This window comes from Oryzias latipes, chromosome 20, assembly GCF_002234675.1.
Source record: "Oryzias latipes chromosome 20, ASM223467v1".
Classification (NCBI taxonomy): Eukaryota; Metazoa; Chordata; class Actinopteri; order Beloniformes; family Adrianichthyidae; genus Oryzias; species Oryzias latipes.
Window position 1 is genome coordinate 22,379,040 of NC_019878.2, and position 140,731 is coordinate 22,519,770.

At 41.0% G+C, this 140,731-nt stretch overlaps 9 protein-coding genes across 18 annotated transcripts in view; 5 read left to right on the forward strand and 4 right to left on the reverse strand.

The window, feature by feature from the left end:
- Positions 1–11,055: 11,055 nt before the first annotated feature.
- On the reverse strand, positions 11,056–18,138 carry LOC101166093 (inositol monophosphatase 1). Its single transcript, XM_004081161.4, has 9 exons — positions 17,809–18,138; positions 16,606–16,718; positions 16,318–16,457; positions 16,137–16,241; positions 14,746–14,791; positions 14,558–14,666; positions 14,354–14,462; positions 11,601–11,752; positions 11,056–11,504 (listed from the first exon to the last, which is right to left on the reverse strand). The coding sequence occupies exons 2-9, from the start codon at positions 16,666–16,668 to the stop codon at positions 11,377–11,379; spliced, it is 852 nt and encodes a 283-aa protein (XP_004081209.1). The 5' UTR covers positions 16,669–16,718; positions 17,809–18,138; the 3' UTR covers positions 11,056–11,376.
- A 9,327-nt stretch (positions 18,139–27,465) lies between these two features.
- Positions 27,466–34,595, reverse strand: LOC101166344 (inositol monophosphatase 1). 2 transcript variants are annotated; one of them, XM_004081162.4, is made up of 9 exons: positions 34,390–34,595; positions 34,203–34,292; positions 33,123–33,256; positions 31,968–32,072; positions 31,710–31,755; positions 31,527–31,635; positions 31,298–31,406; positions 29,130–29,281; positions 27,466–27,991 (listed from the first exon to the last, which is right to left on the reverse strand). In XM_004081162.4, the coding sequence occupies exons 2-9, from the start codon at positions 34,263–34,265 to the stop codon at positions 27,870–27,872; spliced, it is 840 nt and encodes a 279-aa protein (XP_004081210.1). In that variant the 5' UTR covers positions 34,266–34,292; positions 34,390–34,595; the 3' UTR covers positions 27,466–27,869. The 2 variants fall into 2 exon arrangements, with proteins under 2 accessions (XP_004081210.1, XP_020568209.1); XM_020712550.2 differs by having other exon boundaries at positions 27,466–28,162.
- A 1,423-nt stretch (positions 34,596–36,018) lies between these two features.
- LOC101168159 (ADP-ribosyl cyclase/cyclic ADP-ribose hydrolase 1-like) lies at positions 36,019–44,452 on the forward strand. Of its 2 annotated transcripts, XM_004081330.4 has the most exons (10): positions 36,022–36,392; positions 37,415–37,513; positions 37,630–37,753; positions 38,620–38,746; positions 38,816–38,951; positions 41,490–41,572; positions 41,637–41,710; positions 41,784–41,876; positions 42,282–42,368; positions 43,374–44,452. In XM_004081330.4, exons 2-10 carry the CDS (start codon positions 37,465–37,467, stop codon positions 43,498–43,500), a joined length of 900 nt encoding a protein of 299 aa, XP_004081378.2. In that variant the 5' UTR covers positions 36,022–36,392; positions 37,415–37,464; the 3' UTR covers positions 43,501–44,452. The 2 variants fall into 2 exon arrangements, with proteins under 2 accessions (XP_020568360.1, XP_004081378.2); XM_020712701.2 differs by lacking the exon at positions 41,784–41,876 and having other exon boundaries at positions 36,019–36,392.
- A 3,837-nt stretch (positions 44,453–48,289) lies between these two features.
- Positions 48,290–74,198, forward strand: LOC101168658 (ADP-ribosyl cyclase/cyclic ADP-ribose hydrolase 1). Of its 4 annotated transcripts, none has more exons than XM_023950227.1 (8): positions 48,290–48,545; positions 51,519–51,645; positions 65,407–65,542; positions 70,139–70,209; positions 73,252–73,325; positions 73,704–73,790; positions 73,870–73,953; positions 74,027–74,198. In XM_023950227.1, the coding sequence occupies exons 1-8, from the start codon at positions 48,367–48,369 to the stop codon at positions 74,082–74,084; spliced, it is 816 nt and encodes a 271-aa protein (XP_023805995.1). In that variant the 5' UTR covers positions 48,290–48,366; the 3' UTR covers positions 74,085–74,198. The 4 variants fall into 4 exon arrangements, with proteins under 4 accessions (XP_023805995.1, XP_023805996.1, XP_023805994.1 ...); XM_023950226.1 differs by lacking the exons at positions 65,407–65,542; positions 70,139–70,209; positions 73,252–73,325; ... (1 more) ...; positions 73,870–73,953; positions 74,027–74,198 and adding exons at positions 51,718–51,853; positions 53,881–53,963; positions 55,698–55,771; ... (1 more) ...; positions 56,719–56,802; positions 56,876–57,174 and having other exon boundaries at positions 48,303–48,545; XM_004081332.4 differs by lacking the exons at positions 48,290–48,545; positions 51,519–51,645 and adding exons at positions 61,208–61,414; positions 65,209–65,335.
- A 9,344-nt stretch (positions 74,199–83,542) lies between these two features.
- Positions 83,543–95,212, forward strand: LOC101168676 (ADP-ribosyl cyclase/cyclic ADP-ribose hydrolase 1). The gene is made up of 8 exons (XM_004085330.4): positions 83,543–83,720; positions 86,101–86,227; positions 86,300–86,435; positions 87,288–87,370; positions 93,858–93,931; positions 94,593–94,679; positions 94,759–94,842; positions 94,916–95,212. Exons 1-8 carry the CDS (start codon positions 83,575–83,577, stop codon positions 94,971–94,973), a joined length of 795 nt encoding a protein of 264 aa, XP_004085378.1. The 5' UTR covers positions 83,543–83,574; the 3' UTR covers positions 94,974–95,212.
- Positions 95,213–101,604: 6,392 nt separating this feature from the next.
- Positions 101,605–105,642, forward strand: LOC101166590 (TNFAIP3-interacting protein 1). Its single transcript, XM_004081163.4, has 10 exons — positions 101,605–101,802; positions 102,850–102,929; positions 103,010–103,070; positions 103,274–103,348; positions 103,425–103,490; positions 103,567–103,671; positions 103,754–103,882; positions 103,969–104,046; positions 105,133–105,258; positions 105,350–105,642. Exons 1-10 carry the CDS (start codon positions 101,800–101,802, stop codon positions 105,467–105,469), a joined length of 843 nt encoding a protein of 280 aa, XP_004081211.1. The 5' UTR covers positions 101,605–101,799; the 3' UTR covers positions 105,470–105,642.
- Positions 105,643–106,056: 414 nt separating this feature from the next.
- Positions 106,057–132,370, reverse strand: fbxl7 (F-box and leucine rich repeat protein 7). Its single transcript, XM_004081165.4, has 4 exons — positions 131,756–132,370; positions 126,839–126,928; positions 108,177–108,788; positions 106,057–107,715 (listed from the first exon to the last, which is right to left on the reverse strand). The coding sequence occupies exons 1-4, from the start codon at positions 131,790–131,792 to the stop codon at positions 106,979–106,981; spliced, it is 1,476 nt and encodes a 491-aa protein (XP_004081213.1). The 5' UTR covers positions 131,793–132,370; the 3' UTR covers positions 106,057–106,978.
- Positions 132,371–133,984: 1,614 nt separating this feature from the next.
- LOC101168902 (mediator of RNA polymerase II transcription subunit 1) lies at positions 133,985–139,637 on the reverse strand. 3 transcript variants are annotated; one of them, XM_020712620.2, is made up of 17 exons: positions 139,531–139,637; positions 139,001–139,092; positions 137,596–137,671; positions 137,471–137,525; positions 137,261–137,387; positions 137,153–137,181; positions 136,549–136,620; positions 136,402–136,467; positions 135,866–135,942; positions 135,756–135,797; positions 135,575–135,674; positions 135,350–135,474; positions 135,159–135,268; positions 134,880–135,081; positions 134,688–134,798; positions 134,426–134,516; positions 133,985–134,355 (listed from the first exon to the last, which is right to left on the reverse strand). In XM_020712620.2, exons 1-17 carry the CDS (start codon positions 139,619–139,621, stop codon positions 134,115–134,117), a joined length of 1,707 nt encoding a protein of 568 aa, XP_020568279.2. In that variant the 5' UTR covers positions 139,622–139,637; the 3' UTR covers positions 133,985–134,114. The 3 variants fall into 3 exon arrangements, with proteins under 3 accessions (XP_020568279.2, XP_011487373.2, XP_020568280.2); XM_011489071.3 differs by having other exon boundaries at positions 135,741–135,797; XM_020712621.2 differs by lacking the exon at positions 135,756–135,797.
- LOC101167252 (ras-related protein Ral-A) overlaps positions 139,239–140,731 on the forward strand; it is a 6,285-nt gene continuing 4,792 nt past the window's right edge. The window contains exon 1 of one of the 3 annotated variants that reach the window (XM_004081168.4): positions 139,239–139,587. The gene's annotated coding sequence lies outside the window, so the exon portion shown is untranslated. Of the gene's footprint in view, positions 139,588–139,680; positions 139,851–140,731 lie in introns of those variants that run through there. The other 2 variants (XM_004081166.4, XM_004081167.4) reach the window with 2 other exon arrangements.

The following is a 140,731-nucleotide window of genomic DNA, read 5'->3' on the forward strand; positions in this document are numbered from 1 at the left end:
GAGCGTGCAATGCACATTTGCCTTGAAGATGCACTTGCTACATCCAGGACAAGGGTCGAAAAAGTGTACACACCGAGCATGTGAAGCATGTTCAAAAACAGGTTACAGTTGGCCCATGGTGTTCACGCTTGATGAGCAGGGAGGGGCTTCTTCTTCTTCTTTTTCTACTGTCGCTGGTTTTAGGCCGTTCCAAAGTCTGTGAAATAATACATAATAGAAAATCGATAGTGGCGCAATTTCTCTTTTCTTCGAAGTACCATCCCCCAACTGAAATTTGCGCCCTGGGCAATTGCCCGTATTGCCCGTGCCTGAAACCGCTACTGAACCTAACTTTAGAGGTTTTACTTTGTCTAGCGTTTCCCTTCACACCATGTTGGTAAAAATTAGGGATCGTTTTTGGGGTAGAGCCCAGCTCTTGTTCTCACCGCCCCGATTTCTGCTCCAAAACTATTATGGAGAAGTTTTAGAGCAGCACAAAAGCTGCAGAGAGAATGCATTCACTGTAACATTCCTCCATGTCATAATGCGGATTGTGGCCTTTCAGCCAGATTCAAACTATAAACCAAGGACACGGACAGCCTAACAAGACACAAGCATGTCCGCTCCAAGACATCGAACCAGTGGCTTCCTTCTGCCTTCAGAAAATGAGAGGAGCTTCTTAAAAATGTGAGTGTACCACAGAAGCCTGTGTGTCCCCAAGGACACTGAGCTGGTACGGTCTGCCAGTCTATCACACAGAAGCACACTGCTTTTGTGACAAACTGGCAGACTAACATCTTTCAATTCTGTCTCTCCTCTGCACTCTTCTTCCCAGACAATCCTCACAATAACCTCAGTGGTGTGTGGAAGAAAACACAGCATTCCCTGTTGCTTTTCTACTGATTTGCTGCAGCGCACTGGTGGATATCAGAGCCTCAGCACAACATTGGTGTGTAAAGCATTTTAAATATATAACACCAGGCTGTCAAGACATTGCGTAAGGTCAGAATACAGATTTAATGACTTTTTATGTTATGTGACTGGTGAATGACAGCAAATTTCCACACCAAGCCCAGAATCATTTGCTTGCAACAGAGGAGACTGGCTTTGTCAAAGTTTGCTGGAGGATAGACTTAGGTACTGACTTTTTTTTTTTTTTTTTTTTTAACAGGTGAGCTGCCTGACCATCCTGAAATCCTTCAGAGGCTGTATCCATTACAGGATCCATGAAAGGTGGACGAGAGGCTGAGAGCATTAGGGACTGCTTCACTGCACACCACACAAACCCTCTTTACGCTCAAACTGGCAATTGTTAAATCTACACCCTTGTCAGGCTCCTTCACCATTTAGAGAGCTCTCAGGTATACGCCAAACGTTTTTGAAGCCACAGAGGAGTAAACAAGGCAAAACAATTCTGTAGTTATTAATCTATATTTTTTTCTCTGATTCAAAAACCTTGAGGACACATGAGGGAAGCTCGGATTCAAACAAGATTAATATCCATCCTCTTTGGTACTGCAAACAGCACAGTCTGGTGGTGGGAAGTGAACCATGGTGCCCCTGTGGGGTGGAAGCGCCCAGATATGCAAATGTGTGAATTGGTGCAATAGATTATTCAAATACTTGAACTCTCCGCCTTCGGGGTCGCCCCGCTGCCGAGCCGTGGTCACTCTCCGTCCGTAATCGACCCCTCTTGCTGTGTTTCCCTTTCAGAGTCAGAGAGAGCCAGCACTCTGTCAGCCTTTCGGGTGGCACATGCTTGCTCTCGCTGGTGTGTATTTACAAAAAAAATAAAAAAATAAATAAATAGCTGAAATATAATAATATACACAAGCAAGGTAAAGAAGCAACTGAGCACTGTAGTAGCAAAGGATTAATAGGTGAGCAAAAAGGTGAATACTCAAGTGGAGGATAAACTAATCTCTAAGGATGTTTTCATTTCCTTCTGTGCATGTTGCTTTCTGAGTTTGTAAAAGGTTAACAAGGCAACAAAACCCAAAGAACACATCAAAGGGAGTTATTTCTTACCTCTGCTCCTGAACTGCTTTAAATAGCTCATTTGTTGTCTGGGCTTTTCTGCTGGTACTTAGTTACATAAAGCACATTTACATAATGCCTGATAGGTAGGGCGTCCTTTGGCAGGCCTTACATAGCATTAGGCCGTGGAAGCCATTGTCCATCACAGACGTCTGACAGGCATTAAAATGCTGAGCTACAGAACCATTGTGGTGCCACCGCCCACTTTGTTTACACCGCCCGTGCGTTTTGCCTGAAAAGTGCAGATGGTGAGGCAACAGGACAAGGAGACGTGTACTGATGGCAGAGCTGCATGTCAGTAGCATGTAAAAAAATATACATGACATCATGCCCAGCTGGAAGATGTTTGTAAATCGTTCTGAGAGAGTAAAATGACTAAATCTCAAGCAGTGCTTAGCCTTTAGCTTCAGCTCCAGTGCTGATGTCCTTTGGACATAAGTCTTTAACTGTTTACACAATTAATGCAATTCTAGTTGATTCTGAAGTTGCTTATTGCCCTTATGCAGTACTTTACTAATGTAATGGGATTACGGTTCTAATATAAAGTGTTGCCACTTCTTTCTGCGTCAAAATCGGGTTAATAATGTTGATCACGTGTTCTTTAGGTGTCGCCGGTGAAGTCTACGGTGTTAAAGAGTTAATGCCGGAGTTGTTGCTGGTGACAGGAAATAACACGCCTTTCAAACGACAAATGCCAGAGATTTAGCTTCAGTGTTGATGTTCTTTGAATCACCGTAAATTTTTACCTTTACACCGATACTGAAATTCTGCTTTTCTGACAATCAGCCGGTTTACGTTCTTTGCGTAAACACTCTACTGTGAAGTGGTGCACATGACCTCCACTGCTGCCTTTCTCTACTTCAGAATGGTTGTAGAGTTATGGCAATTCCAAGAGTGTCCACGCTTAAGCCAAAGCAACTGTGTTAAAGGGTTAAAAGCCAATGAGAAAATGTGAGTTTTAGGACTATGAAGTATGCTAGCTGTGCTACACCAACACCAACAGCAGCCTCCATTGATAGATAGATGACTTTATTAATCACACAATGGGGAAATTTTCATTTATCTGTGGCAGTAAACACGACATTCAGAGATAATTTATATAATATAACATCAAAAAAGGACATCATAAATGACATTCATATTAAATTATTAAAAATTATTATTAGAATTATTAATACAATTATTATGAAAACTATTATCAAAAATGAGATTCGTATTAAATGAATAAATGAATATTAGATAATAAATAAATAAATACAGCTGCAAAAGTGTAAAAAAACATGTGGTCAACTGTAAAAAAACATGTAAAAACTTTTTCTTTTCTTTTTTTTTTCAAATACAGAAATAAGTAATAAAGTTCACACCTTTGTTCTCACCTTTTTTTCCACACACAGTGTCATACACGTATATACATCATGAATAGAACGTGCAAAGAATCTGATGATTATATTTTGTTGTTAAGGTCAAAGTGCCATTTTTCACCCCATGGCATGTTCAATGGTTGTTTAGGCCAGTTGTCATGACAACATTTTCAGAATGGACTGGAGTCTAAGAAGACAAGGCTATTATGTAGCCTTGCTATACTGTATTCTCTGATAAGACAAGGTTAAACCTTATCTGTTTCCTAAAGCAGATGTTCCTTAGAAAAGACAGTTTGTTGATTGTTCTGAGTCTCTAAGCATCTGATGAGGAGCTGTGGTGAATTCACTATCTCAGAAAAGTATCGGGTTATTTTAACTAGTCCATAAAAGCTGTTAAAGGTGGGATCAACAGAAATATCTACTGAAATATATGTCAACAGTGGAGGATGCTTCATAGGACAGATCGAAATAGTGTGATAGTGTAACCCACGACTGGTGAAATTTGCAAAGTAAGAATATAAATGTTTTAGCACTGCCAAACCCTTAACTACACTCTTTATACAGTTTTTTCAAACATACATCAATATTTTCAAACTTTTCTCTCTTGTTTAAACTCTCAAAGTTCAAACCTTAAGTCCATCTCTATAGAATGTAAAGAAAGACCTGATTGCGACCAAATATTTATGTACATGTTGCAAACGGAATGTTATATATCTGTACAACAGACATGGCACGGAAGACATTGATTGACAATGGTCTAAAGCCAATCAGGATGGAGAACACAATGCATCGTAAAAAAAAAAAAAAAAAAAACTATCCATGAAACAGCCAGACCACAAAAGGTGAACGGCGATATACCAAGGTAACATTGTGAAAAGTATTGCACCAAGTAAAGGCTTGTGATGTTGGGTTGGGAAACAGGGAGTCATGGTAACAGATTGGAAAGAGAACTTTTGAACCTGGTTAGTGTGTTTTTTGGTGTTTTTAACATCATCTTGTAGCATTTTTCTGATGATGGAGGACATGCATACAGACAATTAATCTTAAAATTGCATTTCCGAGTATTACTTGGTTCAAATCAAATTGTGAAAATGTTGTAACCCTTGTGCTATCCTAGGCAGTTTAAACATTGGGAGTTGGGTCATCTAGACCCACTAGACAGTGCTCTGAACCTTTTTTCTTCAATGATTTGTGATCTTCACTGGTGTCCATGGATTACATGAAATCTTTCCACCTTTATCCACCTTTGTCATGGTAGGGAGAACACGTCAATGTAAGGGTGGGGTCATCTAAGATAGCACAAGGGTTAAAAGGCTTTTAGATGTGAAGTAGAACCTCCTGCAGCAAGCCACAAGCGCTATGCCCCGCTCCATTCTGATGCATCCACTTGTATACAAATAGATCCATGTACGTCTTTGTTTTCCTAGTCTGAGCTGGAATGTGGCTCAGAACTTTACGGCCGGATAATTCCAATATTGCTCGCCGTTTTTGTTGCACCGCTAATGTAGCTTGGGGATGTGAGGGGCTGTAAGCCAGCAAGAGAGAGTGTAAACAGGGCTTACAGCTGGACTTACAATTCAGTGTTGGATTTCTAATGAACTAATGGCACTCTACATAAAGTAAGTCCTAGAAAGTGACCGTTTTTTTCTTCATTTGGCTAGAATCGGGTTGACTTAGTCATCTGAGTCAGTATTGCCTTGGAGTTTTTTGGAAATCACGTAACGTGGTCATAAGCAAATCACTAATTGCCATTTTTGTATACCTAACCCTTGTGCTATCTTAGGCACTTTAACATTGGGAGTTGGGTCATCTAGACCCACTAGACAGTGCTCTGAACCTTTTTTCTTCAATGATTTGTGATCTTCACTGGTGTCCGTGGATTACATGAAATCTTTCCACTTTTATCCACCTTTTTTATGGTAGGGAGAACACGTCAATGTAAGGGGGGGTCATCTAAGATAGCACAAGGGTTAAAAATAATAATAATAATAATAATAAACTTTATTTGTATGGCACCTTTCAAGACAAAAATCACAAAGTGCTTCACTGTAAAACACGGTTAATCACAGTAAAACAAAGAAAATAACAAAGCAATTTAAAAAATAACAGTAATAATCCACACAGCACCCAATCTATCGCAGTAGTAGGTTTAAAAGTTGTCATCTGAATTAGTTTCACTTCTTATCCGATTGACGAAGTCTTTTGGATAACACTACTGCGATGGAATCAACCTGGATGAATGAGAATCTTCACAGACAAACACGCAATCTACATTATATTTCTTTTTCTTCTTTTACGTGTCTGAAATAACTTAAAGTTTTACTAACAGTAAAGAAAAACAACCGAGCGGATACTTTTCCTGACCAGTAATTAAGATTTGACCGTTGATCTTGAAGAAATTTGCTGTTTAGCTTTTGAAAACGCTTCACTTTATTAAGGTTGTGAACACGCGTACCTACATTCTACAGTGCAATACCACAACCACCCCCTTCTTTCTAAATTTGAAGAGAAAAGGGTTTGTTGAAGAAAAGGAAGGTCAAAGAAACTCTTGACTGACTTCCTCAGTCTGCCTCTGGCTCTCAGTGCCAAGCCAATTAGTTCATTTGGAGGATATCTGCTTTCCTAACAAGACGGGGGGAAAAAATCAAAAAAATAATTTCCTGAAGCAGCCTCACAGATTTTTCTCCCATTTGGTGGGTATTGCAATTGCTAAGAAATATTACTCAAGCGTAAGGGAAAGTGCATTTGTTTTCAGTGTTGTAAAAAATATGGTCAGGTCGGATAAATCTATTTTAATGTTGCAGACAGAGCTTCTCTGAGCCCATAAAGTTTTTGTTGTTTTTTTTTGCTGGAAACCTTTGAAATGAAGTTTATTAACATTTCTCCTGCAATTGACAATCGGAGCTTTTAGGGAGCAAAACAACAAAAAGAAACTTTAAAACTTCACGACTTCGACATGATTAAAAGTGCAAGCGAGGCTCCGATAAAACGCTTGTTTTTCAAGTTAGCAGCTCATAAAAAACCTGCCCCTCTGCCGTCTGATCCATCTGCCACCCATGGCGGGGTGGTAGCTGTTAATTGCGAACACCCACACAAGCACCAGGCAGTAACATTGATTCCTCGTTCCTACGTCTCAAACATCCTAAGTGACAGTGAAGTTAGCGACGAAAGACCAGCAAATTACGAGGCATCGTGTCTCTGTGGGGAGGGCAATTTGCCGGGACTGTGTACATACTGTAGAGGCACTTAACTGCTCCACTTGAGAGAAGGACAAAAAGCTGGTTCGTAAGAGGCAGAGACTGATGACAAGTGTTTGGTGAGCGCATCGATGAGAGAGCGAAGCATCGGCAGACGTAATTAAATATCTGGTTTTAAGAAGAAAAGATTAGTTGTGTGTTTAATGGATCGATAATGATGGACGGATAAGACAAAGACGATTAATCCGAGTGATCAGAAAGAGGAGCACTTGGGCAAACAATTAATATGTCGAAGAATCCTCACAAGGACACAAAAAAAATCTGTTAAATAAGTGTAAGAACAGCTTTGGAGCTATTATATAGAGTCGTTAAAGTGGATTTTGTCCACATCTTTGAGGAAGTGGAGCCGATATTTATTTAGGGGTCTTGTAGAGGCACCACTTGTTGAATGCACGCAGTATATATCTGGATTGTTCCACAGGGACGGCCGTGCACGTGGATCCCTATCACACAGGTTCAGGTACGGCTTTGATATTAATATCTGAGATGTTTAGTGGAGTAATATTGCATCAATAACAACCGGCAAAAAGAGCCCCGAAGTCAGCATGGCTGCTGGCCAGGGCCAGCTAATTTCTTTGGCTTCGTTTCAAACATTTAGCAGAAAACCAATTGAACCGCCTCTCACTGTATTTCCATACAGTGAGTAATGATCTTACTGTATGGAATAATCCCTGTAATTGTCAGAGAAAAGGACGGAAATTATTGTTTAGAAAGGACGGTCTCCTTTTTGCATTTAAAGACCCACTCTTAAAATGTTTTAGGTGTTTCTTACGTGTTCTTGTGGCATTTTTTCTGATGATGGAGGATATATATCAAGAAAATTAGGATTGGAATTATTTTCTTCAAATGGTTGTGAATCAGGAGCAGAAAAAAAAATCATGCTTTATTTATTAAAAAAAAAAAAAAAAAAAAATCTGATTTGTGACGTAGAGCTGGGTGGGCTACAAGCTCCCTGCTCCGCTCCATTCTGTGATGGCCTCGCCTTCCCTGTGTTCAGTTTCACCGCACTTAACTGACACACTTTTAGGTGTCAACTGGAAAATAATTAGAAAATCAAGCTGCGACCGTACTTCGGGTGTTATAGATCTCTCAAACTTTAAAAAGAACTGATTGCAGTAGAGCACTTCTTTTATAAATAATTCTTAATAAAAGAATGATTCCATCATGATTTGGAACTTCAGAACATTTCATAAGGAGAGCAATGCTTTTATCTCTTCAATTGGCTGCAAAGTGATCACTGATTTCATTTTATTTAGTCGTTTCCCTCTCTTTGGGTTTAGGAGGGCAGAAACCAGAATCGAAAAAACTGGAGGAATTATTAAAAATATCTGTTCTGTTTTTAATCATAAAACGTTTTCAATATCTCAAAAAATGTTCCAGCCCCACGAAAAATATCAGCAAGAGGGAACAAAACAACCAAATTCATGTCAGAACAACAAATACAGGATGTTTCCAGCATCTTTTGAGGGTCAATGCCGTGATGCATTGTTGCAAGGCTTGTTGCACAACAGCCCGACATTACAACAGACTCATCAGCTCATTCCATCACCTTGTGTTTATGAACCTGTACATGGGTTTTCAAATGGACCTAATCCAAACTTCAGGAAACACGGGTGTCCAAAATAGCAGAAACTCAGAACATGACATCAGTTGGCTTCATGTTTGAAATTCTTCCTCATTTCATGTGTGTGCGTGACTCCTGCTGACCTTTGTCTGGCAGAGAAAGGTTCCTCTAATCATGAACGGGAGTTCTGAATGTGACATCTTGAAAAGGTAATGACCGCAGGCTCTGCCCAGATGGCGACAGCCGTGAACCACATTCTCTGAGAGACGGAGGCTTCTGGTCCCATTTACTTCAAGTCTGGTTCTGTCTGCCAATGAAAGCTCTCATTGTTCCTGTTTCTATCATTTCAGGTATTTATTACTATTTTATAAGGACTCCGATTGGATTGACAGCTTTTATTTAGTTGCTGATACAACTTTTTTTAGCTGACCATAATAAGATATTTTTCTTTTTCTATACAGTTTCTCTGAAGCGGTTACTAAGAGATCAGTAGAGTGTACTGCTACAGACAGACCTGCAGAACAAGAGGAATGGCTGCAAAAAATGTTGTAAAACAAAATTAGCTATGACCAAAAGTCCTGTCTAAACAGAACCATCTTTTTTTTTCAATAAATGTGCTTTAAAATGATCCCAATTTAAAGTTCTACATCTAAATATTTACAGGTTGAACATTTTTTTCACTGCGATGGCATCATTGTAGTGAAAGTTATATATATTTATGCTAAATGTCATAACCTTGTTTTCTTTGTACCTGCAATGACTTATATTATAGACATTTTTTAAGAATACGTCTGTCTGACTTAAAAGTACATTTTTATTCCCACTATAGGACAATGTTACTCTCTCACATTTTTTTAAGTCAAGTAATGTCAACTAAAATATTTTTACAGTGTATTTTCTTTGGGAACACTTGTGTCAAGTTACAAAATTGTTTTTTAGGGATGTATATCTAATTTTATTGAATTTTTTTCTTGCAGGATTAATAAAGCAAAACTGATCTGACAAGTTTGTGATCAAAATGATTTCTACATAACATCTAAGACTAAAAGTAAAGATGAGTTTGGCTGTAGATTTATGATAAAAGAACGGTAGAAAAAAACTGCAAAAACTTATATGTAAAAAAAGAAAAAAAAATGTTCTATGTCTTGCAAGAAAAGTAATACTAAAAGTATTTAAGAAAGTTTATTAATAAAGAAAATAGCCTTAGCTTGATAAAAACATGTCTTAGCGACTTCAGTTTTGTTCTTAAAATGGGAATTTCTTTTAATTTCTTACTCCGTTGGGTAGATTATTTGTCTCAATTTTTTTTTTTATTATTTTAAGACTTTTTTACTTGTTTCTAGGGGGGCGGTTTCTCTAAGTGCTCTGGAGGATGTTTCACCACAGAATGGTCCTCCTCTCACTGGGAAGTATTTATCTTTTAGCAGATACCAACCTTTAGTAGACTATTGTTGGGGATGTTTCAATTGTTTTGCTTTCTCGTGGAAAGTCCTGTCATTTGTGTTGCTTTCATTTTTTTCTCTCATCTTAAGCCATGGTGTCGCACATCTCATTAGACCTTAACGGTTCCTGGAAGCGTTGGACCCTCGTTCCGTCTCTGGATTTCTCCCAGAGCGTCCATCTCCTGGCACTCATCATCTGATGCTCAGGGTGAGACTGCGCATCACGCTGTTAATCACATTCTTGGAGCAAACTCTGATTATTGACAAATGCAGTGGATGTCAATGTTAATAACTCATTACATCTTCCATAAGCCTTTTATGATCAGACGGTTATGGACACTGATAAATTAGGAGGCTTTAAGTGCTTCTTCTGTTTATTATGTATTTGTTTGCTTTAAAAACTCAAATATATCTATATATTTCTATATAGATATATATAGATATAGATAGATATCTATATCTATATATATATAGTCTTATTCGGACTTTATTGCAGACTCTTAAAACGATTGTAAAATGTCAATTATGTTGTTAAATCTATGGTGAAGTCTTGCTGTAATACTTACTGCAGTTATGGCCCTGGATTATGAAACTACATAGCAGTGGAAAAACCCTAACATTTTTGAAAATAAATATGCTAAATTGACTTTTGCGATCTTGCGTGCAGCTCCCTGACCTCTCTGGCATTTACTGTACCGTCCTACGAGGCAAATTCCATCCATCTGCTTCTTCAGGCAAGTTCAAGCAAATGTTAAGTCCCACTCTATTTGCAACTACAATTTGCTCAGCTATAGAGGAAAGTGGAATGTTTTTTAAGCTTTTAAAGCCTCAACGTGTAAGGGGCGTCAAACTGCAGTTGCTAATGGAGCGGTGTGAGCATGCCCCCCCCTCCTCCTTGAGCCTCCTGCTGCTGTTGTTGTTGTACTTTGTCATGTTCCTCAGCTGCTTTTCGCTCCCATCTCTCACCTCCACCTCAGCTCCACTGCGGTCAGAGGCTTTTCTACGATCCCTGATGAAAAGCCGAAACATAGATGAGTTTATTCAACTCCTTCTGATTGAGCATTGTTCTCATTCAAAGCCTAGAAATTATGTTTCAAAGAAATTAAGAAGAAAATAGAACCCCTAAGGATCTTTAGAACAGTAAAGTCTGCCAAAATGGAGCTTCTTACTAGCAGAAGGGGCACACCATTGAATTTCTGGGGCATTATTGACCTCTAGTGGTGAGAGCGGATTGAAAATAAGGGCAATCTGTCTTTCAAATTCATGAGTTTTAGGATTTCTGAAGTCCTGCTTTTGTAATCTGAATTAATTTTTAATGAACACTTAAGGAGAAATAATGTCCTGACAGGAAATCAAAATTTCAGACGGTTTGCCATCGGTTTTGGGGTTAAACGGGAGCAAGAAGAAGAGTTGGATTTGGAAAAAAAACACATTTATTGTTACAGCAGATGGCAAAATGCAGAAGAGAGGGGAAAATTGTGCAGGAAATAGCTAAGTGTTAAATTATAGCCGTTTCCCTCTTCAATCAAAATGTTTCGCAGACAATCGCAGAGAGGCAATCAAAGTGAGCTGATATTAATAGACGAAATGAGCCTCCAGGGGAACACGAGGGTTCAGCTTTAGACAATGACAGCTGATTGCAGCTCAGTAACTTTATTCGGGAAAAACATACATTAAAAAAATACTGTTATCATTTTCTAGTCCATTTTGACATTCAGTGTGGACAGCTTTTCTTCTCATTGCTTCTCTGCAGGAGCGTCGTCCCTCACCACTGGGAAGATTTCGATTTCCTTGATGATCCGTTTAGCGATGGTCTCGTTGTTTGCTGAAACCATCCGTCGGGACATTAAATCTAACGGTCCCCCTGTTTTATCGGAAGCAAATCTTTGTTGAGTGGAGTTGTTGAAATACGAAACTCTGCAGAGTTTACAAAGCCTCTCATTAAGAGACAAATACACACCGTCAACATCTAGAAGTATTCCTCCGGCCTCTTGGACAATCACGGCTCCGGCTGCAATGTCCCAGCAGTGGATGCCAATCTCAAAGAAAGCTTCCACTGCCCCGGTCGCCACCAGACACATGTTGGTGGCCGCTGTTCCTGACCCCCGGAGCCTGTTTAGGAATGAAAAAGCACAAATGAAAAACTGCAGCTTTGAAAATGTAGAAAAAACATTACGAGGGAATCCAGATCAGAAATAATCTCAAGCAAACAAGCAGCAATTTCGGCATGGATGTAGTTTAGGATCCCCTCTTTTAGAAAAGCATGAGAAAATCAAAGATTTTAAACATTTAATATACATGTAATAGTATTTTGTCTGTACTCCTCAAGTTTAAAGACTAGTTTTGGTGCCTGAACAGACTGTATTGTTGATACTACGGCAAACAGACATTGAATTTTCTTGTACTGTTGAGTGGATCGTTACAAATGGCCGCCATTTTAGACTTTTCTCGTTGAATCTAAAATACATCCATGCCAAATTTGGTGCTTGTACCACAAATTGCACAATGTGTCTGAAATATCAACCTAACCGGCTCCGCTAAAAGGCTTCCCACTACGTACGTTTTTCAGACCGTTTTGGGGCTCTACATCCAAATCAAATGTTGATTTGGATGTAGACCCCCTTGGGGTCGAAGTTCAACCCCAAGTTAAACCAGGTCGAACTTCGACCGATAAAGGTCTCGGATTTGGTAGTGACGGTGTCCTTTTTAATTCAATGAAGTCTCAAACGTTTGAAAATTGATCATGGAGGAGAAATGATTCATTGCGAATTTGTCTCAGTTGGAATTATACGACACCAAGTCTAAGTAGAGCTGGGAAAGAAAAAGTCTGGAGCAAGATTGTCCAGATAAGCACCACTTTGACCTGTGCATGAACATTTGAGCACTACAGGCTCACCAAGCGGTCTACGACCTTGATGTTTGTGCCTGCGTCCACCCGTAAAGCCCACTGTGACTAAAGCTTAACATATATATGCAAAACAGGGAGACAGAAGGATCACTTCTGGTTGGGTGTGGTGGACAAGCTTGGAGGAGGAAACACCACTAGTTCAAATTTTCTTTTTATTAAAATTTTTAAATTAAATACGGTAATCAAATTTGCAATAATAGGGGAAAAAATACTGCATATCATACAGGAGGAAATGTTGCAAATTAATGTAGATTTGCAACGTTTTCTCCTGTCTTTAAAACCATGAAACCCAGTTTTTTCAACCCTTTTTGTAAATTTGATTATTATTTTCCTGGAGCTACATTATAGAAAGTCTGAATCCAAAAAAAAAAGTTAAATTCCCAGAACTTATTGATTTTTAAAATCCTTTTTATAAAGGTGTAGCTGACAATTATCTGTAGTTTTACCAGGATTACTATTACAGATGGGTTCAATGTTTGGAATACAGCTCATCCCCTCCACATATACCTGTTCCTTCTTTACTTCACCTCTTGCTGTGTGGTTCAACAATCAAAGGACGGTGATCTTCAGGAAAGCTGGACTTTAAAGATGTTTGGCGGCTCATCAGACGGGATGAGGGGAATTCAGGTTTTAATGGCTGTTTCAGGGGTGTGGCTGAGACCTAATAACTGGTCTGGTGAGCAGATGCAAATGTCAACAATCTATGAGAATGTCCCGTTCCATGGCGGGGCTCAAAGGTGGGGGCTCTCGGTATTGGTTTATTGTTCACGAGAGGCCGAGATGGCAAAGATGTCAAAATAGGACCATCCTTGGTGGACAGGAAATGTCTCAGACCTTCATCTCGGTTGAGAACAGGTTCTCCCTTTTGACAAAAGTGACCTCCTCCACTCCTTCATCCAGGATGTGGCTCAAAGGATTTAGGTCTGGTTTCTGCCCGCCCCTGTACTAATTCACTAACGGGTGATGCGAGTCCAACATGTCTGGTCACTGTGAGCGAGTTTCCCGGACATCTCAACGTATGGAGCGGTCCATGGCGGTAGACAATAGTATTTTCCAGAGCGATGCATTAATGTGGAGCGTGGACTATTCTGTGTTCAGGGATTTGAATTTAACCCACGTTTGAACCATCGTGTGCTCCAGGAAAGGACGCTCTGTTTTCTCCTTCTTCCATTGACAGATCATGGCACAGACATATTTTGCCACTAAAGCCGCCAGGGAAACTAAATAGATGGTGTTCTGGCAGATGTTCTGGTGTCAGTGTGGTTCTTTTAGGAAGGGTTGGGTCTTGTTAGGGTTCTCACTATTTCTGTGGATTCCAAGGAGCAAATATAAGTGAAAATGGATCAAAAGAGATCAATGAATCACCGAGGTCCATCTACAGTCGGAGGATTTGAAGGTGTTTGGCCACACTGACCATCTAAGGATGGAATCTCTTGTTGATAATGCTGTTCACCACCATCGTTGAGGTTTTCTCACATTCTTGCAACCCTTTTAGCCACACCCCTAAAGCCGTCAGCACAAACACAACCTACATTTTTCCAACCAATGAGCAGCCGAACGTCCTTCAGATGATCCTTTAAAGTCCAGCTGGCCTGAAGATCAGAATCCTGTCACACCACCAACCCGGTGTGGTTCTTTTGTTTTTTGTTTGGTCCGTACTTTGGACGGCGGCTAAAACACTTGCATGTCTGTGGCTTCACAACAACAACACTCCTGTCTGGACGTGTTTAAAGTTAAAAAGAGCCGTTTGCTCCTGTTAAAGAGTTGATTTATGTGACATGGGTAAGAAGTTCAGTCCAACTTACCCATGAACTGGGATACAGAGGATCTTCTGCATAGTTGAAAAGGTCTTGGTCACTTTTTCAGGGCTTCTGTCAGTTCCATGCTCAGAAATAATGATAGACTTGTGGATATCTACAAAGAAAACATGGGGTTATGTTTACTGAGAGTCATTTAAGCTGCAGAATAACCCGTTTGTCCACATATTTGTGCTGCATGAATGTTTGTACCTTTCACATCGGACACCTGGATCTGTTGGTCGTTGCAGAAAGCTCCCTTCCCCTTCCTTGCTTTGTACATCTTGTCTTCCAAGCAGCTGTAAACAACGCCAAACTCCAACTGCAAACAGTTATGGAGACGTTTCATGAAGCTCTGCAGCTCAATAGGATTTTTTTGGGTTGTTTTTGAGGTAAATTACCTGTTTATTCACTGCAAAGGCGATGGACACAGCCACAAATGGAAACCTGGAGAAATAAATACTCGTTAGGTAAACATGCTCTACTAGGATTAAAAGATACCGCTTTTTTAGATTTTTATTTCACTCTTTTCAAAATAAAAGGTTTACCTACAAAGTAATTTGTAAAAAAAAAAAAAAAAAAGGATAACTAAAAATAAGAGGTGACAAAAATTTGTTTATTTTCCAACCTTGCACTTTTATTTAGAATCAGCTCTCCCTAGTTACACGGTGAGTGAATTATCCATAGGTCACAAGGTGGCTGTCAATAATTTTTGGCTGTAATCACAGGAAGTTCTGTCTTTCATGATCAAATCAACTCACATTCCATCCAGACACTTCTTTCCTTTCTGCTGAAGTGACCAGTTCTTTGAATTGGCACACAGAAAGATCCCAACACAAACAACTTTATTGTGTCCAAAAAAAAAAACAGAACATAAAAACTGTCTTAAAAACAGCAGTTTGAATGATAAAGAAAATATATACATTCAACGCATGGTATTTTAGAAAGGCTCCACACGCTCCTGATATTTGGGCCAAAGTTTATCTTGGTTTACTTTCAGATCAAAATGAAGACCAGAACTGATAAACAAATGACAGCTTGAACACAGCTTTACACTCAAAAGCAGTGAAAATAATAAAAACATAAAAAATTTAAGGTTATTAAGCTGTAATTCCATTAAATATTTGGTGGCGCGATAATTATTTATCTTAAAAGTTAGCCAAAAAGCCTCATTGGCAGATTAGTTTTTAAAAAAGCAAATCAAAAAATCTGCCACCAGGGTAAGAAAAATGGTCTTATTCATTCATTCATTCATTCATTCATTCAAAAGTCACAAATTCCTTCGCAAAATAAAAAAAAGTAAATGTTCAAAACTATTGGCATAAACTGAATCAGAAATGTTACAGGTGTCTATTTAGTTTCCACATGTCAGAAAAGGGATTATTTAGCAAACTAATCCAGCAAAACAAGATTGAGCTGTTTTTCTACAGTATATTTTAGAAAAGCTCCACAAACTCCTGGTATTTGGAATAAAGTTTATCTTGGGTTTGCATTCTTGTGAGAACATGATAACTCTCCCTCTACAACAAATATCAGAACTGATAAACGAAACAGAAAAACGTCAACTAAAAAAGTGAAAACTTAAAGGTTCTTTATGAGATAATTCTAGTCAATATTTGGGGTTATGATCGTCATTCGCAGATATTATTTAAATTAGATTACGATTATTTCACCACTGAAAAATGTTCATGATAAGATTATTTTCTTGCAAGACAGAACACATTTTCTTTTCTTGAACCAAGGTTCTTTGTCCTTCTTTAAGCTTGAGCTTTTGCAGTGAACGAGGACCTACCCGTGTACAAAGTTTGTGGTGCCGTCCACCGGGTCGATGATCCACGTGGGTTTGTCAGTCAGGATGCACGGCTCCCCCTTCGCCACGGACTCTTCCCCGATAAAACTGCCAGCAGCAAATCCAGCCATGTTAGCACGTTTGCAACACACGCGTGCATGTGTGCGTCTTTGCGCATGCTCACCAGTGTGTGCCCTCTCCAAACTCGTCTGTGAGAGACCCAATGATGATTTTCTCCACCCTCTCGTCAGTCTTGGTGACGAGATCCACAGTGGAGCTCTTCGTCATGACTCGGATCTCACGCTCGCCAGCTTTCCGAATTTCCTGATCAAATCCACAAATTTGGTCAAATTGTTATTCCTTTGGACTCCCATGCGGAGGTTAATTACACATGTACATTGATTTTATTTAATGTTCTGACTCTCTTTTTACTTAAAACTTCATTGCAGGAAACAGATAAAGGAGTAAATACCTCTCCGGCTTTCCTTGCCACTTCAACAGCAAAGTCGTATGCCCTCTGCCATTGGTCCTCCATTGTGTCTCTGAGAGGCGCTTGCTCAGGAGTGTGCGGGCAATAAATCAAACCTGTAAAATGATTACAATGAATGATTCATAGGCCCTTAGCAGGACATGCAATGCAGTGTGCATAATTTTGATGTATTGAAAGTAAATACGCCTGCAAACGGTGTGTAACAGTGACAAACGGTTTATTAGGCCAGCAAAATATTACAGCATCATTACTTCCATCCTGCATGGTTAGCACACTCCTACTACCTTTCTGTAAATCACCTCTGCAAATGTGTCATTGCTTCTGCATTAAAGACATTTTCTCAGAGACTGGAAAGGGCAAAAACCAAAAGGAAAAACAAAAGTTGAGGGGAAGAATGTCCCGACACTGGCTGCAACAAAAGTTTTTACATATCTTCATACTTTTAGGCAACTACACTGCCAACCATTTGATGGATTGCAAAGATTTAAAAGATATTTCAGCAGATTTGAAGCCGTTTCCTTCATGGCCTATTTTATCTACACCTTTCCAAGCCTTTTCTCCAAATCAGCACAGTCAAAAATGTCAAATTTCACTGAAATTTTTGGTTAAATTTGAAGGATTTCATTTGATAGTTCAATGAAAGTTAAACTAGCATTTTATGCCAAGAGCAAATATTTAGTTTTACGTTCTAAGATTATGTGCTAGTTTTAGATTTTATAAATATGTATTAAGATAGGCCAACTACTACTAAGATACTTTCAATTTGTTATTTGTCACTGTATTCAACAGAAACTAAATTTACGTACATAAAAACTCCAAAAATACAAACCATTTGCTTAGAAGTAGCAAACAAATTCTTAGTTTTTGGCTGTATAACATTCAAGTTAAAGTAATTCTTTCAAACAGCATTTTTACTCTTTTTGAACTCCTATTTTATAATTAGGTAAAAATATCTTGGTGCATAGACTGATAATTTTACTACTTTTTTTTAGTGATTTTCTTCTTAAGATTAGCAATCTTTTCCTGTGTTTAGGCTCCATCTTTATGCAGTGAACAGGAACTCTTAAAAACATTTACTACTACCTCTGCTTCTTGTTAAAATGGTTTCAGTGTTTGGAAATACTCAGACTTTAGAATAAAACAGCTGCAATGTGTGACAGCACAAGCATGTAGAGTGAAACTCACCGCGTCAGGTGGCCTGCAGATCCCGGCGCTCCTTTTCTTTAAAGGCTCAACCTTCAAGTGCTCCACTGGAGAGATGAGGCACCTTAAAAAGCTCCCATGACAAGGTGGGAAAAGTACTAGAACCGCCCCCCCCCCATGGGCGTCTTCACTGCAATCAGCGGGGGAAAAAACAAGATGCCATATTTTGTCTATAGTAGTCATACATGTGATTAGGCAAGTGGAAAAATTGGAGTCTAATTCACAAAGGTGTTGCAGGAGGGCACGCCCCGCTCTGCTCAGCAACAGCTGGTGAACATGTCAGGGATGATGAACACATTCTCTGGTGGTGACGTCACAGCAGATTCAGGGGAAAGATTCAAGAGAAAACCTCTGTCAGGTTTAGATTCCCTGTCTGTTTCAGTTCAGCTCCATGTTCTTCCGTCGTTTTCAACCAAAATGAAATAGTTTACCGGTTTTTCTGGTAAAGGATAAAATCTTGACAAATCTGCCATCCCAAATTAGTCAGAGATCCACTCATAAAAAAAGCAATACATTGCTGCTTTTATTTAATCAACTTTAAACTATTTATTGCTAACAACCTTTCATATTTTTGCCATTTTGGATGCAGCGGAGAAATAAGGAGAAGGTTTTAGACCGCGGAGCAGCAAAAGTGTTCCTCTTTTATTCAAATGCGTGCAGTTTTAAGTCCTCGGGAAAAGAAAACAAACTATTTTCTGAATCATCGAGCATCTTCTGATGAAAATCTGACACTTGCAGGAAGTCGAACTGCGCTGCAAGACATTTCCAATTACCCGGCAAACGCTGTAAGTCTGCTGAAAAAGATGTTCCTCATGTGACCTCAGACATGGGTGCACGCCGACATGCGAGCTTCTTCTGTTCGGCCTGGCGTGGATATTGCGAAATGCGCTCCCACAGTCCATGACTCGTTCAGACATGATGTCTACCGTGGGCACGCCTTGTACATCTCTAGTGCACGCGTGTTGCAATGTGTTAAACCTGCTTCCGCAGCTTTCCATTAGCGTCGTCGGAGCAGACGGAAAGCAGCAAAGCAATCGTGTAGAAACAAGATCCGAGCCTCTAGAAACTCTTGGGTAATTTGATGTCTCTTTTGTTTCTGCAACAGATTTGCCAAACACGGGCAAAGCTGGCGGAAAGCACCACCAGGAGAAAAATCCCACTTCACAAGCTGCTGCTGAAACAAATAAAAACTTGTGTTGAATTTAGACGATCAGCGTGGGCTATAATGTTGGAAGTTGTGTTTGTCTGGAAGCAGCGGGAGAGCATTTATCTTTCTGTTGTCTCTGTTGTGCGCCAAATATGAAGCTCACAGAGAGGTTGGGAGACATGTGGAGTGAAGTGATGGGACAAGCAAAACAAATGCATCCGTCCTGCTGTCTTCCCTTGCAGCTCCATTATGAATAATTTATCCAGGATGACGGATGTTTGGGAGGTTTGGTTCCCCGGGATCACAACTGTAATTGAGTATGCTGAAGGTCAAAGACTCACTTTGAGAAGATCAGGCTTTTTCTCACCATCCGCATCCTGTTGAGTTATTTCTCAATTCGATCAAGTTTCGACGCAATTCTTTACATAAATGCGTAAAAAATTATGTCATGTAAGACGGTTAAGTTGGGCTAAAGAACTGTGGCCTAAAACTACGATAAGAGTTTGCGATGATACTGATTCCTCATATCGACCATGACGTTTGCACAAGAATCTACTGGTATCTGCCAGCTACATGCTTTCTTCTCACTTGTTGATATACATATCAGTGTATCAGCTAGTTTAACAATAAATATTTTAATACCATAAACAGAAAAAAATAGACTGCGACTAACATGAGATATTCAAACTATGCAATAAAAACAGTAATTTCTAGTAAAAATATTGACCATTACACTGGTTTTGTATTGCAAGAGGGCTTTTAGTGAAATTTGTGTCATAATTCTCGTTACATAACGGCTCTATTGCATCATGGCCTCAAAGCCTTAGAAAGGATGGACCTCAGCAGGCTGTGACGGTTGGTGAGACATTGCTTAAAGTACTTTAGGGGCTTCCAAATGTCTCAAAACTTTTCCTCTTTTGAGTAACAGGGCTTGAACTCTCATACTGCATTATGCTCCTTAAACCCGAAACAAATCTTTTATTTAAAAATTCACAGTTTTTACCTGATGACACTGTGTTTTTATGCTCTTCGGAAAAACGCTCGTTGCCAACTCAGATGTGACTTTCTGTAGAGCTCCTGCCGCTCTGCAGGAACTATGTCCAAGAAAACGACAAAGTTTTTTATGATTTAGGCTGAATAATCATAATAAAAGACCAATGGGAACGCTTTGAAAATAAATCCAAAAATCTAGTTTTATAGTTGCAGAAAAGGAACTTTTTGATCAAACATTTTTCTGCCCATAAAATGGCGTTTATCTGTGGATCATTTTGCCATAGATTTTTTTTCCAATACACAAGATCGACCCCCACCACCCATAATGAATAACCCCCCTCACCCAACTCCCTTTCTGCATCAAATCCTATTTTTAATCATTTTTATTAAACGCTAAATTGCTAGATGTGAAAAACTGCATATATTTTTCTCAGTTGAGACTACAGCCGCACAGCGATGGATGTGTGATTTATTTCCAGCAAATGACGATTTATCGTATTTCGGGCAGATACTCGAAGCAGTGTTTTCAGGTAAATACCCCAGGGCGGTTCAGTTAATTAACTCACCTGCTCAGCGTCCTATTTAAGCCAGGTGGGCAGTTGTTCATTCTTTCTTACCTTCAGCGCTCATTCTTCGCCCCACCCTCCTCCCCGGCTTCCACCTGTGGGCTCCGTAAAGGGGGGTTTTGTTACCCGAAAGTTTTATGGAAATTTTATGGAATTTTATGGAAGTTTTATGGAATTGAACGGAGCCTTATGCCAAACGAAAATATGTGAATGCCAACTTAAAGAATGTGGAAAAATGTCAAATAAATATTTCTTACTGCAAGAGTTGTCTGACTGAAAAATGACTTTCATTTGTTCATTTGCCAAAAGGAGCACTACTGCCTGCACAACCATTATGTCATTATGCTGCATATTAGCTCCTTGATGAGACAAACTTAAAGGTATATTTTCAGCTCAGACCTTTACCCTTTCTTTTAAAATGTTAATAACATCTTGTATTGAAATACAAGAAACTAGTAATTACATTCTTGGAAACCTGCAGCCTCTGTCGACAAAGATGGTTCAAAACGACTTGATTAGAGCGTGCTGGTCAGCAGGGAGGCCGCCCTCAACGCCGCAGAGCTAAGGGAAGATTCAGGGCCATAGAACTGGTGGATATTTTCCCCTGATGGAAAAGCTGCTGGGCATCTGTTAACAACCTGCTATTACTCCTATAGGAACCTGCAAAGTGGAGTTGGGCTGCATGTTCCATCACCCAAACAAATGCAGGAGAGAGTGATGGATGAAGGGCTGAAGCCCAAGAAATCAGGCCCATCAGGTGAGATGGTTCTCAAAGTTCTGCTCACAAAATATACATCTGTTTATTTAGTGTGTGAACACGCATCTGCCTTGAGTTTTCAAGACATATTTAGTTAAACAGGTAACTGATTTTAAATAGGCCATCTAAATCAAACTTTATTTATAAGCACGTTTTGTACAGCAGTAATGAAAACAGACTTGAAGGAATTTAAAATGACATCATAACTCTCACAGAAGGCCCTCAGCCCCAACAAAATGACACATGAAATGACACGTGAATAAAACTCAAAAGAATTGAAATAAAAAACAGAAGTGGAAAGCTGGCTTGATGCTGATGTAAGGATATGATATCTGGGGATCTGTTCACACTAGCGCCCGATCACGTCACCGTGGGACGACTCCTGCTCAAAGCAACAGTCCTCCTATTTCAACTACCCCTTTCCCATGAAAAGGGTTGGTCACTGTGAGGGGGATCCCCCTGAGGAAAGCACTGGAGGTAAAATAAAATGTAAACAGACTAAAATATGTTAATAAAAGTAGAAACAGAGGTTAAATACAAAATGGTCCTTGCAGTCTGTGACTGCTGTGGGCCACAATTATTAAATAAATACATACATAAGCCTAAAGTAACAGGTACAAATCAAAGATAGATTTAATCACAAAGAACAACTGACTACAAAAAGTCAAAATAGATTAAATTGGTTACATATCACATAAATATATTTCTGAATTTCAGCTAAAAGCCAGATTAAGCCCTAACCCAACCACGACAAAAAAAGAAAATCAATAAAAACATGTTTTCTGTCTACTTTTTATTGTGCTAATGCAATGTTTTTAAAGAATTGCGCTTTCAAAATGCACCCAACCATTTAGTCAAGCAGACGAATAAAGGGTTTAAAAAAGGTTCGTCCTGAGCCTTCCTTTAAATACAGTCTCTGATCAGGCTCTCTGGAAAGTGTGAATACATTCATCTGTCATCAACAAACAAGCATAAACTTCATATACAAGGGAGCAAAAAAAGCAGTCTGCAAGACGTCCCACTTAAAAAGACAAGTTTGGTCTGTCATGTCATCATAGAAACACCTCCTTTGTTGGGGACCAAAATGAAAATAAATAAAACAAAATCCAGAAAATCACGTTGTTTGATTTTTAAAAAATGTATTTGTATAATTGAGCAGAAAATAGAACACAAGTTCTCCTCAATACTTTCTTGGGTTTTCTGCAGGTCTTCACCAGGTTTAAAAACACTGTAGCTGCTATTTTGGTCCCTTCTTCCATGCAGATCTTCTCAAGAGCTGGGATGTTTTGGGGCTGTTGCTGGACAACAATCACTTTCACCACCCTCCACAGATTCTCCATTGGCCAGAAACGGGCTAGAATGCTCTTTTAAATGTTTTTACATAGCCACCCCTTGGTTGCCATGGGGATGTGTTTGGGATCCTTGGGTTAGGGTTAGGGTTAGGGTTACACTGTACCCACTGTACCCATGGTTCACAGTGGGTACAGTGTTCTCAACATTCTTACTTCTCCAAACACGTGGAGTGACATTTATACCAAATAATTCTATTTGGTCTCGTCTGACCCTTACCTATTCTCTATCACAGTTGAAGAGTACCAATGATAAACATTACCGGTCTCTCATATTCTTAAGTGGGACAGCTTGCAGAATGGGTGACTGACTTTGGACGGAGACTGTTTTCCTGAGACCAAGTAGAAAAAAATCAGTCTCCACAGGTCAGAAGTAAACCAGTATCTAATGTGCCCCTCAGTCAAGGACCAAGAGACAAGAGGAATCAGAAGTCAGATACCAGAAAACATATCAAAAACCTTGGGAGAGCCCAACTTCAGGCGCCATTCCACAGGACTTTCATCCTTGAGAGAAATCTGGGTCAACACTGAGACTGTTCATCCCTTTAATGAAGATCACTGCAAAGTGTTCTCTAAACTAATTAATCGACAGTCTATTTGTTTGGAGATCTGTGGATGACCAGGTCTGATAATCACCTTGTTGCACCTTAGTTTTAGGTTCACTGGCCGTTTATTTTTTGTGCAATGTGGAAAAAGGAAGCTGTTGTTTTTGTTGGTGTAGTAAATTTTGATTTAAATTTTGCATAAAAAACACTATATTGAAAATAAGGTGCGGAAAAATAATGTATTTAACAGTTAACAGTAGGCAGACAGTGGTCCTCCAGCTGTAAGTTTCTTATTTGCTTTACGTTCCTGGGTTGGTCTGCTAGACTCTTGGGCTCCTTTAGCCCATCGCGTTGACAGCTTCACTGCAGCTGCTTTGTGTTACGACGAGTGATTTCCTTCACAATGTCACCACACATATTGATAATCCCAGAGACAAAACTGTGTAATCTGTGCTGTTTGACATGTGTGATGTCAACATGCATGTGTTGGATCTGATTATGAACAAGGCTGTAAGCGCCTGTAATGTTTTTATCACTGTCAGAAGCATGGCATGATCTCCAGTTACAAAGGCGGATAAAAACTCTCATGCACTGAAAACAAATGCAAAAATATATGTAATACATGAAACTCAACATAGAATATTATTATGTCCTGCAGCAGTCCTGCACTGTAAGGGCCGTATATATTGGCAATCCTTCTTTCTTATGGCACCCTTTGAGGGAAAATTTCACATCCAAAATGTGCACGCAAGTAGCAAATGAGGTTTAGGCGTCGGGGACGACCCCCCGAAAACTGATGACATCACAGCAGGAGAAACTGTCGAAAAGAAGGAATGGGGGCAAAATCTCGTGAAGCACAAAAAATACATTCTAAAACACACGCAAGTTTTAAAATGATTATGGGATGGCCTCTGGACCTACTGCTTGTTGGCCATTTTGTGACTGGTTAACAATTCAAATGGTCAGAACCAAAAGCAGATGAACAGGTATAAACCTGACAAACCCGCTGAAGGTGGAACAACTGAAACTTCTCTCAGTAAGCACACAGACATGGAGGGGGGACTGTGAGTGCAAGACTTTCTAACTTCAAGTTGAAGGTGAAACTCCAAAATCTCCTCAGGCTAATATTTGGTATCAAACGGGGAGTTCTGTGGAAAACAATGGGACAAAAAAAAAAGGACACAAAAAAATATTAAAGCGACTTAGAACTACATTGGCCATTTTCATTGACTCTTCCAACGATGTAAGAGACGGTGTGGTACTAAAATGCAAAACAGATCAAGTTTTGTGGATCTATGATTGCATTGCTTGATTTTGAAGGCAAACACTTTCAAGGACAAAAAAAAACAGCTGAGAACTTTATTGTCCATTTTCATCGTCTCTTCCGACGTCAAACTGCGTTATTTCTCTGGCGATATGCTCAGCGATGGCTCTGCTGCTGGCCACGATCAGCCTGCGAGACATCAGGTCAAATGGTCCTCCTGGTTACAGAGATAAGTTAGGTTCCACACCTTCTCCCTTCTCATGCGGTCAGATAAGTAACTGGTGGCGTCCAGCTCCAGGCCTCCAGGGCCACCGTTTTCCAGGTATCTCTGACCCCGCAGCTTCTTCTTAGAACAACACACCTGCTTCAGCAGGTACAGCAGGGATAACTGGAAAACAGGTAGAAGAATGGCCCCTGAGGCCTGGGGTTGGACTGTAAAAAGTGTAAAAAGTAGAAAGTGACCCTTTGGAAGCAGGTTGGACCAGAACTTTTCTAGCAATTTGCTGCAGGAAAAGAAAAGATATTTAATCTGAAACATGAATCTTTTGAAATGCAAGAGATGTTGTACCAATTGAGGGAATGATAGAAACTAAAAACAAAGAAAAGCTTGATTTAAAAACTAGATAGAATACGTTCCTCGCTTTATCTCAACAATCTGGAATGACTTTTCATGTAAACTCACATAGAATGACTCATCACTTCCTGTCTGCCATAAGTTATAGGAAAAACCCAAAGCTAGTGTTGCTACACAATGCATGTCTACTGCATGAAGCTCTGAGTCAGCACGTCCCAAGCCTGGGGCATTTCCATGGTTTATCACGGTGGGAGGCGGTTTCATCCCCGAGCGTCATCTGGACAATCTGGAGTCCTGAGAAACCAACCCTTTCAGGTGGAAATTCTTAAAGGAACCTGAGGGAGTCTCAGTTTTAACAAATCATTTCTGCATGGTGAGACTGAACTGGACGCAGACGAAGAAGAAGGTTGTAGAGTGATGTCCAGATATTTAGAAAAGTTATTTTTTTTAAATAAATGTGTTACATGCAGCCAGAAGGGAAGCGTGAGTGGCGTGTAGAAGCCGCTAAGCTGGTGAGGGCGGGTCTAAAGGAGGTGATGAAGGCGAGGGAGGGTGGCGCCTACGGGCCATACAATGCCGCTTGTAGCTTTTAATTGTTATTTTTGTTCAACAAAGCAAAACTTTTATTAAAAGCTCCAGTATTTATCTATTAAGTGTTTTCAGATCATAAAAGCTGTCATTTTATTCAATAAAATAACTGCATCTAAGTTACCCTAAATGAAACCACAGTCTATTTCACTTGTAAAATCCGATCAAATTGAATAAATTTCTATGATAACCAGTTCTATTTAAGTAAAAGACATTTTGATTTATGTTTTAAAAAGATTATTTAAGTCAGTTACTTTTATCGTCCAGAGATCATGAATGCTAATTTAATGGTTCACAATTCAAATGTTCTGGATTTGTTACGGTCAGAACCAAAAGTGGCGGAACAGGTATAAACCTGACAAACCCGCTGAAGGAAGAACAACAGAAACTTCTCTCAGTAAGCACACAGACATGGAGGGGGGACTGTGAATGTAAGACTTTCTAACTTCAAGTTGAATGTGAAACTCCAAAATCTCCTCAGGCTAATGTGTGGTGTCAAACAGGGAGTTCTATGGAGAACAGTGGCTGGCACCTTTTACTGGTTAGCAGGTGATAAAACTGAAGTACAACAACACATTTGAATTCACTTGGAAAGGTACATTTTCAATCGGAAACAGCCAAACGAGAAGCAAAACTGAGAATCTCATCTGTCTTCTGCAGCTTAGAAGATCAGAGTTCGCACAAATGCTTCCAACTCCGATCGTCCTTTGGTCGGCTTTCAAACTGTTCCCAGTGGTCTTTTAATCGTGATAATGCCATTTTTCGGCAAAATCAAAAAATCTGTAAAAGACACAGTTTCTGCAGAGCAGATCGTAAGAAACTTTTCACGGAGTTGTGGGCGGGACTGTTGGCGTGGAGTAAGCCTGCCCCCCACACATTCCCGTTACCCATCTGTTTACACAATAACACTAGCTTACAGTCCTTCACACCCCCAACCAAAAATGACTAGTGCAACAGAAATGGCGAGCAATATTGAAGCCATCCAGCCTGGCGCCAGATTCTGGCTCAGAAGAGTAACACAAAGACGGCCGCGGAATTACTTGCCTACAAGGGGACGCATCAGAATGGAGCGGAGCAGGAAGCCTTTGGCCCGCCCCGTGTATCTTCTACAACATTGAGAAGCTTCTCTTAACTGCATTTTTTTGGGTCTGCTCCTGATTCACAGTGATTTGTATATCAGAAAACACAAAGCTGGTGAAAGCAGTCTGTAAAAAAAACAGGTTGGGGTAGTTCAGTCCACCACTGTGCATGTGTGCTGCCTGCACAGTTAGAGGGGCAGGGGAATTGCAATGGAGAAATTTACATGGTGTAATGGCTTTTATCTCTGCAGTAAATCACAACAGTAGCAGCAGCTTTTACCATCAGAGAAAAGCCCATTTTCTGTTTATTTGCCTTTTTTATTTGCTGCAAGAGAGATTCTTCTTGTTCAGGCTCTTTCTTTATAGATTCATCATTTTTCTGGGTCAGAGCTCCACACCGTGGAGCCAGGCTTCTATGAAGATGAGGTGAGGGGGTTTAGGAGCTGAGATGAAGAGTGGTGACTAAATAGCTGAAGGCCTACAGGTGAAAAAACACATAAGGGTTTGTTTTTATTTTGTTTTCTTTCCACAAGAGAAGCTCAATCCTGCAGGAATGTTAAAGGAGGCTGAGAGATTTTATTATCTGGTTCATGTTCATAAGGCTGCATGCGTGTTTCTTCTATGAGTCATGACAAAGAACTCGCATGTTAAATGTTCTGTCAGCATTTCCTCCAGAAAAAGAAGAGGAATAATCCCATTCAGTCTGCAAAGATCCTGTGTGCAGGCTGGGACAGGTTTCTGCAGGTACACGCTATAACAAACACACGGAGGCAGAAGCAAAATGCACAGATACGCTTTTTATTAGTATTGCTCCTTAAATACATTCATACAAACAAGCACACTTTCAACTTTTCTGCGTATTAAGTTTTGGTCTCGATAAAAGACATAAGTTGTTTCTATCCACCGCTGCATTTATAAAAACAAAAATGAAAACCAAATAGCTTTAAATAATTTAAATAATTTGCCAATTGTTTAGTTTCTGGCTGAAGCAATCTTAAAATAAGTACTAACAAATAAATGCATTTAGGTCCTGAAACAGAAGGGATTTATCGTAAATGCCTGCTAAAATTAGACGGTGTCGTGCTAAAATGCAAAACAGATCAAGTTTTGTGGATCTATGATTGCATTGCTTGATTTTGAAGGCAAACACTTTCAAGGACAAAAAAAAAAGTCTGAGAACTTTATTGTCCATTTTCATCGTCTCTTCCGACGTCAAACTGCGTTATTTCTTTGGCGATGCGCTCAGCGATGGCTCTGCTGCTGGCCACGATCAGCCTGCGAGACATCAGGTCAAATGGTCCTCCTGGTTACAGAGATATGTTAGGTTCCACACCTTCTCCCTCTGTCATGCGGTCAGATAAGTAACCGGTGGCGTCCAGCTCCAGGCCTCCAGGGCCACCGTTTCCAGGTATCTCTGACCCCGCAGCTTCTTCTTAGTACAACACACCTGCTTCAGCAGGTACAGCAGGGATAACTGGAAAACAGGTAGAAGAATGGCCCCTGAGGCCTGGGGTTGGACTGTAAAAACAGTAGAAAGTGACCCTTTGGAAGCAGGTTGGACCAGAACTTTTCTAGCAATTTGCTGCAGAGCAATCAGGCAATTTTAGATATTCAAACTCTGTAAACATTGAGTCGTGGATGCGGTGTGAGTTACGATTGGTGTGAAAGTACTTAACAGGATCCAACAAATGTCCAAGAAGTGTGTCTTCAGTTTGGAAAGATGCAAGATCTTTTTCCTGACACTCCAGTAATATTTACAGCAGTGGATGCAGTTTATTTTGCACAAACATGGACGTATTACTGGAGGTAATGATGCGAAAATTTAACGTCTGTTGCTAAACATGAGATGACATCACAAAAAATAATTGAAATATCTGTGTTTGCACTTAAAGCAACGTGTTTCTAATAAAAAGCATAAACATTTTATGCTGAAAAGCGATAATCCATTAGGCGGACATCATTACACATCTTTCACCCCTCATTGAAAACAGCTGCCGTTCCTCCATCAGGACCACACGTTTGTACGAAGCGGGTGGACAAAAGCCGCGTGCGAATCTCACACTTCATTAGAAGCAACATCTTCCGTAATCATCCAAACAAAAAAGGACCCGTGAGCTCATCCAGTTACCGTGCAGGGTTTAGTCTTTTAATAGCTCTGCAAATGACCTGCACACGCCTGACAAGACAAATTTCAGCTTTGTTAGCACTCTGAATGTCAGGACAGAAGCTTCTTCTGCAGCTCAACTTTTCTGTTCTCAGCCCTAAAGCAGCATCTGCCGGTTCAACTGGAATTTAGGGGCGAAGAGATAAGAAACAGTATCAAGAGTGTTTCAGAAAATAAGCAGGAAGGGGCAGACTCTCTTTGCCGCTTTGTCCTCCACCAACCTTCATATTTGGGACGGTTTTTGAAAAAGTTGACCTTTAGTTCCACAGCGACTCACCTGAAATGTCCACGATCACGCCGCCAGCTTCGCTGACCACCGCCGCCCCTCCTGCCATGTCCCAGCAATGGATGCCCATGTGATAGTAGGCGTCCGCCGAGCCGCACGCCACCAGGCACATGTTTACCGCCGCGCTGCCCGGAGAGCGAATTCTGGAGGCGGAAACGTGACGTTTGCGTCCAAATACCAGCAAAAGTGTTTCTATGACGCACCAAATAAAGTCCGGGAGAATTTGGTTGGGGCAACTTTTTTTTTGCACTTTAGAAGTTATGAAGTTATGACAAAGTTTTACCTTTAAAAAAAGAATCCAACCTCTTTATTCTCAAATATTTTATTTTTGAATACATTTGTTTTTACAAAAAATTAAAAATCTACCTTTTTTTTCTGTTCTTTAGTGGACGTTCTGGTTTCTGATTGTCATTGAATGGTTCAGATCAGACTGAGACCACCACCAGAGATGGGAGGAACCATTGCTGGGTTCCTGGTCCCGGTCCGCTTGGCTGTATTCAGAATTATGGGGGGAAACAAACTCTGGTTCACCTAAAGCGAACCAACTGTGTCCAGTCTGAATAGACCCTAAAATCTACATTTATTTAAATGTACCTGTCCTTTTTTTTAAATGTAGATTTTCATACAACTCAAAGCTGATTTGCTTCTGCGGCGGCATCTCATTTTTTTTTTTGTTTTTTTTATCCTCTGTAAATCCTGTGTCAAACAAAAACTAAATTCTTCACAGAAAAAGTGTCAATTAGAACTGGATACAAATATATCTTCACTGCAAGTTTCAGACTCGATCTGAATCGTGCGTTTACATCACGATCAGGGATCATCATTTTAATCAGGGCTGTATATTTCAAGCTTATTATTTCAAATAAATGGTCGAGTAAAAGTCTGCACATCATGAATGGATCAGAACTTTTTATTCTAGAGAAGCTAGTTTGAGCAGGAGCACAAAAACGGGTTTAGCGCGACGTTCACAGCTTTGCCCTTGTGGGTTCAATAACTGTCATTTCAAACTGACAGCAAGTGTCTCTATTGGTTTGTTTTGATGCAAACAAAGGCCTACAAAAGAGAAAAAGACTGTTTTTTTTTTATTTTTGTTAATAATGGGACCTGAACAGAGAGATGGCAGTGAGAAGTCCGCCAAGGGACCGTCTACAAAGTGCAAGCTGAGAGGAAAAAGTGATGCAAAGAAGAAGAAATATCAAAAGTGTATCAAAAAAAAATAAACAGTTTCATTGATACTCATCATCATATTCAGGCTCCAACAATTATTTGGAGGAAATTCATGTTTAGATTTTAAGAATTTGTTATGGATATGACTCACATGTGATCACAAATGTTCAATAGTTCTGCAGTCACTAAACTTTCTCTCATCACCATTTTTCATCTAGTTTTACCAGATAAAAGTAAAAAATAACTAGTTTTTCTAGTTAATAGCTGCACTATTTTTACTTCAAGCTACTTCACAGAAGTTTAAGTGTTGAATGAAAAAAGATAGAAAATAAAAGCAAAAATAGGAGAAAACCTGAATCTGTTCTTTAAATGTGTTTATTTTCTTTATGTTTCAAAAAAGTATCGGATCAGGATTTCGATCTGATCCTTTCACCCCTCCCCTAAAGAAACACTTCTCTCTTTTTCTTTCCGTCATTTATTAAGTGAGATCTACTTTTGATGAGTTTAAAACACGAGTTGTGCAAAAGGTCACTATTGTAACAAATCAATCGATTTAAAAAATAAAAATAAAACTGGTTTTCCGGCTTGTGTCCGGCTCTCTTTAAAGGTTACGGTGTGAAGTTTAACGCACATTTTTCTGCAGGAAAGATCCAAAGTGAGACACGCCCGTTTGAGACGGGCCGGCGGCGTGGAGCGACTCCCTCCGATCCCGACCACCAACTGGACAGAGCCGAGCCGAGTGGCAATGTGGGTTTTTTCTTGGCAAAAGCGAGTCGCAGACGTTTAATTAAGACCTAAGCAGAGGTGCAAAATGCATCTCTTTTCACAGGTAAAGATCAAGTCCTTCAGTCTGGATTTAAATGAGATTTGCTGCTATTTTTATCTGCGCTCTGCTTGTATTTTTAGAGGAAAGTTGCTGTGATTTTTAACCGTTTCCATCACTCAGATGAGGATTTTTATTTCCACCTTTAGAGAAGCAGACGTGTATTTACCCGTGAACGGGAATGGTGAGGATGGTCCTGATGTTGGCCAACATCCGTTTGAAGTGTTCTGGATCTTCCTTGAAGCCCATTTCTGTCAGGACCAGAGATTTGCTGATATCTTCACAAGAAAAGAAAAAACAACAATTTCTTTATTTCCTCAAGAACAAATCCAGTTCAGAGATTGGACAGAATCCTGTCTCCCCCTGGTGGATGGACCCAGAACTACATCACCACCCACCTTCTTGTCCAGACACTTTGATGGGGTCTCCGTTGCAGAACGCCCCCTTCCCTTTGCGCGCTGTGTACATTTTGTCCTCCACGCAGCTGTACACAATCCCAAACTCTATCTGAGATCAGGGAAACCACAGTGACTGATGCAGAAATCCACAACAAAAAGTCCGTCTGCTCTCGTTCGGCCTACCTCCTTCTTCACCGTGAAGCCGATCGACACGGACACAAACGGGAACCTGCCCAACACAAAACTCGTCTTTAATGAGCCGCGTTCAGAAAAAAGCTCCTATTAGAGCTCGGCTTTCATCTGGGTCGTCTCATTATCCCTGACAGCGAGGACATCCAAGAGGGGAAGCTAATTAAAAGATAAAAATAGTGAAGAGAGTCCCACGCAGGATCGCGTTCCTAACGGGTGCTGGCGGTCTCTAATCTCGGGCGGCGGTCGTACCTGTGGACGAAGTTGGTAGTCCCGTCGATGGGGTCGATGATCCAAGTGGGATTATCAGTCAGAACGCTGGGGGCGCCCGCCGCTACAGACTCTTCGCCTATAAAGCTGAGAAGGGAGAAAAAGAAAAATGCCCTTCTTCAAAACATGCAGACGATGCCAAACGCTGATCCCTGCTCTTCTGGATCAGCTGATTGCAGGTTCCTACTGAGCCCAATCAGAACCAGAGTCCTGGTCCACACAGTACCTAAAGCAGGTTAGCTCGTGCAGGAATCCTCACTCTGGTCCAGTTCTTACCAACCAAAACCCAGCGAGAGACGCCAAGTCCCACTTTATGTAAATGTAGCCGTTAGTCCATTTATTTACAATATTTACAGTAATTGAATCATAAAGGTGTTATATTTTTCTATAATAACAACTTTAACTTCTTTGACTTTTTAACATCAGCACAAAAGAAAAGATACTTTTAAAATAAAATGCTGGCTGTATGGAATAAGATCCTCCCGCTGTAAACATGACATCTTCTGTTATCGTGACTTTGATGATCCTTCATCCTTTTTCTCACAAAATCTCCACAAAATACAAAAAAAAAAAAAAACACTTTCAGTTACACTTTTTGTGTCGTTTTAGTTGGATTTTATTTTCTTAATTCACCTGTTAGGAATCCTTTTTGTTTCTGGTTGAGTGTGAATAAATGTGGGTAAGAAAACAAAAAAGGAAGGAAGGGTCTTCTAAAATAAAAAATAAAAAGCTGATTGATGTCGTTCCTGGACTTCCTGCTCTCTAAATCCCTGGAGAACACAAGGCGTCAAAAAAAAAAAAAAAGAAAAGTTCAATTAACTTTAAAATCCTCCGGGGTTAAAATGGTTTAATTCCATTTGTTTTTGAGCCTGAAATAACATTAGACGCAGCAAACAGGAAATGACACTTTCCTCTTCTTCTAACATTCATAACGTTCATTACAGAAAAACGTGTTACTCCAGACATAATAATACTTTCACAAGTGTTATTTGACATCAGACAAACCTATTCATTTGGCCAACTAAAACACATTAATCCAAAAATATGAGTCAAAAATGTTTCCTGAGCTTTCAGCGTCCAGACCTCCACATTTATCTGCATTTTTCCGTTCAGCGGTCCTCTCCAGGAAAGCGGTACCTGTGCGTCGGGTACTTCTCCTTGATGGAGGAAATAATGAGGCCTTCCACCTTCTGGTCCGTCTCGGTCACCAGGTCAACCGGGGAGCTCTTCTGCATGACGGTTATGTCCTTTTGGAGCGCCTCGCAGATCACCTGACAGAAGCAAACGGGACAGTGGGGGGATTTTCCCCGGATGACTGACCACATCTGCTGCTTTAGCTGCTGGAAATGACCACAGACGACCAGACTCTGAGCCTTAAGGAGTTGTGTAGGTGAGACACGACCAGCAGATGGACGCATCCTCGCATGTACAGTTCAGCATCAATAAAAGGTTCATTAAGGCCAGAAGAGGAAACTGCTTTGGAGCCAACATGCTCACGTTTGAGAAAACGTCTCAGAAACAGAAAAACTATTCAGTCACATATTTTGATTTATTCAGGAATTTGATTTTTAGTTTTTTTTTCTATAGGAAACATTCAAACTTGAATACGAAAACTATAAAATGTAATTTTGTAATTTTTTGTTTTACTGTCACTGTCCACATGCACATAAGGAAATTCAAATAATTCACCAAATCAGTGCATAAAACAGCAAACATGTAAGTTATGTGCAAACCCTATGCTGTAAAAAAAAAAAAGGAATATTGCAGATAAAAACTCAAAATTTGGGGAAAAAAATTATATCAGGATGAAACAGAAAGATATTCAATAAAATAAAAAAAGATTATCATGTAATGTTTGTGATTAACGTATTTAAATTTCTCTTAAATAGTTTATTAGGTACGACAGAAGCTGACAAGTATTTAGAAGTTGCTTTACAAACAGGAGGAAAATGATAGAAGGAAACTTGTTTATCTGCCCATTTTGCATTTTTTTTTGTAAAGTGTAAGAAAGGAATTTTTTTTTAAATGCTTGTTTTTATTAACTTCTTTTTTTATTAGCAGAATTTGGCAGAATTTTAAATTTGAGGTTAAAAAGAACAACTTCAATCATTACAAACAGACACGACCCAGGAAGGTTTCCCTACTTCACCTAAGGGAGCGGACTGTACCAAATGAGGGGAGGGGGGGGAGTTCAATGAAAATGTTTGGTTTCTTCACCTTTCCAGCCCGTTTGGTGACCTCCACACAGAAGTCCATGCACTCCTGCCAACGATCACTCATGTTCACACAGATGGAGAGGAGCTAAAACTGCAGAAGAAAAATAGGGACAAAAGCAGAATTTGTCTAATAAGCGCATCACGCTGCAAAAGCATCCGTTACTTTAGACTGGCATAAATTAGCTTACCCTGTTAGCTTGTTGCCAAAACAGAACGAAATAGTTGAGGGGAAAATAATAACTATGCCCAAAAGTGTAAAAAAAATCCAAAAGGGATTATTTAACCCACGTGATTTATAAAATAAAAACTAGGAAATTATATTCAATCATTTCTTTGGGCTAGTGCTAATCCCACCCACCTCTGTTCTGAATGGTTCTGACTGTGAAGCGCACAGAGAAGAGCAGTGGGTGGGGCTTGTTTTAAAGCGTACTGCTATTGGTCAGTCAGAAAAAGCGGAAAATAAAATCTTTGCCGCTATTGGTTCGTCGTCCCCCCTCGATCTTTAAGAGACTAAACCAAGCGAAACAGTCTGCTTGTTTTTTAAGACAAGAAGGCAGATTATTTGTATTTTCTTTATGAACAAAAAATAAATTAAAAACACAAGAACTGTAAATAAAGACAGAAAATCTTGTTTGGTTGCGGAAGGGCTACACGCAACTCCTATTTTCTGCCAGTAGGTGGCAGCATACACACTATAATCAATGGAGACCGCCTCTTCTGGGCGAAAATAATCCTAAATCAACATTTATGACTTACATTCTTCTGCCGTTTTATACTCTCGCACATTGCATGCAATTGTAACAGCAGCCAGTTACATTTTTTATGTTATCTTGGGGTTTTATTTTTCTTCAAAGAAGCAAAAAACAATGAGGTGCAGGGATGTCTAGGACTGCAGACGCAAATGTAATTTTAGAAGTTCCTTTTTTTCCTTCTCTATTAACAAACAAATGAACACCATCAGATGCAGGGGTCTGCAACACTAAACGAGCCACTGGGGTCTGTTTATGACTGTCCCAAAACCCAGCGAGAGCCGAAAAGTCTGACTTCAACATTTTATGTTTTTCTTTTTGTTTTGTTTTTTGCGATTAAGCCATTTTATGAATAAATTGTAGCTTTTAAATATTTTGAAATACATTCAATTATCACAGTGTTATATTTCTGTCTCTATATAAAAAGTTTAATGAACTGTACTTTTCATACACAGGTTCATTTCAAAATGATATTCACCCCATGTCAAATAAGATCCTCCCGCTGCAGCAGATTTACCTAATTGAAGATGCAAGAAAGTCAAGCATGACATTTTTTTATCATCACAAATTCTCCTTTTTTATTAAACACAAGCATCACAAAATTAGTGTAGAATCACATTTTTTAATGTATTCATGTAAAAGTAATTATCCCCTTAAGGAAGTGTACCTCTGAACAACAACCAGAGCAGAAGGAATGTGTGTTTTAAGATCATCTAGTAATTAAATCACTCTGACAGTAAAGTAAACCCTTTAGCATTATTTTTCAGTTATCTGACATGATAAAAAAACAATAATAGATGATAGAATGTAATTAAGAGAACTTAATTGACCAAACCCGATATTTATTGATATCGTTAGCATTTCTCAATAAAGCCAAAGAGCCAGACAGACGTAAAAGCAACATGTTTATCTAAATGCAGTGAGTTTGTGAATGAATGACGGGATAAAAATTTGTCTAAGGCATATTTTACCAGGTTTTGTATCAGTGAACCAAAACAAACTGTATTGACCAATGCTGTTTACTGTAATGCGGAAGACTTGTGAAATCAGGGTTTCATCATTGCTAAGAGGTCACAGGTCATGCCTCTAAAAAAGGGAAACACATTTTAAGGGAGATACATTTTTATTTGGTTTGCCTGTCCATTCCTTGGAGAACAAGTCTCACGTTGACTTTCTGGCAGACTAACTGGTGTCCAAATTGGAGTCATGTGGATCTTCTCTCACAACATGAGACCAGAAGAAAACCCTCCAGTGTCTGTTTAGCCTGATTCCTGCTCAGTAAAGAGACGTGCTTGTGTCCAGTATGTCAGCAGTCGGACAAAAATGTTCTGCACATTTCGTCAAAACGCAACTACGTTAAAGGAGGAAGTCTGATTGAAGCCAGACTTTACCATCAAACCCATGAAGGGATTTGCTGCACCCTGACTTATACGTGACAATAGGTGAGTGTGCATGTTTTCCTTTAGCACATGCACTTACATGTTCTCTCACAATGCTTCATGAGTTGTTGTTGCTTTCCAAAACATTCAAATGGAGGTGAATCTGAGTCTGCAAAGTTTGATGGTTTTGCCCAAATCCACATGGGACTAGTTCATGCCTTTGTGCATCCTAACCCAAACCCCCCGGAAAATACGCCATCCCTTCTTTCGCCCAACATTTTTCCAGCCTTTAATCTAGACGCCAAGCTGGAATTTCCATCCCTTTTTCCCACGACGGTAGGATGCACCATATACATGATCACACAGAATTGTTACAAGATAATACGGCTACACAGATACACACAAATGAGACTTTAGAAATTTATGGATGTGACACGATTTTGATCTAAACCCTTATTATTATTTGAAGACTATTTGAATCTGTTTCAGACAAAATGCAATTATAAAACAAGAGATGCTCTCCTTTGAACATTTCTTAAAGAGAATATCAAAGAGCTGAGAGCCGACTTGTGGCCTCCAGAAAATATCTTTATTAAAAATATTTTGGCATGTCTGCGTCAACATTTGTGCAGAATGTGTTTACAATGATGTCAAGTCTGGTGGTGGTAGTGTGATGGTCTGGGGTTCCATGCTTTGTAACTCCATCTCTTAAAAGAGAAGCTAGAGGTAAAATGCTGGAGGAGTCACGAGGAGAGCTTCTTTCTGTCATAAAATAGGAGTTTTTGTTTTGTTATAACAACATTTTTTCGCTGATGTGACAAGTTATATGAAAAAAAATGCACCAAAATGACAAATAACAAGGATTGATGCAATGTTTTACTGTTTCTGAGCTCTCGTCATGATTTATTTAACTGAAATGTTTTGTGTTTTCTGGAAGGAACTTGATTGTTTAGAAGTTGTTGAACCAACAGCAAACGCAGATAAATATTTTTCCTAAATGTTGTTGTGAAAAGCTTTTCAAAATTTACCTGCATAAAGTTGTTTTAAAAAAAATAGTATTCACTATGATTATGTTGTTCATTCAGGTTCCTTCTTTGTCCAAACCGTCCCAGTGAAGAAGCAAAATCCCAGAATCATGTCTCCTAAAACATCTGCTCACTTTGCAACGATTCACTTTACCGCATGTAAATATTGCCTTCTGGTTTCTTTATTCTTATACAAACTGTTCTTTGCTTATGTTTCGACAAGCTCCTCTAAAATGTCAAGTCTGTTCTGTTCGCTCTTTGTGCCCATTTGAAAGGGTGTTTCATGCTTCAGCTCAGCCGTGGTCCGGTTCAAACGCAACCCGGGACAACCCCCAACATCAGACACATCGTGGTGGGAAGATGTTTCACCTACACCACACTCATCAACTCCAGCTTAAGGTAACGGGCGGGTTTTCACCGTCACGGTTTGCACTTTTGAGGAGTAAATTACCATGAAAGAATTCAAAAACCAAAGAGTTTTTGAAAAAGCAACAACAAAAAGTTCAAAGTTACGCATTGTGAGGCCACACCTGGAGAACAGGATCTGATCTATGCCGAATTCCAGGCAGAGTTGGACATGTCCAACAAACCACAGAGTTCTTTGTGTGGAACAAGCCCCTGTCTAAAGAGAGAATGAAAGACGGAAAACACAGTGTTTCTGAATAGTCTAACTTATCTAACTTTACAAACAGTCTGTGGAAGCATTAGGACATAAAGAAGAAAAAAGGTTTTATTCAAATCAGTGATTCTTTTCCTTCCTATAAAAAGCTCAAAATTAAAACAGAACTACATTCATAAACCATTGTCCTCCAATTGTTTTGATATCAAATAAAAAAAACAGAATGATTGGAATTTTTGTTAAAATTTCTCTTCCCAGAATGAATTTGTAAAAGAACACACAATTCAGGCAAACTGTTTAAAGATGATTGATCAAAAAAATGTGTTTTATTGGTTTCATTCAAACTTACGTCTCTGCTGAATCACTCGGGCCAAAGTATATGTTCTGTCACATGAATGGGCATGAAATGCAGTGGTTCAAACATAAAGCCCTGTGGCACGCCGTAAGTAAACTGATGGAGGGATACATACATGAACAGGTGTGTATGAAATTAAAAGACTCAAACTGTTTCTTTATTCAAATTATTTTAAATCATGGGAAAAATACGAATCAAGAAGCAAAGTAACACAAAATAATATTATTTTCTGAATTTTGATTAAAAATTTGTATTTTTAGACTGACACATTTTGGTGTTTGATCTCTATAGTCATGACTGCGAGGAGATCTGGAGACACTTTGAGGAGGCGGTTCTCCATCAACCCACCTGCAGCGTGAAAGTCCAACACTACGACAAAATGTTTGACACGATGCAGGAGTTCTGGCCCTGTGACAGGGTGAGCGAATGTAACCGTACTTTTCAAAATCAGGTTCATCATTTCTGAACTGGTCTCCCTTCTGGACAGTTTCTTTTCTGGAGCAAAACCAGGACCCTGATGCACAGTTATGCCGCCGTTTTCCGTCACTTCTGGACACTGGAGAACACGCTGGTCGGCTTCATGTTCAATGAACTCGTCTGGTGTGGTCAAGAGGAAGAATCTGGTGGGGGGGTTTTCTAGAATATCAACAAAAAAGGTCACAAGATGCAAATAAGGCTGATTTGAATCCTTCTGTGGAGAAGATATCTTGGTGGATTCATTTTTTTCTCTTCATTTTAGCTTACAACAGTGCTGCACAAATATTAGAAACATTTTGGGAGATATTTTTGTTAAAGTTTGCCTCATCTGTTACAGTTTAAGCCTAAGTCAGAGCTGTCCTTACGGGTGGATACAGGTTGCCTGCAGGTGAAAAATGGGGAAGCCTGTACGGGGCGCCCCGGTGACCCGCAAAAAATATTAAGGTCGTAGATTGCTTAGTGAACCCATAGAGCCAAGATGTTCATGCACATCTTTTCTACGTATACATGCAAGAAGAGACTGTCTGAAAAGTCCTCCTTTTTCTATGCATTCACACTAAAACCACAAAATAGTCTCGAGTTCAATTCAGAAAAACGCTTACATCCATACCATAGAATTCAGAGCAAATCCAGATTCTATTGTTCAGGAATAAACTATTTCATAGAGAAAACAAACTGAATTTTTTTGCAAAAAGATTTTTAGTAAACTTTGGTATCTTTTTCTCTAGTTTCCCTAAACTAAGGATTTTAAAGTTGATGATCAGTGAATTCTGATCAAAAACCAGTTATGTCCTCTCCATAACTGGTTTGTCTCAAGCCAAACATGTCACAAGAACAGCCAGACGGCTGGATCCAAATGCAGCCGGTTTATTAGCTCAGCTAAAAGTCCACAAATAAATCAGCGTCAGGCAGGAGCCAATGACGAGCATGGGAGCATCAGAGAAGACACAGGAGAAGTCAGGGTCCAGGCGAGAGTCGGGGCAAGCGGCAGGCAAACGGGGTCAAATGCAGAGTTGGGTCAGAACACAGAAGGTCAGATCCAGAGATGAAGCTCGGTAAGGGAGGCAGAAAATACTTCACACTAAGTGAGGCTCGGTGTAGTGTTTAAGTATGCTGTGATTGTTTGGGTGAATGGGAGTCAGGTGTGTGGCATCCAGGAAGTGTGCGCTGGGGTTGCTGGGAGATGTAGTGTGATTAGAACTCTGGAGATGGATCTGGGTGATCAGAGGGGGGAGACAGTGTTGGGACTGAGGCTTGTCGTAGTAAACACTTGATCAACGTGTAAGTAAGGGTGAAGCAGGAAAGATGTGGACTGTCGGTTCCTGATACAAACCCATGTACCCACAGTAGGAAGAGGGTTGGTGTGAAAAGTCGTAGCGGTGCAAATCTAGTGGATGTGGCTCTAGGTGTCATGAAATGCCTGATTGTTGTTTTGATTATTATCCGAATTCCCACCCTAACCCCTAAAAAACACTATAGTGCGGCACTATGTCATGCCCTGAATTTTAAAAGCAACTCAGACACCACGCTCACTATCTTTATTTTATTTTTTATTAAACGCCGGATGTGACGTCATCGATTTCACAAAGTTAAAATCTGATTGATATGAGCGATTTTCATTTATAAATCCACTGTCTTTTGAAGATAAAAACATTGATGGTTTTTAAAAAAAAATACATGTAAACACTTGGCAAAAATTGTTCAGACTATCAGAGACTTATAGTGAGTGGTAAATTCCTTTACCACTCATTATATAGTGCCCTACAGTGAGTGGTAAAGGAATTTGGACACAAAGTACAACTTCTCCTGGATGCCGTCCCCTCCTCTGAGGTTTCCTGTGAGAGTCACAGCTGTGATTGATCTCATCAAGCTCCTGTATAAGGTGTGGTTTTTTTTGGGTTTTGTGTCTGAGCGTCTTTGAACCTATCCTGATTTTTGGTCTCGTTCACTCTGGTTATAAACCTTTGCTAATTTGAGGAACTGTGTCAAGTCCTTCCTGCTGATGGGTTTCATCGTTGGTCAATCCGTAATACCAGCCTTTTTTATTTCACAGCTCTACTTCAATATATGAAAGACACAAGCCACAGTTGTTTATTTCTCGTCCATAGTCAATTTTTAATTGGCTGTCACTTCCGAGAATTAAAAGGGACGCCGTCCATACGTCACTACCAAATCTGAGTCTCTGATTGGTCAAAGTTCGACTTGGTTTGACGTTTATATTTTGTACTTAGACCCCGAAAAAAGTCATAGAAACGTGTGTAGCTACCCGTCAATGTGAGAGTTTTGAATGCAGAAGCCCGACACCCCAATTTACATGGACTTTTCATTGGAAGTGGTCACATGGATTACATGAAATATTTCCATCTTTATCCACCTTTGTCATGGTAGGAATAACACGTCAATGCAAGGGTGGGGTCATCTAAAATAGCACAAGGGTTACTAAAAACAGAAAAAAAATGTAAAAAACCGATTAAGACTTTTAAAATTATTGGGTCACGTCACCGTCCCTTTGTGTCAGGCGACAGAGAAAAACGTCCTCATTATTAATGTAGTTTGTCACCAACAGAAGTGAAAACATGTCAAGAGTTTGTTGACTTTAAGAGTCAAAGAATGAATCTTAAGAGTGTTTTCCTCTTCAGTTGTGATTCATGTAACAGCACATAATCAGAGTTTATCCGCCGCAGGTTTTAATTTTAACTCCTGTCCAGAGTGGTCCGCGTGTGGAGATCATCCAGTCTTCTCCCTCTGGAGACACGCCTCCCAAAAGGTGAGTCTTAGAATCCCGACCCTCATAATACCGGTCTGTGAGCCACTTTGACTTCAGCTCTCAGTTCGCAGAGATGGCATGTGGCAACATCACTGTTCTGCTCAATGGGTCTATTGCTGACGCCTTCAACAGGAAGAGGTGAGGAGGGATGAACGATGCAGGAGATTGGGTTCAGATTTTCATTTATCATCCTTCTTTGTTTCTTTCCCAGCATGTTTGGAAGTGTTGAACTCGACAGTTTAAATCCTCAAAGAGTGGACCACGTGAACATTAAAGTGGTGACCAACCTGGAAGGACCTTACATGTAATTTTATTACCGTTTATTCTTTAGGCCGTGACTCCCAGATTACCAAAAATAAATCCAGAGAGCAACACGTTTGTCAGCATTTTCCTTGCTCTAAGGTGAAGGGAGCTGGTTAGGGACATTTGTATAACTGGGTGTTGCAGGTTTTATGTGGATCAAGTCAAACCTTTTCAAACACTTAGTCAGAGTTTCAGTCCTGTCTGTAATGACTAAGCCGTCTCCACCACTTTCAGGCAGCAGGAGACATTTTTATTTTTAAAGAAAGGCCCAAAAGTTGATCAGCACATTTTATTTGATCGTTTGTAGCCTTTGCTGGATTCACAGGATTTTTCTATTCTTTTTTACTTTCCAACCTGTGAAGGTGCAAAACTTTTAACATGTTGTCCTTACCTTTCTTAATTGCAGAGAATCCTGTAGCCGGGGGTCTATTACTGATTTGATCCAAATTCTTCAATCGAGGGGTTTTCGTTGGACCTGCACCGACAGCGACCAGTAAGTGAAACCCTGTGGCCTCATGAAAGAACTATAATTAATTATCTCAGGTTATCAGTTTAGATTTCTTGAACACGTCAGTGTTTTAGATTTTCTAATCCATGAACCCCATCACCTAGCCTGGTGCGTGCTGAACTAACTGCAGAATTTTATTTTAAATAAAATCATAAATCTACACACGACCAAGAGTTTTAAGTAACTTTTCTTTGACTGCAACGGTCACCAGCACTTCAAAACATGCTCTCACTGGGATCGGAAAATAAACTTGTTTGTAACATTTGACCCACTAAAATGAGCCAAAGTTTAAAACTCATGTTGATGTAAAAGCCTCCATGTTTATTAGTTGATTAAATCTGTGACGGTATGTCCAAGGGAGAGAACCCAGGAGCAGGAAGAACGACGCAAATCCAATAGTTCACTCGAAGGGGCTTTAATGCCAGAGAACCATAACACCAGAGCATAGAACGAAGACGCTCTGACACAGAAACAAGAACAGACACTGCATAAATAGACAAACCAATCAACATAATACAGAACACTTGAGACCAGCGGGAGAGCTCAGGAAGGGAAGGGCCTCCAGGAGATCACAGCAGGAGCAAAGTCACGGACTCCATGACATAAATCTATACAATTTAGAAAATTCCACCTATGGTGGAAGTGGTGTTGTGATAACATGTACTTTACAGCTAAAAAAAACACAGTTCAGACAAAGCTGATTTGTGTTGAAGTCCACAGAGAAACGATTAATCCACTTTAAAAAGAAGAAAAAATGTTAGGCAATCTAAAGGAGTAGACACAAATGTAAAAAAAAAGTTGAAGGTAATGTTGGTGTTTTAATTACTAAGCATACAACAATTCCTCCTGTAGAGACAACTAACTTTGGAGAAAAGTTCTCAGTTCTGAATAATTCAATTGTGATGTGATCTCCAATACAAGATAGTGTACACACCAAATGAAGGAAGTACCTCAACGCGGCTGACTTTAAACAAAGCGATGTGTCCACAGAACCCTGATGGCCCTTCTGTGCCTCCAGAACCAGCAGTTCTCCTACCAGGCGTGCACAAACCCCCTCCAGCCAACGACCAGCCTTCAAACCCCTGACATGGGTCAGTGCGGCTTCAATGGACGTTAATGACTTCGTTCTGAGCACACAATGTGTTCCAAGTCTTTGTCAAATGAAACTCCAAAGTTTGTTTTTCTGTTTCATTAACGTAAAGGTCTGTAGGTGGAGAACAAAGAACACACATCACCAATCAAGTGCTTTATAGGGCGTTTTGTTGAGGTGTCTGAATCTACATTTCTATTTACATAGAACTTTTTGTATAAAAAACACCTTTTTGGCACCTGTGACTTAAACTCCAGCGGGATTTATACTCCGGAAAATACGGAACTTGAAACAGACTGAAGTGATCAAAAAAACATGAATAAAATCAGAAACTGAGTTTGAATTGTGTTCAACAGAACAATTTCAAAAATAAACCACAAAGATTAACTGTTGTTGCACATTATATTAAAGGATTTCTGTTACTGTGACACTTCTGCACCTGTCAGCAGGTGTTCTGGTCCACTCCGGAACAAACTCCAACCGTTTTTGATTTGAACATTTCTTCTCTAGGCAGCTTCAATTCAACCATCTCAACAGGATTCATCAGAAGGACACTTTAGACTCGTCTGATGTTCTGCTTCTTTGTTTTTTTTTCCATGGTTTGGTGTCATTCAGTGAATGCTGTCTTGCAGTGGAATGCACTAAATAAGTAGATGCTGTCTACCACCTCACCTGGACTTGTCCACCACAACTTCCATCTTTACAGCACCTCCTCCCAGCTGTGGGACCCTCCACAGACCGGGAGGTGACCACAGGTTCTCTGCATTTGTTCAAAATCAAATCAGATCAGACAGGGAAGCCTCAAAACTCGTCTAAAAACTCTGATTTTGTGTCATTTCCTTTCATTTTCTGTTTCATTTTGTGTTTTGTGAACCCGTATCAATGCAGTGCAATGACAGTTGTGCTCTCACATCCTCTTCTCTGCAGGATCAAGCCCAGTCTCTGTATTTCCCATAAATGCAAAAGACTTTTAAACTTTTTTTCATTTCCTTCTTCTTTTTTCTGTTAAAGACAGAAGGAAATGATCCACTGAAGGTCATAAAATGTTCAAACATGCTGGATGATGGATCTCCTGTAGTAAGTGAAGAAGTTGGAGTTTGTGTTTTTGGTATACAGAGTGTTGTGGTGAGGTGTTTAGATAAGAAATTCAGGGAGTGTTGCACTGGTGAAAGTCATTGATGCTCGTGGATCCTCCAGGAAGATTATAATATAAATCTTGTTGAAAAAAAATGACAAAACTTTTCTTCCCTTAAGGTGTTTGATGCTTTTGAAAAAAGAAGTGCAACAAACTAGTGTTAAAAAAAATGTTGACAATAAGTAGGAACAGTCAACTGAAGGTCAACTATTTTGCGTCCTGCATCACAGCGGTGATGACATCACAGCGATGATGACATCACAGCGGTACAAACCGTTCAAAAAATAAAAAGTAGCAAAATCTCTTAAGGGGGCCAAAAAAATGTGAAAGTCCAATAACAAAACCAAAACACGCTTGTCGAAGATATCCAAAGGAAGTTTTGAAATCATTATGGGATGTCAACAGAACCTACTGGTTATTTTGTGGAAATGTGGAAATTTTCCATTTTTTCACAATAAAGGCAAAACAAAGTTTTGTTCGAGTGATCTCCATAAAATTTCACGCGCATACCACAAGGTCTACAACCACAACCACAATTTTGTAACCTTTGACCTCGAGAATAAGCCACCATCTTCAATTTTCCAAAACATTACCTTTTGGTTCCTATTAAAAAATTTAGACTCCACCCTGAGATTTCAAAGTACCACCTCCTCGAGCACCAATGGGAAGCTACTTTGGGGAAAAAAGTTGGAATCAGCAGTTGTCGATTTTGAACACCGCTAGCGTGGCGAGCTCACAATAGGTGCGTTTTCCTGCTGCTCACGCACTTTTTACGGAATTATTGTGAACATTTTTTTTGTGAACTGTTGCCTCAAACTGAACGAAGCAATTTGACCGATGAGTCAACAAAAAACCTCATGTTGCTAAGGAAATCCAAAAGTTTACTTTTGTGAATTGTTCTAAAAATTACTTATTCATCACACCCAGGCGACCAAAAAAGAAAATGGTTGCTATGGAGATAAAACCAACATGCAAAAAGCCATTTTAAAAAAAAAATGTGTTCTTATTTGAATTTGTGGCGTGCAGCTCTGACCAGGGTGGCAGGGGCATGTGCCAACCACCCACCCAGCAAGGGTAGATAAAATAATGAGGGGCGAAAAAGGCGAGTAACACTAATATCTGAACACATCTTTATTGAAGTCTGTCATGATTTCCACATTCCAATATTTTTGTCATTTTCTGTGTTTGATCCATCATTTTCACCACAAACTGGGAGGATTCCACCTTAATCTTTCATTCAAATCAGCTTTTTTTTTTTCCACACGTTCTGCTGCATCTCAAAGAGCTGCTTCAAGCAAACGCCTTCAGTCACGCCAAACTTAAATAATTTGACAAAATTCCACAAGACTGCAGGAGAAATCAAGTCAGAAATGTGCTCCAGGAATGCACAAAGTCTGCAGGAACACCATGTATTTACCAGAGAAAGCAGAATCCCACCTAATCCCATGCCAAAAAAAAATCTGGTGTAAAGAAATAATTCGGTTATTCATCCATTTATGAACAAACGTGAGAAAAAAGGCTTTAAAAAAAAGAACTTTTGTTTTAATTGCTTTGTATAGATGACAAATTATAGATATTTTTGTTTTATATGGAAATGTTCTGAAATTACATACAGTAGATAATCCAGTGTTGTGAGAACTATCTGCTGGGATGAGACAATAATAAACTGCAGAAAGGGTCTGTTGTATACGACTGGTTGCTATTATCTCTAAATTAATACTAAGGCACCAATGAGACACTGTGGCAGGCAAATGAATGCTGATATCTTTTGGGTTTTCAAGTGGGCGCCCTCCTTCTTCAGTGTTTCGCTGATAGGCCCACGACTCCTCCAGAGGGTTCAGCAGTGAATCCCAGCGTCCCAGCTTCCTCTCCCATCAGCCACCGGACATTCGGAGGTCCAGGTCAGGTCCTTCCTCTTGATCCACAGCCACGGATTCCCCTTCTCAGCTGCCCAGGAGAGGTCTTTAATTGTGTGTAATTGTATAAATTTGTTCTCGACAGCATGCAGACTGACATGTCTGCATGGGAAAAGCCAGATTGCGCCACTTCAACTGAAGTTGGGCCGTCAGCAAGCCATGGTTTCACTTCTTGAACCTGATGCCTCAAGCAACAAGCGTTTGAATGTTTGTGAGCATCCTCTGTCGTCGTGCAAAGGCAACGGATGTTGGATGACCAATAGGTTTGAATGAGACGTTTGGAATTCTCTCAAATTTCAATCAGTGCTTGTTGCCAACACTGATGGATTGATCCCTCTGGTGAGCTGATGCTGCAATGTTTTGGTGTCATTTTAATAAATGTTTTGTTTAAAAAAAAAACTTTCTAAAATGAACAATGCAGCAGTTTAAAAATTAAATACGACACTCCTGCTGCTCTGCAGAAACTATGTCCTAGAAAATGACAGTTTTTTTTTATTTTGGATTAAAAAAACAGCATGATCACAACTTAAAAGACCACTGAGAATGATTTGAAAATAGATCAAAGGATGATTGAAGTGGATTTTGAGACTAAGTTTAACTGGCCTTCAAAAAAATCTAGAAACTGTTCATTAAGTTGATTATTACAGTTATTCTGCAAACGTTATAACAGAAAATAGAGATAACACACCTCAAAACTGATCTATTCTCACCTTTTGTCAGAAAATAAAGCCTCTTTGAAAACAAACACATCTGTTAAAACAGGAGCTTTAATGTGGCCAACAGAATGACATGAAAATAAACACATTTTACCATGAAGCATTTTTCCAAACCCGCTGTTTTCCTTTGGGGCTCACAGGGTTGCTGGAGCCTATCCCAGCTACTGATGGTGCAAAACTTATCATGAAATCGTTTCATTGTCAACCTGAACATACATGTCAGATATACTATCATAAATCTTAACATTAATAAAGAAAATAAATTTTAAAATCAGATCAAATAAAACTTAGCTAGAAAAAATAACCAATCTGACCTACATTTCAGCTTTATTGCAAATATCAAAGATAAAACTTTTTCTCTGGGATTATAAACTTTGAGCTTTAAAACAGAACAATATAAGGGAGTGATAATAACTCCAAAGGTTAAAAAAACTGCTACTATAAACCTATTTTGGTTTTTCCTTTCCATGTCAACATTATAAAACTGAGCCTACAGGGGAGATAAAACCTAAAACGATGTGCCTTCAACTGGCTCTACACTGACCCATAATGCTAATAATAATCATTATTTAGTTAGAGAAGCTGTTTTTAGTCCAATATTAGACAAAATAGAACCACCTGCTAAAATCTCTATTTGAATTTCTGTTTGTCTCTTACAGCAGTTTTAGTATAAATGACTAAAGAAAATATTATTTTAATTTTAATATAGATGGAAAATTCAAATTCTATATTTTTAAAACAGGTTGATTTTATCAGATGTCTCTGTTTATTAAAATTGTGTTGTTTATTCATGTTTGGTTCGATATCTGCGAGTAAAAATGTGCATAAATAGATGAAAATTGTATTTGTACAAATGTACATTTTGTTCGTTTTTTACTTTCAGTGTCGCAAGGGGTTTTTAAAGATTTCTAACGTCGACTGATGTAATTACTTTCTTTGATAAAATAAATATCTTAGTTAATCTAAAAAAAAAAAAAAAAAAAAAAAAGGGGTTTAAGTTGATCCGTGACGTGTCCACGCTACCTGATCACGCGGCTCCGGGCGCGCGCACTGCCCTTCATATACAGCGCGAGCGTCTGCTCTCGTGAAGGAAGGCGACAGCTGGCTGCGCGCGCGCTGCGTTTTGATGGAACAACCGACGCAGAAGAGGCGGCGCAGGAGGCGCCTGGTCGTGGTTGTGGTTGTGGTGGTGCTAATGGTCGTTGTTCTGGCTCTGGGATTGGGACTGGGTCTGGGACTGACCCACGGCAGAACTTCTGGAGGAATAAAAGACACTTTCCTGAAAAGATGCCAAAAGTTCAACGAGTAAGTGTTGCAAGCTTCTGTGCAGTCAGTTTGGGTTTGAATCCATTTAAATAAATCTGTTCAATCATTGACAGTGTAGTCTGTGAGATCTAGTTTATAATCCACACATATTGATTAGTTAAGACTTTATTGATTCCCACGATGGGGAAATCCGTTTGTCTGCAGCAGTAAAGTGTCATTCAAACAGTGCAACAATATAAAAGAACAGACGAACAGCTTTAAATTACATGACAATCAAGTTAAATAAAAATAAAAACACACCAAAACAGCAACAAATGAACAACACTGTGGAGGTCCATAGTGTGTCACTGTAGTACAGCTTTTTACAAACTGAATGACCTGCTGTAGCTTCTTCTTGCACTGTGGGTGTAACAGGCTTCTGCTAAAGGAGCTGGTCAGAGCCTCTACAGTTTGGTGCAGGAGGTGGGAGGGGTTATCCATGATGGATGTAAGCCTTAGCCAACATCCTCCTGGCCGCCACCTCCTGGATGTTCTGCAGTGTGCAGCCCAGGACAGAGCTGGCCTTCTTAGCTCGTTTGTTAAGGCAGAGTCTCAGATGTCCGTCTAAAGCGCAGAGAGCATCATGAAGCTGGATTTGGATACAAAAAAATGTACTGAGCTTTAAACATCCCAAGGAGCACTGTGCAAGCGGTAATATTGAAATGGAAGGAGTGTCAGACCACTGTAGATCTACAAAGACCCGGCCATCCATCTAAACTTTCAGCTCAAACAAGGAAAATACTGATCAGAGATGTGGCCAAGAGGCCCGTTATCACTGCGGATGAACTGAAGAGATCTACAGATTAGGTGGGAGAGTCTGTCCATAGGACAAGAATCAGTTGTATACTGCACAAATCTGGCCTTTTTGGAAGAGTGGCAAGAAGAGAGCCATTTCTTTAAGATATCCATAAAAAGTGTTGTTTAAAGTTACCCACAAGCCACCTGAGACACACCAAACATGTGGAAGAAGGTGCTCTGGTCACATGAAACCTAAATCCAACTTTTTGGCAACGATGCAAAACGCATTACTGCACTGTACTGTACTGTACTGTACTGTATTGTACTGTACTGTACTGTACTGTATTGTACTGTACTGTACTGTACTGCACTGGTGTGATGTGGTGGGATAAGGGGGTCCTGGTGATGATGCGGGCTGCAGAATTTTGGGGGGAGCTGCAGTTTCTTGAGAGATTTATTGGGCAAACCAAACAGGAGGGAATTACAGTAATCGATTCGAAAAAGTAACAAGACTATGAACCAGTAATACACAGTTGTGTGAGGAGTGAGAGAAGGGCGGAGCAGAACGGGTGATGTTATTAATATGGGATTGGAAAGAAAGTGAGCTGTCGAGGATGACACCCAGACTCTTGACCTGAGGGGAGAGAAGGACAGAGAAGTTGTTGATAGAGATGGAGAAGCTATTGGATTTGGAAATAGTAGATGAAGTTCCTACAAGGAGGACTTCAGTTTTGGAACTGTTGAGTTGGAGAAAATAGGAAGAGAACCATGAATGGATTTCTTGCAGACAGAGGGTAAGGGACGAAGGAGGAAGTGATGAGGAGGGTTAAGTAGAAATGAAGAGCTGGGTGTCATCTGGTAATGGATGGTGTGTTTGTGGAAGAGAGAACCAAAAGGGAGGATGTAAATGATGAAGAGAAGGGGACCTAGGAAAGAACCCTGGAGAATACCAGCAAAGAGTGGGAAGGTGTTTGACCTGTGAGATGTGATCTAGAAAAATTGACTATGATCTGATAGATATGAGGAAAACCAGGACAGAGGGGGTGTGACAAATGGCAGTAGTTTGAAGTCTGTGAACAAGAATATTGTGGGAAATGGTGTCAAAAGCAGCACTTACATCAAGAAGAATGAGAATGGACAGTGAACCGAAGTCAGAAGCTAAGAGGAGGTCGTTTGTAATTTTTAAAAGAGCTGTTTCTATACTAGGAGGAGTGGGCGGAAACCAGATTGAAACTGTTCGTAGATATTGTTAGTGGAAAGATGCTGAAGAGCGACTATAAATAAAAGCATATTTATTTGAATTGAAAAGGACATAGGTTTTTTTGGCTAAAAACAGCATAATGACAAGATCACTGGGAACGCTTTGGCGATAGATCAAAAGATGATGGGAGTGGGTGTTTCTGTGTAGGTTTGAATTCGCTTTAGAGCCGAAAATGTCTGCTCGACAGACGCAGTGGACGCGGGGACGGTCGGCGGCAAACACACAAATCTGTACGTCTGCTTCATGATTCACTCAAGTTTTTCTGATGAAGGAAGTCAAGGAGACCAGTGGGAGATTTTCCTTCTGAATCCTCCATGAAGTACATTACAGTCAGCTTTGTTTTTAACCGAGATGGATCAAAAGTGCTCTACAGCTCTGTGTCAAACTGGACAAGGCTGCATGAGACTTCCTGAAACTTCTGTCCAATCAGAAGGTCTGAATATGGTGACATTGCATAAGCCTGCTAGAAGGCCCTGCACCAACTCAAAATCTGATTGGTTGAAAGAAATGAATGACTAAGATTGATTTTGCATAAGAGGAACCTGCTGAACGGATAGTGAAGGCCTCTATAGCTCTGACCCTGACAGGATAGCTGAATTGCGATTGGTTAAATGCTCCAATGTGAAAACACGTCTGTCTGGAAGCAGCATAACCATCATAAACACAACAAAAGGGAATGGACAGACCGGTTGGAATAATTTAATGAGTGTGCATGGACAAAATATAATTAACAAGCGATTCAGATATTTTTTAGGCCTTCAGAGAAGGCCTTGAAGGCCCTGACGACAAACAGCAGCAAAAGAAGAAGATTCTCTCCCTGCTAGTCCAGTGTGAACATCATATCCTAAATGTACACTCAGGAATCCGTGGTTAATGCACACGTGCTCAGTGTGAACCTAACTTTAGAAATAACATCCACAAAAGTGACAACTGACTGACCTTAAAGGCTGTTTTTTTTTTTTTTTTTTTTGCAGTTTAAACTGCCAGAATGTGTGGGATGCATTTCAGCGAGCCTATATCAACCGAGACCCCTGCACCGTTACCACGGACGCCTATGACCCTTTCATCGAGGCCGTGTCCTTCAAATCTCAATGCAACAGAGTAAGCAGCCACACTGCGTTTGTCTGAATATGTTTCACAGCGAGGCGTCAAATCTCTCTGTTTGGGGATTAGGGGCTGCTCTGGAGCAAAACGAAGGAGGTGGCCCACTCCTTTTCCCAGAAACGAGACTGCCTTGTGACCTTGGAGGACACGCCGTTGGGGGCCATCCTGAACGACCTGACCTGGTGCGGGAAGCAGGGCAGCGACGGTGAGAACTGAACTGTTCCAGTCTCTTTTATTAAATGTTATAAATGGTCTTTTCAATGGAAACGTGTTTCACAAAAAACCAGATGAACCAGTTTGTAAAAGTCACATTTGACGACTAGTTCAGCCAAACTTTCGGGAAATTTATCAAATCAACTGCAGAACAAAGAGTAAAACGCAGAAAAAATCCCTCCTGAGAGCAGATTATCTTTTACCAAAGCATAAAAATACTTTATAATAAACAACAGGAGCATCTTTCACACAGTTATGGGTGTAAAGCTCTGCAAACAGTCATCCCAATCTGACTCAGACTTTTTTTGTCCTTTTTAATCCAATAATTTTTCAAAGCTCTCGTGCAGAAATGTCCCATATTCCTTGGACTTGTTTCACTTTTAAAGATTCACATGATTGTCTGCACGGTTTCACAGGAATGCTCCAAGCGGCATTTCTGCTTTCAAAAACCGCTCTTGGAGCTCACACGCCATCCTGAAGCTGCTCTTCTGCTCGGAGACCCGGTTGACAAAGCTGATCTAAATAACGAGATTAAAACGCAAATCTGATCACTGATTGGGATCCAACTTCCATAAAGCCTGAAACTACTGATTTATGATCCGGATGAAGACATTCCTACTTTTTAACGTCTGTTTAGCGTTTGTTCAATTTAGTTTAAGGTTCAAATGTCTAAGGCTACGTTCACACTGCAGGCTGAAACAACCCAATTCCGATTTTTTTGCCCGGCATACCCAGGCCACTTGGGTATGCCGTCCTGATTCCGAAACGTATCCAGGAGGAGGAGGGTCCCCCTTTGGTCCCCATCGCTTCTGATCACGGTCGGAAAGGGGAGAAAGAAAACAAAGTCATCGCGGGAAATGTTCAACACCACGCTCGGCCATTTAGCTGGAAATTTTTTCAAAAACCGCCCAGTTGCAATAAGAGCCCTGGAGTTTGGCCTGAACAGAGCTGTCACCCCAAATATTAATCCAATCAGTGACCTCCCTTCCCTTCCACTGACTGGTCTCAGCAGCATCGTCCGCCATGGTTGTTGTTTATGTTCTCGTTCCCGCCTACTTCAATGCAAAATGATGACGTTTGTTGCGTGTCGATGACGTATGGTTCGGAATCAAGCCGCCTGGCCGGTCAGACGGCGCAATTGAAAAGATCGGATACGTTTCGGAAATCAGGACTGCATACCCAAGTGGCCTGGGTCGCAATTGAAAAGATCGGATCTGTGTCGTTTAGACTGTCATGAAAAGATCGGAATTGGGTCGCATAGGGGCAAAAAAATCGGAATTGGGTCGTTTCAGCCTGCAGTGTGAACGTAGCCTTAGATTCTCCAGGATTCTCCAGAGCGGGTTAATAAAGAATCAATAGCATTTATTCTGGGGGAAACCCTTCTTCTATTACCGTTCTCCTTCCTCCGTAACACACAACAGGAATGCGCGCACACTGCCCCCCCCCCCCCCCTCATTCTCCACCGCTGCACGCGCTCGTCTCCTGTCTGTACGGCGCGCGCGGCCCAAACACATACACATCCTCATTCTACTACAGTGGGTACAGACGATCCCGACTCCATTCTCTTCTTAAAATGAGAAGTTTGTAATTGTGCTGCTCCTTCGTGAAAATAAATTTAATATTACAAAAAGAGCTCCACTGTTGACAACACTGTTGTTGACATCCATTGTTCACGTTGGCTCCGCAAACAACGAGTGACGTCGTTCACCGTTGAGTACTCTTCTGCGCATGCGGGTCAGTTTTGGGTCGTCTCACGGTCACACTGGAGACCACAAAAGTTCGGATTTACTTGGAAATGTGAACGGTCTTGCAAAAAATTCGGATTTTTTCAAAAAATCCGAATTGAGCATTAAGCCCTGCAGTGTGAACGTAGCCTTAAAGTAGCTCCATAACTTGTGGGTTACCTCTGGATTGTGTTCTTTCATGCAGTGTGATCACAGGAGGCTGTTTCTCCTTATGCGCAGAAGCTCGGCCTGAATCCTAATGGCGGTTTTTTTTTGTGTTTTTTTACTGCAACAGAAACTTTTACCTCCGGCTGCCCGGGATACTCGGCCTGCGACAACAACACCGTGCGCTCTTATTGGAAACGTGCTTCAGCTGCTGTGAGTAAAAAATGGACTTTTCTTCCCAGTTGCGATGAAGAGGAGAAAACAAAATAAGGATGCACTGCCTGGTTCTTCATCAATGAGGCTTTGTTCCGTGTCCTTGGAGCCACGTTGCTCTGCATTCTCCTGAGCTGCAGCCCACACTGTCCAAGAGGCCCCATCTCTGGTTTAGAGGGAAACTACATCTCAACACATTCTCCTAAACCTTAAGAAAAAATCCTCCTAAAATAAAGAATAAACCACCTAGATTTAAAAATACATGCTAAAGGTAATTAATGAATCAGAAAAATAAATAAGATAAATCAGTTTTTATCATTATTTAGTGGCTTCTTCAGGAACCTTCTGCTTCAGCCATAAAGCAGAACTTTGTAACTTTTTGGAAATTTCTTTCATCCACAGAAACAATTTATCGAAACAAAATAAATACAAATATCCAAATCCAAATATATTTTGAAAAATAGTTTTTTTTAATTATCACAAATTACCACTAGATGGCAGCACAAGCTTTTCTCACAAGCATATTTTAACTGAATCTGATATTTTTGTTAAATTACTATTTTGAATTTATTTTTTTTGTGGCCATTTTACCAGCCATTTAATTTTGCTTTCTGCCCCTCCCACACAAATTAAGATCAAACAGCTGCAAAATAATTAACAATATATGTAAAATTCTAATAAAATAATGAACCAGCTTTTTTTTTCTTTTAAATTAAAGTATTAGCATGAATCATAAATGACTTGTTGTCGTCCACATAGATCCAGAACCAAAAGAACACATTTATGATGAAACATTTATGGGTCAATGCAGATTCTGTTCCAAACCCCCCAGAATCCTTTCTCCTGACTTATAAAAAAACAAACATTTTAAACCTTTTCTGGCTCCTAAAGTTCCTCACTTTCTTCCTACATGCTGATTTTCCTATTAAAAGATGCAAACTTTGAAAATAAAGTGTCACGAATACTGAAAAACTACTAAAGTGATTTATTTAAGTTTGTCAATATCTTATGATTTTTTTAATGTTTTCTATTGGTATTTAAACATTCATTAATAGCTTGTCTTTTTAACTTAGCTTATCACAAATCATTGAGGTAACTTTTTACTTTTTTTTTTACTTTTTTTGTGTGACTTTTATTATTTATCATTTGCACATTTTTATCCTTTCTGTCTGTAAATGTTTACAGTTTCTTCTTAAACTATTGTGTCCAGTTATTCCTACCAACTTCTGTTCCTTTTGATTAATGTTGCTTTTAGTCCGTTGTGTTTTATGAATTCTTTAAATTTAAGCTATGTTTTAATGTCATGTTGATTGATTGATTGATTGATTGATTGATTGAATGGTTGCTTTATGTATTGGTTTGTTGGTTGATTGATTTATTGATTGATTCATGATGGGTTAGTTGATTGATTGCTTGATGAACGGATTGATTGATTGATTGATTGATTGATTGATTGATTGATTGATTGATTGATTGATTGATTGATTGATTGATTGATTGAATATTTGTTGGTTTGTTGATTCGTTGGTTGGTTGGTTGATTGATTGAATGGTTGCTTTATGTATTGGTTTGTTGGTTGATTGATTTATTGATTGATTCATGATGGGTTGATTGATTGATTGATTGCTTGATAAACGGATTGATTGATTGATTGATTGAATATTGGTTGGTTGGTTGGTTGATTCGTTGGTTGGTTGGTTGATTGATTAATTGACTGATTGATTGTGCTTGCAGTTTGCAGATACTGCCTGTGGCGACGTCTCGGTGATGCTGAGCGGATCTATCCAGACGCCGTTCGATCCTAACAGGTTCACTCCGTTTCCTTTTGGATCTCTTTTTTTTCTTTCTTTTCTTTTTTTAACTTGTCCTGTCCAACAGCTGAGCAGACAGATGAGAGCTGAGGGCCTCTTGTGTTGGACATATTTTACTTTTACAACAGGGGTTATTAATCTTCTGACAAACCAGAGGTATGTCTGAATAAACCCCTTTTGTAATTGAGGCCAAATTTTATTCATTTTAATCAGATTTGAAATTCTTTTGTGTTGGACCGGACGGAAAAGGAAAGGAGGGAAGAAGAGAGAGGGACGTTAGAGAGGATGGGGGGGGGGGATAGGAGGGTGATTATAGAAAGGGGGGGGGGGGATAGGAGGGTTATTATAGAAAGGGGGGGGGGGGGAAAAACAATGAAGCAGCAGAAAGCAAATAGTTTCTGGATGGTTGTACTCAATACTTTTTTATCTCTGATGAATACTTGCTTTAAAGAAAAAGACTCAAGTAGCCTTTTTATTACGTTTGAGCTTTTTATGTTTCAGTATTTAAAGAACTATTGACTGAAAAATAGCACAGAAAACCACAGAATATCTTGAAATAAACCAAGAACATCATCTGTTCCTCTTTTACTTCTTAGTTTCTATGCAGCACACAACCAACTGAAGATTAAAAACATGTTTGTTTAATAAAGCAAATTTATTACCAAGGTAATCCCTTTCAAATTTAAAGAACTGTTTGAGGTTATTTTTTGCATTTTCTTTTAAGGATTAAAGGGTTTGTTTAGAAATAAGGTTGAAGTTAATCATTTTTGTTTTGCAGTATTTTTGCGAGCATCGAGGTGAAAAGGTTGCGTTCCCCCAAAGTGAGACGCTTGAACGTTGTTTTGGTCGTGGAGAAAAACGCCGTGTAAGGCTTGACAGGAACACGCGTGTGTTTTAGATTCACTGAAGACTTCATGTGAGGTTCTCTGTCGCTCGTGTTTCAGGACAAACTGCACCAACGGATCTTTGAAGAACCTGCAGAACGTTCTGGATGCTGGAATCGGTTACGGCTGCAAAGAAGTGACCCGGTGAGGTCCCTGAGTGTTGAAGGAGGTCGTCTCCGGTGCGGTTCTGTCCTCTCATCCTCTGTTTCTCATGCAGAGACCAGATCGACAAGTGCAGCTCAGACCCAGAGATCGCCTGTGGAGCATGCTGGTGAGGATTTTGGACCAGAAGATAGAAACAGACTCCTCCTCCTTTTTCTAAAGCACAATTTTTAACCTCAATGTTTTTACTTGTGGGCATTTGATTTTAAACTTTCTGTCTTGTAAAAGAAAAAAAATGAAAGGGAACCTTAAAATGTTCATTTTATATTCATGGTTTTTTTATGTTTCACTATTGTTGTTCATTATCTGGCTCCTGACAGATTAAAATGATATTAATAAAAGTTTTTCTTTGAATTTCTGCTTTTTTGCGTCATGTCTGTGGTTCCTTAAAGAACCATGAGTTGTTCCTTTATTTGGTTAAATAAAATTATTTTGCATTTCTTACTGACAGTTTCAAAAGTGTCAATTTGAGAGGTTCAAAGACTGACATGGTCATCATATTGATTATTTATAATATTGTGTCAATACTTATTAGTCTTTTCTTTCATTATTGCCTGTTGCAGTTTCAGTTTAAGGTTTCATCCACTGCAGGATCATTTCCTAAACAGATTGGTTTGCTGGTTTTAGGTAAACTTATATACCTAAATCTCACAGAAAACTTATCATCAAATCAGTCAAACAATAAGGATGGTATCTCAATTTTAGTTGTTCCTCATCAAAAATCTATTTAAAAAATATTATTTTTTTAGACTTTTTAAGATGTTTCCTTAAATTCACTTTTTTAAACTTTTTCAAATTTATTTTAATAAATATAATGTAAAAAGAAATGCATTTAGATGTCTTATCAAGCAGTTCAAGTTTTGTTTTTTCTATTTTTAAGTATGAAGCAAAAAGATTTGTGCTCATTTTGGTAATAATTTCCTTTCTTTTTTTTTAAGATTCTAGCTCTTAAAGAAACGAAAACAATTCTCAACTGCAGATTTTGAGAAAACTTGGTGCAAAGAGAAGTTCAAACAGATTCAACCTGCTCAAATGTCTGCAATGTATGAAATAATAAGATTTTACGTGTTAGGAAGGATCAAAACATTTGAAGCGCAGAAGCAAAAACATGGAAAAACATTCTATGGTTCCTCTGTCACATTTACTGATAATTCCAAAATTCTAGAGTATTTTAATTGTGTGCTGATAAATGACTGTCAGGTTATTTTCACATTCTTTTCGTTTGACATAAGGCTCCGTACAATTCCATGAGACAAGATTTTCATAAAACGTTTGGGTAATAACTACCCCTAACAGAGCTCACAGGTGGAAGCCGGGCAGGGTGGGGAGACGAACGCAGCGCTTGCAGTAAAGGAAGAGAAGGAACAACAGCACACCTGGACTTAAATAGGACGCTGAACCGCCCTAGGGGAGGAACCGCATAACACTGCTAGAGTAGTCTCCCTGAAAGGTGACCAAGGTCGCTCATTTAAGACAAATTTATAGTGAAAAAAATATGTAAATGTATGTCAACTTTTTAAACTGTCTGTAATGACTAAGCTGTCACAACAGCTTTCAGGCAGCAGAAGGCTTTTTTTTTAAGAAAGTTGATCAGCACATTTTATTTTATCATTTGCAGCCTTTGTTGGATTCACAGGATTTTTTGTTTTTTGTTATCTTCCAACTTGTGAAGGAGCAAAACTTTTAACATGTTGTCCTTACCTTTATTAATTGCAGAGAATCCTGTAGCCGGGGGTCTATTTTTGATTTGATCCAAATTCTTCAATCGAGGGGTTTTTTTGTCTGAAGAATTTTATAAAAAAATTTTTTTAAATAAATCTACACATGAGCCAGCAAGAGTTTAAAGTAACTTTTTATGACTGCAACGGTCACCAGCACTTCAAAACACGCTCTCACTGGGATTGGAAAATAAACTTTTGTTTGTAACATTTGACCCATTAAAATGAACCAGAGTTAAAGCTCATGTTGATGTAAAATCATCCATGTTAATTAGTTTACTAAATATAAACATTTCAAAAAAGTGTTGCGATAACTTACATGCTTTACGGCTTAAAACACAGTTTAGGCAAAGTTGATATTGTGTCGTGAGGAAGTACTGAGGAACGTTCAATCCACTTAAAAAGAAAAAGCCAAACAAAAGGACTAGACACGAATGTAAAAAAAAAAAAAGTTAAAGGTTAGGTTGGTGTTTTAAATTACTAAGCATACAACAAGTCTTCCTGTAGAGACAACTAACTTTGGAGAAAAGTTAGTAGCAGGATCAAGCCCAGTCAAGTATTTCCCATAAATACGAAACACTTTTCATTTCCTTCTTCTTTCTTCTTTTAAAGACAGAAGGAAATGATCCACTGAAGGTCATAAAATGTTCAAATCTGCAGGATGATGGATCTCCTGTAATAAGTGAAGAAGTTGGAGTTTGTGTTTCTGGTATTCAGAGTGTTGTGTTGACTAGCTTCAATGTGGATCTTCCAGGAACATTATAATATAATTATATTATAGGATAAGTCTTGTTAAAAAATGACAAAACTGGATTCCTTAAAGGCGTTTGATACTTTTGAAAAAAGAGGTGCAACAAATAAGTGGAAAAAAAATGTCAACGTCAGAAACAGTCAATTCTGTAAAATGAAGGGGAACTTTTTTGCGTCCTGCATCAGGTTTGGACTGCAGGGCCGTATTGTTTTCCAAATTCTTCTTTCTGAATGAACCTGTGGGAGAAAATGTCGCCCCTGACTGCCACAAACTCAAAAATTACCAAAATTTCTGTGCACTTAGTGCCCGGTGAAAATGACTTTTGGGCATCAGTGCAGTCACCACTATAAACTAATTTGAGGAAAATGACTTAAAAAAAAGAACTTTTGTTTTAATTGCTCTCTAAAGTTCATTTTTTGTTTAATAGGGAAAAGTTCTGAAATGACATAGATAATCAAGTGTTGGAGTGAGTATGATATGCTGAGAACAGATGAGCAGCCAAGACAAGAATAAACTGCAGAAATGGGTTGTTGACAGCGTACAAACTCATGTGTCTGCATGGGAAAAAACCAGATTGCACCACTTCAACTGAAGTTGGGCCGTCAGCAAGTCATGGTTTCACTTCTTGAACCTGCTGCCTGAAGCAATAAGCATTGGAATGTGCAAATGTAAAAAAAATGCTTTAAAAACTGCTTTAAAATGAACACCATCACAGTTTAAAAATTCCACAGGATACAGATTACTTTTTGGATAAAATAATAGTAATAACAAATATTTCTTATTGGTGAATTTTTATTCTCAAATATGTCATCCTACAAAAAATATCATCAAATTGGCCAGAGAACATCTTTAATGTGCAAGGTTAAAAATACAAAAGTGTTCTTTCTAAAATCATCTTTCTCATGCCGCACCTCGTTGTTGCTATGGGTAACAAGCACAACTCCCATCTCCTCTGGTCACGTGACTAATGGGAGCCCATTCATCTGTTGTGGGCTGGGAGGAGTTTGGACACAAAAGACTGGAGTAACTCACCTGATAACCAAAAATATCTAAAAAAGGCTTTTATTTTTCATTTATTAATTAGTATTCAGTGCTTCAATAGAGTAGTTGGTACCAAAGTTGGTGATGGTGGTATGGAACCATCACTAGATTGTAGAGGTGAAGATTCTCTCAGATGAGGACAAACTAGAAAAGGGAGAAGTTGACCCGCACCATGACACTAACTCCTTCCAAACCTGACAGCTCCTTTTACACGTTTTCCCATATTTATTTTGAATTTACAAACCAATAATTTCTGAGTTTTTGCATTTCATAAACTGATTTGTTCGTTCATGACTCACTCCGATAAAAAAAATTGTGTTTTAGATTACTTCATGTGGCCTTATTTTTTTATGTAGGAGGGCATATATTAAGAAAATTAAGCTAAAATTGTCCTGAAAAAGACCGTTCTCACAGTCCTGTCCACAATTTAGAGGTGCGTTTCCAATGAACTCCTGCCGCTCTGCAGAAACTACGTCAGTTTTTACAAACAACAACTAGCAGTTCAAATCTTGACATCAATAAAGAGAACAAATTATAAAATCAGATCAAATAACATTTAGCAAGAAATTAAATCTGACCTACATCATCTTTATTGCAAATATCCAAAAGTGAAACTTTTTATCCAGGATAATGAACCTTGACCTTTAAAAACAGAACAATACTTTAAGGGGGTGATGATAACTCAAAAGTTGAAAGAAAAGAAAAAAACTGCGGGGAATACTATGAACTTTTGCTCAGTTACTCAGTTTGCCTACCATGTCCACATAATGAAACTATAAAATTGCGCCTTTTGCTCTTTTTAATTAATCTCCATTTCCACACCACCTGATCACGGGGCTCTGCGAGCGCGCACCGCCCCTCATGAGCAGCGCGAGCATCTGGTTTCGTAAAGGAAGGCGACAGCTTCCCGTTAAACTGAGCGCGTTCTGGAACAGCAGGAGTTTGGCATGAGGCGCATGGTGGTTTTTGTGGTTGTGGTGGTGGTGGTGGTCGTTGGTTTGGCTCTGGGACTGGGACTGGGACTGACCCTCTGCAGACGTTCAATAAAAGACACTTTCCTGAAAAGATGCCAAAAGTTCAAGGAGTAAGTGTTGAAAGCTTCTGTGCAGTAAGTTTGGGTTTGAATCCGTTTGTTCAATCGTTGACAATCTGTCTGTGAGTTTATACTTATTTACACATATAAAACAGAAACATGTAATAGAAAGAGATAAATACAAATATAAGGAAAGTTAAATGAATTCAAATTAAACTAACAGTTTGGATGTGAACTTTTGAATAAAAATGGATCAAATGCAGAAGAGAACAGGTGGGTCTTTGACCTGGATAGAAATAAACTGTTTCAGGCTTTCTCGAAGTCTGTTCCAGATCTGTGGAGTATAGAAGCTAAATGCATCTTGTATATGGTTTGGACTCTAGAAACCGGCACCAGAACTTAAAAGTCTGTCCTCTGGCAGCCAGTGGAAATACCCCAGAACTGGACCGATTTGGTCTTTGTTAGAACCCGAGCAGCAGACCTCTGAATAAACTGCAGTTTCCTGATTGCTTATTTTGGAAGTCGACTAAAGATGAATGTGTGAATGAATTTTTCCAGGTCCTGTTTAGATCTTTAACTCAATTTTAATAAGATGATCACTCCAATGAAAATGTTGTTTTTAACTTGTTCTTGTGGCATTTTTCTGATGATGGAGGACATTTTATATTAGCTGCCTTTGCAGTTAATGTCAGGTAGGGAGGGCTGATGACCATGAAGGACCCAAAATGCAGAGACAGGAGGCACACGGTTCCAGGGGAAGGGATTTATTTGCTAAACAAAAGCGCTGCCGAGCAAAGATATAAAACTAAACTAACTTTGGGCAAAACATGAAAACATGGCAGAAGACAGCAGGAAAAAGACAGTATGAACCAGCACAAGAGGAAAGCAGAGACAAGACCTATATACAGACAGGGCTGACAAGACACAGGTGACAACGATCAGGACAGATTGGAACCAGGAAAGTAAAACTCAAAAATATGACATGCAGGAAACCTTCAAAATAAAACAGGAAACATAACTCAAACATGACAGAAACAAAATGGAAAGCAAAAGCCAATATGTAGAAACCCAAACCATGACAGTTACGTTCTTTTAATGATATTTCTTATCATTTTTATGCTGATGATATTCAGCTTTATGTGTCTTTTATATTATGAGGTTCCGTTTGAGCTAAAAATAGGTTTTTGTGTCCACTGTCTATGTCTTTGGTCCATTGTCTATGAAACTTTGTGTAAGAGCCATTTTAAACATTCTAAGGTGTTGGTACTGAGATGTAGGTCAACTTTAGAGCCCAGCTGTGTTATTGGCTGAAGAGGTATGACGTAGGTGAGTAGGTTCGTTTTGGGCATTAGCGAAGCTGGAGAGCTAGAGAGCGCACTAGTTTTTGACCGTACTTAAAGTTCCTTTGTTTATATGTTTTTTGTATTTACATTTTTGTAACAGCCTTTTTTGGGAATTAAACATTCAAAACGAAGAACTTGGACTGTGTAAGTTCATTAACGAAAGACGCGTCAACTATAAGTTCCGACTCTACAGCTTAAGTGTGTATTTCAGAAATTAGACGGATCCACACTTACACTTTGCATTTGTTTTTGTTATTGTCGTTGCCCCCTGTCATCTCACTTTGTCGTCAGGAAAGTCCTTGGCAACCGTTGCTAGTGTCGTTAGCTACGACTTTTCCCCATGTTGTCTCATAAGATCTTGTGGTTTTTTAAATGTTGCCAAAGTCGTCAGATAAGTCCTTTGTATGGCCGATAAATTGTTTCCTGTACTACCACGGATCGGAAAAAAAAGTTTGTTAAAGCCGGCGCTAGCGTTAACCATGACAAACACCTTTTTTTAAATGAACTTTATTGAGATTACCGCAAACGCGCATTGCCAGAAAGAGGGGAGGGGCGCATGCGTATAATGCGTTCACATTCCCGAAGCGCCTCTTGCCAATTGTTTCAAGTTATTTAGAGTATGGCTTCAATGAAAGCAGACGGGCCAAAATCTTTGACTGGATTTTGATCTTTTCTTTTTAATCTGTTATGTATTTATTTGACCGTGAGGTGGCGCTTTCGGGACCAGTATATTGCTCTTTTGGGCACCTCTGCTCCTCGTTTATCCATCAGATTTGTAACAACATGTTGGATAAAGATTGTTTATTTTTCAAAAGAATTTTAAATTATTTTAAAGGTGTTTCGTTCCGTGGTAGTACAGGGAAAAAATTACCGGCTGTACAAAGGACTTTTCTGACATCTTTGGTAAAAATTTGAAATACGACAAGATCTAAGGTCAGACACAACATGCGGAAACGATGTAGCTAACGACACTAGCAACCGTTGCTAAGGATTTTCCTGACAACACGGGGAAACAACGTAGCAAACGACACTAGCAACCGTTGCTAAGGACTTTTCTGACGCCGTAATGAGACGACGTGGGGAAACGACAACAACAAAGACAAATGCAAAGTTTGAAGCAGCAAGCATATAAATCACAAAGCAAATATAAAGTAATAATCAAAGAAGCATGGGCATGAAGAAGATATTGCTTAGTAGTACTTAGACATGAACCAATGTTCAATGAATTCAGTTAATAGACATAGACAATGGACCAAAGACATAGACAGTGGACGCAAAATCATATTTTCATATTTTTGGCACAAATGGAACCCCATATTTTAAACCCCAGGATGCTTATAAAATACAGATTTTATGCAGGTGTCTGTATCCAGCCAAGAGTTGGATGAATAACAACTTTCTCCAACTAAATGAAGCCAAAACTGAGGTCCTAGTCTGTACTCCTGACAGTTGCCTCCCCCAGATAGTTCAGTGGTGTGGTCCACTTGCTTCCTCTTCCTATTGGCGTGACTCTAGACCCGGTTTTATCCCTAGACTTTCATGTTGGGTCACTTGTTCAATCTTGTTTTTATCATCCTAAAGACATTGCAAAATGAAGTCCAATTGTGTCGCGTTCCGAGATGGAGATGCTCATCCACGCTTTTATATCTTCTCGTCTTGATTACTGCAACTCCATCTTCACGTGTTTAAGCAAAAAATCTATAAAACCGCTCCAGGTTGTCCAAAACGATTAACCAATACATCCAAGTTTTCTCACATCACCCCTTTATTAATCCAGCTGCACTGGCTAGCTACCGAGTGCATTTTAAAATTCTGGTTTTAACACACACAGCTCTAAATAGCGAAGCACCAGTCTACATAAAAGACCTTTTGCAGCCGTACACTCCCAGCAAACCCTGGTCACATGACCTCAGGGACATGCTGGTTGTTAAAAGAACCCAGTTAAAGACTAAAGGTGACAGAGCCTTTGCAGCAGTGGCTCCGGCTGGCCGGCAAGAGAGCTTTAGCAGCAGGACGGAGAGCGCATTGGGATGTGAATAAACCCAGACATGGAGACCTGATTACCGATGCTTTTGCAGAGCTTTTTAAAATGAATAAATCCAATCTCTAAACATCCTCTGTGTCTTCCATGCATTGTAAGGAGATATACAGACAGAAATGTGAAGGCATCTGCTGTTAATCCAAGTGTTGCTAACATTCGTGTTTTTGAATGACTTATCACATGAATTATAATTTTGTTCCCACAAATTAGTTATAGCTAATTCACCAGATTTATTTCAACATCTCACACTAAGCCTCTTCCAACTGTAGATTCATTTGCTACAAACAGCAACAAAAGAAAAAGAAGAAGTCCCTCCCTGCTAGTCCAGTGTCCACACCATAAGCTAACCGCGTGTTAAAGAACTCGCGTTTTACGTTCACGCGCTCAGTGTGAACCAAACTGTAGGATTAAAAGTCACAACTGACTGACCTTAAAGGCTGTTTTTTTGTTTTGTTTTGCAGTTTAAACTGCCAGCATGTGTGGGATGCATTTCAGCGAGGCTATATCAACCGAGACCCCTGCACCGTTACCACGGATGCCTATGACCCTTTCATCAAGGCCGTGTCCTTCAAACCTCAATGCAACAGAGTAAACAGCCACACTGCGTTTGCCTGAATCTGTGTCACAGCGAGGCATCAAATCTCTCTTTTTGGGATTAGGTGCTGTTTTGGAGCAAAACGGGTGAAGTGGCACACTCCTTTACCCAGAAACGAGACTGCCTTGTAACCTTGGAGGACACGCCGTTGGGGGCCATGGTGGACGGCCTGACCTGGTGCGGGAAGAAGGGCAGCAACGGTGAGACCTGAACTGTTCCGGTTTCTTCTTTACATTTTTTTTAATTATCTTTTGACTGGATAAGTGTTTCAAAATAAACTAGACAAACCAGTACCAGTCACATTCAATGAGCAGTTGAGCCAAACATTAGGGAAATTTATCAAATCAACTGCAGAACAAAGAGCAAGACGCAGAAAAATCCCTCCTGAGAGATTTTTGTCTTGTTCCAGCCTGATGCCTGTCAGTTCATTTAACCCTTGTGCTATCCTAGGCACTTGGGAGTTGGGTAATCTAGACCCACTAGACAGTGCTCTGAACCTTTTTTCTTCAATGATTTGTGATCTTCACTGGTGTCCATGGATTACCATAAATTCCGGACTACAAAGCGCACCCGATAATAAGACGCACCCACTCCTTTTCACGTGTTTAGCTGCTTTTATACATACATAAGCCGCGTCGGAAGTACAAACCGCATGTACTAGGTAGCATTGTCATCCTGACAGATCACATCCTGATTCCAAGAGTAAGTGTGATTCATTTTCACACCGTGGGTGGAGTCAGCATTGCCACAGGCTCATATATTTGAGTACAACCACATCTGCCAAATAGCATGGACCTCTATTCTGTTCACAAGTTCCTCAGTTATGTTTTTTTTATTTTATTTTTTTTTTTTTTGTTTTTTTTTACTTATTGACAATCTAGGTATCATACATAAAATTACAAACAGTAACCATATAATCAACATTACATCCCTCAGTTATGATGACGAAATTTACATCTGCGATTCCCCATTTCCCATGAGTCTTAGGGGCTAAAGGCGGGGCCAACGCCGGGCTCGCCATACTGTTGTACGTGTTTAATAATGAGCAAGTATCAGCAGTGCATGGAGGGGTGAACGGGTAAAGCTCTCCTTCCGCTTGTGTCGCGGCAGCGTTATGGGAGTAACAGGGCTCGTTAAAAAACACACCAGTAAAATAAAGCAGCGGCGACTGAAAAGCACGCCTCAGCGCGATATGCGCGCCTCAGCGCGGCGCGTGCGTCAGAAGTTTCCTTTCACAACAAACACTGTTGCTCTGCTGACGCCTCTGCGCTCCGCGCTCGCCCCGCGCCCTCCCCTTCCTATCTACTCCGACACTTCTGGCCAGGGCGGCTCCAGGGAGGAGCAAATCGTGTCTGTGCAGAGCAATCGGACTTAATGCTGTACGTTTTGTGTATGAGGGGCGGATGCGTTGTTACGTGTGGGAGCCATCAGACTGCCATCGGCCCCACAGCTCTATAAGAGCAGCAGAAGATGTCTCCAGCTCAAACGGAGGCTGTGAGCTTTTCAAAGCAAAATTCCGCTCAGTCCTTTGAAACCGTAAAAACGATCACGTCGATTTGTGTTTCCAGTCGTGTCCCGACAAAATAAAGGCTGATGTTATTCCCACATATTTACGTGCAGCCAGCCGAGTCACTATGACTCAGAGGTAAATTCACTCCATGCGCTGTTCTCTCCGTCACGCAGCTGACCGGCTTTTCCAAACCCGTTGGTGATGGTGGATTTTTTCACGCTGCTTTTAACGATTGCTTTTAACTTGAAAGCTTCATCATATTGTAGCGGCGATCACGTGCACGTTGGGTCTGATGGCACCAAAGGATTCTGGGATGCGGCTGGGCATGCGTGTTTCGTTTTGTTGAACCATGACTGAAGTGTCTAAGACCTGAAGTGAGCTCCATGCTGTTTGGCTGCTTAGTGTGTTGAAAAATAAATGACTTGTGCTTGGTGTTAGATAGAGAATTCAAACCATTCACTGAGTCCGAAAGTATGTACATGGCGGCCGCCAATTAAATCCATAAATTAGCCGCGTCACTGAATAAGCCGCACGGCTGTAAGTGCAGGAAAAAAGTAGCGGCTTATAGTCCGGAAATTACGGTACATGAAATCTTTCCACCTTTATCCACCTTTGTCATGGTAGGGAGAACACGTCAATCAAAGGGTGGGCTCATAGGATAGCACAAGGGTTAAACATCCGTTCTCAGGAAGTCTTTGTACTGTCTCTTGTTTTTAGAGCAGGTTACCTTTTACCAAAGCATAAAAATCGTTTAAAATAAACAACAGGAGCATCTTTTACACATATATGGGTGTAACGTTCTGCAAACAGTCATCCCAATCTGACTAAGACCTTTTTGATCAAACCAATTTTCCAAAGCTCTTGTACAGAAATGTGCCAAAGTCCTTGGCCTTATTTTGGCCTTATTTCGCTTTTAAAGAGCCTGTTTATCTCCTAAATATTTCACGAGATTCTTTCAGTTTTACAAACTCTTTTTTCAGATTAACGTCCAAAAATCCTCCTGTTATGATGGCATAAATGCCGTTTCTCCACCTTAAAAATATAAACTGTTTTTTAACTGCACCAATGGGTTAAGTAAGGCTTAATGGCCGACGAAGTATGCGTTATTACTTTTTAACGCACGCCGTTAAAGCCTGAACCCTTAAAGCCTGAATAAAGCATCAGTTCAGAGAGAAAGTTCACCTTTTACCGCTTGTTTTTGTCGAGATGATGAAGCAAAAGGTTGTTTTAAAGAAGCCGGCGCAGTGATACAAAACATTTAAGCTAGGTGACCGGAACTTCTATTTTCACCGTGCGGTTATCAGGTTTTAATCCACACCCTGCAGCCAATCAGAATCGAGTATTCAACCGGACCATGGTATAAGTAAGGGTTAATGGCAGACGAAGTGTGTATTATTACTTCTTAACGCACGCCGTGGAAGCCTGGTTGCTTCCGCGAAATGCGTTAAAAAGTAATAATGCACACTTCAAAGGCCATTAACCCGCTTATACCATGATCACTTACAAAAGCAATACATATTAACCAGTTTTTAGTCTTCAATTCTTGTTTTTTTTCCCATTTGGATTTTTTTCCCATTTGGATTCCCACTTTTCTCACAAAAAGCGGACTATTTTTTACATCGCGCTGCACCACGTAACAAATAGTCCACGTCGCGCTGCACCACCGCTGCAGTCAAGATTGGGCGATATATATATGCTGATCGTCCCGATGGGTTGAATAAAGCATCAGTGCAGAGAGAAAGTTCACCTCTTACCGCATGTTTTTGTCCAAATGATGAAGCGAAAGGTTGTTTTAAAGAAGTCGGCGCAGTGATACAAAACATTTAAGCTAGGTGACCAGAACTTCTTTTTGCACCGTGCGGTTATCACTTTTTAATGTACGGCCAGTAGGCAATCAGAATCGAGTATTCACCCGAACCATGGTATAAAAGATGTTGACGTTTGAGGATAAAGAGTTTCTCCTACAGAAGGAGGAATAGAAGTTCTTGATCAGCAAAGCAGAACCAAAAACTATTTAAAAAAAACACTAACTTACTCTTAAAAAATAGGTGGAAAAAACCAAATGAGCACCCTAGGGACGCGAAAACTCTCACAAACAAACCCAGGTTGAAGAAATAAGCTGGGATTTATTACAGAAAAATGATGTTTTTACACATAACTGACCAAAATACAAGGACCGAAGCAGCAAAAGCTCTGATGATGATGATGATGCCATATTTAAACTGAGCTGGAGGTCCTCATCCAATCAGGTGTTCAAGAAACTTTGGGCAAGAATCTGCAAACAAAAATAGCAGGGTAAAAAAGAAAGACAGGACAACCTCACACTCTAGCGGAAATCACTCCAAAAGTACAAAAAAGAACAAAATGACAGCTTTTGCCATAACAGAGTGGAGGTGTTGTTGTTTTTTTCCTCTTGAACAGGCTGAGACTTTTGGTCATTTCTCTGCCTGGAAGATCCTGTCATCATCACAGCCACCTAATTCATCAAACCCCAGTTAACCCCAAGGAAAAGCAAAAAAGATGAAAGAAAGGTTTGAAAAAATTGCCCCAGAAAGAAGTTCATGAAGAATTCTAGAGCTTCTGTATAAGCTAGATAAAAAAGAAGATGACATTGCATACATTCTAAAGTATATTTGTTACTTTTCCACACACATGAACTTGAATATAGGTAGAATATAGAAAGCATGACAGGTTTTTGCAAAAATAAAATCCAAAATGTTGCAAATTTGGACTTGTATTCAGTAATAAAATGTTCAGTTGAAAAATAGCTATCCTAAGTTATTAAAACAAAAAGTTTTTAAATCAACAATTTTAGACGTTTGCTATGCGGGTCTATATTCTGTTTTTTTGTAAAAATATTTTTTTATGTCATTATTTAAGCATAGATATAATATAATTGTTTATGTTTTCAGTAGGGTTAATGATACGGCAAAATAGATCCAGGTTGTCCCTTATTTTTATTTTATTCACCACAATCAGAATGAACTCTTTACATGCACCACGATCGGATCAACAATCCGCATCACCCACCTGATCTTAAAATTTACAGCGCTGATCTAAATAACGAGAATAAAATGCAAATCTGATCACTGATTGGGATGCGACTACCATAAAGTTTATAGTACTGATTTATGATCCGGATGAAGACATTCCTAGTTTTTAGCGTCTGTTCAATATAGTTTAAGGTTATGCAGTGTGATCACAGGAGGCCGTTTCTCTTTACGCTCAGAAGCTCGGCCTGAATCCTAACGGCTGTTTTTTTTTTTTTTTTTTTTTGCTGCAACAGAAACTCTCTCTTCCGGCTGCCCGGACTGCAGCAACGCCAAGAACGCGTTTTGGATTCGAGCTTCAGCTGCTGTGAGTCAAAAATAGACTTTTACTTAAAAATCATCAAAGGAGGCGTTGAAATGAATTATTGCTTGAACAATCGGGTGCAGAAAAAGCCTTACCAGCTGCGATGAAGAGGAGAAAACAGAATAAGGATGCACTGGCTGGTTCTTCATCAATAAAGCTTTGGGTCCTTGGAGCTTCGTTGCTCTGCATTCTCCTGAGCTGCAGCCCACACTGTCCAAGAGGCCTCGCTCTGGTTTAGATGGACGGGGCTGCAAGGTTTTGCTTGTATTTCAAAGAGTTTTATTAAAGTTCTAAAGATAATTTTCCTCAAACCTCCATTAAAATGCATTTTTTGGTTTGGTTTTAGTCACATCCTAAATTACATCTCAACACATTCTCCTAGACCTTAAGAAAAAAATCGTCATATAATAAAAAATAAACTATCTACAATACTAAAACATGCAAAATGTCACTAATGAATCAGAAAAATAAATAATAAAAAATTAGTTTTTTATCATTATTTTCTGGCTTCTTAAAGAACACATAAAACAGGCTTGAAATTGGAAGTTAACCTGATAAAGTATTAGCATGAATCATAAATGACTTGTTGTCGTCTACATAGATCCATAACCAAAAGAATACATTTATGAAGAAACATTTATGGGCCAATGCAGATTCTGTGCCAAATTCCTCCAGAATCCTTTCTTCTCATTAAAAAAAAAAACATTTTAAATCTTTTCTGGCTCCTAAAGTTTCTTACTTTCTTCCCACACGCTGATTTTCTTATGAAATATGCAAACTTTGCAAATAAAGTGTGAGAAAGACTAAAAAAACTACAAGTGATTTATTTTTAGGGATAGTCTGTTTGAATATTTTATGATTATTTAATGATTTTTTGTCTTTAACGTACATTAAATACACTAAAGACTAACGTGTCCTGTCCAACCATGAAGCAGCATAAAGCAACAGGTTTCTGGATGGTTATACTCATTACAGTGAGATTCAGATGTAATACAAATCTATAAGGGCAGGGGCAGTCCACACAAATTCAAATTAATTTTATTCATAAAGCACCTTTCTGTCATGGTGGCCTGTCAGACTCCTCCCCCTCCAGCTCTGCTGCTCATTCATCTCAGCTGTGACCACTCCTCTCATCAAGCCACCTGCTACAAAAGGAGGCCCAGCTTCATCCGTCTTCGCCAGTCCGTTAACCCTGATGGTTTCTTTTCATGCCACGAGAGTCACCTGAGCTAACCACCTCGAGCAGCAGCAGATGGCAGCAGCCACAGCACCCCACCGCTGACGCGTCCGGCCACTCTGAGTCACAGTGCTGTGCTCCTCAAGACCACACGCCACGCATCAAGAACATAAGCCACGAACTTTGTCTCGCTCCACGTTCGGGGAGTCCTCCACTTGCGGTACCAGAATCTCCAATCAAGAGCCGCAGCCTCGATTACCCACGATGTCGCTTTGGAACTTTCAAGAAATCAAAATGAACAACTCATCCCCAGCACCTCCCACCCCAGGTCCAGTGCATCCAGCATGGGAACACCAGGCCAGGCAGCCCGGAGGACTCGGAACAAGAGTTGCCAGGGGACAAGCATGGCCAAAATTTCTGGGAGCCCGAACACTAACACCCCAGCCAAGGGTGAGAAAACACTTGTAAACAGACTAAGATGTAGAAGTAATAAAATAAGAAAGAAAATATGAAAACAGGTAAAATGTGAAAATATTAATTAAAATAAGATATGTTATAAATATACCTGCCAAAAATGTCCACATGTCAACGTGTACACAACACAGATAATGTTCACACACGCATACTTATGCCTATAAATAATCTAGTGTGAAATACAGTAGTTCATGCAGTCATGCAAAGTATTTGTGCAAAGGTGAGCTAACACCTGTGCTCAGGTGAGTGTTTATGTTCCTCTAAAATGTTTGATGGAATGTAAAAAGAGATAGGATCTCTTTTTACATTCGAGGAAGTATAGTGCCCAGCCATCCCCACACCAAGACCCCCGCCGCAGCAGCTGCGGCAGGCAGCCAGAACCCCCCAACACCTGCACAGTGGCAGATAGAGAACAACCGCCACCCAGGCCAGGCCCAGCAGGACCGCCACGGGGGCCCCCAAAGCCAAAGAGGAAGGAGGCATGGGGGAGACAGAGAGTACACGGTCCAACCCAACCAGGAGAGCAGCAGCCCTGCCACGCCGGGAGGGCCCAACGCGGGACACCGCCCCAGAAGAGTGCCCACAGCCCCAGACGAGCACCTCATCACCACCCAGGAGTTCTGGGCATCCCCCCGCCCCAACCCCAGGTACGAGCCAGGACCCCCCAAGGGAGACCCGCCCCACACTCCAGGCAGCCACCCACCCGGCCCACGGTTGGTCCAGGAGAGAGCAAGGCAGGGGCCAGCTGTCCCCGCATAGGAGGAGGACACCTAGGAGAAGAGGGGGTCCACAAGAAGTGTTGTAGACATGGACCGACCAGGCTCACCCACAGTTGGAAATTTGGCGATGCCCAGCGCTCAGGGCCAAGGACCATAACCCACGTCACAGGGAAGCGGACACCCCCCAGGCTCTGGTGGGATGTGATCCCCGGCTCTTGGTCTTGCCAGAAAGCTCAGGGATCCCCCTCCCTGCGTGGAGAGAGGGCTGCCAGGACCAGGAGGCCAGCACCCAGGGAACATAACCGCCGTTGCCAAGGGCCAAGTACCCCTTACCAGGGATGGGGTAGGGGACAGATGGTCCAAGGTCCCACCTTCCTTGTGAAATGTGTGAGTGTGTGTGTTTGTGAGGGCGTGTGTCTGCATGTATGTGTGTTTGTGTTGAAGTGTATATTTTGAGGGGTAAAGGGTGTGTGTACTAAGGGGTGCAGTAACTTCAAATTTTAAAAATCATTTAATTACGATTTTTATTTTACTTTATGGCTTTTATTGTTTATCATTTGTACACATTTATCCTTTCATTGTTTTCACCTATGTTTTTAATGTAATGTCGATTAATTGGTTGGTTGGTTGATTGATGTATTGATTGATTGATTGATTGATTGATTGTGCTTGCAGTTTGCAGATACTGCATGTGGCAATGCCTCGGTGATGCTGAGCGGATCTATTCAGACGCCGTTCAATCCTAACAGGTCCGCTCCGTTTCCTTTCTTTTCTCTAATTTATACCTGCTTTACAGAAAAACCTTAAGTAGCCTTTTTATGACTTTTTGTTTAAATATTTAAAGAATTTTTGACTGTAAAATAGCACAGAAAACCAGAGAATATCTGAAAATAAACCAAAAACGTCATCCGTTCCTCTTTTACTTCTTAGTTTCTATGCAGCACACAAGAAACTGAAGATTGAAAACATGTTTGTTTAATGAAGCAAACTTATAACTATATAACTAACTTATACCTTTCAAATTTAAAGAACTCCTTAAATTCACTGAGAGTATCAGACTCCTTTAGGTTACTTTTTACATTCTTGAAAGGATTAAAAAGTTTAATTTGATCATTTTTGTTTTGCAGTACTTTTGCGACCGTCGAAGTAAAAGGGTTGCGTTCCCCCAGAGTGAGACGCTTTAACGTTGTTCTGGTCATGGAGAAGAAGGCCGTGTAAGGCTTGACAGGAACACGCGTGTGTTTAAGATTCACTGAAGACTTCATGTGAGGTTCTCTGTCGCTCGTGTTTCAGGACAAACTGCACCAACAGATCTTTGAAGAACCTGCAGAACGTTCTGGATGCTGGAATCGGTTACGGCTGCAAAGAAGTGACCCGGTGAGGTCCCTGAGTGTTGAAGGAGGTCGTCTCCGGTGCGGTTCTGTCCTCTCATCCTCTGTTTCTCATGCAGAGACCAGATCGACAAGTGCAGCTCACACCCAGAGATCCCCTGTGGAGCATGCTGGTGAGGATTTTGGACCAGAAGATATAAACAGACTCCTCCTCCTTTTTCTAAAGCACAATTTTTAACCTCAATGTTTTTGCTTGTGGGCATTTGATTTTAAACTTTCTGTCTTGTAAAAGAAAAAAGTAAAAAAATGAAAGGAAATCTTAAAACATTCATTTTTTATTCATGTGTTTTTAATGTTTCAATAGTGTTGTTCATTATCTGGCTGCTGACAGATTAAAATGATTTTAATAAAAGTTTGTTTTTGAATTTCTGCTTTTTTGCGTCATGTCTGTGTTTCCTTAAAGAACCATGAGTTGTTTCTTTATTTGGTTAAATAAAATTATTTTCTATTTCTTACTGACGGTTTCAAAAGTGTCAATTTGAGAGGTTCAAACACTGACATGGTCATCATATCTATTAATTATGATATTGTGTCAATACTTATTAGTCTTCTCTTTCATTATTGCCCGTTGCAGTTTCAGTTTAAGGTTTCATCCGCTGCAGGATCATTTCCAGATTGGTTTACTGATTTTAGGTAAACTTATATACCTAAATCTCACAGAAAACTTATCATTAAATCAGTGAAACAATAAGGATGGTATCTCAATTTTAGTTCCTTCTCATCAAAAATCTATTTAAAAAATATTATTTTTTGGACTTTTTAACATGTTTCCTTAAATTCACTTTTTAAAACTTTTTTAAATTTATTTTATTTTAAAAAATTATTAATTAATTAATCAATAAATTATTGTGGGATGTCATCAGAACCTAGAGATGGTTATTTTATGGAAATTTGGCGATTTTCACATTGTTACGGTTTACATTTCTTTGCTTTTATGTTTTTTTTCTCTTTTTGTTCTGAGTTTCAGTTTCCTGTTTTATTTTGAAAGGTTTCCTGTTTTGTCGTCGTACCGAGTTTTACTTTTGGTCCCCATCTGCCCTTATTGTTGTCACCCGTGTCTCGGTTGTTGGTCTGTATGCATTTAAGTCCTGTCTTTCCCTTCCTACTGTGCTGCTCCATAGTTCTGATGTTCCCAAATACTAGTGTCTTTCAAGTTTTCAACTTGTGACGCCTGCTCAGCAGTAGCAGTTATGTATTGTGGCGGCTGCTCTCTCATGTAGGTCAGGATGGAGCAGAACTCAGCCATACTAACTAGCAAGGTGCTAGTGCGTGTCGCCTAAACTGTTTTAGCAGGCTAAAAAGTGAGCTGACCCATACCCCTTACACCGCACGACCCCAGGCAGTTGTTGTTTCAGGAGGCACAAATAAAATGGCAGAGTCCAATGTCCTCAGATTAACCATTTATTAGGCCTTTTCAGAACTAAACAGAACAGACCAACATTGTAAATATCTTTACTGGAGATACCCAACTCACTCATGGTTTCAACAAAGCAAACAGAAAACTCCCATAATGCACTCCTGCCATGGGCAGGATAACCACATTGACAGGATCACTACACAGCCCCCCTCTCAGAGGGTTAAGTGTCCTCACAACCCTTAAATGTCATCAAGTTCAAAATCTTGTAAGTATACAGACTGGCGGCGAACACGCACTGGTCTTCCCTGTGGTGTGTCACCAGGACCAGGCCCAGCCCTGAGTTTGCTTCCACCGTTTTCTGCATCAATGCTGAGGGGCATGGGGCTTTCAACAACCCCGTCAGTCCGCTGCAGAGGGGCCATGGGTCTGTATGGTGCTAACCGGTCTTTATGGAGAACCACCTGCCGTCCACGACCTGGCAGGCGGACCCGGAACACCACATCAGAGATCTGGCCCATGATCTCCCCAGGTCCCTACCAGTGATGTGTCAATTTGGGGGAAAGCCCTCGTTTCCTCACTGGGCAGTATACCCAGACTTGGTCCCCAGGTGCAAGAGATGGTCCATGTGCCCTGGAATCATACGCACGCTTCTGACGAGCTCCAGCGTTCTGTAGAGTCTCTCACGCCATTCGATGCACCTCATCAAGCCGCCCTCTCAACCGCCGCAAACAATCCAGTTCAGGGCCACCCGCAATCTCAGGCTCGGGTGGAGGCCCAAACACCAACTCCACCGGTGTTCGTAGTTCCCTTCCAAACATTAGGGCCGCTGGAGTGCACCGAGTGGACTCCTGAAAATCAGTGCGGTAAGCCCACAACACAAGGGGCAAGTGCTGGTCCCAGTCTCTTTGGTGATGGCTGGTAAGAATCGCAAGTTGTGTGGCCAAAGTGCGGTTAAACCGCTCCACCAACCCATCGCTTTGGAAATGAAGAGGTGTGGTCCTAGTCATTTTAATCCCCAAGCGCTGGCACACTTCAGCAAACAGCCGACTCTCAAAGTTCCGTCCCTGATGACTGTGTATCTCTTCAGGAACTCCAAACCGGGAGAACATCTCATCCACCAACCTTTGTGCAGACGAGGTGGCACTCTGATCTGGGACCGCATACGCCTTTGGCCATTTAGTGAAGTAGTCCATGGTAAACCAGGAGATATCGGTTGCCAGTCTCAGTGGTAGGAAAAGGGCCTAAAATGTCTACACCAACCCTCTCCATTGGTGCTCCCACCAAGTACTGCTGTAGGGGCCCTCGGGAACGCTGGTTAGGTCCTTTCTGCGCAGTGCAGGTGTCGCAGCAGTGGACGAACAGTTCAGCATCTTGTCGACAACCTGGCCAGTAGAACCTTTGTCTGAGCCGTCGCACTGTTTTGTTGTTTCCAAAATGCCCTGCCCCAGCTGCACCATGAATCCAATGGAGGACCTCTTGGCGAAGGTTGCCGGGCACTAGGAGTTGAACACGGTCAACACCTGCACCTGGTGCCCGCCACCGCCTGTAGAGATTGTCTTTGTGAAGCTCCAGACTGCCCCACTGGGAGTGCAATACTTTCAGCTCTGGTCCTTGGAAAGACACAGCTTGCCAGTCTGGTCGCCTCAGGGCCTCTAGCCAACCCCTCACCTCGGCCAGCACCTGATCAGCCTTTTGTTCTATAGAAAATGGTTCCCTTTCAGGGATGGTGATAGCTGGATAGGCTGCGGCTGCCAAGGGTCCCAGTTCTCGTTCCTCTTTGCGAAGGCAATGGTGACACTCATCAGTGAAGCAGGGGCGCCTGGAGAGAGCATCAGCATTGCTGTGTTGATGTCTGGCCCTCGGGCTGTTTAAGCCATGCCAGCTTAAGCTGGCATGGTCAGTTCGAAGCCTGAACTTTGTGCCAAGGAGGTAAGGCCAAAAGTGCCTCACTGCCAAAATTATAGCCAGCAACTCCCGTCTGGTGACGCAGTAGTTTCTCTCAGGCCGACTTAAGCTGCAGCTGTAGTAGGCCACAACCCATTCACCAGGTTTCGTCCTGCTGGGAGAGTACGGCTCCTACCCCCACGTTGCTTGCATCAGTGTCCAAAGTGAACGGTTGACCAGGGTCAGGATAAGCCAGTACAGGAGCATCAGCAAGGGCAAACTGCGCACCCCTCAGACCATTCAAAACGCTTTCCTTTGTCTGTTAACCGGTGCAAGGGATTGGCAATGGTGACAAAATCCTTTACGAAGTGTCGGTAGTACGACGCCAAGCCAAGAAAGCTTCGTAACTCTGAGGTGTTTGATGGTGTGGGCCAATCCCTCACTGCGGCGACCTTAGCAGGGTCAGTTGCCACTCCACTCTCGCTGATGACATGCCCTAGGAACTGTGTTTGGCGGGCCAAAAGGGTGCACTTGGCTGGGTTTAATCGTAACCCTGCCTGGCGAATGGCTAGAAATACTTCACGCAGATTGTGGACCGCTTCTGTGAAGTTCTGGGCATGGACCAGCAAGTCATCCAGGTATACTAAGCAGCGTGTGCGGGGGATGTCTTTAAGAACCCGTTCCATGAGCCTCTCAAAAGTAGCCAGGGCGTTACACAGCCCAAATGGCATTACTTTAAACTGCCATAGTCCTTGGCCAATGGTAAATGCTGTTTTAGGCCGGGCCTCTGGCGCCAACTCCACCTGCCAGTACCCGCTGCGTAAATCCAATGAGCTGAACCAACATGAGGCAGTCACATAGTCCAGTGCGTCATTAATGTGGGGCAAGGGATATGAGTCTTTACGAGTCACTGCATTGAGGCGCTTGTAGTCCACACATGGACGCCATCCTCCGCCTTTCTTGGGCACCATGACCACTGGTGCAGCCCAGGGGCTGTCAGAAGGCTCGATAATGCCGTTAGCTGCCATGTCTTTGATCAGTTCTTCAGCCCCTTGGCGCTTTGCTAGCGGCAGACGGTGAGGGCTAAGGCGGATTGGATTAGCCTCACCAGTGTCAATGTGGTGCCGGACTAGACCTGTTCTAGTGCAGTCCTCTTCACAAGCAGCAAAGATGTCCCAAAACTCTTGGAGTAAGCACCCAAGCTGCTCCTTCTGTGTCCCACTAAGGTGAGTGTTGCTGCGATCCTCCATATCTTTAATCGCTGCAACTGTTTCAGGGGATGGAGCAGTAATTAGAGAAGGGTCAGGTGCAACAATTTGAACCCCATGGCTTCTTTGGTGTTTCTGTGGGCGCTGATGGTGACGCAGTTTTTGTGCAGGTTTGCTGTGTTGGGCTGCAGTGCTCTGTTGCTCTTCCTTGTGGTCTCTTCCGGATCGCAGTTGAATGACCTCAGTGTCTATGCAGAGTGAGGATTGTGGGACATCAACGCATGCCCCCCAGCGACCAAGGAGGTCAAGCCCTATAATGCAGTCATCTTGGATGTCAGCCAGCCAAAACTCATGTTATACGCTGGAGTGGTGCCTGCGGCTTAATTTCACTCAACACGGGAAACCTCACCCGGCCCGGACACGGAAAGGATTGACAGATTGATAGCTCGTTCTACACGCTGCATATTAGAAACTGTGAAAACTACCCTACCTTCCAAACAGCTCTTAAACAATGGCTGAAAACAAACCAGTCCTGCAGACATTAGTTATTGGTGTTTTTCTGTGACTTTCTTGGACTTTTTAGACTTGCTTTTTATTGTAATAACCTTTGTAAATATTTACCTCTAATATTGTGCTATTTTATTGTGTTGTAAATGTAATTGTTGAACTTTTTATCCTGCCCTAGGACAACGGATGAAATTTAGCTCCTGTGCTAACTCTGGCATATTTATGGTAAAGCAGCTGCTGAAACATTGTTTAATATGCATTGTCCTAATTCAAATAAATACATAAATAAAAAAATTAAATAAATGTTTAGACTTAATAGCCCCAACTGCCACCGACAACAATTTCTTCCCTGGCATGATGGTTCGCTCACCTGTCACTGTGAGCAGTGCAGTCTCAGTATGAACCCAACCCTCTGGGAGAGAGCCTGATGTCTCTGGCAACAGTCCCTTCTTCACAAGACAGATGGTGGACCCTGTGTCCACCAACGCACTGCACGGCTGGCCACCAATGGAACAGTCCAAATTTAATCCACGTGTTGGGCCACAGCGACCTACCATTGGAGTGATGGTTCCAAGGGGGGTTGTGGTTTGGGGTGAGGATCCCCTTACTGCCTCACCCCGTTGGTGTTTCCCTGAAGGGCCTGGGGTCTGGCTCTGGGACTGGGTGCTGGACAGTCTCTGGCTAAATGTCCTGGTTCTCCACAGCGGTGGCAGCAATTGGGCGGCATCCGGCGCCGTTGGGTTTGAACAGCTTGAGCTTGACTGAGCTCGTCCTGCGCAAAGTCCTCCAACTCATGGTCAGCAGCCCTCACCAGTGGGGATCGTCAGCTGACCCAGCACACAAAACGTCCTCCGCCTATTCAGCTCCTCTTAGCACCTCCCTCAGGCTGGTGGGAAAGGAGAGACGCACATGTTGGCGCAGATGGCCAAACTTTCTGTTTAGGGCCCCAGTAATGGCTTGTAGGTCACAACGTTCTTCTGCAGACAAGTCTACTAAGACCTGAAGTGCTGGACCCTCCAGAGCAAGGGCCAGGTGGATAGCCGTCTCCCTGCTGCTCCATCCATCATGCAAGGCAGCTAAATCCACTTGGGCAAGGAAAGGCTCAAGAGGAGTCAATTTCGCTAAATCTCAGTAGCTTTGCCGGGGTTTGAATAATGCTGCTCCTCAGCTCTGCAACCGGAGGGGTTGGAACAGTCATTGAGGTTTCTTGAGGTCCTGCTTGAGTCACCGGGTGTGTTAAGCGGGGAGCACTGGTACCATCCGGTTGACTGTGTACCGAGGCCTTTTGTCTTGTGCCTTGTCACAGGCATTCCCGAAGCAAGCTGTTCTCCAGGGTAAGTCACTCTATATCACTAGCTATCTGCTCCATCATTGCGTCTTTCTGACAGCAGTAGGATTCCACTTCTGACACCAATGTGGCGGCTGCTCTCTCATGTAGGTCAGGATGGAGCAGAACTCAGCTATGCTAACTAGCAAGGTGCTAGTACCTGTCGCCTAAACTGTTTTAGCAGGCTAAAAAGTGAGCTGACCCGTGCCCCTTACACCGCACGACCCCAGGCAGTTGTTGTTTCAGGAGGCACAAATAAAATGTCACGGTGAGGAGGCTCGAAAGCCGGTAGGACCCAGAATGCAGAGGCAGGAGGCACAAAGTTCCGGAGCAAGGGGGTTTAATGGCCAACAAACAAAAAGCGCTGCAGAGCAGGATGACAAAGGAAACAAAAACTTACTTGGCGTGGCATGAAACATGGACGAGGAACATGGCATGAACACCATAACAGGGGTAACTAATGGACCAACACAGGAGGAAGGCAGAGACAAGACTTATATAAAGACAGGGCAGACAAGACACAGGTGGACACGATCAGGGCTGATGGGGACCAAAGGAAGTAAAACTCAAGAAAACAGACAAGACAGGAGACTTTCAAAATAAAACAGGAAACAGAAACAAGACAGAACAAGGACCAAAAACAAGACAACAAGTTCAAATCATGACATAAAATGGCAGAGTCCAATGTCCTCAGATTAACCATTTATTAGGCCTTTTCAGAACTTAACAGAACAGACCAACATTGTAAATGTCTTTACTGGAGATACCCAACTCACTCATGGTTTCAACAAAGCAAACAGAAAACTCCCATAATGCACTCCTGCCATGGGCAGGATAGCCACATTGACAGGATCACTGCAGTATTTTAGTTTTAGTATTAAAGACTTTGTTCTCCTGGAACCTCCTGCCTCCTCCTCTCTGCACCTGGGTACTCCCTCAATCCCTACCATCGTGACACACTTTTCCTCACAATAACGGAAAAAGATACTTTTGTTCGAGTAATTTTTATAAAATTTAACACACATCCACATTACAATATTTTTGTCATTTTCTGTGTTTGATCCATCATTTTCACCACAAACTGGGAGGATTCCACCTTAATCTTTCATTCAAATCGGCTTTTATTTAAACTTTTCACACGTTCTGCTGCATCTCAAAGAGCTGCTTGAATTAGACACCTTCAGTCACGCCAAACCTGAACACTCGAACCAAATTCCAGAAGACTGCAGGAGAAATCAAGTCAGATGTGCTCCAGGAATGTGCAAAGTCTGCAGGAACACCATGTATTTACCAGAGAATCTAAATGTTTGTCAGGCTGAGCTTGACGACTAGGAAGAAGCTCTGAGTATTCCCACCTAATCCCATGAAAAAGAAATCTGGTTTAACCCTTGTGCTATCTTAGATGACCCTTCCCTTACATTGACGTGTTCTCCCTACCATGACAAAGGTGGATAAAGGTGGAAAGATTTCATGTAATCCATGGACACCAGTGAAGATCACAAATCATTGAAGAACAAAGGTTCAGAGCACTGTCTAGTGGGTCTAGATGACCCAACTCCCAATGTTAAAGTGACTAGGATAGCACAAGGGTTACAGTTAAAAAATGACTTAAAAAAATAACTTTTGTTTTAATTGCTCTCTAAATTTCCCTTTTTGTTTAATAGGGAAAAGTTCTGAAATGACATAGATAATCAAGTGTTGGAGTGAGTATGATCTGCTGAGAACAGATTAGCAGCCAAGACAAGAATAAGCTGCAGAAATGTGTTGTTGACAGCATACAAACTCATGTGTCTGCATGGGAAAAAACCAGATTGCACCACTTCAACTGAAGTTGGGCCGTCAGCAAGTCATGGTTTCACATATTGAACCTGATGCCTGAAGCAATAAGCATTGGAATGTGCAAATTTAAAAAGAAAATGCTTTAAAAAATGTTTTAAAACAAACAACACCACAGTTTAAAAATTCCACACGATACAGATTACTTTTTGGATAAAATAATAGTAATAACAAATATTTCTTATTGGTGAATTTTTATTCTCAAATATACTGTTTGTCATCCTACAAAAAATATCATCAAATTGGCCAGAGAACAAATTTAATGTGCAAGGTTAAAAATACAAAAGTGTTCTTTCTAAAATCATCTTTCCGCACCTCGTTGTTGCTATGGGTAACAAGAACATCCCATCTCCTCTGGTCACGTGACTAATGGGAGCCCATTCATGTGTTGTGGGCTGGAAGGAGTTTGGACACAAAAGACTGGAGTAACTCACCTGATAACCAAAAATATCTAAAAATGACTTTTATTTTTTCATTTATTAATTAGTATTCAGTGCTTCAACAGAGTAGTTGGTAACAAAATTGGTGATGGTGGTATGGAACCATCACTAGATTGTAGAGGTGAAGATTCTCTCAGATGAGGACAAACTAGAAAAGGGAGAAGTTGACCCGCACCATTACACTAACTCCTTCCAAACCTGACAGCTACTTTTACACGTTTTCCCATATTTATTTTGAATTTACAAACCAATAATTTCTGAGTTTTTGCATTTCATAAACTAATTTGTTCGTTAATGACTCACTCCGATAAAAATTTTTTGTTTTTGGTGGTTTAAATTTCTTCATGTGGCCTTATTTTTTATGTAGGAGGGCATATATTAAGAAAATTAAGCTAAAACTGTCCTGAAAAAGATGGTATTCGTGATGTAGTACCTGTGCTGGGTGGGCCACAAGCTCCCTGCTCAGCGATGGGGAGGGGAAGGAGGGCAGGGCGGCTCCGTTCTCACAGTCCCGTCAATTCAGAGGTGCGTTTCTAATGAACTCCTGCCACTCTGCAGAAACTATGTCAGATTTTTTTTTTAAATTTTGGATGAAAACTGCATAATCATAATAAAAGACCACTGAGAACGATTTGGAAATGGATCAAAGTGGATCTGTAAGACGTGGAAGTTTAACTAGCCTTCAGACAATCTAGAAACTGTTAATAAAGTTCATTATTTCAGTTATTCTGCAAATGTTATAACAGAAAGTAGAAAAAGCAAACGTGCAGTTCAAATCTTGACATCAATAAAGATAACACATTATAACCTACATTTCATCTTTATTGCAAATATCCAAATGTGAAACTTTTTATCTGGGATAATAAACCTTGAGCTTTAAAATCAGAACAATACTTTAGGGGAGTGATAATAATTCCAAAGGTTAAAAGAAAAAAAAAACTGGAAGGAATACTGTGAACTTGTTTCAGTTTGCCTCCCATGTCCACATAATCAAACTATAAAACTGCACCTTCAGCGCCGCCCTTCATTAACAGTGCGAGCATCTGGCATGAGGCGCATGGTCGTTTTTGTGGTGGTGGGGGTGGTGGTGGTGTCTGTTGCTCTGGGACTGGGTCTGGGTCTGGGACTGACCATCGGCAGACGTTCTGGAGGAATAAAAGACACTTTCCTGAAAAGATGCCAAAAGTTCAAGGAGTAAGTGTTGAAAGCTTCTGTGCAGTCAGTTTGGGTTTGAATCCATTTGTTCAATCATTAACAGTCTGTCTCTGAGTTAATACTTATTTACACAAAAACCATGCGATGTAAACAGATACAGACAAATATAAGAAAGGTTTAATGAATTCAAATTAAACTAACAGTGTAGATGTGAACTTTTGGATAAAAATGGATCTTTGACCTGGATAGAAATAAACAGTTTCAGGCTTTCTGGAAGTCTGTTCCAGATCTGTGGAGTATAGAAGCTAAATGCATCTTCTATATGGTTTGGACTCTAGGAACCGGCACCAGAACTTGAAAGTCTGGCAGCCAGTGGAAATACCCCAGAACTGGACCGATTTGGTCTTTGTTAGAACCCGAGCAGAAAGACCTCTGAATAAACTGCAGGTTCCTGATTGCTTATTTTGGAAGTTGACTAAAGATGAACGTGTGAATGAATTTTTCCAGGTCCTGTTTAGACAATAGATCCTTAACTCTATTGTAATAAGATGATCACTCCAATGAAAGTGTTGTTTTTAACTTGTTCTTGTGGCATTTTTCTTATGATGGAGGACATTTTATATTAGCTGCCTTTGCAGTTAACTTCTTTTAATGATATTTCTTATCATTTTTATGCTGATGATATTCAGCTTTATGTGTCTTTTAAACCCCAGGATGTTTATAAAATACAGATTTTATGCAGGTGTCTGGATCCAGCCAAGAGTTGGATGAATAACAGCCAAAACTGAGGTCCTAGTCTGTGCTCCTGACAGTTCCCTCCCCCAGATAGTTCAGTGGTTTGGTTCACTTGCTTCCTTTATCTGTCAGGAACCTTGGCAAGGCAAGGCAAGGCAAGTTTATTTGTATAGCACAATTCGTACACAAAGTAATTCAAGGTGCTTCACAAAACAGAAAAATGCATTAAAATCACAATAAATCATAGAAATAATCAACATAAAATTTACTTTAAAAGAAAAGGAAAAAAAAAAAAAAGATTTAAAAAGAAAGGAAGGAAAGAAAGGTGCAGATAGGACCTTTCAGTCATATACACGGCTAAACAGAAATGTTTTAAGTCTAGATTTGAACATGAACACAGAAGAGGCCTGTCTTACGCCTTCAGGGAGGCTGTTCCAGATTTTAGCTGCAGAATATTGGCGTGACTCTAGACCCGGTTTATCCCTTGATTCTCATGTTGGGTCACTTTGTTTGCTCTTTTTTTTATCATCCAAAAAACATTGCAAAACTGAGTCCAATTGTGTCACGTTCTGAGATGGAGATGCTCATCCACGCTTTTATATCTTCTCGTCTTGATTACTGCAACTCCATGTTCACGTGTTTGAGCAAAAATTCTCTGGAATGGCTTCCAGGTTGTCCAGTTGCTGCAAGGCTTTTAACCAATTCATTCAAGTTTTCACACATCACCCCTTCATTAATCCAGCTGCACTGGCTCCCTATCAGCTACCGAGTGCATTTTAAAATCTAGTTTTAACATACACAGCTCTTAGCCAAGCACCGGTCTACAGAAAAGACCTTTTGCAGCCGTACACTCCCAGCAGTTCCCTGAGGTCATGTGACCAGGGTCTGCTGGTTAGTAAGAGAACCCGGTTAAAGACTAAATGTGACAGAGTCTTAGCAGCAATGGTTACATGATCCTCTGATCTGCAAACTCAGTGTTTTCTTTTAAAAAGCATCTAAAAACCTATTTTTTTAAAATTGGTTTTTTAATTTTTTTTTTATATTCTGTGTTTTACCGTGTTTTATCGTGTTTTACTGTGAAGCACTTTGTGATTTTTATTTTGAAAAGCACTATACAAATAAGGTTTATTATTATTATTATTACAACATCCCATACTGCAGCAGCCAGAGAGCTTTAGCAGCAGGACGGAGAGCGCATTGGGATGTGAATGAACCCAGACATGGAGACCTGATTACCGATGCTTTTGCAGAGCTTTTTAAAAGAAATAAATCCAATCTCTAAACATCCTCTGTGTCTTCCATGCATTGTTTAGAGATATGCACAGACAGAAATGTGAAGGCATCTGCTGTTAATCCAAGTGTTGCTAACATCGGTGTTTTTGAATGACTTATCACATGAATTATAATTTCGTTCCCGAAGTTAGTTATAGCTAATTCCACAGATTTGCAACGCTTCGACATGTCACACTAAGTCTCTTCCAACTGTAGGTTCATGTGCTACAAAGAGCAACAAAAGAAAAAGAGGAAGTCCCTCCCTGCTAGTCCAGTGTGAACATATTATGCCAAACGCTTGTTCAAGAACTCGCATTTTACGCTCACGCACTCAGTGTGAACCTAACTTTAGAAATAAAAGTCACAACGGACTGACCTTAAATACTGTTTTTTTGTTTTTTTTGTTTTGCAGTTTAAACTGCCAGAATGTGTGGGATGCATTTCAGCGAGCCTATATCAACCGAGACCCCTGCACCGTTACCACGGACGCCTATGACCCTTTCATCGAGGCCGTGTCCTTCAAACCTCAATGCAACAGAGTAAACAGCCACACTGCGTTTGTCTGAACCGGTGTCACAGCGAGGCGTCAAATCTCTCTGTTTGGGGATTAGGTGCTGTTCTGGAGCAAAACAAAGGAGGTGGCCCACTCCTTTACCCAGAAACGAGACTGCCTTGTGACCTTGGAGGACACGCCGTTGGGGGCCATGGTGGACGGCCTGACCTGGTGCGGGAAGAAGGGCAGCAACGGTGAGACCTGAACTGTTCCAGGTTTTTTTAAACATTTTTTTAATTATCTTTTCACTGGAAACGTGTTTCACAATAAACCAGATGAATCAGTAACAGTCACATTTAATATCAGTTTAGCCAAACTATAGGGAAATTTATCAAATTTATCAAACTGCAGAACAAAGAGCAAGACGCAGAAAAATCCCTCATGAGAGATTTTGTCTGGTTCCAGCCTGATACCTGTCAGTTTATGTAACCCTTGTGCTATCCTAGGCACTTTAACATTGGGAGTTGGGTCATCTAGACCCACTAGACAGTACTCTGAACCTTTTTTCTTCAATGATTTGTGATCTTCACTGGTTAGTTGGAGGTACATGTGCAAAATGTTTTTAACCCGATCAAAGATGGGATCAGGCTTGAACTGAGTACATGGGATCTGAAAAACGTTTATAACAAACCTTCACATCCGCCACACATTCAATCCAAATAAATTTCAATTTATTTGTTTGAAGGATAAGCCCCTTGAGATGTGTCATCTCGTTTTCAAAGGGGTCCTCAAATCATTCGTTCTGTTGTAAACAAACCTGGCTGCTGCTAGCATGTTGCTAGATCAAATTCAGAGGGGCTCCGACTTCCATAAAGTCTGAAACTACTGATTTATGATCCGGATAGAGTTTTTAGCGTCTCTGCAGTTCTGTTCAATGTAGTTTAAGGTTCAAATGTCTCTAATAGGATGTAAAGTAGCTCCATAACTTGTGGGTTACCTCTGGATTGTGTTCTTTCATGCAGTGTGATCATGGGAGGCCGTTTCCCTTTACGCTAAGAAGCTCGGCCTGAATCCTGACAACTGTTTCTTTTTTTTTCCTGCGACAGAAACTTTCTCCTCCGGCTGCCCGGAATACTCAGCCTGCGAGAACAACCCCATGCGCTCTTATTGGAATCGAGCTTCAGCTGCTGTGAGTCAAAAATTGACTTTTGCTTTTAAAAAATTCAACAAAGGAGGCGTTAAAAGGAATTGCTGCTTGAACCATCGGGTGCAGAAAAAGCCTTACCAGCTGGGATGAAGAGGAGAAAACAAAATAAGGATGCACTGCCTGTTTTCTTCATCAATGAGGCTTTGTGTCCTTGGAGCCACGTTGCTCTGCATTCTCCTGAGCTGCAGCCCACACTGTCCAAGAGGCTTCGCTCTGGTTTAGATGGACGGGGCTTCAAGGTTTTATTTGTACTTCATGCAGTTTTATTAAAGTTCTAAAGATAATTTCCCTCAAACCTGCATTAAAATTCCTTTTATGGTTTGTTTTTAGTCACATCCTAAATTACATCTCAACACATTCTCCTAAACTTTAAGAAAAAATCACAATAAATGAAGAACCAGAAGTTCTGGGGCCTCATTTATAAACGTTGCGTACGCACAAAAGAAGGCGTACGCCACTCTCTACGCAATAGTTGAGATTTATAAAAAGCAAACTTGACGGGAAAATGTGCGGTCCTCCACGCAAGCTCTGACCCAGGCGTACGCACAAAAACGGATGAAATGAGAAACGGCGACACCGTCGGCAGATGGTAGAAACACGTGAAAGTGAAAGTGACAATCCTGCCTCTCATAAATAACATGAAGACTTCACAAAGCAAGTCTCAAAATTGACAGCCTACACGAACACCCATTTGATCGATCAGCAGTGAAACAAACAAAAAAGATCAAACGAAAATTACAAAAGAAATTCAAATGAACACATATTTGCAGAAAGAAAAGTGAAATATGTTCTGCAATATTGGCACGTTGTGCAATTCATCCTCATAAATAATATAGTTAACAGAACGAAATAATGTACAAAACTGATATTCTCGTCAATGTGTCCATCTGGCGGAGCAGATATAGGTGCGGGCGTGCGGAGGGACAGATGTACTAATTGTCCACTGGGGAAATTTGTCTTCATATTAAAACATTTCTTCATAAGCTATGGAATTATGGTATTCATGCATATGCCTTTAGTTAGTTTTATTTTTGAAAAAAACATTGTATGGCGTATGTCTCGACCATTCAGAAAGCAACAAGAAATTACATTTGCGCTGAACAATTTCCCATTTCCACGTCGATTATTACCGATATCTGTAGCTTGTCAGATGTAATTAAATGGATGGAAATAGAATGCCCCATCACAATGCGTAATGACGCACAATGGCTGATCTTGCGCTCTTAATAGAAGATGTGGCAAATGGAAGAATTCGGAGTGAACGCATCTTTAGACAGCAACAAGACTTGCTGGCAAACGAGGACGAGTGGCTTATGAGCCGATCCGACTTCCTCCAGCCGTCCTGTTGGACCTCTGCGGGCTTTTGGGCCCGGCGTTACAGTGGAGCACTCGGAGGAACCACGCGTGTCACCCGGTGCATCTGGCGCTCCGGTCCCCCCGGCGCATGCATCTAGCGCTCCGGGCGTGTCACGAAGCCGCAAAAAGCTGCGCTGCATTTAGAATCGGTTGTGATTTATTAAGGGAAAGATGCGTAGGATGTGCGTGCGCACGGTTTTATAAATCCGAATATTTCTTTGCGTACGCACGTCCTATGTTTCATCCGTACGCCACTTCTGACGCAAATCCTACGCAAAGTTTTATAAATGAGGCCCCTGGTTTTGTGAGATTTCCTATCGATTTGGGCCTAAAAAATACACCTTAAAATTTTAATTTTGGAAAAAAAAAGGTATTTTAATTTCACAACATGTCCATTGTAGAGGACAACAGGATATTTCTGTGAAAATAGAACTCAATTTGGAAAATCAGAAAAAAGGAGCAGATTAAATCTATAGAATGATATTTACCCGAAAAACATTAAATTTTATTCTAAAAAACTAAAATTCTATATCACTTTTTTGTTAGTTGTTGGACCATCTGCTACAGAGGAAGATCGACCGGTAAATTGAGAGCTTTGCTTTTTGGCTCAGCTCTTTCTTCACCACAACGGACCGGTACAGCAACCGCATAACTACGGACGTCGCTCCGATCTGCCTGTCAATCTCACGCTCCGGTCATCCCTCACTCATGAACAAGATATTTAAACTCTTCCACCTGGGGCAAGGACACTCCACCCACCTAGAGATGGCAAACTACCTTTCTCCGGTCGAGAACCATGGCCTCAGATTTAGCGGTGCTGACCCTCATCCCAGCCGCTTCACGCTCGGCTGCAAACTGCCCCAATGCACGCTGGAGGTCCCGGCTCGATGAAGCCAACAGGACAACATCATCTGCAAAGAGCAGAGATGAAATCCTGTGGTCCCCAAACCAGACCCCCTCCAGCCCCTGGCTGCGCCTAGATATTCTCTCCATAAAAACTATGAACTGGTACTAAAGGGCAGCCCTGCCGGAGCCCTACATGCAGCAGGAACAGGTCTGACTCACAGCCAGCTATGCGAACCAAGCTTTTGCTCTGGTCATGCAGAGACCGGACAGCCCTAAGTAAGGCTCCCCGGACCCCATACTCCTAGAGCACCCTCCACAGGAAACCAAGTGGGACGCGGTTGAACGCCTTCTCCAAATCCACAAAACACATCTGGACTGGATGAGCAAACTCCCACAAACCCTCCAGCACCCCAAAGAGGGTGTAAAGGTGGTCCGCTTTTCCACGACCAGAATGGAAACCGAATTGTTGTTCCTGAATCTGAGGTTCGACTATCGGACGGACTCTCTTCTCCAGTACCCTGGCATAGACTTTCCCGGGGAGGGTGAGGAGTGTGATTCCCTGGTAGTTGGAACACAACTAGAACAAAAACAGATCTTCGTAAATGTTGTTATTAATGTACTGTGAAAAGTACGGGATTGGACTCCAGTATTCACAAACTTTTGGGGTCATCTCAATAGGCAGGCCGCCCTGGTAGCACAGTTGAAAACACGTGATGATGGTTGTTTAAAAAGCACAAAAAATCAAGTTAATAAAAAAGCAACAGTTTTTTTTTTTTCATTTAAACATAGTACAAATACTATAGTGTTCTAACATGGTCATAAAATGTAAGACATTAGCCTGAAACGAAATAAAACATAGAGCACGACGACTTTACTGCTCTTTCTTTGACTCATCATCTTCTTCATCTTCCTCATCACCTATCACAGACTAAATCTCATCCTCCTCATCCTTTTCATCATCCGAAAGCTCCAAATCTGAATCTCCCTCAATGATCTGGTATAGAATCCTCCATGCTTCACTTTTTTCTCCAAAAATAATGTGCAGCCATTAAATACATTAAAATGGTCCTGGTGTCCTCTACAGTTGACATTCATTAAATGCCTGCAATTTTAAAACAGAAAAAAGGAAACTGTTTTCAGATCTAAAAATAATGTTCCTAACATGTTTATGACTAAGAATATATAAAATAATCAAGGTAAAAAAAGCAATAGATACAGAATATTTGAGTTACCTGTCACCTTTCCATAAATTGAGGTTGCTGGTATAGCAACCATCTTGGTAGGGGAAAAAGGTATCTCTTAATTCCTTAGGAAAATAAAGGTAAATAAAATGTCCATTATAATGGACATAGATGAGTGGGCCATGTCTCAGGAACATACTAAATGAATTAATGAAATGAATGAAATTAATGAATCAGGAAAATAAATAATAACAATTTTTTTTATCATTATTTTGTGGCTTCTTCATGAACATTTTGTTTCAGCCATGAAGAGGAATTTTTGTAATTTCTTTGGAATAAAAAATGTCATCCACACAAACAACTTATAATTTATTGAAACAAAATAAATACAAATATCCAAATCCAAATATACATTATATATATATATATATTAAAAAAAACGCCCCTCTCACCCTCTGCGGGTGGTTTCTCCTCCAAGCTCGGGTCCTCTACCAGAGGCTTGGGAGCTTGAGGGTCCTGCAGTATCTTAGCTGTTCCTAGCACTTCGCTTTTCTGGACTGAGAGGTCTGAGGTCTTTCCAGGTATCTGTTGTAGCCACTCCTCCAGCTTGGGGGTTACTGCCCCGAGTGCTCCAATTACCACAGGCACCACTGTCACCTTCACTTTCCAGGCTTTCTCCAGTTCTTCTCTGAGTCCCTGGTATTTCTCCAGTTTCTCATGTTCCTTCTTCCTGATGTTCCCATCGCTTGGCACTGCCACATCCACCACAACGGCTTTCCTCTGTTCTTTGTCCACCGCTACAATGTCTGGTTGGTTCTCCATCACCATCCTATCAGTCTGGATCTGGAAGTCCCACCGGATCTTTGCCCTCTCATTCTCTACCACCTTCGGAGGTGTTTCCCATTTTGACCTTGGGGTTTCCAGTTCATATTCTGCACACATGTTCCTGTATATTATTCCAGCCACTTGATTGTGGCGCCCCATGTATGCTTTCCCTGCCAGCATCTTACACCCTGCAGTTATGTGCTGGATTGTTTCAGGTGCCTCTTTGCACAGCCTACACCTTGGGTCTTGTCTGGTGTGGTAGATCTACACCATGGGTCTTGTCTGGTGTGGTAGATCTGAGCCTCTATTGCTCTGGTGCTCAGGGCTTCTTCCTGAGCTGCCAGGATGAGCGCTTCAGTGCTGTCCTGTAGGCCAGCCCTTTCTAGCCATTGGTAGGACTTGTTGATATCAGCCACTTCAGTTATGGTCCAGTGATGCATCCCATGCAGGGGTTTGTCCTCCCATGAGGATCTGTCCTCCAGCACTGCATCCTCTGCTCTCCATTGCCTGAGACATTCACTGAGCACATTGTCAATTGGGGCCTTGAGCTTGATGTACTCATGTATCTTGGATGGTTCATCCTGGATAGTGGCTTTGAGTCATAGGCTTTATTGTAATCAATCCAGACTTTGCACAGGTTGAGCGACTGTTTTGTCAACCAGGAGTTGGTGTTTGGCTCCTCTGGAATCTCTACCAAAGCCCTTCTGTGTGTTACTCATGTATTGATCCATGCGCCTATTTATCTTGGTTGCAATGATGCCAGACAAGAGCTTCCATGTTGTGGAGAGACAGGTTATTGGCCGATAGTTGGATGGGACTGCACCCTTTGAGGGATCCTTCTGGATCAGGATCGTTCGCCCTTCCGTTAGCCATTCGGGGTGAGTCCCATGTCTTAGCAGCTGGTTCATTTGTGCTGCCAGGTGCTCGTGGAGTGCGGTGAGTTTCTTTAGCCAGTAAGCATGTATCATGTCAGGGCCCGGTGCTGTCCAGTTCTTCATACCCGAGACTCTTTTTTGGATGTCTGCCACTGTGCTATGTTCATTTCTCAGAGAGATTAGCCACTGGGCATTGCTGTTATGTGCTGTCTCTTTCTCCCATATACTTTTCCAGTACTGTTCAGTTTCTAGCCTTGGTGGGTCTGATCGGCTGTTTTGACCCTGCCACTGACCTTACACTTTCACAGGTTGAGTTGCGAACAGCCTGTTTATCCGTCTGGCTTCATTGTCTCTTGTGTACCTCTTTAGGCGGCTGCTCAAGGCTAAGGGCCTTTGTTTGGCAGTTTCCAGTGCTTCAGGTATGGGCATCTGGCTGTATCTCTTAGGTACTTGCTTTCTCATTGTACCTCTATAACCCTCTGTAGGCTTACTCACATCCTTCCGAGTTGCCTTGATTTTGGCCTCTTACCGTTGCTTCCATGGTGGGTATTGTTTTCTCCCATTGTTGCTCTTATATCCAAGCATCTCAAGGATCACTGATAATATTTATATATAATTTTTTAAATGATCACAAAATACCACTAGATGGCAGCACAAGTATTTTTTCAAACATTGTTAAATAGATAATTTTGTTAAATTAGTATTCTGTATTTATCTGAACATCTTTTTAGGTCCCTTTAGCCCCTCCCACACACATTAAGATCAAATAGCTGTTAAATAATTAAAACAATATATATGTAAAGTTCTAATAAGATGATAAAATAGCCCTGTTTTTAATTTAAAAAAAAATAATCGGGTGACCAAAATCAAACACAAGAACCTTTTTTATTTGTATGGAGTAATAAAAGATCCTTTTAAAATTCACACATGCTTGAAATTGGAAGGTAACCTGATTATTAGCATGAAGCAAAAGGATTACACTAATGAATGAAAAATAACACATTTATGATGAAACATTTATGTGCCAATGCAGATTGTTTCTGTGCCAAATCCCCCCAGAATCCTTTCTCCTGACTTACAAAAAAAAAAGTGTCAGAAAGACTGAAAAACTACAAGTGAAATATTTATTTTTACTTGAGTATTTTATGGCTTTTATTGTTTATCATTTGTACATTTTTATATTTAAATTTGTACAGTTTCTTCTTAAACTGTTGTGTCCACAAACTTCTGTTCCTCTTTTGGTTGTCGTTTTTAGTCTGTTGTATTTCATGAATTCTTTTTGTTTTATATCATGTCGATTGATTGATTGATTGATTGATTGATTGATTGATTGATTGATTGATTGATTGATTGATTGATTGATTGATTGATTGATTGTGCTTGCAGCTTGCAGATGCTGCCTGTGGCGACGTCTCGGTGATGCTGAGTGGATCTATTCAGACGCCATTCGATCCTGAAAGGTTCACTCCGTTTTCTCTTTTTGTCTCTAATACCTGCTTAAAGGACAATAAGTCAAGGAGCCCCGCCCCCCTACAGTGGATGTGAAAACGCAAAGGCAATCCCTGTTTGCATTTTCGCTTCAATTAAGTGACAGAATAAGTAGTGTGGAAGAATAAAATGAAAATGGATTGCTTTTTCATTTTTTAAGTTTGAGTCAATAAATGCAGCTTCATTTTGAAAATGAAAAAGCATTTCTGGTTTTGACTTTCATTTTTAATTATGCTACACAAATGCTTCCATATTTTTATTTTTATGTTTTTGCATATTTTTTAAAAACAATTGACAGAAAAATAGCACAGAAAACCACTGAATATCTCAAAATAAACCAAAAATGTCATCTGTTCCTCTTTTACTTCTAAGTTTCTATGCAGCACACAACCAACTGAAAATTAAAAGCCTGTTTGTGTAATGAAGCAAATTTATTACCAAGGTAATCCCTTTCAAATTTAAAAAACTCCTTAACCACACTGAGAGTATTAAACTCCTGTAGGTCACTTGTTGTATTCTTGAAAGGATTAAAAGCTTTATTTAGAAATTATGTTTATTTTCTTCTTCAGTGACAATTCTGTTTGAAAAGTGTTGAAAGCCCTTTTCATTTCTAAAGTCATTTTTGTTTTGCAGTATTTTTGCGACCATCGAGGTGACAAGGTTGCATTCTCCCAGAGTGAGACGCTTGAACGTTGTTCTGGTCATGGAGAAGAACGCAGTGTAAGGCTTGACAGGAACACGCGTGTGTTTTAGATTCACTGAAAACTTCATGTGAGGTTCTCTGTCGCTCGTGTTTCAGGACAAACTGCGAAAACAAATCTTTGAAGAACCTGCAGAACGTTCTGGATGCTGGAATCGGTTACGGCTGCAAAGAAGTGACCCGGTGAGGTCCCTGAGTGTTGAAGGAGGTCGTCTCCGGTGCGGTTCTGTCCTCTCATCCTCTGTTTCTCATGCAGAGACCAGATCGACAAGTGCAGCTCAGACCCAGAGATCGCCTGTGGAGCATGCTGGTGAGGATTTTGGACCAGAAGATAGAAACAGACTCCTCCTCCTTTTTCCAGAGCACAATTTTTAACCTCAATGTTTTTACTTGTGGGCATTTGATTTTAAACTTTCTGTCTTGTAAAAATGAAAAAAAATGAAAGGGAACCTTAAAATGTTCATTTTATATTCATGTTTTTTTAATGTTTCACAGTTGATGTTCATTATCGGGCTGCTGACAGATTAAAATGTTTTTTAATAAATAATTGTCTTTGAATTTCTGCTTTTTTGCATCATGTCTGTGTTTCCTTAAAGAACCATGAGTTGTTCCTTTATTTGGTTAAATAAAATTATTTTCTATTTCTTACTGACGGATTCAAAAGTGTCAATTTGAGAGGTTCAAAGACTGACACGGTCATCATATTTATTATTAGTTATAATATTGTGTCAATACTTATTAGTCTTGTCTTTCATTATTGCATGTTGCAGTTTCAGTTTAAGGTTTCATCACAGCAGGATCTGACTTTAGTGAAACACACTATGGGGAATAAAAGGACATAAATCTTTTAGCTAAAGCCACCCGCAGGAGAAAGAGGAACTCTGTGGCCTCCCAGTGGGGCTGCAGAGGCAGGAAGGAAGCAAACATGGACCTCCTCTTTCCTTTTCGCCTCTGTGGCGTTCGTACCGTAAACAGGCCGACTCGCTGCTGGGAAGAGCAGCTCGGACTTGCACCGGGCCTTCGTGAAGAAGCCTCTCGGGGCAAAAAAACGTGACATGAGGTGCTGCCACAGCAACAGGGGAGATGCTCACGCTTTGAGTCACAGCGGTGCCAAGAAGTGGCTTTTCAGACTACAAATGAGCGCTGAGGTGACCAAAGTGAAACCAGTGAGGTCATCGGTGTGCTTTTCTTGCTGTTTGATCTCACACATCAGCCTCACTTCCCATCATTGTTGCCCTTTTAGACGTTCTTCTCTAAAAATACAAAGAATAAAATGTACTCACCAAATGAAATCTGGTTTAACGCTGAGGTGAGTTTCCTCATATTTGACGAATGTACATGTTTACACTAAAGTGTCGGATCGCTCATGTTTGGGTCTCCTTTGATTCCCGCAAAATATAGGAACAAAATTTCATACAAACACCACCAGGTTAAGTCAACAACAAAAGTTCTGTTGACCTTTGACCTCAGGAAGTGGTTGCCACCTTGAATTTTCCTAAAGAAAATATACATTTGGTTCCAGCCAAAGTTGAAACTCCTCTTAGAGATTTTAATCTATCACCTCCTAACTCCTCGAGCATCGTTAGGAAGCTACTTAGGAAAGAAATGTTGGTTTTAAAATGTGTACGTTCTGAACAGCTAGCACATTTTTACCCTGATATTGTGATATTAAATATCAGGGATCGTTGGCTTAAACTGAAGGAAATGATATGATCTGCAATTATATTAGGATTTGCCAAGGAAATCTAAAAATTTTACTTTAGCAGATTCTTGTAAAAGTGAAAAAAAATGACCTGTTCCTCCCCTCCAGGTGATCCAAACATGCAATGGTGGAGATAGAAAATATTTTTTAGGTTTTTTTAGAGTGATGGGCTTGTAATTTATACAGTGAAGTCGTTAGGGGTAGCGATTTGATTGATTTGATTTGATTGATTATTTTATTCCATTTCATTTCATTTCATTTCATTGATTGGTTGATTGGTTTGAATTGATTGGTTGGTTGGTTGGTTGGTTGGTTGGTTGGTTGGTTGGTTGGTTGGTTGGTTGGTTGGTTGATTGATTGATTGATTGATTGATTGATTGATTGATTGATTGATTGATTGATTGATTGATTGATTGATTGATTGATTGATTGATTGAATTCGATTCTGGTATGAAGCCAATTGAGAGGACTATTGTTGGGCCATATAAAGAAAATTGAATTGAATTGAATTTTATTGAGTAAACATTTTACCTCACCTATTCAGACCAGGTTTATCTATTCCCTGTCCCTTTGTTAATATTTCCAGGTTGTGGAACTTTTTCATTCCACTTTTAATTTTTTCATTCTGGATGCATTAAAGTAGGAGAATGCCTCCTGCTCGCTCCACAACTGGAGGTTGTAAACACCAATACGTCTCATCACTCACCTGATTGAGAGCTCTGTTTTAATTATTTATTTTATAGAATTCAACACAGACCTTCTGTAAACACGATGAGCTTTGTATTCTCTGACTAAAAACATGCTAGAGCAGTAAATTGGAGAGTTTGAGGTGGAAAAGTCAGTTCCATTTGTGCTGAAATTCCCATGGGACAAAGATCTTAATCATTTACAGAAACTAACAGTACTATAACCCTGACTGGTCTGACAGCAAAGCAAAGCTTCAGGTGTTGTCCCTCCTGCCTTACGACACTTTTGGGTTCTGAATTAATCAGGTCACAGCTCTCCTGCAGGGCAGGATGTAAAGCTTCGCCCCCGTGGTCCTTCCTGCCACAGGTTCATCGATCTAACCTAGCAGAGACCTGCATGGGGGCATTTCATCACGCATCCTTCATGCTTTGACTGAACCTCTCCGGCTGTCAGACAGATCAAACACAGTTTTCAATTTTAGACTCCATCTGACTCAGGTTGTGATTTTTTTTTTTACACTGTTTGAGGAAGCCCCGTGTGGGAAGCACAAGGGTAACCATCCAAAAAATTCTCACAGTGACTTCATACGACTGACAGCCAGAGACTGAGAGTATTACTGATGGTGTTCTGAGGCAACACAGAAGTATACAGACATGATGGATGGACCTGGAGGACACACACACATAGATGGAGGATGAAAGAAAAGCTTCAGAAACCCTCTGCACCTGCTGGTGGAGGCGGGTTGGTCACGTGTTCGTCTGTGCGAGCGATGCCGCCCACAGGAGGAAACCCCACCTCACAGCGGGGCTGCAGGGGCAGGAAGGAAGCAAAAGGTGAACCTCCTCTTTCCTTCTCGCTCGTACCGTAAACAGGCCGACTCGCTGCTGGGAAGAGCAGCTCGGACTTATTCACGAAGAAGCCCATGTGTGAGCGAAAAACCGTGACACGAGGTGCTGCCACGCCAACTGGAACGTCAGCGGAGATGCTCACGCTTTGAGTCACAGCGGCTCTCCTCCACACACACACACACACAAAAACCTTCATAAAGTGACTTCTCAGATTCTTCAGAAGTTCTGAGGTGACAAAACTGAAACGAGTGATGCCATTTCTCTCTGATTTTACCGGTGACACACATCTCTGCCTCACATGCGGCTGTAAATGTTTGACTCAAGAAAGCAAAAGGACTTTAAACTCTTCACCCGACTTTACAACCAAACGGGTCTTTCCGTTTGGAGCTTCTGAAGCTTCAAGAAATGACCGACGTCTTGTGAGGCACAGAGAGACTGAGGAAAATCTAAGATTGACCAAGTCTCAATAAATGTTCTAGGACAAAACGATCAAATAACCAGAATGAGGAAATGTTCCATCATTACTGGACTCATCAGTTCAAGGCCTAAATAAACAGCGCACAACCTCAAACTGAAACTGCCTTTTTTTTTTCTTTACATTTGAACGACTGTTTTATGTCATCCTACAGCAGTTTTCTTCAGTTTTATCTCAGTTTTGTCATCAGTCTAAGCGGTATCTTAACAAATAATCAAGCTTTGCAGATGTGTTTTCATCCAGGAAGGGAATGGTGATTTATGCTAAGCAGGGGGTTATTTTTGATGAGCCATCATTACCGCATGTCAGTATGATGCAGTGTGAATTCTAAGCCCAAAGAAACATTGAGATTTAAAAAAATAAAAAAAATCAGTCATTGCATGTTTTTTTTTTTTTTACGAATCTCCACTAACCTACGATTTGAAAATTGATTTGTGCCAAGTCAAAAGTTTTATTTTATTTGCATAAATCCTACAAATCATGAACATCTGTTGTCAACTTTAAAAGAAGGTGTTTGCCGTTTAAGTCCCACTCCGATCCTCTTTTGATCTATTTCCAAAGTGATCTTTTAATGATAATTCTGCCATTTATAGCCAAAGCCAGAAAACCTGTGTCGCTCTCTGGGACGTAGTTTCTGCAGAGCAGCAGGAGTTCATTAGAACTTCACCTCTGTGTTGTAGACGGGCCCATCGGTTCAGAGCAACTCCACCCCCACTTCCTGTCACCCATAACTGAGAGCTCTCTGTTTACACGCACTCCCACTAGCTTGCAGCCCCTCACATCCCTAAAAACAAAGATGTTCGTGGATCTATTTGTCTGCAGGTGGGGGAATCAGAATGGAGCGGAGCAGGGAGCTTGTAGCCCCGCCCAGAATATTCTCTATATAACAAATACGTTCTTTTTCAAACGGCATTTTTGTCTGTTCCCGATTCACTACGATTATTTGAATAAAGAATGACTTAGAAATGCTATTTCTTTACACTCCATTATCAGAAAAATGCCAGGAGAACATGTTAAAACGCCTGAAAAAGGCCGTCCCAACGTGTAAGCAGGTGGAATCTGAAACAACTTGATATAAAAAACATGAAAATTATGTTAAGCGTTGTTATAGTGGGGTCAAAGCGGCCAAACTGCTGTGCAGTGTTTTTAGAAGTCATCTCGAGTGGACAGTCGCCAAAAAAAACACAGCAGGTGGAACTTGACGACACAGAGATCCGGCTCTGTGGGGTGTTTGTAGCCTGTGGGGGTAAAGAGTGCAGGGTGTGAGGGCAAAAGCAGGGCTGCCCAACCCTCCTGTTTCTCCCTGCACCTTTTGCTGCCGATCACCTGGATCAGGCGTGTTCAGTCAGTCCGACTAAGGAGACACCTGAGTCAGTTCAAATGTGTTTTTTGTCTGAAAACGATGAAGTGTAGGGAATTTATTTAACTTGAATTAATAATAATAATAATACACTTTATTTGTGTAGCACCTTTCAAGATAAAAATCACAAAGTGTTTCACAGTAAAACACAGAATATAAAAAAGAATTTAATCTTTTTTTTAAAAAGATAGCTGCTAGATTAGCTGTTTTTTGAATAAAAACACTGAGGCTGAGAGGAAGGGAGCTCCAGAGGGATGGAGCCATCGCTGCACAGACTCTGTCACCTTTAGACTTTAACCAGGTTCTCTTAACAACCAGCAGACCCTGGTCACATGACCTCAGGGACCTGCTGGGAGGAATTGAATAACCAATGGTTTCAGTTTATTGCTGTACTTCTTGAAGGGCAAACATTTGGGCTCTGAGGTTATTTACTGCTTTTGCAGCCGCCAACAGTGTGCAGTTCTCACAAAGTGCAAGAGAGACACAATCTCCACAAAACGGACCTTTTTGCAATGTTTCGTTTGGAATGTTTAGGTTTCTTCTGTCTGTATTTACTGGCTGCCAACACCTCCAGTTCTGATTACAGTAAAGTGTCTCATCATGTGGGAGTTTTTGTTCCAATCTCCCAAACGTGTCCAGCTGTCATGCAGGAAGTTTCTGGTTTTGGCGTCTCACGGGTCTGAGTCCCGATCACATCACCAGAAGTGGAAGCTCCAACTTCAGCCAAACATTTCCTTGACTGTGAGTTTTGGCTGTCCTCTCTCTTGGGGAATCACGTCTCTATTTGGCCAGCCTGTTTCAGGAAGTGCGTTGCAGACAAACCCAACAAAAACCAGCTAAGTGGTTCAAGCAAAGAGCTTTGACAAATGAGAACAGCTGAGTCCTCTGCGTGCAGCGGATTGCCGGTTACTGCAGCGTATTTCCCGTGTCTTCTTTCCCTGAAACGAGTGTCCTCTGACTCAACACCTTTAAGAACACAGCCAGTCTGGAGATTGCGTAACAAGAGCGGCCTGTGTAAAGTGTGAGTTTCCCATAAGCCCATTGGTTTAACACGACGTTCGGACACATTTATCTCGATTTGGAGCTGCAATCTAACCACCCAGGAAGTGAGTAGGGCACTCTGTGTTCTGACGAGCTGACAGAGCGTAACTGCAAACAGCCCTCTGAAAAAAAAGGAAGGACTCTGCAAGTTTGAAAACACGCCTATTTAAATGGTTATAGAGGCGCCTCGTTGGATCTGTTAATTCAAATGATATGTCTTCCTTAAACTGTATTATGACATAAATAGTAGGTTTGGACTTCAAATGTTGACAGCATTCCTTCTTGAACTCCACATCATCTCTGTGAATCTTCCTCCTCCTTCCATCTTTGAGTTTCCTGGTTCTTCTTGGAAGTTCTCCTTTCCAACATGGAAAACTTTTCTTTTTGTTTTCTTTTTACAGAGTTCCAAATTCTCATATTGGGAACTCAAATGGACACGTTGTTGTTATCATTAATCAAAAATGTGTCGTTGAGTAATAATTGAGTTGAGTAATCATTTTTAAATAGTTACTTTTCACTTTTAGTTACTCCTTCTAAGGCTTTGTCATTTAAATAGCTCTTTGAAAACTTTTATTTTGAAATTACATTCTCAGAAATTCTCAAAAATATTGCAATAAATAAATACAATAGAGACTCGAACCACAATTCAAAAAATAGTAAATTACCTCTACATACTTTTTTGTTTACTTTTCACGTGATGTGACTTGCAATGCGCAAAAATCCAGCACGGATGTGTCAGGCGTTGCTAGGTAACCAAGTAAAGTCTGACTTTTCTTTCAGCGTGCTGACTCATCAGTACGTGCCGTAAATGCGTCTTTTTGATTACCGCACGCGCTCCTAATGAACTGCGTGGACTTTCCTTGTGAGCAGCGCGCGCGGGCGACCGCACGAGCGTGAAAAGGGAATCCCTGCGGCTGATTGGACAAGCCACGTGACGTCACAGCTTCCGAGTATAAAACCGTCTTGGTTGCTGCAGGAGCCGCAGATTTGAGAGCTCGCGAGGAGGAAACCAGAGAGGAGAACCGTGATGGTGAGTCCACGTCCGTCTCTGCGCGTGAACGAGTCAGTCTGATGTTGTTATTACGTCAAAATGGAAATAGAAATACGTTTAAAAGCTGCGCTTTTTTATTTATTTGCATCGTCCATTTCCATTATTTTATTAATTTACTATTTAAAGTATTTTTTCTGTAATAAGGTCAATATTTTTGTTTTGACTGCTATTTTTTTTTAAATGGACTAAAATCTTCAGAGCTCAAATTAATAGTCTAGATTTGTATGTATTTTACTTACAATAATATTTGTTTACAATCAGAGTAAATAAGTTAAATGTCTTCAAAAACTATTATCTATACATTTGAAACAATAAACATTTAGTTCTCTTGCATTTTACACTATTTATTACAATGTATTAAACTGTTTTATTATTTTTATTTTTTTTATTTTACTATACACTTTTTAAATATCCATCCATCGTATGCTGCTCGTGTTCTCCTTCCTTTCATCCCTCTCCTGATCTCCTGCCTAGCAGTTTAAATTCTGCATCTTTTTTTTATGAATGTATTTACTTTTTCACATCCATCTGGCTTCATCCCCAAAGGTTTTCTTTTTTAAGATGTTCATTTACTTCTGACTTAGCTGTTTATGGATTATCCTAAATGCTCTGGGTTTTATGAAATTGGATCCAAGTTTAGATATATTAATTTAGCTTTTGTTCTTCATTATTATGGAATTATCTTTCCATATTTCCAAAGGATTAAGGAATCTGTCTTTAGATTCATGCTGAAATGTTTTAGCTTAGCCCATAAGAACCAATGGTGACATCAGTGGAACAGAAATGGATTTTATTTGGAAGATAAGTCTGGGTTCTTATGGGTTAATTGTTGTTAAATTTGGATTTATTGTTCCTAACTTTGTCCAACAAAGCTTACTAAAATGTTTTATTTTGAAATTAAACCAGAGTCTGTGATTGATCATTTTAGAAAACAGGATTACCTGCTCCATGTAAATATCTCACTGAATGTTATTTTAAGGTTTTTTTCTTTGTTGGTGTCTGATGGGAACCGGCTTGTTTTTGCAGTCGCTGCAGGAAAACTCCGAGGAGAGAACGTCTGTGAAGACCCGACAGCGGCTGTATCCGTCCCTGCCAAACGCCGACCGGTCAGCCTCTTCCTCCTGCAGTTTCACTGTTCATTATGGGATGGAGAGAATGGCTTCTGATGAAATCTGTTCCATTTTAGGTATGAAATCTGTTTGCCTGTCGGCTCGAGTCGAGAAGGGCGTCGTTTCAGCGGCCCAAAGGTTGGTGACCCAAAGCTCAAGCTTGTGATTTCCAGACCACAAACGCACAACGTTGTTGTTTAAAGGGTTCTGCAACAAAACTTCCATAAATTTGTAAAAGGAAGTCGATGGATGCGGTCATCTTACACAATGTCGTACATTAAAAAAAAAAAGAAAAGCTGCTTCTGTTTAACCATTCCCATTTTCTTTTTTTTGGTCATCAGTGCGAGGAATCCCCAAACAGCAGCCAGGTCGGCTTGAAGGCGCAGATCGTTCTCTTGGAGGAGCAGAGAAAAGAGGTGAGCTCCTTTCAGAGCCCACTCATCTTCATCCTCAGGTGTCACGCTCACAGCTTCCATCCACTGTCTTCCTCAGCTTCTCTCCATCAACAAGAAGTGGGCAAAGGAGTACAGAACCATGGTGCAATACTACAAGGAGAAAGTAGGAGTCCCTTCAGCGCTCACACCTTCTGTTTTTGACTTCTACCATTTTATATTCATCGGTTTTTAATTCCCAGGTCAGATATTTAAAGGCAGTGTCGCTCCATGACAGCTCTGAAGAGGAGGCGGGCGACGAAGGAGAGAAACGCGTCACTTTCCACGTGAAAAAGGCAGACAGACGGGTAAAATTCTCCCTCTGGTCCAATCCAGAGTCAGACGTCTGACTTCCAACTTCACCGTTTCCCTTTTGGAAATGTCTCACAGACGGGAGAAGGAAAGGCTGATGTTGTCACCGCGGAGGAGGAGGAGGAGGCCGAAGAGCTGCGGCTGCTGAACAGCACTCTGACCCGCAGGGGGCAGCACCAGCACGAGGAGATCAGGCGACTCAACAAGGTGAGGCTGCCGCTGCTGCTGCTGCTGAACCAAGCTCAGCTTCAGCTTCAGAAGGTCGTGACCTCAGCGTGGAAATGTCCTTTCAGGCTTTAGAGGAGGCTCTCTGCGGTTCTCGGCCTGGAGGGGGGAACGGCGAAAAACTACCAGACATCTGGAAACATCAGGTCCGTTTTCATCTTCATCATTTGAAACCGCTTGAATTTTCAAGGGAACTTTGAGATCAAAATACAATCTTTGACATTTGAATTGTTGGTCCTTAAAGAAAAACGCAGATCTAGTTGAAAGATCAAGTTTTTAGTGGAAAAATGCAAAAAGAAAAATTCAAGGACGTATGACGGGAGCCTTAAGATATGAGAACAAAAGAAATATGCGTTAAAAAAATGTATGGGAGCATATTGTATGAAATAAAACATAAAATACATGTATTTTTCATACAATATTTTAGTTTTTATTTTATTTCTTAAATTAAAAAAAAAAAAATTAATCTTTTTCTTTAAAAATGTTTTCTAAACTACCAAAGCAAAGAACTGCAAACATGCTGGGCACCAACCTCATCTGCTTATGAAGCCTCAACTTTGTTGCACTTTTCTAACTTTAATAAGATTTTTGTTTTTCAAGATTTCTTTTGCTGACTTTTCGTTTTTTTAAAATAATTTTTAGTTTTACTTTTCAAGTTTTTTGTATGTGTGTGTTTTGAGCTTTCTTTTTATAGGCCCACAACAGCAGGGCAGATAAGGACACGTCTACAACTTGCATTATTTGAACACGCCGTTTCACTCTGAGAGAGATCAATCTTATGGATTTCTGTGGAGTTTGTCTTAACAAAAATGAAGACTTGTGAAATTATTGGTAGGACGTATCGTGAGTTTCTGAGAAATTGCTATTGTTTCGTTTGGGATCTTCTTGTGTACTTTATTGACGGTCCCTACCTCCCTCTGCATCTTAAAATCAAGGCAAACCTCAGAAAACTCATTTTCTGCATCACCACAAACAAAAATGCAGCTCATCTTACAGTTTTATGAGCAGATGAGGTTAGTGTCCAGCCTGTTTGTACTTCTTTGCTTTTGTAGTTAAAAAAATTACCATGAAGAACACCCGCTTCCGTAATTAAAGACATTTGTAGAAAATAAAGTTTAAAGTGGAAACTTTTCTGCTTGTTGGAAAACTCATTTTCAGACCATACTTCTGTGTTTGATCGGCAATGAAACGCCTTTTTTTGGTGGATCTTAAATATTTAAATGCTTCTGTAGGCTGAAGTCTACAAAGAAGACTTTCTAAAGGAGCGCAGTGACAGGGAGAGGCTGAAGGAGAAGTACCTGGAGCTGGAGAAGCGGTCCAGGAAAGCTCAGGAGGAGCTGCGCCTCCTCAAATCTCAGGTACTGTTTTTGACGGCTCAGGTTCATTGTTGATCGTACACGAAAACAGGAGCAAAATGTCACACCGATCTCTCCGTTTCTGTTCTTCCAGGTGATTCGGATGAAGCCGACCCACACATGTTCCTGCGTAAATCCAGCTAAAAGTCCGGCCTGGGACATCTGCTCAGTCAACCGGCAGCAAAGACGCTACACGGCAGACAGCAAATGCTGAAATCCAAAATAAATGAGTGTAGTTTACCGGAGTACAAGTAGACTGTTAGTAGTTTGCACTGGACTGTCTGCTCCTGCTTTGAGAAAAGGATCATTTATACCTGAACACTAGGAAGGGATGTCAGGGCAGCGGCGAGTCTCTTCTCAAGTTTTTCTTTCTGAGACAAAAAAAAAGAAAAGATGATCTTTGAAATTCTGCAGAGAAATGAATCTGTGATCTTCAGCACTGCCTACTTTCTTACTTGTTACACAATTCTTCTTTTTTTTTTTACCTCAGCAGCATCTTATAAGGTCAGGATAAACTACAGCTGCAGAGATAAATTGTGAAAAAAAGAAGCAACGGTTCCAAGGAAAAGAAGGAAAAACTTTTATTTTGTACATAATATTTATGTGAAAAATGTATTTTTCTGTTTGCTGCTTATTTATAGTAAAAAAATAATAAATTAAATGACCTGTTTATTTAAAAAAAAGGGGTGTAAAACATCCACAAAGTAAGAAATGTTAAGGGTTAAAGGTTAATCTCAGAAAAGGACCTGCTGGTTTAATGGTAGAGGTGAACAGTGACCCCTACTGGTGATTATGCAAATCAAACCAAAATCCCTTTATTTTTGATTAAAAAAAATAAAATGTTCTTTTCATGTTGTTCTAATTTCAGACCAAAACATGTTGTTTCCTACATAAATATAAATATTCATTTAAAAAATGTGTTCAAATGAGAACTTTCACAAAGGAAAATTAATTTGCTGTTTTATGTTTGAAGGGTTTGTTTTATTCTAAGAATCATCTGAAATGACAAAAGGTTTCTTTTCAAACATTAAAGTTTTAACATCTAGTTTATTTTCGAACATCAACGGCTTGAAAATCTGCAGGAAAACCAGTTTTTTTTTTTATCCATAAAAGGAATTCCTCAACGTTCCCAGAAACTTTATGACTCATGAACACAGTTTTTGGCAACAGCTTTAGCAGCAACATGGTCCTATTTATTTCCAACGATGATCCCGTTCCAAGCTCCTCCCCCTTCCTATCAGGTACTCTGTCATGGCAGTGGCGGAGTGACAGTAAAGTGCACATGCGCACGTTTGAAGGGCTCGCATTCTTGCAGCGCTCTCACTTCCACAGAACAGATTATAAATAGTTGGAATAATGCATGGTAGTGATACTAGGGCTTTAAGGTGATGAGGACTTCTAGAAAAATATATATATGTATATAATGTATATATTACAAGTATTCTGGATGCTGACTCCGCTGTAGCCGCTGCTCAGTGTTTTAGCAGGATACACTGCAGAGGGAGAAAGGTGTGCTGCAGAAAACCTCAACTTCTGGGCCTTTTCACAGATCAATATGTCAAATACATTCTGCTGAATGGCAGCAGCTGCTGCCCCCTAGTGGATCCAAACATTGTAGCCAGTATTGCACTCCAGATTTTGAACCGCTGACCTCTGCAGACGCTTTAGCGGGAATAAATCCAAATCCACTTGTCAGGGGAACCATCCCACGCTCGGCCCGGCCTCAGTAGAAAGCCGGGTTCGTGTGCTCGATGACGCAGCGCCGGCAGTGGCGTCGGACGAACCGCAGGGCCTCCGGCGACACCTCGCAGTCCTGCACGTTGAGGAGCTGCAGCTCGCAGCAGTTCGCTGCCAGAGCTTTGAGTCCTCTGCCGCTCACGCTCTCGCAGGCCCTGAGGCTGACGCGCCTCAGGCCCTGGCAGTACATAGCCAGCTGCTCCAGCCCGCTGTCCGACACCAGCGGGCATTTGCCCACGTCCAGAGACTTCAGTTTGGGGCAGCTTCTGGCCAGGTGGCCCAGGCCGTGATCCGTTAGCCCCTCGCAGCCCCTGGCGTTTAAGTAGCGCAGTCTGGGACAGTAGCGGGCCACGTAGCGCACGCCCACGTCTGTGATCCGGGTGCAGTGGGCCACGCTCAGGTACCGCAGGCAGCCCTCCAGCCGGGCCACCTCGCGCAGGCCGAAGTCGCCCACAAGGCGGCAGTCGCTGAGACTCAGCTCCCTGATGGAGGAGCAGTACAGAGCCAAGTGGCGCAGAGCCTCGTCTGTCAGTCTGACGCAGCGCCGCAGGTACAGGTGGGTGAGGCGGGGGCAGTGCGCGGCGATAGTCCGCAAACCCTCATCCTCCAGGGAAAAGCAGTCGGTCATGTCCAGGTAGTGAATGGAGATCTGCTGGCCGTGCAGCGGCGACAGCTGCAGCGACGCTTCCTGGGTGAGACTGATGCACGTCACCTTGGAGCATCCTGGAGAGACAGACGCAAAAACGTTGACCTCCTAACGTGCAGCGTTGGTTAAACGCAGGAAAACACAAATCCTGAAAGCTGCAACATGCTAATTCAATCACGGGAGGCACATTTTTCATCGGAAAAGAATTTGAAATGTACATTTTCTAAGCAGGTGGCTTCAAAAGCCCAACAATGAAAAGTTGAAATCTCCTCTGAAGTCGCAGCTGCTTCTCAAATTTAAAAAAGAGACACGTCAAACACTTGGTGGATGCTGATGGAGCTGCTCTGGCTGTTGGAGTCGTGTCTCTAACGACCGCCGCTCTCACTCGTGTCGAGGAACGTTCTGCTTTCTCCTCCCAGAAGGGAATTGCAGACGAGCTCCTCTAATGATTTTCCCAGCTTCAGCAGATTCAACTGAGGAGGAGCACGCCACATAAGGACATGCACAACGCCCGGTGAAACGGGAGAGTCTGCCTCACCTGAGAGGTTCAGGTGTTCCAGGTTGGGGCAGCGAGTCACCACCTCGAACACTGCCCCGTTGGAGATATTGTAGCACCCGGCCACCTCCAGACGGCGCAGCTCGGGGCAGCACTGGGCCAGCACGTGCAGCCCGCGGTCGGTCAGTCTCTTGCAGCCGTTGACCACCACCGTCTCCAGCGTCAGACACACGTTGGGGGTGTCCTGGCACAGCCGGTGGGTGAGCACCCTGATGGCGCGGTCGGCGTGAAGGAGCTCCCCCGTGAGCCGCACACTGACCCACAGCCTGGGGTCCCACGCCAGGTTGTACCAGCGGCGACAGACGCGTGCGCAGCGGCACAGCTGGTTGGTGGAAAGGCGGGAGAAGATCTGTAGCAGGGTGTGGTCGGGGAGGAGGTCAATGGGGGCGAGGTGGTGGGCTTTGGACTGTCTGGAGCGGGTGTGGCTGCCAGGCTGAGGGTGGATCACCGCCACCGTCTCGGCCGGAGCAGAAGATGAGGACGAGGAGTTGGTCTCATGGCCGTTACTGGAGAGAGCCGGTGAGGAGAGAGAAGAGGACTTGGAAGGCAGGATCAGACCTGGACTGGGCGTGCTCAGAGTCCTGGTGCTGTTCTCTGCAGAAGACGGAAGAGCAATGCAAAGGTTTGAGTCCATTTGAACACACTTTTAGGTAAAAACCACATACTGTACATAGAACATCAGAAAATAAGGAATTTTTACATATGACCTTTGACCTTTGCCAGCTGCATGATGAACTTTGGTTGGAGAGGTAATATTTAGCTTCATGGACTTTCAAACGTTTCCTTTTGCTAGAAATTTGAGGCTCTCGTTAGAATCGTCCTGAATCCTCGAAGCTCAATCAAAATTTGATTTAAAAGTCTGGAATCATGGGACTTCTCTTCTGATTTAAATATATCTGAAGGCTGTGCTTTGTGGTTTTATTGTTTTTAAAAAGACGAAGTAAAGACAAAGAGGAAGAGCCTTTGTGCACAAAACCAGAAGCCTGAACCAAGACAGAGTTGTGTCATCTGCAAATGTGAAGTATAGGTGAGGTACAGCTTTACTTTATATCCATATGTGGTTAAATGTTTTCTGTGTGCTTCAAAAGAAAAGCCTGAAATTCACCTCAAAGGACAAAATGATGCAGTCCCTTCAATGACCACCTGAGCTTGTTTACATGCCCACAAACATCACGTATCATATGCCTCACTTTCACTGAGCAGTATGGTACAGTCAGGTCCAGACCAGCCTCTCCTTTATAAAACTGACCCATTATCCCAGATTGAATTGTACCATTTTTGGGACCCTGGAATGGACCAGTGAGGGCAGAGCTACCGTTGAAACCCATTGATTGGCAGAAGGTCATTACGACAAAAGAAAGCGCCAACAAAGCGGCTGTAGTCTTCTTCGCAATCTTCTCTCAAACAAATGAAATGCTTTACAAATACAAAGTACCAAAAGACAAGCAGAAAATAATGAGCTGCTGGATGAGCTCCATTGTTTTTGGTGATAGCGTGACGGTCCAACTTTGAGGGGAAACGCTCACCTTAATTGCCTGAACCCATTCTAAACCGGACCGGACCGGACCACAACGCTCAGTGGAAACAAGACTATATAGTGATCCACCATTCATCCGTTTACCAAACCTGCTTGGTCCCTTTTGGAGTCACTGGGTTGCTGGAGCCTACACCAGCCCTTCTGGGCAAAGACAGAGCACACCCTGGATGGTTCGCCAATCCATCTCAGGGCCCTACATTGGTCAGATTTGTGTCATTTGTAAAAAAATGAACACCAGAAAATGTTGGTCCAAACCTCCACCTGACTTTTCTTCATAAACATGTTGACTGTCGTAGCGACGGCTTTGCTAATGTGAAAAAGAATGTGTCTGTAAAACAAAAAAAACTTTACTTGTAATCTGTAATGGTTGTCTACACAGAATTCAGGTGAATTCCTTAAAAATGGCAAAGACTACTCTGGAGAGTCATGTGACTTCTGTCTCCTGCGTTTTGTTTACGTGAAAAAAAAACATAAAGGTGAGTTTGTGCCAGATAATTTCATATCATTGGGGATTAACCTGCACATGTTAATCTGACATCACATTATTGGATAAAAGACATCAGATTATTAAAAAATTGGATGATTTCAGAAAATAGGCATGCACTTAAGAAGAGTACTGATTCAGATATTGAATGTCAAAACTAAGACTTTCTATGAACCTGTTACAAAAAAACACTTTTACCAGATGTTTTGGTTTAATTTGGACATCCCGCTCGTTGGGTACAACTACGTCCAACTCTGTGTGTCTTTGTGTATCTTGACACCCCCAACTCCAAATTGGGGGTGCCCCATCTTTCCAATGTCTACATGTGATTGGTGGTATTGTAACTTGGGGGCGTTGTTCAGGCTTTTGATTGGCTCCCAAAGGTGAAATGTGAAGGTGAACCAAAAGTGGTGAGTCAGAAAAAAACCCCTTTCCAGGCACAGAAGACAGGACTCCTGCATTGTTGCTCTAACATCAATTCTCCTTTGCCCCTCCCTCTGCGTATCATTGGTGTGCCTGACAGGAAGTGATCAAAGCTCATTTAGAAAAGTAAACAGTAGAGAAAGGCTTTGAATAGTTTGTGGTGACGGTGCCACACCAGCTTTAATCAGGAATGAAGAAGAGTTTCCGTGGAATTTATCGAGCTTGGCGGCGTTTTGGAAACTCTGTGCAGCCTTTATCTGCCAGACGTTGGTGCGGCACTCACGGGGCCCCTTCATCAGGGGGGCCTAGAAGTGGCTGGGATGATTGGTGATGGGGCTGACGATGCACGGTCCCTCCTGTGTAAACACTGAGGCCTTCCTGACTGATGCGTGCCGATTGTCTGAAAATGCAGCTGCGAGCTGCGGTGGCTGGATCCCATCATCGTGGCGTGAGACGAAGGCATCTGTCGTCGGCTAAGGACTTGGATCTGCATCCCAGAGCCCATCACGAAGTATGGGGAGAAGGATTTTTCGAAAGACCCATGAGTGTGAAGTCACCTGCAGGTTTCCAAGCTTTTTGGCCGAAAAATTGGGTGATTAATCTTGATGTATGACAGTCATAGATTAGCTGAGAGCACGCAAGAACATAACTGGTAAGGCCATTCGCCAAATCCCTACAGTATGAATATCTATCAATACCAATATTATCAGCAGTAGCAAAAGGACCTGGCAGAAACAACAGCAAAAATAAGTCAGATTTCTGAAACTGCTCACACTAAAGTTTTCCACTGATGAGGCCACATGTTTTACGTGTAAATCTATTAATGCACAAGTTAAAATCTGAACATATCGTTCTCTTTTATAAAACGTGATAATCAGGGGGTCGTCCACATGTGCAGGCCGGGTTTCGAAGCACATTTTTGACACAAAGACTCATCTGTATGCAGGTTTTTTTTTCATATAATTAACAATTAAACTCACCACAACAAAGGATTGAACTAAAACAAATGAATTTCCTGATGTCAGTTTGGGACTCACTACTTAAAGAAGACACTCAGACAAAGTTAGAATGAGGTTTAAACCGGTTTACAACTCAGACTGTATAAAAGGTTAAAAGAAAAAAAGCAAAGATGAAACAGATTTGGTTTTTTATTTAAAACTGTGTATTTTTTATCAAAATGTTTACAGCGGTCCTTTATTATATCACAGTTCACCATTAGGGGTCTCGCTGTTTTCGCTGTTTTTTTTGTGTCCACATTTGCCAGTGTTGTGGTTTGCATTGGTTTGGGTGTAAACGTTGTCAATCAGTCCCCTCTGTGTCGTGTCTCCTATTCAGACTGTTTTCATTTGGCAAATTTGACATCAATTTTCATCGCAGCCAGATTTTTGTTTTCTTTTATACTGGACCTAATTCTTTCTTCTCTGAAAGTCTAAACTTTGAGAGTTCCAACAAAAGAGAAAAGTGGGAAAATGTTCAGGTCTGAAGTGTGTAGTGAGAGTTTTTACAGCCTTATGACATCTATTCATAGATATGGTAAAAAGTGAAGTTGGCTATTTCACAGATTTCACCTATCGTAGGTTATTTTTAGAACGTAACTCTCGCGGTGAACAACGGATCACTGTACTTTAATCACACATATAAACCCACATTGATGTAGTTTAAGTCTGCTGAGCTTTTCAAGCCCTACAGACTTTATTTGTAACCAGCAAGTTGACCTTAAAAGCGTCAGTCAACCCAATTAAAAACTACCAACATCATGTTCTCCTGGTCACATTTGACTTGAGTTAAAAACCTCAACAGCTCCTCCTTGTGTCCTTATTTTGTTCAGCCAGTTTTTAGCTAAAAGTTTCCTTCTGACAAACGTTCACGTCATCCTTTATTCATCCAGTTCTGGTTCCTGCTAACTCACTGTCAGGGTCACGGGGTTGCTGCAGCCTATCCCAGCTACTGTTGGGCGAAGGCTGGGTTCGCCCTGGACATGTCACCAGGGCCACACAATCACACACACACACACACACCTTACATTCGTCATTTCCCCTATGAAACATGGGTTTGGACTTTGGGAGGAGTTCCTAGGGAAAACGCATTTCATCATGCTTTCAGTTATTAGTTTATTATGCATGTCTGGCAGTTGCAGAAATGATTTTTTAACTTTTTGTCAAATATTTTGGTCTGGCCACTCCTGACTGAACTGATCTAGATCTTTCTGAGTAAAGGATGTGCAAACATTCAAAGCTGCTTTAGAGCAGCTTGCTATGCAGCTATAGTTCAAAGCAAAACTCCAATTTAACACTTCTTTTTCCTGCCAAGCTTGGGTTCAAATAGTTGATGAAATCATTAAACAAATGTCGGTCAATTATTTCCTTTTTCACCAAACCTCTTCCTTTAGTGCTTCAAATGTTCCAGTATCAATGACGATGGACCTTCTCTGTCAGACAGCAACAGGTAGGATGGACTCCACCTCCTCGGTGACCTTTAAATGGATGCAGCAGGGGTAGAAAATGAGCAGATGGATGTGTTTTAGTGTTTAGACTCTAACACTAAATTGACCTCAATTTCAACTCTCATGTCTTGGATGAGTTTGGACCAAAATTTCCACAGAACGGGCAGCACCCTGCCTGTCTAGTGCATCGGCGCTTTGGGAGAAACTGCTGGACAGCAACGCCATCGTGGCAGCCATCCTGAAGATCTGTATTCCAGACTGAGTCTCTGTCTGCCCCTGATGACATCCACAGACTCGACCTCTGGGAAAAACGTCGCCTGGTTCATCGTTTCATTCAAAGTGTCCCCAGAGCATCTTAAATTCTCACCTGCATCAAACTGTAAAAAGTGGAAATTTTGGAATCGATTTTATGCAGAAAAATGTTTTTTTATGAAAAACCTTTTAAATTAAAACAAGCCTTTAACATAAAACATCAAAACTTTGTAGTTTACCTTGTGAAATTATTTATGAAATTCTAGAAGTTTTGATTTTCCAATCAAAGTAACCAGAAGCAGGTCATATTTTTGCCAAAGACATGCAAACGTTACACCAAAGCACCAAAGTGCTTTTTGATGTCATCAGTTTCGATGGATGGTGGAGGCTCTGCTTTGTTGCTTAAGTGGAAATAATAGTGATTTGCTGTGAATGTCATCCATCTGCCACTTCCAGTCTGCCTGTTTACATGTGCGACTGATCACAAGAGGCTTTGGAGGACTGTTCTGAGAGCCTTTAGACTCAGACTCTCTTTCACACTAACTCAATTCACTCAACATTATTGTGGTGTTTCCACTGCTGAGGAAAATACCATTAAAATAACAGTAAAAAACAATGTTTTTATCTTGTGCAGGGTGTTGGTGATTGGTACTTTTATAAAGCAAGAGCAGCTATGAAGGTTTAATGTTAATGGCTTAAACTACAGCCTAGGCCAAAAGTTTTGCTGCATTAATGTTTATTACAGCAATTTGCATATACTAATATTTGTTTCATTCTCATTACTTTTAGCCACGATTGTATATCCCTATATACAGTACAGACCAAAACTTTGGACACACCTGCTTATTCAAATGAATGGGAAGGTATGTCCAAAGTTTGGTCTGTACTGTATGGTTACCATTGGCAGGCTCAAGAACGATATTTTAAAAGAAATATGAGTTATTTTCGCTGCTCAGTTTCCTACCCTGAAGCCCCGCCTTTCGCTCCGTGTGGGTGCCGCCCATTTCCTGACATCATGCTAGAGCCGGCTTCGGCAGCGTGTCTGCGTTTTGCCACTGAAGCAAACAACATCTGAACTTTTGCAAAGATGGAAGTGCAAATAAAATGAAAGAGTTTAGCCGATCGCGGCTAGCTCCACAGAGAAAGTGTGTGTTAGCCTGGAGGCGGGGCTGGCAGCGCAGACTCTTCCTGGAAGGGGCTGTTCCTCACTTTGTGATGTCACAATGTGAGGAGCCTCTAGTTTTTGTAGATTGGGAAGGGCTAATGCTCAGAGAACAGATATTAAGAGGGATTTATCAGAAATGCATGAATGGATCAAAATACTACTTTGGGGTTGTTTTTTTTGAGGAATGAATGTTATAATACACTTTGAAGCTCAAAAAAATTTGACTCTGCATGATATAAGCCCTTTTAGGAGTTTTCTAAAAGTACTAAAAAACTATCTGTTTATAGAAAGAACCATGTAAAAAGCCTAATGCAGGATTGATGTCTGTGTTTCACGTATATTTTATGCTATATTTGATAACCGAGGATTTAAAATACAAGCTTTGGCAGTAAAGTGGGTCCAGATTTTTGGATTTAAATGTGGCTTCTTGAAACAGACAAAGTCTTTAAACGTTCACCTGAATCAGATTTATTACCCTAATACTTTCAATGGGTAGAGCACGAAGAATATTAGGTTTTGATGTCAAAAGCAGATAAAGTCAGATGATGGTTTTGCTTGAAAGATACATATTTGCTACCATTTTTAAATTTTGTCTGATAGCAATTGTTTTATGTCACGTGGAAGGGGTCCTGTTTATTATTTATTGGTGACAGGCACCCGGAAACATAAAAAACACATGATCTTACAATATATTGAGTAGGTTATATAGAGTAATATTAAACTTGTAAGGTCAACCTTTAATGCAAATGTTGGAAAACGATTTAACAAACCTCTATATTTCTTCAACTTCAATAAATACTATTTTTAGAAAATGTAGTGGAGCTTTAAGACAAAAAAGGCCAAAAATATATCCATTTTGCTTTCTAAAATGTTGGACAGTATCAGGAATTTTAGGCCCCAAAAATCCTGCATAATCCAGAAGTATTTGTTTTATTCTTCTTCTACAAAACAAATACATTTATAAAAAGATGAAGCGTCTCTGAACTCCCACATCTTTGACCTTTCAAAATAAAAATCCCTTTTCTAAATTAGTGCTCATTGAAGTCTACAGAAGAAAGTGGGAGTTCATGATAACAGAATATAAAAACAAATACTTTCAGGACAATGAGAACTTTCCAATAAAGGATATGCAGAGGAAAGTAAATTGTTGACTGGCAACACAAAGCTCCGGATCAAAGGATAAACGCTTCCTTCCCATGCAGTTGCTGCAAAAAATCTTTATTGGTTAATGAAGGGTGTTGTGTTTTATATCGCCGTATTCTTGCAAATCCACTATTAACCGAACAAATTCCATGCAGCTGTTGAACTCCTTTTCAAAGCGCTGCCTGTAACTGCAGCTGGTGAAAGACTTTGCTTTGGTTTTGGAAATCAGAGAAGAACAGTGGAACATCTGGTCTTTCCTCTGGACAAAGAAGGACTGAGCAGCGGTGAGGTGGAGGAGAATCTCATTCCTTCTGAATGCACATGCAGCCACAGCAAGGCATACTTGGCTGAAATCATTTCCCACTAATACTCCATATATGTGGATACACAGAAGGATCTCATTAACATCAACTTTGCTTTACTTCTTGGGCACATCTGGACGACGCTTTGATACCAGAGGTTTAAAGTAAATCCATCAGACTGATCACTGGAAAGACAGGATGCCTCAGATGTTTGGAGAAGTGCCCCCCTAATGACAAAAACTCAACAAATTTGAAAGTAGGAGCGTACAAACCTAGAGTTGGAGGAGAAAGAGGCAGGAGAAAAACAGCCAGGGAAGATAAATTGGCAAAAAAGCGAATGCCGACTTTACCAGACGCGGAGACAAGTGCACAAGCAGGGCCGGCCCAGACTTTGACGCAGTCGGGTCATAAACTAAAGCCGTAGGGATTCAGCTCGGGACGGCTCGCAGTGCCGTGAAGCTCTGCTAAGACCCCGTCTGGAGCTTGAAGGATTATTACCGCTGCATCTGGCAGAGCGGTGCATTACCTCAATGCCATTAGCCTTGTGACATGTTCCTGAGCGCTGCTGAGGTCGTCGCAGCCAGAATTGTGCGGGAGTCAAGAGATATTAAGGTTTCCCTCATGAGAAAGGAAGTCAAGAAGGACACAAGATTCATAGAAAACAAGCAGGTAGTTGAAGCTAAACCGAAAAAACACAACAGATTTATCAGCGCTGAAAGGGTACATGCAAGAGAAACATCCGGAAGAGAGAAAGAACTGCTGGGATGAAAAACATCTGGCTCTGCCTCGGCTTTTATTGAATACATGGAAGTTGATATTAGTGTACAGTGTGGCGGCTTGGCTATCAGCAAAGCCTTCACTACAGGAAGGTCTTGCGTCACGGCGAGGCCTGAAAGACAATAGGTCCTGCTGGTTCTTTCACAATGCATGAACGGGAAATGAACTCCTCTCTGAAACCCCCATACAGCTCGTATTTGGGACCGCAGTCGTTCTCTCACCGTCTCAAGGAAAATCTCTGAAGATTGCACTGCAACACATTTGCAAAAAGTTGTTTTCCCAGCAATGCAATTTGTCTCCTAAAAGAAGTCTTTACCAGAACAGGCCTGTAATTTGGTTTTGTCTCTGTATAAATCTGCCGTTGTGGAAGACAACACACACTCATTTCAAGGCAGTACCACACTGTCAACGCCACATTTGCAGAACACAGATGGTAATTAGAACACAAATCTGGCCTCTCTGCAGATTATGTCACTTCTAAATTAGCACGCTAAAGATGGGATGACAGATTTGGGAGGAGGACGACTTGTCTGTCTGATGTTTATTCTTTTGGGGCCCGTTGCGTGAGGATGTTTATAATGAGTGGTGACCGTCCTGTTTAATGACTGAGAATAATATAAGTGGTGCACATTGCATTCACATAAAAAAAAAAAAATGCAAAAATGGTGCCAAAGCATTTGATTTGTTATGATGAAGAGCAAATGTAATGATCTAATGTGGTTAAAGAATCAAAACTCAGTGACTGATGGAACATCTGCGGTCAAAATCCTGAGAAAAATGATTCATGGCCTACGACAGCTCATTTCAGCTTTTACATTAAGCGAGGCATGAGTCACAGTAAAAAGTCATCTGCGCTCCAATGTCCACGTATGCAGACTCAGATCATCATCGGGATTTTTCCTCCTACTTCTATGAAGTTCATAAGGTCCAGTTTTCTCCATCTGGAAGGTGTATGGACGTTTGCTTCAAGTCAACCGTTTACTTATCACAAATAACTGAAACACCTTTAACGTGGTGACAAAACTTCAAAGACATTTTCTGGTCAAGAAGGAAGGACTGGCTTGTCCAAAAAGGGAATATTTTATGTTTAAACTTTCTTGTTTGAGATTATTTTGAACACGTTTGATCAGGATTTTGTCAGTACCAATATGAACTGATCTCCTACAGTTTTTCTAATTGGGTTCAGCCATACCTTAGATTTAGGTACTAAATCAATCTCTAAATGTTGTGCTTTGCTAAATATGCTGCCATGATAAACCAGACAACGGTTTTTTGACTGTCTCTGCATCTGCTGTCATACTGGACATTATTTTATCACTTAATAACCTAAAAGTCCCCAAATTATTTAACTGAATAATTATAATGAATTTAAATAGTAAAATATTGTGATGATGGGATCTGGTGTCACCATACGTCAAAGGGAAAACCCAATCAGCAGCTAACCACAGAAAGCTGCTTCACAGCTTCTGATTGGTTTCCAATATAGTAAATACTTGATGGCGTTAAAATAAAACACAATATTTTAACAGACATAGTATTTATTTAGCTGAACAAATGGAAGTAACGTTTGCTTTCTTTAGATTAAGTTTGACAGATTAAGCAGGAAGTGTCAAAACACCTGGTCTTGAATCACTGAATTAGATGATAGAAATCTATAGATGTGTTTATGTTTAAATATATTATGTGTAAATACACCAACATTAAATTGAAAATAAAATAAAAGAGAAGAAGTTAAGAACTATGGAGTTTATAAAGTTGTTGTCAATCTAAACTAAACTAATATGTTTCATGTTTCTGGAATCATTAAAATAAATTAATTGGATCCACATGTGTTTGTTTATTTATTCCTTTTATAGTTATAAAATATAATTGCCAAATTCCTTGAGGAAATGCTAAAACACTTTTTTTTTACTTGATTTTGTACCATGGAAGCTTTAACCACAACTGATATTTTCCTGCCACGTAATGCAACAAACCACAGGATGAAATAACGAGAAGGAAGTCCAAAGTGTCAGTTCAGCTGGCCCAAAACTGTGGTCATACTGCCACATAAAAGCCTCAAAATCCCAGGTGGATCATAGTAAAAACACAAGTCGGAGGCCAAAAACCCTGACGCAAAGCCAGTGTGAGTAAGAGCCAGGTGGCATCTCTCCCAAACCCTGTCAAGTGTGTTCCTGTAGTAGACCTGAAAAAATGCGACCTCGTTGAGAAAAATGGGAAACACACTTAAAGCAACAAGAAAAAGACTTCCTTCTTTATCAAACGGGAGGACTGAACAGTAATCTGAGAAGAGCTATAAAATGTGATGTTGCCTTGCTTCTTAATCCTGAGTATGATTTGCTCTTAGTTCTGAGCCTTTTTTTCCCTGAAATGTCCTGGCTCTAGAGGTGACAGAAAGCAAGGAGGTTGAGACGGGACAGCTGATGGAGAGACGTGGTAAAAATAGCAAAGGAATTCTTTTCCTGTCTGTGTCCTTCAGAGATTACAAGCAACGTCTAATATTTCTTCTTAGACAGGCTCAAGAGTAAATGGAATAAATGCAGAACTGCATACAGATGTTAGGAAGGAAAAGGACTATACGATTCTTGAGTATTTTGTGAACAATGCTGTTTCTTTTGTCTTTGTCCCTCAAAGTAAGACCGTCAACTCGCCACATATGTCCCCACATCTAAAGAAAACTGTGGCATGCAAATATCCTGCAGAGCTGTGTTGTGGTGGACCAACTGCCCCGTTTCCTCAGTGGAAAGACAAATGCTAAGAATGCATATTAAGTGGAGGAACTGAAGTCTTCTCATGGTGGCAGCTATAAACCAGTGACTTTACTTTGGAACCAAGAATCACAATGCGACACCAAAACGTCACAATTTGAAATCTAAATGAAACCACCTTTAAGACAATATAATAGAATTAGGAGGAACCATCTTCATAGACTGAACATACTCTGGCTCTATTAAGCCAGAGTATGTTATTAAGCCTTAGTCCCAACTGTCCTCATGGGTGAAGACGAGCGGTCTGCAGGCAGAAAAAAATGGATAAACCTGTACAGGGCATTTGGATTGTGAAATATCAAGGTCAAAGACGGCTCATTGAGCCCGCTGTGAGCAATAGGTTGTAGTGAACATGAACGGTAAAGTAAGTAGGTAAAACGCAGATGTGTTTCTTCGACACCTTCAAATCTAGTTAGCCGGCTAGTGCTGTTCACGTGATAAGTGCATGCAGCCCGACTATTAGAAATTGGGAAATTAGACTGTCAGAGTGTATTTTGTGTGGGCATCATACCATTGTCCTACGGTCACATGCTTACGGCATTCGTACAGTCATTAAGGGGGCAGTACTCTCACCTAACTAAGCATCACCCGTTCTGTTAGCCTCGCCAATACTTTACAATACACTTACCACACGGACGACAATGGTATGTTCCATTCTCACCTCTGTGCTCCCCTTAAAGATGCAGCCACTCCTCTCAATGACCCTCTACGGGCCTGGACATCCCAGCACCTGTATGGCTCAACTCCCATTATATGGGTGCATGCGACTAAGGCTTTAGAAGGCCGACACCAAAGTTATTTAGCGATTTAGTCAGACATCCATCAGAAACTACCTTACATTTCATTGGTGGCTAGAACTGCCAGTTTCACTTAAATTTGTGTTTAGATGCCAAGTAAAATGTCTCCAAAGGAAGCGATTAGAAGTCTACAACACTGGGTATAGGACAGCAATTTCCTGCTTCTGTAACCCCTCACTTTACTAGAAGGAAGTCCAGTGGTTCATACTTCCTTCTGTTGACCTCACAGCTGAAGACTAAGTGTCCTGTAATGTCCACAGATGCTCAATGACCTCCTGGTCACAGCTCCTTCACAACCCACAAACAGTGAGACGCATCAAGTATGGTGTCAGGAATCACAAAGACAAATGTGTAAACAAAACAGGACAAAAGCTATAGTCATGTAGTACAGTAGGCTACCACAAATAAAATTGTGGTCAATCACCCCTGAGGTTGACACAGATAAAATATCACAGCTAATCGATATGTTTTTGCTAGTGAGATTTGGAAGCACTGCTTTATCGTTTTTTAAAAACTACTGAACACTTACTAAAATATTTTGCGCAGTCACATATGATTATATATTCAATAAAACATGTATAGTTTAGTCACTGACTTACAGCTTTCTGACAATGAAACCCAGGATGGGGTTTAGTGGGTTGCCCAATGACACAATAACTGTTAAAGATGGGAGTTGAGCCTTAAGACCATGTCAAACAGCCAATATCTACATTATGCGCATTTCCCACATATGAAATTGTGGTCTTTGGTGATATACATAATTCAAAAGTGATGAAAAATAATGAAAACGTCCAGCCCTGAAAAGGCACTGCTTGTAATGAGCTCATGGAAAACTGGACTTTAATCTTAGCGACGGCCTTCTGTGCCGTGCTGGAAAAGGTATGGAGAGACAGATTAGACTTTCTTTGTCGTTCTTATCTGTTTCTTTGGTCTTTGGCCACCGCACAGGAAGTGTTGTTCATTGTTCCCACCATTTCCTCCGTCCTGGTGGCATTATCAACAGCTACAAAACCTGACACCTGAAGTTGCCTGCTTAGTTTGGACTTTTAACATATTTATTACATTAACCAAGGTCTCCATTTGAAAGCGCAGGGAATTGGAAAGTTACTCCACGCAGGTTGAACATCTCATGGTGCTGTCAACGAAGTTCCTACTTTGTCTGAACCACATTCCTCAGGTACCCTGAGTAGGACCATGCCACAGCAAATCCCAGAGGCCCACAGGGTCAGAGTGTAACCCCTGCTGGGAGATACTTAATTTCATCCCACAGGAAGGATTTACTGTCCAGAGCCGTGCCCATCAGACGGCAGCTTACAAGAATCTTAACTGGGTCAGGCAACCACAAACTTGTGTAAATAATAAATGAAAGCAGAGATGCATCGCACAAACTTGCCAGATGACTGGCCAACTCAGTTTAGGGGGGAACCAAAGCAAACCTCTTCATTAAGATTCTGTGGGAAAACTTGATGGATCAGTGAAACCAACAGGAAACACCACACGTTTTATTAGCTGGCTAATATTAGCGCTGGACAATAGTGCAGCAATGTCAGCTTCGCTCTGAAAATATCCAAACATGTTTGAGGTTTTTGGGGAGGAATGAAAACCGGTGCAGCCAATAATAATGTAGAATTATGGCTTAAGCACACAGACATAAAAAAATGGAATAGAAAATAATCGTTAAGAACATTTAGAACAGAAAAAGAAACCACACTGAGAAAGAAATAGTTTAAATAGTTGGTTTAAAAAAAAGGTAAAAATGAAAGAATAAGGAATATCAAGGAATTAAAGTCTCTTTAGGTTCAGAAATGAATTAGAAATCAAAAACACTTATGACTAAAACCTGAACCTTGAACCACAAAGTTACAAAGGTTAATTTTTTATCATATTGCTGTTATTAGCATTAATATTTTGCCTAGTTTAGTTGGCTGTTTTAAAGTCTTCTCCGCTTGTGTGCTCACAGGGATTTCTCAAATGATTAATCACAATTTAATTATTCTTTACTAAGAATATACTAAATGAATTTATCTAATCCATAAATTGGTCTTGTAGAGTATTGTCTTTTTTTCAAGCAAAAGAAAACTGCTTGAAGTTGCTTTTGAAGGCAAGACTTTATCATTTGAATAACCAATGTTCATGTTTGGTCAGCTTAACTGTATGTTATATGGGAATTGTTTGCCTTGACCAAATAAAATTGGTTTGGTATGAAAATTAGGGAAAAAATGTTTTGCCTCCCTGCTTAAATAGGTATGCTTAGGAATCCACCACCCTAACATTTGAAAGGTTTATAAAATATATTCTTCTACATACCTCTAAAAAGTTACTGCCCAGTGATGGTGACTCTCACTCAGGGAGGTGTATAGAATCCCTTCTAACATTTCTGTGGCAAAATCTGTCAAATATGAAATCCAAACAACATGAGTATTTGGTCTAAGATTACAGAGCAATTTGAGTAAATAAGTCTCTTTCTTAGCAGTAGATTTTGTAACATGGGACTCCTGTTGCGCTAAATACAGCGGCCCCACAGACCGTTGGGTATTGTCATGGTGGATATAAAGACAGCGGGGCGTTGGGTGCAGCATGGGGGCAGTGTGGGTATATGAATGCTCCCTGTGTGTGGTGGGAAACGGCCCAGACTACTTCCTGATTAGTTTAGTGGAGCAGAGGACCGTGTGGGAAGGATCTGTGTGATCTGCCACTGAGTGTGAGCTTTTTAACACAAGCCTGGATGTCTGCGCACATTTGTCTAAGTGTGCATATGTGTCTCTCCCAGGAGGGGGATTTGACTGTGGCCACGGTGGTTCCAGACCATGTAATTACTCCCACTTAGCATGGAGAAAAAAATAACAATTTTAGTCATAACATAGTCGGTTCAGATGGCGCTGGCTTTGGCGTTGACTCTCTCCGTCTTTTTATTCCTACATGCAGGTTCTGCTCCAAAAAGAGGCATAGTGGACCATTATAAATCTCCTCAAAATAGTTCAGATCCAGAAGCATGTTAGTGGAAAGATCCAAGCGACTCAGCATTTCCACAGCCCCTAAATAGGCAACGGTAAACTGTCTTGTCTCCCAGCGGCTCCCATAAGCTTTCCAATTTATCAAGTGAATTAACCTCAATTACCGCAGGAATACTGACACACATCTTGCATTAAAGCCAAGCAGCATGTGATGCATCGTGAAGGGTTTTCTTCTTTCCCTGATAAGCTCCTTGAAGCCCCTTCTGCAGAGTGACAGTGAGAAACACAAGCTGGAGCTGCTATTTGTTTTCTTGTGGGCAACGCCAAACCATAAGAATACTACACTGCCCACGCCAGAGCAAATTTAAGATTGGCGACGACAATGCGTGACAGACGCGGGGAGAGTACAGAGTATGAATGCACAAAACAAGCCGTGAGTCACCAGGTAGGCGGAGATTCTATGCAGGAGAAAGAGATGCAGGACTTGTACTTCAGGGTATTTCAACAACTCCAATAGATGCTTGCTATTGGAGTTGTTGAAATACCCTGAAGTACAAGTCCAATAGGTGCTTGCTATTGGACTTGTACTTCAGGGTATTTCGACAACTCCAATAGCAAGCATCCAGGAGCTGTGCTACTATATATATCATGATTCTATGACAAACTAACTAACGTGGTTGCTTCCATTTTAAATTGTCTTCGATGAGTGAGTATAAAGACAAATCCTTTCCTGAGGTACAGCAGAGGCCAAAGCAGAGCTAAAACAGTCAAGAAGCCCAAATGAGGACTGGACAGATGGATGATGCCATCATCCGTCATGGTTTGGCTGAAATGCGCGATGCTAAGCCATCGTACTGATGCGCGTGTGTAATTATATGATCGGCCTTTGTGTCTCGGAGCTGGGTATACCCACTTGCCACGTTGTGCTTCTTCAGTTTCTGTTGAAAGGACATTCTGAGTTTTTAGAAGTGGTCTAAGCATTGCAGAGCGCCCAGCTGCAGTAGATACTGACGATGAGGACGTTTGTGGAATCGGGTGAGGCAGAAAACCAAACAGGGCTACCAGAAAACCGAAAGACAATTTCATGCATACATTTGAGATTTGCATGAGAATCTGGCGACAACTTGATCTGGGCTTGTGTGTTTTTTTATTTCCAGTTCCTGCTCATAGATGCTCTGGTGGGGATGCTTTCTGACAGCGTGAAATACGAGGGTGCTGGGAAGCAGCTCTCCAGAGGGCCGTGGAGACAGGACGCAACGCAAAAAATCTGGTGTGGAAATTGCTGTTTCCCTTACAGAACCTAGATGAAGCTGTGGATAATCATCCACTCAGTTTTCCTTCCATATTTTGAGGCCTGAGATGTTTTCACGTCTTGGCATTGTTTTGTAACTGAACTCAGCGTTCCTCTGAGCTTACATAAACTGACAGAAAACCTTAACTTTTGTCTTTTCCTGCAATTTATCGTTTGACTTTATAAGAACTGGTAAAAAAAAGGATGATATGAGGACTTCAAAGTCTATAAGGACTCTCTAGTTTATGTTAGTTGGCATATATCCATAAAATTCAATTAAACAAAGCATATCTACCTCCACGAGTCCAATCTAAAATGCGTTATGTATAAATGTGGGTGGTGTGATTAAGATGCTGTTGGTCCATAAAAGTTTAAACGGAAAAAATCAAAATGTATATAAGTTATTAGTCAGTTTGATATGGTCTTGTATTCTGCTAGATCATTCTAAAAGATGGGCATGAAAATGTTTTTTTTCCTGCTCTGTTAAACTCGCCACTGGACTGATTTAGCACCCAGGTGACAGAAATGTAACGGGTAATTTTTAAAAAGAAGAGACAGCTTAGACTCATAATAAAAAACAACAAAACAAAACAAAAACCCGCTAAATTCAGGTAGAACTCGCCCAAAGCAAACCATCTTTGCAATATCAAAACCGCAGAACCTGGTAGATGTGCCTCCTCCTTTGGCTGCTCTGTGACGCACCGACACAGTTTTGGTCACGTCACATTTCCTGCACGTAGGGTGTCACTTTATGAACAAAAAGAAGATATGTTTGTGAAAAATGCCAGAGCCGGGTCTCGAACCAGCGAGATGCTCCCTGTGTTTCAATGGAGGCAAGGATCCTGGAGTATCTGGAAAAGTTCAAGGTAACATTGGAACTTCATTTTACTCAGTTTGCATGACAGCAGGGAGTTTTTGTACTGTCTGAACACGATCACACCACCTCTCCTCGTTTCTGAATCGCGTGTGACTGACCTTCACATACTTTAGGTGTGCATGTACACACACACACACACACACACACACACAAATGTCCCCATGAACCACCAAAAATGAAAAACAAAGAAACAGGTGCTAAAGGTGTTACTGTCCATCCTGGAGGAGATCCTGCTCCTGCTCCATCCATCACTTCCAAAAGGCAGCTTGAGCCTGACAGAAGATGTCCTCCTTTCTCCTCACAGAAACAGAACCACGCCTTGTTTTCCTTCAGGGATGCTTGTGGAGGAGAGGCTGCACTGGACTGTCAGTTCCTGTATTTCACTGATGACCCCCACATCCAGCATCCGTACTCCTTAAAGACCCACTCCAATGAAAACGGTGGTGTGAACATCTTCTTGTAGCATTTTTTTTCCATAGAATTTAAGATTAAAACAGCGCTTCTGAGTTTTACTTTATTCAAATCATGACGGACTAAGAAACAGACAAAAACCTGCAGGTTTGTGACGCAGCAACTACCGCGGTGGGGCCAAAGTCTGGCTGCTCCGCTCCATTCTGATGCATCCACTGTCAGACAAATAGATCCCTGAACGTCTTTGTTTTCCTCGTCTGACCTGGAATCTGGATCTAAACCGTGACGGCTGAATTGGCTCCAATTATTGCTCGCCATTTTTGTTACGCTGAGGGTGTAAGGGGCTGTAAAGCAACAGTCGACTCAGAGGTGAACTTCTAATGAACTCTTGCCGCTCTGAAGAAACTATGTCCCAGAAAGTGGCATTTTTGTTTAAACTCTTTTTCAAACAGTTACATAATATTTCTCTGGTTTATGTAAAAGCGCCGTTCTGAAAGAAAAATGCTCCTAACTGACCCAAATGTGAACCAGCTGCTGACAGAAGACCTGAAACGGCCCCTCTCCCAGCTGAAAAGCCTGTCTGAGCCGTCACTCTGGACACACAGTTTACTCTGGTAGCACACTCACTCCTGACGGACAGATCGGCTCTGGAAGTCTCAGGGTTGGAGGTCTGCCCGGACGGCCAGGAGAGGCAACAACAGCGCCGGAGCAGGAGGTGAGGCTGCCTCCCTCCCGCTCTCCCTGGCAGCGCTTTGAGCCTGATATGACCACAGTTTAGATAAGCATTCCTCCACAATGAGGAGCTGTAAGCCTGTTTTCCCTCCTTTTTTTTTTATTTTAGTTTCTGAGACAAAGCTCCAGAAATGCTTTGGTTTTTCTGTCGAGATGGAAGCGGAGAGTTTGCTTTCAATTTAGGTTTATCCCGGGAAAAAAAGAAAAAAAAGGAAAGGCAGTGAGTGGTGGGAGGAGGAGGAGAAAAAGACGAGAAGGAGTTTGGTTAATGAGCACAAGATGCCTTACCTTCGGCGGTAGCCGCATTCTTTGGAGCTTTAGTTGGTGTGTGATCTGTGCTGGAGCTTATGTCCGAGGAGATGCTGGAGCTGCCTTTACCTGCAGGGGAGACCAACCCAAAAGGCTCGGCATTACCGCAAAAGGACTGAAACCGAGCTCGGCCTCCCGTTCATGGACGCAAACATTTGTAAGAATAAACGCAGAGGAGTGAATCCGGCTGTGATGATGTATTTAATATAGTCAGGAGGTATGAAGTGTAAGGGAATATAAGACCCATTACTCTCTACTTTCAAGACTTTTATGCTCCTCAGCTGGGGATAAAAGGCTAAGCTTGGCACACGCATAAAGTCTGCTTCGGTTTAGGATCCATTTTTAATATCTGGAGGAAGAATAAAGTCCCGAAAATCTTCTTTTAGCGTTGCCTTCTACACAGGACAAGCAAGCAAAAGGTTGTAGAACTTAATGAAAGACTACATTTCATGTGCAGCATACTTCTAAGGTCACAGAGTTCTGCAGTCTCAGAACCACAGCATCAAACTGAGTCTTTTGTTGAGTTTACACGAAGAAGAATGTCAAACTTTTGCTTTATGAGCCGCACTCTTTTATTGGGTTTAGCATTTACATTTCCATATTTTACCATTCAGCGTTTCAAAAGAAGAGTCGGTTTTTATGGGAGCTTCTGCAGAGTGCAGCAGGGAGCTTGTTTACGGCGTTTCATTCCACTGTCAGATCATAAATGCAGCTTTGTGGCTCCTCCTGACAGAAAGAAAGAAAGTATGTGACTTTTACTGAAAACAACAGAGAGGAGAGGTGCTCCCAAAGCCGTCCCGCCGCGCATTAAGAGCCGCGACCGAAACAAACTCCACACTTCCCACGAGGGGTCGTTCCCCACGACGTCGCTCAGAGACGGCGACATGAGAGCAGCCAGCAGAACGGATGCGACTGCATCCAAACAAACGGCGATATTTAGATGTTCTGTTTGTTTTTCTGCCCCTTTGGCAAAACACTTCTGTGAGAAGCTCCCCGCTGCATAGTTAGGGTGAGAGCGTCACGATTGGTGGAAACACTCAAGAACAGATGTGGACTGATGGTTTACAGAGTTCTGCACTGGATTAATAGAGCTGTTCGTGCATGTGCACGTGCACGTGTACGCAGAGAGGAATGAGGTTGCTGGACTAAAGGAATCTTTGTGCCTTCAATACTTGTAGTACGGAGTTGTTTGTTTGTGCGGAAGATAATGTGTTGAACCATTGACTGTAAATGAGAACTGGACTGAGTGAGTGTGACGTCCCCCATATTTTTTTTTTTTAATTTGTCCAACAGCTGAGCAAACAGAAGTGAGACTTGAAGGCCTCTTGCTTTACTTTAGCAACAGGGATTATGAATCTTCTGACACACCAGAGGTATATTTGAATAAACCCCTTTCGGTAATTTAGACGTAACTTTATTCAATTTTATTTCTAACAGATTTTTGTTGGACCGGAGGGAAAAGTAAAAGGAGGGAAGAAGAGAGAGGGATGCTAGGGGGGGGGGTGTATAAGAGGGTGTTTAAAGAAAGGGGGAGGGGGTAGAATCATAAAGCATGATACAGCAACAAGTTCCTGGAAGTTTCTAATCATTACTGTCAGTCTAAACTTCTATAACAACCAATCAGGCCAATCAGGGGTGAGCTTGTTGGAAGTCCACACCCCTACCACTGTCAATCAAACCTTGGACGTGCGGGCCATCAGACCCTAACTAATTTATTGAGGCGTCCGATTGGTCAGTTTATAAGTGAAAAAGGCCAGGTGGGAGGAGTCATCAGTGAGGCGGTTTTGACCTGAGTTGTGGACCTCACCTCCGTTTCAGGGGGCGGTTCCTGCATCTTCCACCCACGAAATAAACCGAGCTCTTCGGGTAAGAAAGATAAGACACGTGATGGATGAGGAAGGGTGAGAGCGGCACGATAACGCCTCTCTGTGGGAGGTTTGTTATCCCAAACGACGAGATGTTTATTTATTGGACAAAAGTCTTGAAGGTTGCCAGATCTGCAGGGCGAGGACATGTCCTCCCGGGGCGGTTTATAGAAAACCAAGAAAAAAGAGAAAAACAAGACAGCAGAGATTCTTTACTCTTCGTTGATGACAACTTTACTCTTGTTCAATGCTATTTTTTTCTAGAAAGTCTTTTCAATTTTACCGTATTTGTGGATCTTTAACAGAGACAAATCTAGATTTGACCACAAGTCTTAAAAAGAAATATACTGAAAGGAGATTCAGTAGATCCCATCTGATAAAAGAAAATAGGAGCTTTAGTTTTCTGTGCTCCTGTCCATCATTTGGACTTTTTTCATATTTATTTAATAAGCTAGAATAATCTAGTTTATTTCTGGGTTTTAAATTTCACTGGATTTTAGTGGATTAATGAGCGTTGGGTTTTTATTTAAAGTGGTTTTCCTTTGCTTTAAATAAACTAAATGAAAAATCAGACCAAACTCAAAATCACGTTGGCTTTAGCCATCCTTCATCTCAGAAATCCCCCCCAGAACTCCCCGGCGGGTGATGAAGAGGCTTTCAAAGGCCTGACCTTGTTGTCCAAGTCAACCATCATGTGACTGGTGATGTCACAGCCCGCTGTTTTTACAGGAAATTCAACATTTCTAAAGTTTGTTTGCCAAACACTCATGGAAAGCGGGGGGCTTCACCATTTTCCTGGATGTTTAGTTGGGGGTGCGTTCAAGTCCCCCTCCGTACAACAACCGCCTGGACTTACAGGGTGAAGCTGATTTGCAGCATCACGAGTCCCAAGCCTTTTTTTTCCCGCACTTATTGACTTAGGATGAGAGCTCAGATCGGAATGTTATTTATCCAAACATCTGCACTCCAGGGAGGAAATAATCCTTCAGTCCGTCTGTATTGACATTTTTTCCCCACCAAGAGCTAAAATATGTGTGTGAGAGATTAGATCTGTGGTAATATGATAAGCGTTAATATTTTTGGAGATAACACCCAACATAAAGACGACTTTGGGGAAATTGAGATGCCTCTAAAGGCGTTTAGACTGCGGTCCTTTAAGTTTGTGTTTGAGGGAGCGCCGGCTGTCTTACCGTTCAGGGTAACACTTCTAGATAAGGGACTGCACCTCATTCCCATCATGCACCATCATTGCATGATGGTGCATGATGGGAACTCGGTTTTTCTGAAGCTCTACATAAACATTTACAGTGCCAATAGTGAACATAAGCATGGCTGTTCATAGCAAAGCAATAGATTTAATTTTTTATATCTATTTATTTAAAAGGATTGTAAAATTCGATTGATCATTTTAATACTAATCCGTCGCACATATCAAGTAACTTTCGGGTTTTTAAACAAAAAATCTATATTTTCTGTTCATTTTTAAGGAGAGAATTTATCATTTTGTCATTGACTGTATAGGATAACTGGACTGAGCGAGTGAGACGTCGCCCATGTCTCCAGCCAAATCAAATCAATTCAATCGTCAGCAGTGATTGGTCTGAGTCACCGTTTCTATGGCAACCACTGTCAGGAGTGAGTGAAGTGAAGTACCACGTGCTTTTATTGAGGTATTTGATTGGCCAGTTTGTAACTTGCGATAAAGAAACAATATTGTGGAAAAAACAAAAGTTTGGCTTGTACTTCCTGTTTGGAATTCCAGGGGGGCGGGGCCACTCGGTCCAGTTCTCTACAGCTTTATAGAACGTGTTTTATATGCCTAAATGTTGAAATGGAAATATATTTAAAAAATTGAATCGAGATCGAATTAGAATAATAAATCATTCAGTGAAAGTACAAAATTGAAATTAAATGGAACAAGTATTCTGGGAGTGTAACCAATCCTAATAGAACTGGATTTTAATTTATCTGTACGCAGAAAATCAGCATTGATTCATCAAATCTATACATTGATTTTCCTTTAAAGTACTTTCTTGTATTTTTGCAGGGAAAACCAAACTCCTTTAAATTAGTTTTCAATGTAGGAACTCTTAAATTTATCAAAGAAAAGTCCCAAATTCGGTGATTTTACACCACCAGTTACGTTAAAAGTGTTCATTTGACCAAATTAATTGAGGTTAAATTGTATTAGAATTTTATTTTAATGTGAAGTGATGAATCCAGACTAAACTGACTCAGTACTACTTTGGCAGGAATACCTGAATTTACTGACCAGATGGGTTGAAACAAGAAATAAATTCCAATCAAAACAATCAATCACAAGTTTGCTTTAAATTGATTCAATTTCACTTAATTTTCTATTCCTGGCGATACACTGAGTGACATTTATGTTTCATTATGTTGGGTATTTTATAATTTCGTTTTGAATGGGTTAAAGCTAAGCAGTTTACTGTTGTCCGCAAAGTGCTTTATAAATAAAGTTTAGTTTGATTTGCTTAACCCTTTACATTTTGGCGTCCTTTTTTCTTAAAGCCCCGCCTGGCTCGAATATATATATAATTAAAAACACCAAATTATTGTTTGTTTGTTAAATAAATAAAATTCTGTAAAATTTATTTTAAAATGTCTATTTAAAAATGAAATTAAAAAAAGAAAAAATGTCCGCCAGGGGTCGCTAATCTCATTTAAGAAATATGTTGATCACTTAATTGCCAATAAAATAAAGAAGGAAATAAAGTATTAAAATGTATTTAAAAAATGAAAATATTATTAATAAAAATAATAATTGTTAGCAAGTGAAAAGAAAACTTCAGAAACTGTTAACTTCTTGACTACATGAAAGTTATTGTGCTAGTTTTAAAGCTAGCTAGCTGACATTTTTTGTGACAATAATAGAAAAAAACTCGACAATCTTGATAGTTTTTTCTATTTTTAGTTTGCCGCACGACTTTTTTTTTAAGCTAACATCGGTGCACAAAAGGAGCCTCAGGAATTTTCAGTTCTCATGATCCCAGCGGCTCTTAAGTCTTACCTTCGCTTCCATACTGTTTTCCATTGTTCGCACCCATTTCAGAGGAAACATAATCCACGCAGGAGAACCAAGAGTCCGCCCACGGAGATGGGTTTACACGGGCAGCGCTGCGACCTGGGCCGTTAGCTTCAAATGGTTAATCCAGATGTGGAGGAGCGGAGCGCGCAGGAACATTGCGCAAAGCCCGGCTGGAGCTTCCAGAGGTGCGGACTCTCTGCGTCTGAACATCCGCCCAACATAAAACCAAAAAAAAAGAAGAAGAAGAAATAAATCCCGAATGTGAGGAGGAGGTGGGAGAAAAAGTTGGAGTTGAAGTTCCCTAAATGGTAAGCAGCTGTTGATCGGGATGGGAGAAGAAGTTCGAGTCCGACAGGACGCGCTGCTCCCTTCCCCGGGATTTAAAGGGACCGCAGCGCGAGCGAGCGAGCGGCGGACGCGACAGAAACGCTCCGATGGTTCTAAACCAGCAGAGGCGGAGACACGGCGGGTAACGAGTAACGAGAGTAACGAGACTGGAAAAAAAAATACCGCACGCAAGCCAAACGACAAGAAGTAATCATCATAAAACAAAACAAAAAGCAGCTGGGATTTTTAAAGTATCAGCTTTAGATTCATCTAAAGTAATCCTAACAAAAGATTACATTAAAGGGAAAAAAAAGTATAGCTTGTCTATACATAGATTTATCAAATTTAGGATAATTACTCATGACTTGATGGAAAATGATGAAAAAAGTACAAGAAGACACTTTCATACATAATGATGCCATACTCTTAATCACATACATATAAAAACAAGACACGTTAAATCAATTAAATGTTAAATTTGTCGAAATCTTTAAATAATTGCTAAAAATGGAAGAAGAAGCCAATTTCTATGATCCCACCTTTATTATGCTCGTCTTATTTAGCTAGTTTTACATATAATCTGCCTCATGTTTTAATCAGTATTGTTTATGTTTTGCAGATAATTTGTCAAATCCCTAAAAATAGAGAACTATTCCAGACAGAAATTATTACTCCCTAAAACAATAAAATACACTACTTTTTGTCAGGGAAAATGTTTGGAATTCCTAACAAAATTCTGGGGGGGGGGGGGGGGGGGGGGGGTGTAGATCAACTTTTACTTACGGAAAAAGATCAATTTAGAAGAAACTTGAACAGAACAACAAAACCAAAAAATCATGATTTCAAATCCTTCAACATCTTCATGGTCCAGTTCAATCTGGATAATCACAAAGAAAATGCTGTTAAAAAATAATATCTCTAAAGCATCATAAGAAGAATTTGGGAGTCTTGGACATGACATTCAAAAAAAAAAAACATTTCTGCCCACAAGTTAGTAGTTCGTTTGGGTCCACAAGTTGGCGGTTGTGGTAACATTTTCATATTGTAAGTAAATTATGAATATAGCAGCGTTCACAGACAGCTGTCCCAAAGTGCTTTGGAACAGTTAAGAACAAAACGCAGACACAAAATGCTATTTCATCACCACAAATTATTTGAGGGAACCATTTATTTGCTGTTTTTTTTTTAATCGTGTCCAGGGCTTCACAGCGGACAGACAGAACAATGGAAAGCAATAAAATGCATTTGAAACTGCTGGATGTTTGCAGTAAACACACAACTTCATTAAAAGGGAATTGGAATGGTGTATCTGTGTCCCGACTCCATTAAAAGTAAAGTTACGGTGACGTGAAGAGTAGTATTTCAGCAAACTAGAGGTATAGGTCATTGCTACCCACCTCTAAACCTGGACATCTTTAAATAAACCTTCCAGACGTTTAAATCTCACTTCACCAGGCGTCACGTTTCTAGATTTTCCCTCATCCAATCAGAAAGGAGGACACATCATCTCAAATATTGGGGGATACAGGCGCTCTGAAAGAAGAGAGCCGTTTAACCACACATGCTGGAATGCTCTAAGAATAGCCGGCCTGCAGGTCATTGGATATGCAGGAGTCTGCAGACAAAGCCAGTTGTCTGCCGCTGACAGTCCAGCCGGCAGTCTGGATGCGTTCAATCCCCCATGAGCACCCTGCTGACAAATGTCCCGCACAGATTACCTGGAGAGCTTTGTGCTTCTGGTTGGGGAAAGAGCGCAACTCCGGACCCCCCGTTTTGTTTCAATATCTGTACTGCAGTGGAGCCGCATTTGGTTTGGGTCCAGAGAAAGCAAGGCAGCAATCAGGAGATTTGTTCCAGCTGAGCTCTCTGCACAACAAACCGCACAAGTTTTCAACAAAACTTTTATTTATTTAAAAAACGGGGAAAATAAAAAGGAGCTTGAGACACTCGAGTAAGAAGGGAACAGTTACCCCCCAAAAAAATAGAAAAAGAGACGTAGGATCCCTGACAACGATTATAGCTCCGCCTGCTGAGCAAAAGTCCCAACAGGAGAGCAGAGGTGAGAGGTCACAGAGGGGTTTGGGCTGACTTCAGTTTTGGAAACACTGTCCTCTGGCACAGCGGCATTCTGGGAAACCTCCATCAAAGCAGGCGGATCCTCTTCGGCAGAGGTCGGATGGCTCTTGGGATGAGGAGGAGAGGCGGTCTCTAACCTGCTGAGCAGCATCTTCATGGTCGCAGGAATGGACAAAAAACTGAGAACAGCAATAAATCTGATATGAATAGGAACATTTCTTTTTAAAAGGTTGTGCTAACCAGACATACTTCTTCATGTGGTCTTCCAAAAAGGCCTCAGACGTCTCAGCTCCAAATGTTCTGCAGGTAATCTGCTGAGGACCACATACGCTCACCAGCACTGCAGACACAAAGGCGTCCTGTTATGAACATTTTGGATGAGTGGAGTCTGCAGAAATGCTCCTCGTCATCAAACTCAACAACCAAAAAGTGAAAAAAATCACCACAAAAAAAAAAAAAAAGACCGATCACTACAGTCCTGAAAGTCGGAGAAAAGTACAACAATGCTCACAGACAGCGAGGGAGTGGGTGCGCGGATGTGTGAAGGTCACAGAAAAGCTGGTGCTGGACTCCGGGCGGACTTCGAAGAGCTGGGAGTCAGATGGGGTTCCTGTCGGCGAAGCTTCAGCGTTCACAAAAACACATCAGAGGACATCCGCGGGCCGCCTCCTGGAAACCCTGCAAGGTCAAACCCACGACCCACCTGGAGCGGCGCTTTGAGACGCCCAGCAGCTCCGCAGCAGGGCGTTGACGGCGCACTGGTGGCGCAGCAGCTGCAGCAGAGCTGGGACCTGAGCCGGGTGGGTGAAGGAAACGGCCTCCACCACGGTCGCCCTCTGTTCAGGCGCATCCCAGGAGGCTCCGGGGAAAACGTAACGCTGCGTCTCACCATCAGGAAGCACCTTCTGGTGCATTGAAACACACAACTGATCATGATTTACAATCAAAATATGCAATAATCACAAAAATATATAGACGATACCACAGTAAAGAGGTCCAGCTGATCTGAAGTCTCCTCTGCACTCTGTGACCCGGCCATCAGAAGCCTGTGTAAGGGCGCCCACTGCTGGTCAGTCTGAGCTACTGCAACGTCTAATTGTGGAATTTGACATGTTTTTAGGAAGGAAGCTGGAGATTTAGCCAAACTTTTATTTTTGAAAAATTCAGCTTAACCTGTAATGAGGCTGAGCTTCTCCACGAACGAGGACAACACGGGCACCGGTGGCTTTAACCTGAGCAGGAAACACGCAGGCAGCATCTCGCCGGGCACCTCGCTCGGCGGAGCACCAACCGGACAGCTGCCACGGGGCAAATTCTCGCTCTATTAATGCCACAGCTGTGGCTTTGTGACTCGCCGTCATGGAGAGTGATAGGTGCACTAAACCACGACAGAGTTACCCCTGTGAATCCAGCTGAAGAGGCTCTGGAAGGACGGAGGCCATCTGCAGCCTGCGGGGCACCGCGCTGGCGCCCACAGTGACCTGAGCCGTCTGCATCACTGCTCACAAACAGGATTTTCAATCAAAATGTGTCTAAAAATTGAGCAGATTGGTTCCAAATCTACATGAGTTTGACATCCCATCATTGGGTGGCTTGTAGAACAGGACCGTCAGCAGCCCGTCTGAAATAAATCCACAGTAATGGTCTTAAATGTAGTAAGAATTAAATGTGTTTGTGTTCATTTGTTACCTTCTTTTCCTGCAACAAGACAGCCAGTCCTATTGTTGTTTACCAATTGCTGTTGGGGGTCACAGTCCTCTGCTTCCCTAAAAGTGGAAGCAAAGACATATTCATTTCCTGCCTGTTAAGTTTGGGAAATGTAAAATAGTAATGCCAGTAACTATTTTATCTCAAAGTTGGAGATCTTTCATGATCACAAGAGGTATTTTTTACTTCAAAATCAGATCATTTCCATGACATTTTTGCTTGCAACATTCGTGTATTTTAAAAACCCATTCTGATAATCTTTTAATGTACATTCAAAACATTCCTAGTGGTCTTTCAATTATGGCGGCGGTGTGTTTTTTGGCCAAAATAAAAAATAAAAAAAACTGTCAAACGTCACAAATACGTCTTTTTTTCCCCTTTTTGTTCCTTTAATGCAATTTTAAGCTTCTTTCTTTTCCTCCATCATCAGAAAAATGTTTAAAACACTAAAAAACACTTTCCATCACAGCGGCTCTATTAAAAAAATAAATTAAATAAATGATAGTTCTTGTACTCACCCTGTCATTTTCTGCAAATCTCGTACAAGAAACTGTAGAGACTCCAACAGTTTCAATTTGATTTCACTAGAAAAAAAATAAAAGAACGACTAAATTGTCATAAAAGAACCTTTTAGCCAAAATAAAAGACGTCGTTCGAGAGCGTACTTGTCTCCAGGGATGTTGTACTGAGTGAAAAGGTCTTTCAGCCTCGTGGAGAACGCAGCAAAGTCTTCGGATCTATGGCATCAACATTTACAACCATAGTTATAAGTCTTTTTCAAAATAAAAGCTGGAGAGCCATTTAACACTTCCTACAGGTAGATTAGCAAGTGTGCTTTGATGTTTTATCCATTAAAGCATTTAATTAATGAAGCATTTAAGGCTTTCTCTGCATAGTTGTCGTTTGTCCTGAATTCAGTCTAATTTTCTGGCATTTCAACTTATTTTAGTCGTTTTCTTTTTTGTGTGAGTTCATTTTCAGCTTCATCACTTAGCTTCTCTTATCCATTATAATAGTTCCAGGTGATCTTTAAGTAATTTTTATTTCTGAGAAAAATAATAACTTTTTTTTTTAAATATTCCATTTAAAGTTCAGCATCACATCCTTTTGTCTTATTTCTGAATTCAGAATGTGCAGCTTTTTCCTCTGAATTGTTGCAATTCACAGCATTTTAGTTATGGCTGCATATTTTTACAGAAAATGATAAACTAATTTGTATCCTTGTGGCAAAAAACAAAAAAAAAACGTTAACGTTCCTCGTCCTCTTACCTCAGTGTCTTCAGAAAAGACTCGCTGGGCTGCAGAAAAAAAATGTTATTTAATTAACAAATGGAGTGAAAAGCAAACGCTACATCATACATGAACAAGTCTACTTACGACAGGACCTTCTCCGTGAAGCGCCACCTTCACCTCCTGCACGCCACCACACGGCGGCAGCAGCACCTCCAGGTAAAACAGGTCGGCGGTAAGGTAACACGTGTCTTCTGTGACGTGAAACCCCATCCTTGGGAGGAAACGTTCAAACGAATGTCAGAATGTGATCAGAATGTTGATTCAAAGGTGTTTTCCGTGACTGCTTCGCTTTACCCTTGTTGCTGGGCTATCATTTCCAAACGGGACCTCGTCACACTTCTGCAAGGAGCTGAAACGTTAAAAAATAATAATAAAAACACTAATAAAATGCCCAAAGAAGTGCTGGGAGGATTGTTTACCATGAAGCACATCCTGGAGTCTTTCCAGGGATCGAACCAGTGGTTCACAAGGCTTTGATTCAATTCTGGATTTCTCCTGTTGGGGAACAAAAGGAGGCGGGAAAAGAAGCAACAATAGACGACTTGTTGGTTTGCTCAACGCTCTCTGGTCCCGTGAACCCATCCTCCCCGGGAACAAACGCTGCCTGACGCCAAACAGACAGCTGAATTTCAATACCTGAAGCTAAAAAAAACTAACTTTTGAATGAAAAATGGCCATTTTAAAAAACCCCAGCCTGCAAGACTGCTGCTCAGAAATGCGTCCAACTATAACCCCATCTGCCCAATCCCCTCGGACCACACATCATTTCAGACCGCCGCGTAATCGTGTTTCTTTAGCAGACTCCAGGGACGGACCGCTGCCAAGCTCCACTCTGAATAAATCCACTAGAATTACCGACTCTGCTCCTCCACCCATGACAAATCTAAAGAAAACTCTGCTTGCACACAAGTTTGGACGGAAACCTTCATGAGCACGCTGAGCTTTTGCTGTTCACACTCACTGACCACAAAAACCTGCAGACTTTACTTAAGTTTCATGATGCAGATGTGTAAAAAGCTCAATTTAAAAACACTTTAATGAACAAGACAAAGAATTTAGTAACGCTGCAGACAACAGATATTAGCTATTGCATGAAAATTGTGTTTCTGTGGCATTTTTCTTAAGGCTGGAGGACAGATATAGAGAAATGCACAACTCAGAGGCAAATTTCTCCTGAAATGATGCCGCTCTGCAGAAACTATGTCCTAGAAAACAACACGGGGTTGGCTAAAAACAGCATAATCATCATTAAGAAATTAATACAGAGGAGGATGAAAGTGAAACTTTAAACTACTTTAGGATGACTTAGTTAAAAACTAGAAGGAGCTGCATTTCCAGAAGAAAATGCAGGGTTGAATGCTGTATTACAGAGTGAAAATGAAACTTAAAGGGTAATAACTGGCAAAAATAAATAAATAAATGAATGATCAAAGTTGACCATAAATAAAGTAAAAACAGCACAATAAACAAATAAGAAAAAATGCCAGAGCCGGGATTCGAACCGGCGAGCTTCTGCACCAAGGATTCCCCATTTATTTCAATGGAGGCAGAAATCCTGGAAATCCTGGAATATCTTGAAAAGTTCAAGGATTTGTAGGACCAAAAGTCAAAGCTGGAAAAAGATGAAAGAGCTGAACATTTGAATAGTTGAATGGTTGAAATAGCTGAAAAATTGTAGAAGGAGTTAAGCGGCAAAAAAAAAATGGTGAAGATACTAGAATAAACAGAAACGGGAAAACAAGAAAGAAAAAAAACAGGAAAAGCTAGAAATCGTTAAACCAAAATAACAAAAGTCAAATATAATTTAAAGACATTTGTGCTCACCATGCACCTTTGAACAAGCAGAAGAGTGTCATTCCAGCTCCTCTGTGCAAACTTCAGCTGCAGGCCGGAAATTAAGCTGCTTCTCTTCATGACTGCAAACAAAAATATATTTAAAAAAACAAACAGACGTCTGTGTTTTGATGATATATCTTTCTACAGTTAGTTACTGATCCACTCTCCAACGTTGAAACACTCAGAGAAATGGCTTATATAGGACAAACCTGCCACCGTTTATGCCAATCATCCGGGTCATTTATACCATTTAGCGCGCGGACTCTGGTGTTTTTACGATATTTTATCATAACAGAAGACGATTAATTCATTGCGTTGTGTGTTTTTTCGTCATTGCAAGTTTGATAAATCAACCCAGACACAAAAGTGAGCCGGCTTGTCTGGCTCTCCCGGGCGGGCGGGCGGGCGTTGTCAGCAGGAGCCAAGCCCACAGGAGGTGCAGTCCGCCCGCCCGCCGCTGCTCACACACAGCTAGCCATGAGCTAACGAGCAGCTAGCTGACTCTTTTTTTATTTTACCATCACAATTCCGCCTCTGCGTCGACTCTTCCGCCTCGGGAATACTTGGGTGTACCGGTAGGTGTTTCCTCCCACAGAGCCCTTTGTTCATCTGCTCCAGCTGGTTCCTAATTCCTCTTTTTGGATTTTTTTTTTCTGTTTGTATTTTTTTTTAGTCGGGTTAGTTAGTTGATTAGCCGCGAGCGCGTTAGCTCTTCCCCTGTGTGTGCTTTGCTAGCGACTAAATAAAATAAAAACTGCTGGGTTTGAAGCCCGTGTTCGAGCATCTGTTGCTGCTCTCAAATAGAACCGGACCTCAAGAAGACCTCCACACCGAACCGGTACGTTTTCGGAACTCCAGCAACTAATTATTCCACGCAGGTGCGGCTAACCTGAGTGTTTTTAGCTACATCGTCAGTCAGGCAGCTAGCTACATTTTATTGACAGCTACTAACTTGTTAACAAGTTACCCCCTCGTTGATGATACAGGGTCTGTGGACGTGCGTGGGACCGTGTCTGGTAATTTCAACCGCCGCCCGTTTAGTCATCGGTGCAGTCAGACTAATCCCATTGTGTGCTCTGTTGTTGTCGTTTAAAAATGCAGCTTCATGACAGCGACGTCGTTGTAATCACTGCTGCTGCGCCTGAATGACTGTCATTATCCGCTATAAATCCGCATTTCTTTATGCCTTAAGATTGTTTGATGAATGTTTCTATAGCCGTGAAGCTGCAGAAACGCCTCTCAGTCCGGCCAGCTGACGTTCCCACTTTCGATCATTCTGCTGCTTTAAAACTATTACCGTAATGGAGAATTGGCTTCATATGCTGAATTGTTAAATCGCCTGTCGATGCTCGGGTCCATTTTTGTCAATTTGTTTAATGATGTTCTGGCAGGATTCCCGTGTTTATTTATCTCTGATCCCCAGAGGTTTGGCTTTGGCCTGGTAAGCTTAGGGCCTCCGAGCTGAACACTTCTTTTCTCATCCGTCCGACAGACCATTATGATAGAGTAACATGTAAACATCTGTCATTTGCATCCGAGTGGATTTACGACCATACAGAAACTTCCAGATGTTGTGTTTTCCAGTCGCTTTGGTTGCTTTCAAGTCTTGAAGAGCCAATGTTGGAAAGATAGGGAGGGAGGGAGGATGACAGCTGAGATGGCTTTTCCCATAAGTCCTTGACTTTTGTTTTGCACATCTTGCATAAAAAATAAAGTCAC

Excerpts from the sequence above, each read along its gene's own strand:
- LOC101168658 (XM_023950226.1), top strand. The coding sequence starts at position 48,367 with ATGGAACAACCGACGCAGAAGAGGCGGCGCAGGAGGCGCCTGGTCGTG. Across the intron at positions 53,964-55,697 it reads GGAAACGTGCTTCAGCTGCT|TTTGCAGATACTGCCTGTGG; the intron begins GTGAGTAAAAAA and ends TTGTGCTTGCAG. Across the intron at positions 55,772-56,552 it reads ACGCCGTTCGATCCTAACAG|TATTTTTGCGAGCATCGAGG; the intron begins GTTCACTCCGTT and ends TTTGTTTTGCAG.
- LOC101166590 (XM_004081163.4), top strand. Across the intron at positions 103,883-103,968 it reads AGATCAGGCGACTCAACAAG|GCTTTAGAGGAGGCTCTCTG; the intron begins GTGAGGCTGCCG and ends ATGTCCTTTCAG. Across the intron at positions 105,259-105,349 it reads TGCGCCTCCTCAAATCTCAG|GTGATTCGGATGAAGCCGAC; the intron begins GTACTGTTTTTG and ends CTGTTCTTCCAG.
- LOC101166344 (XM_004081162.4), bottom strand. The coding sequence starts at position 34,265 with ATGAGTGATCGTTGGCAGGAGTGCATGGACTTCTGTGTGGAGGTCACC. Across the intron at positions 31,636-31,709 it reads GCTTCACGGTGAAGAAGGAG|ATAGAGTTTGGGATTGTGTA; the intron begins GTAGGCCGAACG and ends CCCTGATCTCAG. Across the intron at positions 31,407-31,526 it reads CAAAGTGTCTGGACAAGAAG|ATATCAGCAAATCTCTGGTC; the intron begins GTGGGTGGTGAT and ends TTTCTTGTGAAG.
- fbxl7 (XM_004081165.4), bottom strand. The coding sequence starts at position 131,792 with ATGGGTGCGAACAATGGAAAACAGTATGGAAGCGAAG. Across the intron at positions 126,929-131,755 it reads AAAACAGTATGGAAGCGAAG|GTAAAGGCAGCTCCAGCATC; the intron begins GTAAGACTTAAG and ends TCTCCCCTGCAG. Across the intron at positions 107,716-108,176 it reads GGAACACCTGAACCTCTCAG|GATGCTCCAAGGTGACGTGC; the intron begins GTGAGGCAGACT and ends CTGTCTCTCCAG.
- LOC101166093 (XM_004081161.4), bottom strand. The coding sequence starts at position 16,668 with ATGGAGGACCAATGGCAGAGGGCATACGACTTTGCTGTTGAAGTGGCA. Across the intron at positions 16,458-16,605 it reads TGGCAAGGAAAGCCGGAGAG|GAAATTCGGAAAGCTGGCGA; the intron begins GTATTTACTCCT and ends GGATTTGATCAG. Across the intron at positions 11,505-11,600 it reads AATACTTCTAGATGTTGACG|GGGGACCGTTAGATTTAATG; the intron begins GTGTGTATTTGT and ends CCGATAAAACAG.
- LOC101168159 (XM_004081330.4), top strand. The coding sequence starts at position 37,465 with ATGTCTCCTAAAACATCTGCTCACTTTGCAACGATTCACTTTACCGCA. Across the intron at positions 37,514-37,629 it reads AACGATTCACTTTACCGCAT|GGTGTTTCATGCTTCAGCTC; the intron begins GTAAATATTGCC and ends CCCATTTGAAAG. Across the intron at positions 41,877-42,281 it reads AACCTGGAAGGACCTTACAT|AGAATCCTGTAGCCGGGGGT; the intron begins GTAATTTTATTA and ends TCTTAATTGCAG.
- LOC101168902 (XM_011489071.3), bottom strand. The coding sequence starts at position 139,621 with ATGAACAAAGGGCTCTGTGGGAGGAAACACCTACCGGTACACCCAAGT. Across the intron at positions 139,093-139,530 it reads GCAGAGGCGGAATTGTGATG|TCATGAAGAGAAGCAGCTTA; the intron begins GTAAAATAAAAA and ends TTTTGTTTGCAG. Across the intron at positions 137,672-139,000 it reads TGCTTGTTCAAAGGTGCATG|GAGAAATCCAGAATTGAATC; the intron begins GTGAGCACAAAT and ends GTTCCCCAACAG.
- LOC101168676 (XM_004085330.4), top strand. The coding sequence starts at position 83,575 with ATGAGGCGCATGGTCGTTTTTGTGGTGGTGGGGGTGGTGGTGGTGTCT. Across the intron at positions 86,228-86,299 it reads TCAAACCTCAATGCAACAGA|GTGCTGTTCTGGAGCAAAAC; the intron begins GTAAACAGCCAC and ends TTTGGGGATTAG. Across the intron at positions 94,680-94,758 it reads GTCATGGAGAAGAACGCAGT|GACAAACTGCGAAAACAAAT; the intron begins GTAAGGCTTGAC and ends CTCGTGTTTCAG.